The 144,179-nt window shown below is 43.6% G+C and overlaps 1 protein-coding gene and 2 long non-coding RNA genes across 5 annotated transcripts; 2 read left to right on the top strand and 1 right to left on the bottom strand.

Annotated features, from left to right (window-relative positions):
* Nucleotides 1-62,538: 62,538 nt before the first annotated feature.
* NDFIP1 (Nedd4 family interacting protein 1) lies at nucleotides 62,539-119,977 on the bottom strand. Of its 3 annotated transcripts, none has more exons than XM_053289970.1 (8): nucleotides 119,679-119,977; nucleotides 93,952-94,033; nucleotides 88,890-89,020; nucleotides 86,493-86,580; nucleotides 85,416-85,540; nucleotides 81,574-81,640; nucleotides 76,860-76,965; nucleotides 62,539-63,460 (listed from the first exon to the last, which is right to left on the bottom strand). In XM_053289970.1, the coding sequence occupies exons 1-7, from the start codon at nucleotides 119,727-119,729 to the stop codon at nucleotides 76,862-76,864; spliced, it is 648 nt and encodes a 215-aa protein (XP_053145945.1). In that variant the 5' UTR covers nucleotides 119,730-119,977; the 3' UTR covers nucleotides 62,539-63,460; nucleotides 76,860-76,861. The 3 variants fall into 3 exon arrangements, with proteins under 3 accessions (XP_053145945.1, XP_053145944.1, XP_053145946.1); XM_053289969.1 differs by having other exon boundaries at nucleotides 93,952-94,039; nucleotides 119,679-119,976; XM_053289971.1 differs by lacking the exons at nucleotides 93,952-94,033; nucleotides 119,679-119,977 and adding an exon at nucleotides 90,174-90,294.
* LOC128342562 (uncharacterized) lies at nucleotides 107,323-108,554 on the top strand. The gene is made up of 4 exons (XR_008315080.1): nucleotides 107,323-107,577; nucleotides 107,673-107,736; nucleotides 107,831-107,944; nucleotides 108,443-108,554. It is a non-coding gene; the product is annotated as an uncharacterized LOC128342562 (long non-coding RNA).
* Nucleotides 119,978-132,131: 12,154 nt separating the features above from the next.
* Nucleotides 132,132-142,239, top strand: LOC128342563 (uncharacterized). The gene is made up of 3 exons (XR_008315081.1): nucleotides 132,132-132,256; nucleotides 140,246-140,415; nucleotides 141,987-142,239. It is a non-coding gene; the product is annotated as an uncharacterized LOC128342563 (long non-coding RNA).
* The last annotated feature ends 1,940 nt before the right edge of the window (nucleotides 142,240-144,179 follow it).

Here is a 144,179-nt window from a genome sequence, read left to right as displayed (position 1 = left end):
TCAATGATAAAGTTTGAAAAAAAACAGCTATGAATGACTGCTTAAGTGGATGTTTCAATCTCTAAGTATTTCCCCTCCCTCAAGTTCTTGGTTTGCAAACTTCACAGTGATGTTTTCTGACTCTCCAACTTTCAGTAGATCAAACAAAAAACAGCTGGCAGATCATTCTAGATATGCCAGAGTCAAGTCCAACAGGGCACGTTGACCAGATGCAACTCACCAAAGAAGCAAAGAGTAATCCATATCAAAAGTTAGGCAAATAATAAGGAACAGCCAAAGATAGCAAAGTAGGATTTGAGGAATAGGTAACATTAGAGTGGCCAGAGTCAAACGGATACAGATATAATGGATCAATTTTGGCAAGGGCATCTTCTATGCAAGTTTGAGAAAGGTGTCCCAGCCAACATTCCCTCTTCTGTACAACTATTAAATGAACAGGCGCCTGGTATCCTCCACTGCAACCAAAGAAAACCTGAAAGCCTTTGATAGCTAAATGCCCAGGTCTTGATTCTCCTCAGATGATTGGCAGGCTGTTGGAAGGAAGTAATTCCTGCTCTGCGCCACCAGACAGGTAGCTAAATTTTGTAGTGCAGCCCTCCGTTTGTGTAAGAGCTTAATAATGGGAAAACAGGTGATGGATTTAAGGCCAGAGCAACTTTTGTAGCTATAATGTGGTTAATTGCAGGTGGGCACGCAGGTATTGTTATCACTTGTATATCATCAGTAAATCTAACAACAAAATTTCCCCAAGCTCTTGAATTGTTTAACCCCTCTCAGATTTAGGAGCCGAGAAGGCAACTGTTTGTGATGTAAAACTGATTTGTGTGTAATAGTCTCATAAGTATGAAATACTGCTGCTTCCTTTTATTTTTAATTATGTATTTTTAGTAGTATTTTCAGTACCTTGGTGTATGCTGAGGAGGATTTTTTAAAATTTATTTGGTTTTATTGTTTGTAGTAGAGGTTTGATTGTCTTCTCTTCTACATTTGTTTTAATCTCATGCTGGTCACTGACCGAAATAAAGAGATTTACTTTACTTACCAAAGAAAACCTGAAAGAACTGGTAGCTAGAGAGGGAGCAATTCAAACACACACGGATAGGAAGGAAAAGGAAGTGATTCATCTCCTCTTACAGCATTGTCACCTTAACTGGTTTAATAAAGAAGTAAACATTGTTCTGCAATCTGTTGGAGCTAGGACTCTGGCAGCATCAGCTCTCAGCTGCAATGTCTCATAGTGACCACTTCAGCCATTAACTACAGCTGAAATTAAGCTGCAGGCTCTTTCACATTTGTTTCTAACCTTTTCTTTAAATAAATCCTTGTAGTTTTTCAATACTAAAGAACTGTCTCAAGACCTCTTGCTTTGCTGCTTTCTCACCAAACTGGTTTTGATTTGCTATTTGGGGACTGAACTGCCATTCTTCCTCCTACACATTCTCCCTAGGTTAAGTTCACAGATACAGATTTATCATTTGATAACTGTGATATCAGTGCTTTGCATGTATGAAGGAGGCCTCACAAATCAAACATCGTACACAGCCCTTTCATATCGCCTAAAAACACAGTGGCTGACGTTCTGCACAAGAGTACATCAGAACTTATTGGAAATTACAGGCTTACTCTTATATAATGCAATTGCATTTGTGCAACTTACACAAACACATTTACACAAACATTACTTGGTTCATGTACATTTGCATAGTATGTCAGCACTCTTTTCATTAATATTAGTTCACATATTCAGCTATGTATCATCAAGGGTCAAGTGATACATATATATGTACAAAGTATCTTATGCACAGCATAACTGTAGAATGCTACCAAATACTTCGTCTTGTGATCTTGATATCAAAGATTCCATATTTCTCTGTAGCTACCCTTCTGCTTTGTAATGCACTACCTGCCAGGATATGAGGGGATACGAGGACTGACTTCTTTTATGACTTTGTTGAAGGCCTTGTTGAAGGACTCACTTTTTTAACCAGGCATTTGGTGGCTATATTTAAATGCTTTGTTTTTAATTGTTTTGATTTTGACTGTTTTGATTGTTGATTGTTTTAATGGTTTTGAAGGTTGTAAACCACCTAGAGACTCGTGACTGGACCCGTGACTCCAGTATATAAATGGAAGGAATGAATGAATATTTACATTTTTCTGGAGAAATGTCAACACTCAGTGATCAGCAGGCCACCTATAAGAAAAATATTTCTTTTTGTTTCAAAACCACAAGGCATGCTGCTTAGCTCTCTCAGTTGCAAAGGAGATGGCATGAATTGGTATAGAGAAACACAATGCTCCTCAGTCTAAATTCCCTGTTTACACAGCACTACTCCTATCTGTCCTTTTAGAAAGTAGTTTGCCCACTGTTAAGTTCTGAAAACTAAAATCATGTAATTGCAGCAATGCCACAAAAAGCTATTAAAATATTACATATCTTAAAAGAAACAAAGGAGTTGGAACCCCTGAAATGTCAACCGTAAGTGATATAATTCCATGTTTTCACTAACTCAAAGGCATGCTTGAGCAGCTCCTTTCAACACCAATAGCACCTCACTTGTTCTTTAGGCCCGAAATAGCTAGAATGCCAAGAGGCAATGCCTGGCACTTTCTTAAGCGTAGAGCTAAATGAGCGGTGACAGGTTGTAATAATGGCAGAGACCTTGTTAGTGACAGATTCCACAGCAGTTCAAAACTCTAGGAAGCTTTGGTTTAATGCTGGTATTTGTTCTTCCTTCTGCCCCTGCCCCCAACCATCATCCTGTAATGTTGGCTCCTTAGAAAGATTTGGGGTTCTGTGTATATGAAGCAGCCCTGGTATTAGGAGAGAATGAAGAGTTTATTTTGCTGTTTTCCTACCATGTTGCAATTACATCAGCAGAGATTGAACCACAAGGTAAGATTGGGTGCAGCTGGCATCACTTGTTCAGACACATCAGAAAAGTGACATAAACTGCATTTTTAGAAAAACAAAGCATGGAGGTTCTTCTGTAAGGTGAACAAGAGTACTTAAAGTAGCTCCACAGATGTGCCAATTTAAGCAAAAGATGTTATTTTTCATAAATAAGTGTGGGCACACCCATGTCTTAAGTCTTGTGAAAGTGTAATGTTGGAATTAAGTAGCACAACTTTAAGATCTGCTTACAGAGGTTTTTCCTCCACAAGTCTTCTTCAGACCAATGCAATATGGTCTTTTCTAGGGGGGAAAAATATTTATTCTCTAAGTGCTTATGGCTTACAATAAATAAACTACTGATTGATGAACAGAACAAAGTTTAGTAGTCATTGCCTAAACATCCAGACTAAATTAATCATGAGTAGCTCCACTGAAATAATGGGACAGGTTAGTCAATTTCAATGGGAATACTCATGCGTAAATAGAGTTGCTATCAGCAACTCTACCTGTCTGGCCTGGGAGTCCTAGTTCTGTAAAGAAGTCAATAGATCTCTAACAGAATTCTCACTAAAGAAAAGTTTCAAGGACTCTTTGGAAGAAGGAATGGCAATTAAACGGGTATGAAATAGGGATGTTCAGCACCACGGGGAGGGGAGCGGTGAGTGGGGTCTTTAAAAGAGAAGAGAGTCTCCACTGCCACGTGAAGCTTCCTGCTCTGACAGCTCTGCCCCCAAGAACCCTTATGCAGTTCTGGCACACACATGCACAGGTGCCAGCACGACATGTGGGTTCTTGGGGGCAGCACCATCACAGCAGGAAGGGCAGGGGTTTAAGGGCAGGGGTTCCTAGGCGAGCTAGCTGAACCCGGTGGTTCCAACGATCATTGGAAAGCGGGCTAAGCTCCCTTTGCCTGCTTTCCAGTGATCGTGGGAATAGCCTCACTAAATGCAAGAAGACAATACAGGATACAAAAAGAGAGTTTCAGCAGCATATAGCTAGGAGTGTCAAAGGGAAGGGCAAAAACGTATTTAAATATATCAGGAGTAGAAAACCTGCCAGGGAGGCAGTTGGCCCCTTTGAGGATGTGAAAGGGATTATTATGGAGGATAAGGAGATTGCAGAGAAGCTGAATGATTTCTTTGCATCTGTTTTCATGGTGGAGGAAACTGACCATATTGTGCTGAGTCAGTGTCAACTCTTAGCGAGCATATTCCATCTGATTTTCTTGGTAGAATATAGGAGTGGTTTACCAGTGCCTCCTCCTGCGCAGTATAAGACTATGCCTTTCTATATCGCTGCTGTCCAATATAAGTGACTACAAATGTATTCACTAGGCACAGTCTGGGAAGCACACTGGCAGGAATTTGAACTAACAGCCCCTTGCACTCTAGGTAAGCTGCTTCCCCGCTGCACCACTGCGGCTGATACTGACCATGTACCCTCTCCAGAATTGAGCTTTTCAGGTTTAGTGGCTGAAGAACTGGGCCAGTTTGAAGTGACAAGGGGAGATGTTCTAAACTGTCTTGAAAAACTAAAAGTTAACAAATCGCCAGGGCCAGATGGCATCCACCCAAGAGTTCTGAAGGAACTCAAATGTGAAATTTCCAATCTCCTAGCAAAAATATATAACTTGTCCCTCAAATCAGGCTTCGTACCAGAGGACTGGAAGTAGCCAATGTGACTCAGATTTTCAAAAAGGGATCTGAGGGAAGTGGAAAATTACAGGCCAGTCAGCTTAACTTCAGTGCCTGGTAGATTGATGGAAAGCATATTAAGGACAAAATTGTTAAACATATAGAAGAAAAGGCCTTGCTGAAGGAGAACCAGCATGGCTTCTGCAATGGAAAGTCTTGCCTCACTAACCTTCTGGAGTTCTTTGAGAGTGTTAACAGGCATGTGGATAAAGGTGCATGCACGTGCACCAGGCACTTCCAGTCTGATGCACACCAGGGCAGCAAGGAGGTATGATGCTGCCCCACAGGACTGTGGACTGTTTTTAAACACTGAGTCGGTGGGGGAAATGTGGTGGGGGCAGGGGGGGCTTAAGAGCACCCTCAAAGGTAAACAGACACACACACCGTCGAACTGGACACTGTCAGTTCCATGCACATCCCTTACCTGGGTGTGAGGATTGTTCCTACACAAAATGTGTGGTTAGTCCTCATGGTATTTTCTTCCACCATGCTGCTATAGCAAGTCCTAGAATAGTGTGTTTCTCACACCGATTCAGGTTTGTGTTAGCATACTATCTTGCATCACTCTGTTCAACTCTATGCAATCAAAAAGGTGTGAGTTACTGTATTTGCTACAGGGCTGTACAGTATATAGTGTTATACATCCACACATAGGAGCTAGGGTAGACCGGCTCCAAGAGAGAGAGCCTTCCTGCTCCTTTTTTCTTTAAAAGATGGAATAGTTTCTAAAGTGATTCAGCCACTCTTGGAGGGCAGGGGATAGTTTGCTGGTGACTGGAATTTTTTTTTTTTTTAAGTTTAAAACTTTTTTAAACTTTTAAATTAGGGTTACATTAGTATTCCTGCTTTTGATTTATGAAATGGTGGAGCACTAAAGAAAGTTGTAATAAGTAAAACAAAGCTGTGAGATGGGAGAGGTTTGTTGTCCATCATGAGTGCAATAAGCACATAACAGTTATAAAACCTTATTCATTCATTTAACATATTTATATACTGCCCAAAACTTGCATCTCTGGGTGGTATACAATTAACATTATTTAAACATTAAAATCATTTAAAACCCAACATTAAAATATTAAAACTATAAATCTAATTAAAGGTTTGGGTGAATAAATGTGTCTTCAGTGCCTTTTAAAAAGTTACCAGAGATGGGGAGGTTCTTATTTCAACAGAGAGCGTATTCCAAAATCCAGGAGCAGCAACAGAGAAGGCCTGTTCCTGAGTATCCGCGAGACGAGTCGGCAGCAACTGCACACAAACCTCTCCAGATGATCTTAACAGGTGGTGGGGCTCATGGTGAAGAAGACATTTTCTTAAATACCCAGGACGTAAGCTGTTTAGGGCTTTATAGGTAATCGGCACCTTGTATTTTGCCTGGAAATATATCGAGAGGCAGTGTAGTTCTTTCAACACAGGAGTTATATGGTCTCTCCTAGATGACCCAGAGACCAACCTGGCCACCACACTGGACCAACTGCAGTTTCCGGACTATGTACAAAGGCAGCCCCACATAGAGCGCATTGCAGTAATCCAGCCTAGAGGTTACCAGCAGATGTAACACTGTTTTGAGGTCATTCATCTCAAGAAACGGACACAGCCAGCATATCAGCCGAAGCTGATAAAAAACACTTCTGGCCACCGTCTCAACCTAGGACACCAGGGAGAGGTTTTTTAAATCCAGAAGCACCCCCAGACTGCATACCTGTTCCTTCTGGGGAGTGTGACCCCATCCGGAACTGGCAGATCAAAATTGTCTCCCGAGTTCCAAACCCGCACAATAAGTACCTCCATCTTATCTGGATTCAGCCTCAGTTTGTTATCCCTCATCCAGCCCATTACTGCCTCCAGGCAGGCATTTAGGGAGCTTTTGCCATCTCCTGATTATGTTGACATGGAGAAATAGATGTGGGTGTCATCAGCATATTGATAACACCCTGCACCACATCTCTTGATGATCTCTCCCAGCAGTTTCATGTAGACCTTAAACAACATCGGAGATAATATGGAGCCCTGAGGGACACCATACGAAAGTTCAGATTTTGAAGAACAGTCTGCAAGGGACACCATCTGGAATCTGCCTATGATGCAGGAGCGGAACCACTGCAAAGCAATGCCTCCCACTCCTAATCCCCTCAGAAGTTCCAGAAGGATACTATGGTCAATAGTATCAAAAGCCACCAAGAGATCCAAAAGGACCAACAGAGACACACTCCCTCCATCAATTTCCAATTGGAGATCATCCATCAGGCCGGCCAAGGCAGTCTCCACCCCACAGCCCACCCGAAAACCAGTTTGAAATGTGTCTAGATAATCAGTTTCCTCCAAGACCACCTGGAGCTGGGAGGCCACCACCTTCTCACTCACCTTGCCCATCCATGGAAGGTTGGAGACAGGCCTGTAGTTGCTTAACTCTGAGGGATCCAAGGCAGACTTCTTCAGAAGCAGTCTAATGATTGCCTCCTTAAGACAAAGAGGCATCCTGCCCTCCCCCAGAGAAGCACTGATAATCTCTACCATGCCCTCTACAACAGTCTCCCTGCCAGACAGTATAAACCATATTGGGCAAGGATCAAGAGGACAGGTGGTAGGCTGCACCATTCCAGATATTTTGCCCACAAAAAAAACCTCATTAAAAACATCACAGCGAGTAATTGTTGGTTCCAAGTACTGATTAAAGGGGGAAGGGGCGTACACGAGCCCCTTCACAACCCTGAAAAACTCCTCTGCACATGAACTTGTGGACGCGATACAGGAGGGAAAGAATTGCTTCTTTTCAGCACGTATTGCCTGAGCATAGATCTTCAAATGTGCTCCATGTAATAATCTGTCGGATTCGAGTTGAGTCTTTCTCCACTTGCATTCGAGTCATCTACCTCACCGCTTCAGCCCCCATAGTTCTTCCGTATACTAAGGGGCCAGTTTTGAAGCAGGTCAGAGAGGACGCTTAGGAGCAATTGTGTCCACTGCCCTAGTGAGTAGATTATTCCAGTTCTTCACCAGAGTATTGTCAGGGTCACCAGCAGAGCCAACACTAAATCACTCCAATGCTTCTTGGAATCCTATTGGATCCAATCACCTTCTCAGGTGGACCATCCTAATGGGACCGTTCCTGTGGAGGTGGGATGTGGTCATCAGTCCAACCTTAATCAGATGGTGGTCCATCCATGACAATGGGGAAATCACAGGAGTCCCCACCCATGGGACACCACCCTTTTCAGAGTGAAAGACCAGATCAAGCATGTATCCAGCAATATGTGTCAGTCCCAAGACCACTTGGGATAGGCTTGTAGTAGTCATGGCCACTATGAACTCCTGAGCCGCCCTGGACAAATTGGTCCCAAAGTGAACAGTGAAGTCGTCCAGCATCACAAGCCTGGAAGACTCCAACGCCAAACCTGAGACCAAGTCTGTCAGCTCAGTTAGGTACTCCACTGGACAGCGGAGTGATCAGTACACCAACAAAAGTCACAGTCTATCCCTGGCCCCCAGACTTAAGTATACACATTCAGTATGGTCAGACATTTCGACAGGGATGCTGGCAAGGGAGATATTGTTCTTATAGACCACAGCCACTCCACCTCCTCACCCACATCCCCTCCCCTGCTCCTCAACAGAGTACCCTGGAGGGAGAAGCCGGAACCAGACTAGGCCACCAGCCTCCCCCAGCAAGTCTCTGTAATACATACCAGATTGGCCCCTTCATCTAGAATCAGATCATGGATGATTTCAGGTTTATTCTGGACTGACTTGGCATTACAAAGGAGCAAGACGAGGCTCTGTTGGTGGTTGACATTGCTTCCCAAAGAGCTGGCAGGACAGCCAGAAGGGAAAACAGCAATTAGGTTTCTGATTTCCTTTCCCTTGCAATGGCCTGCTGACCTGTCAATGTCACTTCCTGTATTCTCCACCACCACTGGAATAGCTGCCCCATAATCAGTGGATATATCCCCTGTATCTCTATCTCCAGACAGAACCAGGCACATTAAAACTCAACTTACCCAGGATTTCAAACAGAAGCCGAATTAAAATACCCACCCATCTTTACACACCCAAGAGGGATCCAGAACCAAACAGCCTGGCCCTCACCCTCATTATACCCGAAAGGAGTGTTGCCGCTTCGGTGGTCACCACAGGCAGTGTTCCTATAAAAAGCCCAGAGCTGGGCAAGTGGTACCAGGAACTGCTGAGTCACTCACCCCTGGCCCCAGTCCTGTACACACTCCCCACAGATGTTAAACAGAGGCAGCAGGCTACAGTCTCACAGGGGAAGCTGGAGCAGGCAGGCATCAGTAGAAGGATCAGCCACTCAGTATCATAAAATAAATGTAGCAGGGATTGTGAGGAAGGGATTGGAAATGGAATTTTTTGCATGATAAAATTATAATCTTGAAGGGCCCTAAGACTAGACACTAAGATCTATACAAAATTAAAACAAAATTCTAACTATGGGAACACTTAATATATAGAGATCTCCCCCCCACCTTTCATATTGGAAAAAAAGTGCTTTGGGGTGCATCAGGAGTGTTTTCCAAATGTCTGCCAGGTTAATTTATTACTAAACAGAAGGCTAGCTGGAATGTGTAGGACAGACAGACCCAGAAGGGGTGTTGGTGGTTGACTAACACAAAAAAGAATGTCTAAGCCCAGCATGACCACTGAGAATGCAGACAGTCCTGCCTGAGGCAGGAAACTATCCTCAGTCAGTGAAGACACCCACCCAAGTTAACATGGATAGACTGTGTCTGAACACAGGAGTCTCTCCTTCAGTTGTAAGATAAAGAGGGTGTCATTATCTCACGAGGAATGTCTGCTGCATTCTTCAGTGGCTAGTACATGAGCTTAAAGCCAATGTGTGTGTGTGTAAAGCTTATTGTTACTTTTTCCCCAGTGCTGTTGGTCTTCAGGTATTTTGGTTTTGCTCAGTGTCACTGGCTTCTGGCTTCCCTTAGCTGTTCTATGATTATGTCCTATGCTTCACCTTTGACTATCTGGACCAGGGATAAACATCTATAAACATCTGTTTATATCTGTTGTTGAACAACAACTTCCATCACCCCCAGTAGGGGTGTAGCAAGTTTGGAGTGGGCCCAGAGACAAGATTTTAAAATGCCCCCCCCCTCACTGAAGCTCAGCTCAGCTCATGAAGAAAAGAAATCTTAAATGAGGCTGAATAGTGGTAACAAAAAGCATGAAAATTTTATATATACTTATGTGCCACAATAGAACATCATCCTAAATTATTTTTTTTAAGGTTTTGTAAATTGTGGACGATGCAAGTCATTTAATGGCACTAGAGAAAGACATGCTGTTCTGGTAGCTCCAGGTCTTAACACATCAATTTCAGAGGATGAATACAACTGAAGGAAGCCTGGGTGGGTGTGCGGCTGGGGGAGTTAGTCATGTGACTTGCCTCGGGGGGGGGGCCAAGGCAGTGGGTCGCCAGACAACTGTCTCCCCTTGCCATATTATAGTTACGCCCCTGACCCCCAGCCATAATTCACTGCTGCTGCAGATGTTGGGAGTTGTTGTCTCCAACTACAGTTGGAGAGCCAAGGTTGCCTATCCCTGATCTAGACAGACAATTGTTTTATTGTTACTTGAACGGACTCAAGAGAAGCGAACGTTGTGCTATTAGATGCTGGGGCTGCATGCCACAACAACACAGAAAACAGAAGAATCCGGACACAAAAAGTCAACACATTAATTAATCTTGTCATGCAGAGGCAAATTAATCAGTGGCTCTGAGAGAAGACCTAGATTCTTGCCATGCATCCTGAGTGGCTGCTTGCCAATATAAAGTGTATGTAAAAAAAGGCCCTGTTCAAAATTGGCTGAGTTTTAGGGTGGGGGTTGCTCTAACATCACTGTCTGAACAAGGTGGAGTACAGTGAGTCACAGGAAGCCACACCATTTAAATAGCTCATCTAACCAACATAATTGTCAAGTGACATGCCTACCACATCTCATTTTATATACATTATCTGAGAGCAGCTCTGTCCCAATTTAGGAGAGCTGTTGAACACAAACACAGTTTCACTGAATGGTTAAACTAGTTCATCCACTTAAAAAACACAGCCATCTGAATCACATTTAATCTTGCCAAATAGCAGACTTCCAAAAAAAAAAAAAAAAAAATCAAGCTTCTCATGAAGTTAAAATTACCTAGCAACCTCAGCATTCCAGATTGTTGATCAGTTGTTTTTTTTAAAATTACACTATATTTTCAAACCATTCACCTGATTGCTATTGCTGCTGCTACTACTACTACTATATACTGGGTGCTGAGAAACAGCAAGATTAGTAGTTAGCTAGCTGGATGCAATGTTTTAAAGCTTTCCTGAGTATTCATGTTGCCCAGAAGGCAAATGCATGGTACCATCACATTCAGCCTCTGCTTACTGAGTCAGACCGCAACTTTCTTAGCATAGGAGATTTAACTTGAAAGCCTTTCATCTTGGTATGTACTGACAAGTGCAATCCCACTTAAATCTGTGAAATGGGATGAGATTTCAGCCTCAGGTGAAACAACCTTGACCACATTCAGGGCTATGTGTTGCAAGTGCGATGAGCTCCAATCCCCTGTATTTGAAGATTGGGAAGGAAAATCACAGCCAATACATCCAGTCACTCAAGCATGCTTGCAGCTTCAGTCCTAAATAATCATTTTTTAATCAGCCCCAGCAGTAATTTATTTTTCACAGAGAAATATTTTTTGTGACTATCTTCTGCAGGTACCATTTTAAGTTCTATAGTGCTAATTTCACTTAACCGTCTGTTCTCTGTGTTAGCTTTCTGGGACTGAGCAAAGACCAAGCGAGGAGAACATCAGAGACAAGGGAGAGAGTAGCAACAGATATGAGAACCGACTTACTCCTCCTGTCACCAGCGCTGAAAACAATAAACCACTTTACACACTTGATCAGAATATATCAATTAGTTTTACCAACATTATCATATCTGAACTTGCAAACCTCTTGTATATTGTAATTTTAATATAGGTGGTCGCTGTGAAAACTTGTTTGAAGTGCCCCCAGGGGCGTAGCTAGGAAAGAAGGAGCCTATGTTCACCCCTCTCCCCAGCGGCTCCTCCGAGTGAGAGAGATAATGAAGAAAATAAGGAGAGGTGGAGCTGGGGGCCCTCAGGAGAAGGGGGGCCTGGGTTCTTTGATCCCATCCACTCAATTATAGCCACGCTCCTACCCAGGCCAGCAGGGACTAAGTCCAGAGCAGCCTTTCTTAAACTCCTCTTTATATCGGGCTATCCAGCAGACCCCCAAGTTCCAAAGGGTGAGATTGCTCCTCACCGATCTGCCAGTATTGACCTTCTCTTAAGCCCTATTCACAAGTTATGTTCAGCATATGTACAATCTGTGCACAGTGAATGCTCATACAGATCTGTACACACATATAGTTATTCAGACATTATGTTCAGTGCATGTACATTCGTACATCTCCTGTCTGTACCCTGCATTTGAGGGGGGCTGTAGCCAGGTTCACTTTTAAAATGAATGCAGGTACAGTCATGCACACAACAAGATGTACATGTATAACATACACGTGTATGCACACAATGTAATGTCTGAATAAGGCTTTGCTTGTGGTGCAATCAAGGTACGTCCAGACTAGCTTTAAGACCAAGCAATAGAAGATAATGTGCAGTAGACAAAGCATATTCTAGAATTACTCAGAGCAAAACTTGTGCTGACTTAAACAAAAACATTATTTATTATAAAAATACAAAAATGCATTCAGTGTTAAGTGTTCTGGCATTGGAATTGCTGGAACACATCAACTAGGGTTCTTTTATAGAACCCTAGGAACCTATAGGGACAGGCAGGGTATTCTTTTAAAAATAAATAAATAAATAAATAACTAGTCACTGCCCAATGGTTTTAAGCTAGGTACAGAGTGAAAACTCTCTAAGCTAGTTTCTAAAAGTAAAACAGGACTTTTAAATTCTTAACTCAGAATGAAGCTATCCTCTGATCTCACTATTTAGATCCAATGCATGGCTGTTGCATGAACAACCTCCCACCTACCACACTCTATTGGTGTAGCAATGTAACAGCAAGCATGTCCAATGGAATCCTAAACAAGTTTACTGAGAAGCAAGTCCCACTTAATTCGGCCTATGTACCCCTTAACAAGTGTGCTTAGCCAGCTAGGCTCTATGCAGAGATATGAAGGACGGAAGGAAGGAAGGAAGGAAGGTTCTCTCCCTGCCTCTGTCTAGGGTTGCCACCAATTTTCCAGCCTGCTTCTGCATTGCCAACAGCAAACACTGAAATCAAGCAAGTTGCCCCATGCCAGGAAAAGCGTCACCTGCTTGTTAAAAGCACAGAAGATGGGCCAGAAAACAAATGGCCGTTCTACCTGTGACACACATCTTGTCACTTTGATTTTCAACACTCTCTTTTCAGTGACATTTCCTGCCTGCATCTTACAAACCATTTTCCGACCAACTTGCTCAGTTGTTGTTTCATTTCTTACATATTTGGAATAAGGACTCCTTAAAACAAAAACAAAACAAAACAAAAAACAAATTGACAGTACAATCCTGTGCATGCTTCCTTGGAAGTAAGTCCCACTAGGTTCCTTACGGCTTACTCCCAAATAACTGTGCATAGGATTACAGCTTCAAAGAATAATGTGTAGGTCTTCGGGAACCTTGGGAGAGGGAGTGGATTTTCTGAACAGAAAAGCTCAATAGTCTCCTTCCTGGCCACATGGAGGAATCATTCTGTGCAGGACCACTTAAAGCTTCAACACTGTGCATCCTATTTTCATTTTGTGCCTCAAATACACGAAGGATCCGAGAATGAATGAATGAATGAATGAATGAATGAATACACACACACACACTTGACACACAACTGAAAGAAACGGCAAGAGATGGGGGGAAGCAATCACAATTGATCTCTACTCTCCTTGTTTATTACAGTCATGTGAGGTGCTGTGAGGTGCAAGATTCCAATGACATTTTAAAACAAGTATCTGAAAAACTCAGCAGTAGTATCCATTTTGCACCTCTACCTACACAAATCCTTATGTAAGGAGGTGAAGGCTGATATCAGACTAACAGGGGTTGCTTTTGAAATTTCCAAGTGTGCCCAGCAGCAGCCCAAAACAATTGCTATTAGGAATGATAAAAATGCTTGCCTTATTTTACTAGGATTCATGCCACCATCTCCAGACCCGGAACTGGGGGAGCAGAGGGAGAGGGGACTGTTTTTCATGAAAACAGTCATAGGTATTTTGACAATTTGTTTTATTGTATTTATTATTATTTCTTATAAACATACCTGCAGAGCAATTTGCATCCTGACCAAAATAGCTCAAGGCAAGCAAAAGCAGTGAGCGTAAAAGCAGTTAAATAAATGGAAATTGCGGGGCCCCCACTGCAATGCAGAAAGCAATAGCTCAGCATTAAACCACTTCCTCTACCTAGTAACAATGCACAGAGGAATTTTCCACACATCCCAAGTCTGACAGGACTTCCATTTCTAAACTGGGGCTGGGTGGGGTGTGTGTGTGTCTTGCGAATTCCTTTGTTGTTTCCGTTGTTTGATCTGGCTTTCTTCAACTTGAGCAAAAGCATTCTGATTTCCCCAGGAAAAAATTGTAGAAGAAAAATAAAAGAAACAATAGCCAGGTTCACTGTATATTGCAAATTGCTTTGAGCGGCAATCATGAATTGGTGGGTTGGGCGTATTTGAGCATTTATTTTTCACAACTCATTGGGAAAGTCCAGAGTATAAACATAGATTATGGGGGGCAGTGGGAACAAGTCTAACTTATCTAAGGATTGTCTCTTGTTTCTAGCCTATCTGTGTCTAGGACTGTTCCATTAGGCCCTGGCCTTTCAGACAAGCACCTACTGCAAAATTGTGTCCTCAGTTCTCTCACATGGCCTGTCTCATCCTTAGGTTTTCTGTGCCAGACTCTTAAAGAGACAGGACACAACAGGATGTACCAAAAATATTAGCCAGACAAGGAGCATTTTTTAATGCTCCTATGCCATTAACAGCATCTTGACACATAGAAATTCAACAGTAAAGCTTGTCCATTAGTTATCTTCCTGCCAGAAAAAGCTTCACTTGTTAATTTCTGTGCCAGTTTGTTATAGGCACAAGAGGTGGAACCTATCAAACAGGGGCGTAACTATAATAGGGCAAGGGGAGACAGTTGTCTGGGGGCCCCCCAGAGGCAAGTCACATGACTGACTCCCCCAGCCACGCACCTGCCCACGCTTCCTTCAGTTGTATTCATCCTTCGAAACTGATGTGAGTGTTAAGACCTGGAGCTACTAGAACAGCATGTCTTTGTTTAGTACCATTAAATGACTTGCATCGTCCACAATTTACAAAATCTATCTATCTATCATTTTTAATATGCTTTTTGTTACCACTATTCAGCCTTTGCTTCATGAGCTGAGCTTCAGTGAGGGGGGGCATTTTAAAATCTTGTCTCTGGGCCCACGCCAACCTTGCTATGCCCCTGCTATCAAATGTGGAACTATGTTCAAGATAGTGGCCATGATTGTTTCCACTTATGGTTCCAGACAGACATGTGCTGGCCCTGAACATTGGCCACAAGTATAAATCTTTCATCATGGTACCAATCCTTGCTTGCCTACTACTACTGCCACACCTCTGTCAACACCTTGTCTTAAAGGGTTCTTCCTGTACCTTGAAATGGCTCACATAAAGGGGAAAAAATGCCAGGTGTGACTTCACTTCTCCCAGCACTGATGGGCTCATTGGGATGAGAGAAATCACAGCTGCCAACACTTCCTTTGGTAAGGCGTTGGCAACCACAACCAAACGCCCCTGCTTTCCAGGTGTGTAGACCAACAAGACTGTTGGAAAAATCTGGGAATGTGAATTCAAACAATGAACTTCACATGGAAGAGAAGAGAGGGATTAACAAAGTGACCAAGTTTAAACAACATTAATATATTAGTGAGAACATAAATTTAACATTCCTGAATAACAAAAAATACACAGTACATGGCAAACTACCTCAATATGACTGTGTGTGAAATCTGAGGACACCTCTTTCCAAGGACATGATTGATATGTAAATGGAAAAGAGGCAAAGAGGATGAAATCTAATCCAAATATTTACACCCTTTTGTATTAATAATTAGCCAAATGGATCAAACTGCACACAATTTGACCACCCTATGTGGTTGCTTAAACATTTTGCCTTTACAATCCCATTTTATTTCTGATTTCAATCCAGAATTATGTCTCTATAGTGATGAACATACTTATTGAGGGGAACATATTTATGCTTATTTAAATGTGTGTCTTGTAGTAGGCAAAATTCCATAACATTCCCTGCTCTGTTGCCTAGGATCTTTATTACTTAGTTCCCCTCTTCTCATCATGACATATATTCTGGAATCTTGGGCTTACTATCCAGCATTGTCTCTTGCGTAGGGCAATCGAGGCATCTGGCCTGGGCACATCATTGTCATCAAGAGTCATTAGCAGAGATTAGAATAGGATGAAACCATGTACTGTTTTATTTTTCCCAGCTTGATATAATCAAGACAGCAAGTGAAAAACCAGGTATCAACTTTCTCATAAGCTATAAGGGCCAAACTAGATTCAGGCCAACCATGAGTTTGTTAAACACGTGTTTGACTTGTCCACCTGTAAAGTGGGGGTGGGGTCTAGTTTTTATACCAAATGGAATGCACAAGGGAGGGAATTCTGCCCCTTCCCATATAATCTTACAACTAGGGTTGCCATATTCAAGCTTCCCAAATCTGGGTGGCTTAATTTGCATATTATGCCGCAAGTAATTGGCTTATTTATTTATTTATTTATTTACTTGAAAGATTTGTATGCTTTCCCCTCCTTCTCTGCCCTCCCATGTAACCGGATCCAGAGTAAAATCCGGGCAATCTGGGCAGCACATTTGAAACCCATGTAAATCTGGGTGGAATTTAGCAGCTGGGTGGAGGAGCCAAAATCCGGGGGCTACCCTAAATGCTGGGGGGCATGGCAACCCTGCTCACAACACTGCTTGGCTTTCATGTCGTTTCCCCCAGCCTAACTATGATACTGGAAGTCTCATATCCAGGCAGGGAGGAAGCTTCTTAAAATCAAAAGAGCTCACGGAGGCGAGGCAGGGAAGGGAAGGGAGACAGGTTGTGCCTCCCTCCCCTCTTTTATATAAAGAATAGACCCTACCCCACTTTATAGGCAAATGAGGTAAGCATGTACTTAACTAAGACATGGTTTCTCTGAGGGTGGGTTTTGTTGTTGTTTGTTTGTTGCCTTCTTCGTGAAGGCAGCAGGCTGCAGAGAGTGGCCTAATTGGTGTTTTTCACTGGCTTTGTGCCTGAAACCTAGCACAGAAAAGCACACTCAGTCAACACTGAATACTGCTAGCAAGAGAGGAGAAAACCACAGACACATGACTTGGTCTAACTGCTGACTGGATATGCACATGAATGAATCAGAGATTATTCTGCTTATATGAATAGAGATTATTGACTGAACCAATCAAATGTTCTTCGTCAACAGAGTGCAACAATAGTGAGCTGTTCCCCATGTCTGCATTTAATAATTCTTTCGACCTGAACAGATACTGATAATTATACTGTGATAACAATAAGTCCTACTCAGGTTGACCCACTCATGCAGGGAATGATTTAACTGTTCATAACTTTACATGTTAAAAAAATAGCTTGACAGCTGAGAATCAAACCATTATAAATTTGCGTTCAGCTCCTGCCCCAGTTCATTATGAGCTTTTAACTCTCCAGTTCAGCTCCTCTCCAGATGCTATCTTTAAAAGGTAGCTCATTGTTCAGACAGTTGGAATGAGTTTAGATACATTTCACGCAGAATAATACAGATCTCTTCGGTTTGCAGTGCAGCTCTGTAAAATGAATAGAATGGCTGACATCCAGACTAATCCTGCACCCCAACCCTCAGGGACATAGTTTTTCAGGAGGCATGGGTACCTACACAAGGAAGGAGAGATCATCAAAAATTGCCCCTCCCCTCTTGTGCAAAATAGACCCTAGGAGTGTCAGTGTATGGTTAGTCTGTATGACAAATGATAAATATTTAACTTGAAGGGGGAAAATTTTAAGAACAGACTTTTTAAAAAGTTTTTACAAATGGAAGACACATGACAGGATTAAAAACAGGAAAACATGTTTGTTTGTTTACGTTTATATTTGTATACCGCCCAAAATGCAAGTCTCTAGGAGGATGAATGGGAGAACAGAAGCAAGGAGGAGCGGCAGTGCCAAGGATGGGCAAGCCTCTACTTGAGCACCAGGAGGACCACCATATCAGTCCTAGGCTAGGCCCCACCTACCAGTTTCTTCCGCTCCTTGTTTTTAGATGGCTCACTTGGAAAATATAGTTTCTCCAAACACAGCTGGCGCCCCTAGCAACCCTCAGAAGAGTTTCCAGAGGACCTGATAATTGGACATTTTTCACACAGCAGGCTTTACCATGAGTTTACTGCAAGTTCAAAGTTGCCCAAAGAAACCAACGCAAAAAGTGGATTTTTTTACCCTGGATATAAATTGGGCTACACTCTAATGCGCAATGAAAACTTGAATTGTGTGTGACGTGCTCCCTGATCGCTTGCAGGGACTTAGGGGTAAATCTGGCCGATATGTGAATGCTCCATTCCGGAGGAGATGCAAGCTAAAAGCCCTGTGTGAAAAACGCCCAGTTGCCACTTTTTCTGTTTAGGCGGTTTGTTCCAGTCCAGGTTAAAGATAACAAAGAGATATTGATGTTCATTTTTAGGTCTGATTCAATGAGAAATCTTTCTAAGCCCATTTTTGGAGTCAAAAACTGTTTGACTCTTTTGACAATAAAGACTCTGTACTGTCTCTTTGACTCTTTGCTTGACAGTAGCCTGTTTGTTTGTTTGTTTGTTTGTCTGCTTGCTTGAGATTCTGGATGCATTTGCACCAAAACTTCCCATCCTTCCAGGAGAAAAGGTAGAAAAATGTGTATAGATCTTGCCATATGGACATCAAACCTTCCTCCATGGATTATACTGCCCATGATCCCCATCCTGTACTATGAGCAAATGAAATATAAGCTCAAGCTGAAGTCAATTCCAAGGAGGATAAACAAAAACAACAGACACAAGACTCCCACTTCCTGTCATCAGATTGCTACTTTGGTTTTTCTTCCCCCTTCCTCTGCTTTCTTCTTTCGTTCTTTCTTTTCTGGTGTGCGTGTGTTTTTAACTGTGTTACAAGTCATAACATGCACTCCAAAAGCTTGCATATGATGGGCCACTTCCATGAAAATACTCTTGTTTTTGACCATTTCTTTTGAGATTGGGGGGGGGGGTTAGAATCAAGAAACACAGCTCTGCTGAAACTTTTCCAAGTCTCTCTGATGGCTCCCTGATGTATTGGACCTCCTGGTTTTTTGGTAACATCGTATCATACACAACTCTATTAGCCAGGGATTCTTTGGGCTGTTTATTTTCCATCTGCCCATATGTTCCCCACAAAATCCAGCCTAGCCTCTGTTTTAAGTTTAGACTTCGAAGCTGTAAATGCAGCTGATGAGCAAGTGTAAGAAGCCAAGCGGAAACAACACAAGTGAAAACAAACACCATATGTTTCAGGAGTGCTCTTTTCCCCTAGGAATGGGAGACCAAGGACTGGCTTGCATATGCCAAGAGTTACTCGATTTATCGACATTTGATTGCTGAACACTTGGTGACTGGCAGCTGAACGTGTGAACCCAATTCCCACATCATGGGCAACACATCTAGTTTTGCCCTCCGTTCACAAAGGACAACCGCAAATTCCAGTGGGCATGGCTAGTAACCCACATGTATTTACTTAATTAAACATTTTTATACCACCTTTCAGCAATAGTTTCCAAGCTGTTACAAAGCAAATAATAAAAATGGTTTTAAACCATCCAATAAAATAATACAAAGCCACCAGCAAAACAGCAGAACACAATATAACTAACAATTGAAAGCACATTGAAACAGGAGTGTCTTAACCTATTTGCAGAAGTACTGTATTTAAAATGTTCCATCCATGGAAGGCACTCACAGCTTCAGGGCAACCATCAAGAACACCCTGCTTCTAACGGAGACCAATCTGGCCTCCGAGTATGTTGGAATTCATATATGGCCTCTTCTTCTGATCTCAGTTTGCTAGGAGATACATATGGGAGCAGATGGTCTGTCAGATACTTAGGACCTCCTAGACAAGGCTAAAGTAAAGGACAAAGCCAGCACCTTGAACTGAGCACAGAAATACACTGAAAGCCAACATAAATGTTTCAGCACTGGTGTCATGTAATTATCCTGACTCAAGCCAAAATCAATCAGATATCATTCTGAACTAATTTCAAGTTCGAAACTATATGGCTGGATGGCTCCATGCAGAGCACAATTAAAAAAGCATCTAAATCTAGAGCATAAACTGAGATTCACTTTTCAGCATTTTCTGGAACCCTGTGCAATGTGCAGTGCAACCCTGTCCAATGGAAAGTGTTCACGGGGGGTCAGAAGTTTGAAAAACACTGTGGCCGGTGATGGTTATACCCATTTTACAGATTTTTTAAAAACAGCAACTGAAAAAGAATATCTTGCAGACAGTCATTAGAAAGGTTGTGTCTAATGTTAGGTTTCAGATTCAGGCCTCTGAGTTCCACAGTGCAACATTCTATTCAGTAGAAACCACCTCCCCCCCACCCCACCACGGGCACTTATGCACAGAAACTAAGATAATATCTTTCTTCTGGCTGGCTTGCACTACACAGGAAACACAAAACTGCCCTGAAGTTGAGTATGTCTGTGTCAAACTAGTGTAGGAAAAATATTGCTGTAAAACGAGTGAACCCTTCTGTACACATGTTGTCTTCCCATCTGGTGGTTATTCACGCCAAAATGGAAAGAAAGGCGGAAATAACCGTTTTCTCCATTTAAAAAAATCTTAATTTAATTCCACCACCAGCTTTATAAATGCACTAGAACAGCTGCATGTGGTCTATGTTGCTACATAATGCTTAATGGCTTCCATATTTGCTTACATGCTGACATGTTCTTTATGGTCAGCAGTTTATATCCACGATGTGCATTCAGAGACAAGGGAAAGAGAATTCTAATGCTTTGCAAACACTCTTTCTCATAGAGTAATTACAATATACATCATTATGTTCATAGCCAAGTGCTGTTCTGGACAACAGCTCTAGGCAAGAGTTGATAGGTAAGAAAGATTTCTCTTTTGCATGGAACTGTACCATATCTTGGAAATGCAGACCATCTTCAGCAAGTGCCACAAAGCCAATACAATTCTGGACTACCCACTTGGAATACAAAATGTACAGCTGATCATGGTAGGTGAGATCATCTGGAGATGCTCTACTTATGATTTCAGTATCAAGGAAGTTTGGCTGATGGAGGCTTGGAGAACTTTCTTGGAAGTGGCACTGAAGATTTGCAAGGCCCGCTCAGAGAAGCCCACTACATGACATCATTATTGCCCAAAGCTGTGCTTATAGCAAGGAGCTGACTTTGATCTAGCACTGTAGATGAAGAGCAAATGATACATAATTTATAGCTTTGGGTCTTGTGGCAGGTGACAATCCAAATATCAGTCTTCATACAACTAGATTAAAATGTTTCCTACAATTCCAAACCCTTAGAAGCATATCCTTAGTTGGGAAATCCCAGCTCAGTTTAAGAATTCAGACTAGCATTTCCTAAAAGTGCTAGGTTTTGCGGCTTAGGTTTTGCAATGCCTCCAGTAAGGAAGGAATCCCACACTGCTGGCAACCTTCAAGAATGCTCCCTTGGTGTTTGTGCTCTCTGAACTTGATGCAGTACCCAGGAAGACCAGTCTGAGAGATTGCTAAGGGACACAAAAGAGAAACCTAGAGTCTGTGATCTGTATATGCCTAATCCCAATCCTTCCTTCTAAAAAAGTGAGGATGGAAGGCTCATGGAAACAGGGCATACACTTCACACTACATATGCCTGATGCCCCACCTCATGAATGGGATTATCTGACAGTACAGTATGTGAACTGACCGATTGTACATAAATATGTGAATCACATCCACTGAAAAGTACACTACATGAAACCTCTTTCTCTAGTATTTGAGATAGGATATTTCTTTTCAACATACAAAATCACTTGATGTTACCATCCCTATTTATTTATTTATTTATTTATTTGGAACATTTAATATACCGCCCACTCCTAAGTTTCTGAGCGGTGTACAAAAACATGAAAAGCAAGACAACATTAAAATTATATTCTAAATTAAAAACTAAAGTAACCAACAAAAAAGAAGAAAACAAATAGGTAAACTACAGGGCAAAAGCCTGGTAAAAAAGAAAAGTCTTCAATAGAGATTTAAAAATCAGTAAGGAAGGAAGTTATGAAGAAATCTATGGACAGACAGACATAATGTAAACAAATGCTTTTTTTTGGTCCACTGTCAGTATATAGTAAAAGAGTTGTGCAACCAATGCCCTTATTCTCTTGTACTGGTTGTTCTTTTGGCATACAGATGCCATATTCCTCTAGTTTCCAACATAACATGTAGCAAGAAGCAAATGAAGAATTTTCTGGTGGTCTGGAGGAGACGCTATATGCATTGTACTTTCCGCTTCTGTTCATTTTATTAAGATGGAGATAGAGCGTAGATTAATGAGAGGAAAAACTGTGGCCACAATAAGAGTGATTCATGCTGTACTGTTTTGAAATTCTAATCTGGAATAGTAATTTTCTGCCGGGACAGATTTCAACATTTTGTCAGATTGCTGAAGTTCTTCCTAGATTTATATTTACCACATTGTTATTTTGGAACATGATTATTGGCATTTGGCCATCTGTGTAGTCAGCTGCATAGGATATGATGTGTTACGTGGTAACTATTTAAAAAAGAAGAACCAAAACATTCTATGGTGATGCTGCAGGCGTCTTACTTGTAGCTTCTTTAAAGTACTTCCCCATGAGTTACTGATAAAATGCCAAAGAAAAGTATTGAAGCTGTTTCCATAGTTTTTGCCCTTACCCAATATGGCATTTTTATAATTAAATGTAAAGATTTAAAATTTAAAACACCTTCCACCAGGAGTTTATTCACTTTTCCCATGGTTTTAATGGCCTTTGACACCTAGTATTCTATGCTTTTTTAAAAAAGCATTAACATTATTAGTTTATGGTCACATATATTATATATCCAATGTACTGAATATATCCTCACATTATTCCATTTTAAAGAAATGTTTTAAGATAAAGAATTAGCCATAGACAAACAATTCAAAGCCCCAATTCAGGGAAGGAGATCTGCTGGTGGAAGCAGTTTTCCATGCATGTATTACGTGCTGGACCAGGAACCAAAAACATAAACTAGATGCCCATTTTGTATTGTGTGTTTACATGCAGATAAGATGCTGTCTATCCACACTGCATTGTTTTCAGTGGATAAGTACCTGAATGCACATTTGAACACATATTCTGTTCATTCCATTCTGTTCATTCCATTCATATTCTGCTGCAACTAGTCGTGTCCAATTTTGCTAGATGAGAGCATAAGTGACTATTAAATGTTTTAAAGAATCTGCCTTGCATAAAATATGGCCACTCCTACAACCCACATCAGGCAGAACACACACTGTTGCCAGATTCAGACATAGCAGGAAACCGGAGGTCCCTTCACCTCCAGTTTCCTAACCCGCACATCCAAATTCAAGGAAATGGAGTTTGCAGGGGGAAGCAACCCGCAGTTTCCCTCCCTGAACACTCATCTGAACTTTTGGTTCAGAGTGGAATTTGGGCGCCACAAACTCCATTTCTGTGGCGCCAGCATTACATCTGAATGCTGGCACTGCAGTTTTGGCCCCATGGAGCTGGAGTTCAGGGAGGAAGCTTAAGAAGCCCTTCCTGTCGAGAAGGAAGGCCACACAGCCAGCTCCACCCTCTCCTCACTGACTGCAGAGAGGTAGCTCTCCCCAACATCAAAATGCCAATGGGAAAGCAGGGGCGGGGGGGCAGTTCCGCATTACATCTGAATGGGGCCTATCAGTGCAATCAAGCTCAAAGAAAGTTTCTTTATTGCAGGACTGTGAATTATATCCACTGAAAGCTGAACACCAAACAGTGTGCAGTCATCCAGATTCTCTGACACCCACACCAACCATTTGGGCAAATACATGATGTCTTTTGAAGCTGGCTCCTATGCAAGCACAATACAAGTATTCCATCCTGACACCACAGGGGAAACTTATCACAGAATTCCTGAGGTAGAAAGCAGAAAAGCCAACATGCTAGCAGACCATCTAGGCATTATAAATTAACATAAACATTATGTGTAAACAGACTTACACATGAAGTAAGTGTAACATCCAGATCGAACTTCAGTTGTGTTTTCAACAACCCACAGTATTCCTCTCAAAAAAACTATGATGCAAAACCAGCCCATATTTAAGAACAATTATAACAATTTACCCCTTGCCCAGTTCATACACATTCTGCCTTAACTATACCTCAGAAAATACAGCATGTAAGAGAAAATGCTGAGGTATATTCCAAAGAGGACAGCCAGAATTCAGTGGTAGAGCATATGTCTTACATGAATAGGCCCAACTTCACTCCCCCTATCTCCACTAAAATAATCCTCATCTTCATCTTCATCCTCATCCTCATCTCAGGTAGCAGACAGGAAAGACTCCTGACTAAGTCCCTGCAGAGCTGTTGCCAGAGTACTGGCCTAGCTGGACCAATGGTCTGACTTGGTACAAGGCAATTTCGTATATTCAAAAAAACCAACTGCCATTACAGGGGAGAAGGTAACTATAGACTAGAAGTTGCAGGTGGAAGGCCCACATATTATACTTTGAAACAAAAATTCCCAATTTGATCACAGGAAATTTAGTGCAGATTGATTGATTGGTTGGTTTGTTGGTTGGTTTGTTTGTTTAAGCAAGCAAGCAAGCAAGCAATCAAATATATTTCCACTGGTCAATCTAGACCACAACTCTTCCTTTGAGAGACACAAACTGCTTCAAAGAGAAAGAAGCAGAAATCTTAGAGAGGAGGGGAGGAGTCAATGAGGTTTCTTGCAGGAAGTTCATTTTCCTCTGCTAGAACAGCCTAATGCGTCCAGCCAAATATTCTTGGCTGTACGTGCTTATTGTTTCAAAAATGCATTAGGTAATTCACAGTACATTCAGGAAGTTTGCGGCTATAAAACACTCCTTCCTCTAGATCTCCAGCTGGATTGGGATTGGGAATGAATTGTTCTTGTCTGATAAATATCCCCATTAGTCCACAGGCAAGGACGTAGATGCCAAAAAAAGAGCGAAAGCCTATTGTGAATGACACGTCCTTGTGCTCATCACATCACCTTTCTTTGCCAAAATACCAACTATGAGTCAATAGACTTTTTTTATCCAAGGTGGGCCCTACATGCTCATTCTCAGCTCTATGGGAGTAATTATGTAGACATTTCTTCCTCAGCAAACTGTACTCAGGAAGAAAAAGGAACATGGAAATGAGCACAGATGGATTGAAGCATGTGTGCAATGGAGGAAAATAACAACAAAAAGCAAGTACAAAAAACAATACATGGTGGAAACATCCATCACTTGAAGAGGTTTTATTAGTCCTGATCCAAAAAGAGAGTCTTGGTCATGATGTCACTTCCACATCAATGGTTCCTATTTACCAAGAAGTGTCCTTGTTTTTCCTTTGGGCAAGGTCGGGGATGGGGTGGGGATGCATTTCAATATTTAAAAAATATTGTTAGTGTCGGTGGCTGAAGTTGTCTTTCTTCAGATATTGGCTCTGTAAAAGTTAAATCTCTGAGTGGAGGATGGACACCCCTAGAACGCATGCATGGAAGTGCACATGGGCACGCACATATGTTCAGGTGGCAGTCCTGCACACCCAACTGGCCTGGCCTGCTTAAAACTCACTGGACACAACCAGGGTTTAAGGAAAGGTGGAGGATTGTAGCCATTAGATGGAGAACTGCAGTCATTTCACATACTTGGACTCATTTTGAACTGCTGATAACATTTTATTTGTTTGTTTGTTTGTTTATACATTTCTATCCCGCTAATCCTGTGAAGTAGGTTAGGCTGCGAGAGAAGTGACTGGCCCAGAGTCACCCAGCTAGGTTCATAGCTGAGTGGGGATTTGAACTCGGGTCTCCCCGGTCCTAGTCCAGCACTCTAACCACTACACCACACTGGCCCTCATCATCATAAGGAAATTACAGTGTTCTTCCAGTTTAACTATCTTTAACAGAAAAAAAATCCTCTAAAGTGAAGAACAAACTATAGCATATAAATAAATACTGCATACAGCAGAAATGCCATGAAGAGTTGCCATGTAGCTGGGGAACTCCAGACAGCAGTCCTTGGTGTTGGAATAGGGCTGGGATGTTACCAATCTATAAGAGAGTATTTTTCTTTTCAACTCAGAAAGGTATAACCTTATGGTATTGCATGTATTATAGTTCTAGGATTGCAGTTCTAGAGTATTTTATTCCGGCCTACAGTCGGTCCTTTCCATTAAATGGAAAGCAGAAGACAGGACTGGGACATGCATGGGGCCAATGCGAATGTAGCTGTCACATCTGCCTAAGGCCATCTTTGGTATGAAAGTCCTCTTTGAAATTTGCTGTGGGAGGTAATTTTAGTTCACAGATATTTGCACAACATTGCACAATCATTTCTTATTAAAGCTGTCACGAGTCCAACCTCCTACTGAAAGCGGAACTATTAAGCAACTCTATGAGAAAAGAATGTTCTATGGGTCCCATTCACAAATTTGTTTCTTGTGTTCTTCAGTATCACTGCCAGTTCAGATGGCCAGAAACTAAGCAATGGTTTGCGTGCTATGGCAGGGATATGTAAAGGCACGGTACCACTGAGATGATAAAAGATTACAGAACAAAGGAAATGGGAGCATGAGATCAGTATTCTCATTTTTAGTTCCCAGCTCAACATATCATTTGCCAAACCACAAAACAACAGCAAGTTTTAAAAACCACAATATTAATATTTCAGAGAGGGTAAATACATCCTCGCAAAATGTAACTCAAAAAAGACGAGTGAGTTTTGTTTGGTTTTAACAGGATTGTAATAATGCAAGCCCTTACTTTTAATTATTATATTCTCAGCAAAATTATGTTGCTCTGTATGGGAAGACATTTAAGCTTCTCTATAGAGAAGTATTAAGAAAACAACTAACAAAGCAATCCTATCCCCAACTTACAGCCACTGCCAGGGACAGGACTGCCCCTAAGGCTTCTGGTGCTGGTGGAACACAAAGGTGTGAAGTAATCAAGGCCAGGGAACACACACCAGCATAGTGCCACTTTTGTGCTCCGAGTAGCTATGCTGCTGGTAGAACCCTACCCTAGTGCAGTGGCTCCCAACCAGGTTTCCTACAGATTTTGCTGAACTACAACTGCCAGCACCCCCAGCCACAATAAGTTGGAACCCTGGTTGGGAACCACTGCTCTCGTGGATCACCACTAACCCAAGGGTCAAATGATTGCAGAGCAATAGCATGGCAAGAGAGGAGTGGAATCCTATGTTCTGCTCACTCAGAATGGGTGCAAGGCTAGTAAGTAGGAGCATGACCAAAGGAAGTGTTGGGAGGAGGAGTTGGAATCTTAGGCTCCCTCGGAGCTTATTCCCACCCTCTGTAATGGCATAGAGGTGGTATAAATGAAAACATTCCTATTAAAGTCAATAAACAATCCAAAATGACTTATCCCCACCCATACAACCACAATGGAAAATAGAAGTTGACTGCTCTGCAGCTAATCACATCACTACAGGTATACAGAACCCAGCTAGGGGATTGTGTGATCTCATGTATTGGAGCATTGGGCTGTGTGAGCTTGGTGATAGTGTAAGTTGGTGAAAGGGTATTTTTGTATAACCAAGAAACAGCCAAAGCTCATAACAAACTGGGCAGGGCATGTTGCTAATACTAGGACCTTTCACATGACTATCTGCAGGTGGGCTGAAGGGTTAAAGTGCTCCTATCCCCATAGCAATACATGAGGAGAACTTCTGTTTGAGTGAGCAAACTGAGGAAACACAGGTTTAAGCCAGGCATTGTTCAAACTGGGAGCTGCAAACATAAAGTTTCCTCCAAGACCTCCATGCCGGCCCAGCATGCTTTGCCTACCAGTAGACTGGTAAGCCTCATTACATCAGCAGCTGCCCTCTGATTGGCCATGAAGAAGCAGGAGGTGGATCCAGCCCTACTGAAGCAGCTGCATAGACTGGACCATAGGGTGTGCTTTGCCGAGTGGCACATCCATGATTGGTAGCCACTGTAACCACAGTTCTCTGTTGTTTCCATGGCTGCTGTGTCTCGATGGCCTAATTAAAAGGGGTAAGTGGATTCACACAACCAGAAAAGCAAGGTCCTCTCTTTTCCTGCTTCGGTTGAGAGCAGTGTACAAAAGCTGGGTTACCCTGCTTTAAGCAACATGAGTTGAAGGGAGTTCACACAATCATGCAAGAGGATAACCCAGCTTCTATCCTGATTTTTATTATTGTCCCTCTTGTCTTCTTAGAACCATTACAGGCCCCCTGCCTCGGGACTTCAGGCACAAACATCCACTAGGAATCCACTGCTGCAATTACAAGATACACCACATAGGTAGGTAGGAGAGCCCTTATTCAAAGTGGAGCTTCCAAACATCCTCCACCCTTCACCCTCAGGGATGAGCAGAATACTCAAACCCATGGCCAAATCCCTCTCACTGTGCAACATGGGTATAGGCAAAACTAGGGTGGACAGCCAGGGCGTGTGCCCTAGGCGCTACTGGGGGTGGGGGCGGGTGCCAGTGCTATGCTGCCCCCCACCACCTCCCAAATTCGTGGATTTTTAAAAAATATATATTTAAAATTTTCCTGTAGCCCCTTTGGGGGGCTTCCAAAGGCTGAAGGGGCAGGGTCTGCAAAGGTTCCCCCTCCCCCCTGCCCTCCTCTTAGATCACCGCCACAGCCCATCCCAGACTGATTTTTTCCCCTAGCTTTTAAAGTTTTTATTGGTTTTTATAACATAACAATCTCATTACATCCAATTAAACAAATGTTGACTTCCAGCTCGCCAATCTGTGTGAATCACTAATTATACAATTCAACCATTGCTATAGTAATTCAAAACATATATCCTATACCTTACAAACTCGATTTTACTCTACTCAACCTGCTATTATTACTAAATTTCAAACCCTGCTGAAAAATCAATATTAGGAAAATAGTTCTTTAAGTATGGTAAGAATGGTTTCCAATCTTCTTTAAAACATTCCAGGTTTTCATCCCTTATCAGTACTGTAAGTTTTGCCATCTCAGCATATTCCAAAGTTTTTATCAGCCAATCTTCTTTTGAGGGCATTTCATTGTTCTTTCATTTCTGCGCATATACTATTCTAGCCTCCGTGGCTGCATACATAAAGATTGTTAAATTCCTTCTGGAAAACTCTCCTTGCGTTATTCCCAGCAGGAAGGATTCTGGTTTCTTAGGAAATGTCATTTAAAAAATTTTCTTCAACTAATTATATATCATATCCCAGAAAGCCTTTGCCTTCCCGCAAAACCACCACATATGAAAAAAAGTTCCTTCACATTGTCCACATTTCCAGCATTTGTTTGGAACATTTTTATATATTAATGCTAATTTTTTGGGTGTCAAATACCACCTGTACATCATCTTATAATAATTTTGTTTTAAGGTATAACATGCGGTAAACTTTAAATCCATTTTCCATAATTTTTCCCAAGCTGCCATATCTATATTGTGACCCAGATCTTGAGCCCATTTTATCATAGTCGTTTTAACCACTTCATCTCTTGTCTCCTCCAAAAGCAACAACTTATACATCTTAGAAACTAATTTTTATCATTTTCACACAGCTCCTTCTCAAATCGCGACATTTGATCCTCAAATCCAGCTTTAAGATCCTTCTTATAAATTTCATTTAACTGATGGTAGTGAAACCAGTTACTAACCAGATTTTGTACTTCAGTTAGGTTTTTTAACTTACAGCCCTTTTCTTGGAAACATAACAAATCCCTATAGGTACCCCAATGAGGTTGCATATTTATCTCTTTGCGTGCTAAAGCTTCAATTGGAGATAGCCATAATGGAGTTTTAAATTCCAACCATTTTTTATATTTTACCCACACTCTCATTAGACTCCTTCTCACATAGTGATTAAGAAAATATTTATGCACTTTAGTTTTATCATACCACAGATATGAATGCCATCCAAACCTTCTATCACATCCCAGACTGATTTTCAGGCCAGTTTGGGCCTACAAAGATCAGAGCGGTGGCCATTTTGGAGATTACCGCACATGCTCAAAAGGCCTCTGCGAGGCCTGGCAAGGCATAGGATCTCACAGGGACCATTTGAGCATGTGTGGCAGCCATTTTTAACATTAAAAAAAGGCTGCTGAAAACAAAAATGGCCTCTGATAGACCCAAGTCTAGATTTTTCCCTGATCTAGGGAGTCAGAAGAATGCAAAGTTGGCAAGGGACCCAAGCATTTAAAAAACAGATATAAATGGCACAAAAGTAAGTGGACAAAACATCCCTTTAAAATACAATGTTGGTTTAATACCTTGTAAGTTGGCAAAACTGAAGGGTGGGGGGAGAGGCAAGGAATAAAATGGAAATATTCACTTGCATGCTGTTTAATTCTCTATACAGAGCTCTATCTTTATCTGCCTATTTGTCAAGCGATCTGATTATAAGGTTTGTGGGATTTCAAACTTGGAAAGTGCCTGCCTTTAACTTGTGTGGGGCTTTAAAAAAACAAAACCTGTTGTAAGAATTCACACCCAGAAACGTTGCATTTGCAATGTATTGCCATCCCTGTGTTGTGCAGTCTTACCATACTGAAAAATGGCTTGTCTTTTGAAATAAGTGGTTAACGTGCTGCAAATTATTTCCTTCAATTTAGCTGAGTTGTACATGGGTTTCTATTGCCTGTGCTCATCCCAAGTAGATTTGCTTAAGTTTCCTTGCCTTCTAAAAAAAAGTTTTATCTTAGAATGTCTCTCCCTTTTTACTTTGAACACAATTGTCTTTAAAAGACAAACTGAATAGTCATGCTGTGATTCTGATTGACTAGTGTATTTGATAAACTAGACATAAAGTTCACTGTCCAGTCTGCCTGTTGCCTGCCTCCGTATTGAACAAGGGAGGTGTAACTTATCCAAGGTGCCATATTTATGTGCCTACTTGGTTCATTTATGGCAGAGCTCACTTTTGAAAGGGTTGTAATGCTATGAAGGTGGCTGGTGTCCTCCATGCAATACACACTATCACAGGCCATATGCTCTTACTACCTTAGTATCTGTCACAGCAACAGATAGGAAATCGAATATGTGTGCAATAGAATTGGGTTTTTTGGTTTGTTTTTACCTTTAGACCCAGCAACTTGAGGGGATGGGGCAGGAGCAACCTTTTACCAAACCTTTGCAGTGTGGCAGAGACAGAAAATTGGTAGATTATTGTTATAAATTCTCTCTCTCTCTCTTTCTCTCTCTCTCTCTCTCACACACACTCACACACACACACACACCATTTTTCTGATTCAAATATCACACTGTTTTGCTGGTCTGTGGCTAGTTGCAACTTCCACTTTCTTCCTGATCAGGCTGCTGGATCCAAGCCTATTGTAAGCTGCTGGATAATTTCAGATTGTTTGGGGCCCCTAGGATTTCCCATTGCAACCATCTCCCTTTAAGGCAAAGGCTGTTTGGACAGAAAAAAATTCTGAATTTCTTGGAGGCAGCAACCTGTAGTGAGGTGTGCTGAGGGGGCAGAGCATTTGCTAAAGAGAGCTTTCACTGCTTAGCTCTATGGAGGCATGCCCAGCACATGGATGTGCTGAGTTTCCTTGAGAAGGCAACTGGCACATATGTGCCACATGTGTGGTTGTATGTGTGTATGCATGCATTTGTGTGTTGCTTACAACCGGTTTCTCCTGAAAGTGTCTGAACTTGTATTTTTGAGCTGATATTATGGTAAGGTTATCTGAAAGATCGGTGTCAGATGTTTGGACAGGGGCGCAAATTCAGTTCTTGCCCTAGGCGCTATTTTCCCTAGATACACCCCTGAACATGGAGAATCCAAGTATTGGATGAACAAACCTCCTTTACTCTACAGGTCATAGCAGGGTCTCCCAGGCAGGATAAGTATACCGGTTACAGAAGGGTGGGGCTGCTATCTCCACATGCAGCTACGCTCCTGCCAATGCATCAGTTAAAACAAAGGGGAGCATGGTCACCTTTGCAGGAGCACACCGTACATTCCACTACACTTATGAGTACCGCTAATCCAACACTTCCTTCTTGTGGGATATACGGCAAGGCATATGGAGCAGAATTGTCCCTGAAGGCAGAGTTCCAGTGCAGATCCCTGCTAGGGCTGAGTGGATATTGTCTGAACCACCCCATTCTCTCCCCTAACAGACCCTGTGGGAACCATCAGTGAGAGAGGGGTATGCAGAATGGTAAAGTGGCGACACCTGTTCTTAGTCAATGAGCACCCAGTCACACAACAACATCTGCTCCACATTACTTATTCTACTTGTTTGCCTTTCTTCAGGCAACCCTCCAGGACCCACCAAAGCACAGATCTTTCCCACCCCCATACCATAAGCTAGACCTATAGTGGCCATGACAGTGGGAAGTCAGCTGTTTCTCTGTGGGGTGTCTGCCTTTAGCCTCCCAGGGCTTTTGTGTCTTTTCAGAGGGCATGAGAGACAACAGCACCCAGCAACAGCACCCAGCAAGGAGAGAGACACTGGTAGAGAAAGCTGTACCCATTACATGGTTTGCTCTAGAGAGGCCTGTGTCATCAGGCTCCTACAAGAACAGACGGGTTAGAAACCCCATTTGTACGTGCTGCTTGCAGAATTCACTTCATGACTGGTCTTGTTAAATAATCATGACAATGGCATCTGCTCTGTTTCTGTTGTTGCAGACAGGGAACCCCTGTCTTGTTACCTCGGTTGCCTTCCTGACGGGTCACAAACAGTGATGGAGGTTGGACTATAAAACCCATGTTCCCCAGGCAAAGGAGTTGCAGCCCAACATCTGGGGACCCAGAACTGGGAACCCCTGATTGAGATCATGAGTGGGGGAAGGGAGGAGGTCCCAACAGCAGAATGACCCCTGACTCAATGACCCCGGGTGAACTAAGCCAAGCAGAGCTGCGTGAAGTAGAGGTGATAACAAGGTCTCTGCTGGGTGAATAACCCAACAGACACTGGCAATCAACCAAATGGACAGGGAGGGCTGAAAAGATAGGATTAGGAATATTGGGTCAGTCAATTGCAAAGGAGGCCATTGTTCCATTTATTAATGCACTGCCTCAGTGCTGTGTGTACATAGCGGCACTTCTGTGTAGCAGGCAGCAGTACTGAACTCTGGAACTAGGTGGCCAGAATTGGCTTATGGCCCATTTGACTCACGAGTATACCCTTTAGGTTCTGGCAACCCTGCTCTGGAAGTCTTGTATACTGAGCCTGTGCCATTCAGTTAAACTACAGTTCCACGAAGAACCATTTTAGTCCTGGCCTAAAAGGCTGGGTCCCTGGGTACCAAGCACTGGGCAGAGGAGGAGAAGTGTTATGGTCTGGGCCCTTGGGAGACTAGAAAGGTCTGTGAGGAGTCTGTCACTGGTCTGTTCATGTGGCTGCATAGTCAGAGAATTGCACTGTAGTGTGCAAGAACTGGGTCCTTGCACTGCAGCTCCAAGGACCTATTTCTTAAAACGTGGTTGCTGGCAGAACAAAGTTTTGCTTTGCCTTATGGAACTAACTTCAGTGCCCATGTAGTATTTTCCACTGAGGTTCTAGACAGCTCCTCATGCTGGCCCCCTATTAACTTCCTTTTATGGATGGCAATTCCAGGGGTGCTGAGGGTGTAACACCTGAAAACTTGGGTTTGATTCCAGATATCATTGTGCATGTGACTCTGCAGCTGATTGACCACTGTGTTATGTTATAAGAACATAAGAACAGCCCTGCAGGATCAGGCCCAAGGACCATCTAGTCCAGCATCCTGTTTCACACAGTGGCCCACCAGAGAGGAGAGCTGGTCTTGTGGTAGCAAGCATGACGCGTCTCCTTAGCTAAGCAGGGTCTGCCCTGGTAGCATATGAATGGGAGACTTGATGTGTGAAAACTGTAAGATATTCCCCTTAGGGGATGGAGCCACTCTGGGAAGAGCATCTAGGTTCCAAGTTCCCTCCTTGGCAGCATCAAGATAGGGCTGAGAGAGACTCCTGCCTGCAACCTTAGAGTCTGTGAAGACAATACTTAGTTAGATAGATCACTGGTCCGACTCGGTATATGCCACTGGGAGCCTACAGGCAGGAGTTGAGGGCATGCCCTCTCTCCTGCTGTTACTCCCCTGCAACTGGAGGCTGGAGGTGGCCTATAGCCCTCCAACTAGTAGCTGTTGATAGACCTCTCCTCCATGAAGTTATCCAAACCTCTCTTAAAACCATCCAGGTTGTTGGCTGTCACCACATCTTGTGGCAGAGAATTCCACAAGTTGATTATGTGTTGTGTGAAAAAGTACTTCTGTTTGCTGGTCTTAAATTTCCTGGCAATCAATTTCATGGGATGGCCCCTGGTTCTAGTGTTATGTGAAATGAAGAAATATTTCTCTCTATCCACTTTCTCCACACCATGCATGATTTTATAGACCTCTATCATGTCTCCCTACAGTCTTTTTTCTAAACTAAAACGACCCAGGTATTGTAGCCTTGCCTCATAAGGAAGGTGCTCTATGCCCCTGGTCATCTTGGTTGCCCTCTTCTGCACCTTTTTCTTCTTTAGATGTGGTGACCAGAATTGTATGCAGTACTCCAAGTGTGGCCACACCATCATTTTGTATAAGGGCATTATAATATTAGCAGTTTTATTTTCAATCCCCTTCCTAATGATCCCTAGCATAGAATTGGCCTTTTTCAAAGCTGCCGCATATTGAGTTGACACTTTCAACAAGCTGTCCGCCATGACCCCAAGATCCCTCTCCTGGTCAGTCACTGATAGCTCAGATCCCATCAGCTTATATATGAAGCTGGGGTTTTTCATCCCAATGTGCATCACTTTACACTTGCCAACATTGAACTGCATTTCCCATTTTGTTGCCCTCTCCCCCAGTTTGGAGAGATCCTTTTGGAGCTCCTCACAATCTGTTTTGGATTTCACTACCCTAAATAGTTTGGTGTCATCTGCAAATTTGGCCACCTCACTGCTTACCCCAACTTCTAGATCATTATGGCAATGTTATTCTTAGTCTCTGTAGCTGGACCCGTGTTGTAGAAATTAGAATGTCAGATCAGGACTTGGGGAGGCCCAAGTTCAAATCTCCATACAGCACTGAAACTTAATGGGTGATCTTGGACCTCTCTCAGCCTAACCTATCTTATTGTGAGGATAATATGGGGGTGCGTGACACATATGCCGCACTGGATATATAGAACAGTGGGCTAAAACTGAAACAAAAATAGTGTCCTATTCATCCACTGTAAACAATATGGGATTTGAATTGATTGATTGATTGATTGCTTAAGTGCTGTCAAGTCAGTGTTGACTCTTAGCGACCACTTAGATAGATTATCTCCAGGATGATCTGTCTTCAACTTGGCCTTTAAGGTCCCTCAGTGGTGCATTCATTGCTGTCGTAATCAAGTCCGTCCACCTTGCAGCTGGTCATCCTCTTTCTCTCTCTCTTTCAACTTTTCCCAGCTTTATGGACTTCTCAAGGGAGCTGGGTTTTCACATAATGTGTCTGAAGTATGATAGTTTGAGCTTGGTCATTTGTGCCTCAAGTGAAAATTCTGGGTTGATTTGTTTTATGATTCATTTGTTTGTTTTCCTGGCTGCCCATGGTATCCTCAAAAGTCTTCTCCAGCACCAAAGTTCAAAAGCGTCAATACTTTTTCTATCTTGTTTCTTCAAAGTCCAGCTTTTGCATCCATAGAGTGTCACGGGACTTGAATTACTCTCATATAGGAACACAGGAAGCTGCCATATACTGAGTCAGACCATAGGTCCATCTAGCTCAGTATTTTCTAAACACACTGGCAGCGGCTTCTCCAAGGTTGCAGGCAAGAATCTCTCTCAGCCCTATCTTGGAGATGCCAGGGAGGGAACTTGGAACCTAGATGCTCTTTCCAGAGTGGCTCCATCCCCTGAGGGGAATATCTTAGTTTTCATACATCAAGTATCCCATTCATATGCAACCAGGGCAGACCCTGCTTAGCTAAGGGGACAAGTCATGCTTGCTACCACAACACCAGCTCTCCTCTCCTGAAGTTAACAATATAAATTGTTAAATTGAGAGATATAAATTGTTAACTTCAGTGGGATTAACTTTAGCACAACTGGCACAAATGCTTTTGTAGTTTCATTTCTTTTAGAGGTGCTACAAGACTGTAAGACGTACATTCACCTACTGTGATGAAAAATTATGATGCAATTTTAACTTTGTTGTTAGGGAATACAGATATTTTCACTCAATGCTGTATGGCTGTTGTGGGAATCCTTTGCTATACTTGACTCTGTTCCATGCAGATAAACAAGAATAAATAATTCTTATGTAAGAGGAACTCCTAACTGTCCCTCAGTACTTAGCAGAATATCCCAACACTGCTTTCAGGTGCAGGCCCTTGCTTTATCAGTGCTTGCCATTAAACCTTCTGCTAACCTGCCCATGAGAAGCTATAGAAATGTCTGGAACACATTAATGATAACAACTGAGTTGGCAAATGCACTCAGTCACTTTGTTAAAGTACATAATTCCCCTTCTGAGCTCTTCTGAGGGGTCCATGTGATGTGGTTACTGCCTCCATGCCGTGTCCAAGCAACCGCAGAACGCCTGCTTCAGTTACTGCCACAAAATGGACTTTGTAGACAAATGGATAACAGGCAAATGTTCCCTTTGGTTTTAAAGTTGATAACCTATCTAGAACTATTAATTTTACTTGCCGTAAGAAAGCAGAGGCCCTCAGCAAAACTCTGAAAGGATTTTGAAAGGATTTCCATATGGAAGTTTGAGAACTTTTTACATATTATTCTGGAAGTGCATAGCTGTAATTTCTTTCCTGTGGCATTGTCATCATAATGAAGCGACATGCAACTATGTACATTGCTCTGACACGCATAGCACACAGAGAGGCGAGTCTCATGATCAGTGAATCTCTCCTTTAGGGGGTTTGCGGGGAGAGCGGGCTTAGTCAGCTCTCCCAGCAAATGATCGGAAGGGAAGCCCTGGGAGGCTGGATCGGCCGCCCACACGACTGCTGGCTCTGTCACGGAGCTGGCAGGGGCTGTGGGGATTGGGGGCCGTGCAGCCCCCGGAAGTTCCAGGATGCCCCTAGGGATGTGCATGGTCCTGAGCAGTCCAGACCAGCACCGAAGGGGGGCCTGCATTTTAGGGCGGGGAGGGCTTGTTTACCCCTCCCGCCTCTTTGCCCCCGCCAGTGGCCGTAATCTATGGTAAAATTGGGGCGCTGGAAACCAGCTGCCCCAGCCGCCGCCGCTTCCACCGCCCCCCCCCCCCCGTGAGCAGATTAGAGAAGGAAAGGCTACTGCCGCCCTGCCGCCCTGTCGCCCCGCCACCCGCCACCCCCCCACGAGTGCTCACCAAGTTTAAAGAAATTAGAGAGGAGCTCGCGAACAGAGCTCCTCTCTTATCGAAGCCTCCGGCCCAACTGGGGCTTTGGGCGCGCGCGCACGCGCGCTAGAGCTCTTTATTCGCTAGAGCTTTTGCCGGAGGCCCGGTCTACCTGCCGGGAAGAAGCCGGGTAGACCGGGCCTCCGGCGATCGGAGGCCCGGCGGGTAGACTGGGCCTCCGATCGCCGGAGGCCCGGTCTACCCGGCTTCTTCCCGGCGGGTAGACCGGGCCTCCGGCAAAAGCTCTAGCGGATAAAGAGCTCTAGCGCGCGTGCGCGCGCGCCCAAAGCCCCAGTTGGGCCGGAGGCTTCGATAAGAGAGGAGCTCTGTTCGCGAGCTCCTCTCTAATTTCTTTAAACTTGGTGAGCACTCGTGGGGGGGGTGGCGGGTGGCGGGGCGGCGGGGCGGCAGTAGCCTTTCCTTCTCTAATCTGCTCACGGGGGGGGCGGTGGAAGCGGCGGCGGCTGGGGCAGCTGGTTTCCAGCGCCCCAATTTTACCATAGATTACGGCCTCTGACGGGGGCAAAGAGGCGGGAGGGGTAAGCAAGCCCTCCCGCCCTTAAAGTGAGACCCCCCCCACCCGGACCCGGACCGGCCCAGTCCAAACCGGTCCGGCAGTTCGGAGGCCATTAGAATGGCCTCCAGACCGGTTCGGACACACCCCTAGATGCCCCACACAAGCGCACGGGGCATCCTGGTTTCAGCCTCCTGGCTGGGATCTCCTCATGAGCCGCGCCACAGCAATACACGATCAAAAAGATGGGGTTAGCAGAGCACTCGCTCCACTAACCTCGGCTAAGGGGAAGGGGGAATTAGGAGGGTTTGCTGCCGGGAGCCGCGTGGCTCCCGTGGCAGCAGACAACCCACCAAAAGCAGGCTAGGCTCCCTTAGCCCGCTTTTTGCTGGTCGTGAGCATCTCCTCAGAGTGTTTCTCAAGATGGGCTGGGAGAAGTGCACTACTGTGTTTGAATGTCTTATAAATGGCCAAGGCTCAGGTTTTTCCCTAAAACGTCTTTGGAGGAGGCAGTATATAAGAAAATTTTAATAAGTAAATAAAAATAAAATAAATGTTGGTCATGAACCACTAGGTTTCTTGAAAGGGAAGTGTGGAGTTGTAAGTACAAATCCAGGTGTAGTTACTTCAGCCTGAAGCTGAAGATTCCTGTGGAGCAGGTTGGAGTATCTTGGTAAGGTTGTTTAGAGTTTCATTCATTCATTTATGTGGAGCTGAAAGGATCTTTTCTTACCAACAGTGGTTGACAGGATGATAAAAAATGCTCAAAGTAGTCCCATTGAAATTAAAAGGAAAAAAGTTAGGCATTGCTTAACTTGTCCTTTTAAATTCAATGGGATTACTTTGAGCAATTTTCCTCATGCCAGTAAGTTTAATGGGACTACTAATCACTTCAGTAATTTTCCTCCTTAGGACAGCCAAATACTGTAGGTGTAGATTGTCACTGTGCTTATCTTATTTACATAGGATTGTCATATCTTGAGGGACAACTGTACATCTTCTATTTCGCAGCCAGGTGGCCTGTTTACATATTTCTAACTTGTTTCTCCTGTACCCTTGTCTATCTATTGAGGCTCTCTCCTGAGGATTACACTTCATGCAACTGATGAAGTAGACTGCAGTCCACAAAAGCTTATCTTACGATAAATGTGTTAGGCATTGCGCCAGATGCCTCTTTATTGTTGCTGCTGTTACAGACTAACATGGCCAGCCCTCTGGAAGTGGTGGTGTAGGTGTGCACATATTTGCATGTGTGGCATCCAATGGGTAATTACCAGGCAGGCAGGCAAGTACGTGTGTGTCTGTGTGTGTGTGTGTGTGTGTGTGTGTGTGTGCACGCACATGCACAGATACTCACATACACTCCTTGAGATAGCAGTTGCTCTTGGGATGAATGATGAATGGAAGAGAGGTAATTTCTACATACAAAGCGGAGCAAATCACCTTTGTGATCACAGACCTACTACTGGCAAAATAGTTCAACAGAGACAAGCTGGCTGGGCAGTTTTGACAACATGGAATCATTGTGCCAGAGAATAATGCCACTGAAGTTTTTGTCAAGTTTTGCTAACATAAAGTGGCACAGAAAATGCCATCATGAGTGAAGATATGGTGGGACTTCACTCCTTGCTTTTTTTTAGTGGCCAAGGACTGCTGTGGCTGCTAGAGAAGATATGCAGACTTGGTATTTTGCAACAAAAGGCTTCATCATGGTCTCTGTTGTGTGGAACCCAGGAAGCTTAGGAACATAGGAAGTTGCCATATACTGGGTCAGACCAGTGGTCTATCTAGCTCAGTATTGTCTTCACAGCCTGGCAGTGGCTTCTCAACGGTTGCAGGCAGGAATCTCCCTCAGCCCTATCTTGGAGAAGCCAGGGAAGGAACTTGGAATCTAGATGCTTTTCCCAGAGCGGCTCCATCCCCTGAGGGGAATATCTTACAATGCTCACACATCAAGTCTCCCATTCATATGCAACCAGGGCAGACCCTGCTTAGCTAAGGGGGCAAGTCATGCTTGTTACCACAAGACCAAATCTCCTTGAGGCAAGAAAGCTGTGTGTTAATCATTGTGAGGTAGAAAGGAAACTCTATGGAAGTCTTCTATTAACAGCAGGATGGAATTGGCCAGCTGCAGAGAGCCTTGTTTTCTTTAAATGCACGAGGCTGGGCCAAACCTTTTAACCTCCCAGCACCCCATGGTTCCTGGAAAAAGACATTTGGTCTAGAAGCTAAATTGCTGGGTGTAGCCTAAAGCAGCTCTCAGATCGCGCTGAAACAAACAGAATATAAGATAACATTTTTATTCTGCAGCGCACTGCCCTTTCATAGTGGTTTATGAGAGTAAATCTCGGCTACATGTTATTCCTCTATATACTCTGTTTTCGATGTATACGTGGCTAACACAGAGTACTCCAAAAGGCAGTAATCAAAATAATGGTTTCTCTATCTTTGGTAGCTTAGCTATCCTCCTTATCAATGCCTTTCAATAATACGGTGGCATCTTTTGTCCATATGATATTTGATGGCTAAGCTGTTAGAGACCTGGTGTATATTTCTGTGTCTGACAGTGCTGTGAAGGCACACAATTCAACAGCTGGCACAGAAGTTGACATTCTGAGACTTTGGGTGTTTTGAATTGTTTTTTTTTTTTTTTTAATGACTAAGTTTCTAGCCAGCATGGACACAGTGAATGCTTGAAAATGTCTAATGAAATCTTTGAACCAGAGGGCAGATGACCAGGAATTTCAGTGGAGGGGGGACACTTCAGCACCATGCACAGCTCCCTGCCCCTCCCCATGGCGAGCAGGAGCAAAATGAAAAAGTGAGAAATAATAATGAAGAAGAAAATATATGCACATGTGCTTAGTGTATGAGAGTTATTCGTGGCCCAGAATCCTGTTCATCTTGGTGTACAGTTCTCTTTTTTTTTTAGCACAGAGCTCAGTGGCAGAGCTAAGGCCTCTCCTCCACTGCTCAATCTCTCCTGGGATTGTAACAGAATTCAAAGGAGAGTTCAGATGCCACTCTAATGTTCCCTGAGTAGGAATCTAAGAGTTGATTCCAACAGGATATAAGAGAGTGACTTGTACAAAAACACTGCTCATGTACAAAGTCTGTGAGCTGTAACATGTGAATATCTAACCATGTGACGGCGTTTTTGCTCCATGGATAATTGCAGCATGCCATTTTTTGGAATGCAACTTAACGGCCAGAAGAAGTAGCCCTTAGCAAGGTTTACTTCAAGCCTTGAAGGTACTTTACAGCAATACAACATTGCACTATTGTACAAGAAGTCATGCTTTACCATTTCAAGTCGAACCTTTTGGGACTGAAGTCCAGACAACCCCATACCAAACAGGTGGACCAGGAAATAGAACACTGCACATCCCTATTTTGAATTTATTTATTTTACATTTTATATCCCTCTCTTCCTCCAAGGAGCCCAGAGCGGTGTACTACATACTTAGGTTTCTCCTCACAACAACCCTGTGAAGTAGGTTAGGCTGAGAGAGAAGTGACTGGCCCAGAGTCACCCAGCTAGCATCATGGCTGAATGGGGATTTGAACTCGGGTCTCCCCAGTCCTAGTCCAGCACTCTAACCACTATACCACGCTGGTTCCATGAATGACACACATGACTAAACCACAGTGGTAAGAGCAGCAGTCCAAAATATTTTACTGCTTGAGGTGAAGGACAATATGACACACACACACACACACACACACACACACACACACACACACTCCACCTGCAGTCAGGTGCTCAGCATTCTCAGGCCATGGTGACACATGAGTCTTAGACTAGGCCACCAAGCCAGGCAATGGCAATGGCAGCAGCGGCATTTCTAGCTCTTTATTTATTTTGTATATTTCTATACTGCTCCAAACTCATCTCTCTGGATGGTTTACAACAAACATAAGACAAATTAAAACAGAAATTAAAACAATTTAAAACCACAAGTTTAAAAGCTTGGGTGAATAAATGTGTCTTGAGACTCTTTAAAAACTGTCAGAGATGGGGAGGCTCTTATTTCAGCAGGGAGCACATTCCAAAGTGCCAGGGCAGCCACAGGGAAGGCCTGTCCCTGAGGGCCATCTACAGTTGCCACCCAAACAAGCCAGTGGCAACTGTAGATGGCCCTCTCCAAATTATTTCGATAGGTGGCGAGGCTCATAGCAAAGAAGACATTCTCTTACCCTTGATCTAAGCTGTTTAGAACTTTATAGGTCATGACTAGGGATGTGCACGAACCGGTGGTTTGGCGAGTTTGAAGGGAGGGTATCTTTAAGGGTGGGGGTGGGGGCTCTTACCCCTCCTGCCGCATTTCCCCTGCCAGCATTGCCTTTTAAAACATTCCAGCGGGGTGGCAGTGTACCTCCTTGCGACCCTGGTGCCTCCTCGGACTGGAAGTGGCCGGAAGTGCCCTGTGCGACGTGCATGCACGCACACCAGGCACTTCCGGTCCAAGGGGGCACCAGGACAGCAAGGAGGTACACTGCCACCTGCCAGACCATCTTAAAAGGCAGAGTATAGAGTGCATTGCAGTAGTCAAGGCTGGGGCTTACCAGCATATGCACTACTGTTCTGAAGTCATTTATCTCAAGAAGTGGATGCAGCTGGTATGTGATGGAATGGGCCTGAACCTCCTATTTTTGTATATAGGTTTTCTGTATTGCTCTTGCTTTGCTTACCCCCTATGTTAAAAAGATGTGCAGGGGTCAAAAGTTCACAGCTCCTGTTCTGCAGTTTGGTTACAGAGGGAGAGGAATTGTACTTGTTTAATTTTGGAGGGAAGAGAAGATTTGATTTGATATGTTTTAAAATAATGGAGGGAACCTGAGTTGTTTTGATTGACTTGTCTGAAAAAAATTGGAGGGAAAAGGAGAATATAAGGAGGCTGCCTTCCCCAGAGTTTTAGTGTGTGCAAGTTGGAGGGCTGAAGAGTTCAGGTGAAAGAGTTCAATGAATTCAAGTTGCTGTCAGAATCAGAGAGAATCAGAGCTGGAGCTTGAAAGAAGAACTGAGAAGAACTTCTGGAAAGAGAGCAGAGGAAATCACTGGGAGAGTTGTGACTCAGTCTGGAGGACCAAATCACTCCTAAAGCAGCTGAATGAACAGTCTGGGCAGGGGCATAGCAAGGTTGTAGTGGGCCCAGAGACAAGATTTTAAAATTGGCCCCCCACCCTCACTGAAGCTCAGCTCATGAAGTAAAGAAATCTTACATGAGGCTGAATAGTGGTAACAAAAAGCATAGTAAAAACCTATGTGCCACAATAGAACATCATCCTAAATTATTTTTTTAAAGGTTTTGTAAATTGTGGGCGATGCAAGTCATTTAATGGTACTAGAGAAAGACATGCTGTTCTGGTAGCTACAGGTCTTAACACTCGCATCAATTTCAGAGGATGAATACCATTGAAGGAAGCCTGGGCGGGTGCGCGGCTGGGGGAGTCAGTCATGTGACTTGCCTCTGGGGGGCCCCCCAAGGCAGTGGGCCCCCAGACAACTGTCTCCCCTTGCCCTGTTATAATTACACCCCTGAGTCTGGGATTGAACCCCCAGAACTAGGAAGGCAGCGCAGGACCTGAGGCTGAGCAAGAGACAAGCCAGGCTTGCTGCAGAAGCTGACTAGGGGTGACTGCAAGAGAACTCTTGGTAAGGACTCTTGAGTTAAGGCCCAGTATTAGCACAGGATAGATTGGATGCATTTTCCTCATATTTTATTTATTCCTTGTGCTCATATGGTTGCTGTTTTGTACTAAATTTTCCAAAATAATTATTGTTTTGAATTGAACTATTTTCAAGTAAAGTTTTCTTGTTTGGAAGTTAAAAATTTGTAGTTTCTGTCTGTTTCCCCACCGCATGCTTAGAAGCCTTTCCACCCTACCTAACTCTAAATGAGACAGAGGTTTGGAAGGCTGTTTTAGTAGACACAGCCAGAAAAAACACAAAAGTCTACTTGGTGGCAGCGGTGAAGCTTAAGATCATGAGTGATGAGTCTAGTTGGGACTGGGCTCCAAGACAGGATATTTGCTAAGGCCAAAAGAGAGATGTCCTGTGGTCACTGGATGGTACATCTTGTGCTAATTGTGTGGGTCCATCTACACTACAAGTTCACATGGGTCTTATACCAGTTTGTCATGGCTTTCCCCAAAGAATCCCACGAGTCATAGTTTGGTGAGGGTGCTCAAAGAAGTGCTGCCATAGATTATGAACTTCCTTCCCTCACAGAACTGCAGTTTGGCAGAATTCTGTGTGTAGATAGAATGCTGTTAAGCCATTTTAAATCTGTACCGTAGACACCTTCTGTGGGTCTTCAACCACTTGTATCTTGTATGAAATCAGAAGAGGTCTTTATTGCTACCAACCCCATCTCTTGTTCTCTAAAACTAACCCATTAAAAAGAAGAATTTGGTTTCATCCTGGGACAACCTGAGGAAACCATGATCAGGCAACTCTTCTTGCAGATTGAATACTCCTATCCACTTTTTAAAAAGTGACTGCTGTATGATAAAAACAACAAGAACGACCTTTTTTTTAAAAAAAGGCAGCTTGTCTGATCCATTTCCATGCAAACGGTACCTACATGTGAAGTCCTGAAATATTTGGTAACCCCAGGCAGCACATCTGAGCAAAGCACAGGCTGTTTTGTAGCACAGGCCTGTACAACACAAAGATGTGTTTTACCACTCCATACAATGCTAACATCAGGAAATCATTAACTTTATCACAGTCAGTCTCTCTTCTGGCCTTTTAATAGACACAACAAGTGCTGACTGCCAGGAGAATATACAGTACCTGTCAATATCTCTATTTCTTTAGTTCTATTACTGCACTTTATTGCAGAATGCATAGGACAACACAATATGGATCATGCATGATTTGGGTAGAATGTTTTAAGTATGGAGATCTGGCCTCAGTGTGTGGAGGTTTAGAAAGAATAGATGACTTTCATGTCCCAGACCTATCGTTCCAAATGCAATACTGGAAGGTCAGAAGACAACACAACTATATATTGCTTTTCTATGCCAGCTTAATTATCAAGAGCCTAGTATGTAAACAGTAGCCCTCAGGACTATTGTTTCAAAGCTTTGTTCATTTGGCTTTAGCTTGACAAGATCTTTTCAATGAAAAAGTTATCAATGTGTTTTATAGAAAAAGAATATGAAGAAGATGGTTCCCTGTCCCCAAAGGGCTCACAATCTAAAAAGAAATACAAACACAAGGTAAACATCAGCAACAGCCATTGGAGGGATGCTGTTATTGTATTGACAACAACAGTATTGGCAGACCAAAGAATACTTACATAACATAGTAGAACTGTGACACTAACTCCTATGGCACTCAACACAAGTGTGTGCCATATCCTCATATTGACAAACATCATCCATAGCCACAACAAGGCAGAAAGCACCAATCACCATTGTTCTCCCTACTATGAGAAAGAGGGAGGCTGGAATTTCAGGTACATTACTCTGGGTATCATTAAAGGGTAGCAAGTGGCGAGTTCTCATTTATTAACCATCCTCATTTGGATGTTCCTCTGAATATCAGATGCTGGGATCAAACAGCAAGATGATGAAGGCATCAACTTTGTGCCCTGCTTGTAAACTTCCCAGAGACATCTGACTGTCCACTTCTGGAAACAGTATGCTGGGCTAACATAAGAACAGCCCTGCTGGATCAGGCCCAAGGCCCATCTAGTCCAGCATCCTGTTTCGCACAGTGGCCCACCAGATGCCGCAGGAAGCCTACAGGCAGGCGTTGAGGGCGTGCCCTCCCTTCTGCTGTTACTCCCCTGCAACTGGTACTCAGAGGCATCCTGCCTTTGAGGCTGGAGGTGGCCTATAGCCCTCCGATTAGTAGCCAATGATAGACCTCTCCTCCATAACCTTTGCTCTGATGCAGTAGGGCTGTTCTTAGTCCCACTTCAGGTGACCTCCTGAAGTCACAAGACTGGAGCAGCCCCCTCTGTCAATGGCAACTGTTTCCTCCCATCTTGCCTTGTGGCACAGGAAAGCAATACCAATATCCTGGAAACATGGATCCTCTGATGGCATCATGAAGTATAAGCAGCTGAAAGTACAACCAAAGGTAAGCCCCGCACACCACAACTAGCAGTTGAAAGGTAAGTCCCCAGGAACTCACACCCTTAGAGAGGCACCCTCAGACCCATGGACACAGCCATCACACACTGACCCACCACCCATACAGAGCAAAGTGAGTACAGAAGCCCCAGTCACCAAAGCCTGAAAAGGAAGCAGTGGTGGCGGATCAGGTCCACACAATGCTAGAAGCTGTACTATTGTCACCAACATTATGAAAGCTGCTTTCTGAGACTTGCCAGCTGAAGCATGGGGTAAGAATACATAAATATAGACAGACAGACACACACCTACCAAGGTCACTCTATAAAGGGAGAATCCAGCTGTGACAGCAGCAGCATTTGTTGCTATCTTCGGACCACGGTAAGACTGCATGTGGGAGTCACGAGATTAGGGAAAGGAGAAATTTGTTGGCCGGCGGGGGGTGGGGCAGGGGGATCGACACTGTACAGGCTTGAGGGCAACAAAAACATCTATACATTCCAGACTGGCCAGTGAGGTCCTCCAGGGATATTGTCTGGCCAGGTCCCATGCACCCCCATGGGTCCCTCACACCATCCTCATGGTGGTCATATTGCCTCCCCACCTGTCAGGCCACCAGTTACCCTCCAAGGCTGTGTGCTGCATGACACAGAATGCTGCCTCTCCAGGCCACCCATCCATTCTCAAGTTGCATGGCTTTTGTGGCCTACGTTAAAGTTCAACCCCAGCACAGACACTGGGAACAGCAGTAGTACAAATCCAGCTCCTCACCTTCTGCTCATTACAGTGGTCCTTCTGCTCTGCAGCAGCAACAGCACACCCCTGTTGCCAAAAGGACAGCTGGCAAGACAAACCCAGAAGATGAGCCTTTTTTGGCCACCCATCCTTTTGGTCTCATTTTAATGGTTTTTGAGAATACTTAATTTCATCTTAGATGAGAAGTGCCAGGAGCCCAGGACTCAAGCCAGAGAAGCATTTCCTCCCAACTGAAAATTCTGCCTCCAAATGCCCCATATATCCAGATGAGCTGTGGTTACTTGAGGGTGGAAAGCAGGCTGCACATGCCCAGAGGCATTTCCTTTCTCCTTATGACATGTACCATGGCTGAACTCTTGCCTTCACAATGTGTTCCATATCCTTGCCGAGCTGTGGCTCAGATTAAGCTCTCATTATAGCTCCAAGCTCCATGGTGCTAGGCTACCCATAGGAGTACAGGGATTGGTTTTTATAACAGATCCAGTGCTCTGCCCATTGCTAACTTTCTGTCCCAGAACAGAGCTTACAAAGAGCCCCCTTAGGAAGCATCCTATGAGTCTTTCTGCATTGAGGGCTTTCAGCTTTTTAACACATTCCTCCTTTTTAGAAATATGACTTTGGTTCACTTTCCTTCCTTGCCTCCTGCAACATTCTGCTTGTTATAGATTTAGCAGCTGGAGCCAATTGGATTTGTTTGATTTTTCTGTTGACGGTTATTAGGTACAGGAAGTGCCAGAAGGGATTTGCCTTGAGTTCAAAAATCCATTCCCATTACAGCCACTGGGTCTTTAATTATAGATTGTGTGCTGCTTCTGGTTTGCTGTGCTGTTTTGTCTTTTCAAAAAACAAGAAGGTCAGAGAGATGTACTTTGTTCCTTTCAGACAGTTTGCAAACCTTCAGCAAGCACCGGGTTGCTCTGTTTGCACCCCATTTTACTGTGGGGATTGAACAGCTTGCTAAAATAGTTCATATCCTTGGATAGGTGTTGCAAGGCTCAAAGTATATGCATACTAAAAGCCAATATACATCAAAGGCAGCTGATGACAGAGACAGTTTCCAGTCACGTTAAACAATCTGATTTCTAAGGGGCACTTAACTGTAGGCAAGGCACAGTAGCCATCCTAGGGCTGTCCTTTGCCGGCAGTTTTCCCAACCTGAATATCCATGATAGTTTCCATGCCTCTTCACATCTGTACTGTACTGTACTGTACTGGGAAAGACTCCAGCTACTAGGGCAGCTGCAATGCACTGGATATGCAGCCCATTCATTTGAAGAGGGCTCGAGTAACCCAGGCGCCTGATGCACTGCTCGGCATTTGGGGCAGAATCAGGACAGTCAAGGCCATTTGGTCCTGGCAGGAAATCAGCCATGCAAGACAAGGCCATGCAGTCCGTGCAGAAAATCACCCATGCAAACTGTATGGCCTTGAAGCTCCTTTTTCTTTTCTTTTTTTACACACAGGAGCCCACCATAGCAATAGCGGAGCAAGAATTCATCTCAGAGCAGCAGCACTGCTCCCTTGTTTTCCCACCCCCTCCTCCTAATGCTATCCCCTTCCAGTTTTCCCTTTTATCTGGCCTCATGTTCACTCCGTTTCCATCCCTTTCCCTTCCTTCCTGATTCCATCACTCAGCCACCATTCAAAACTTCTTAATTCTCATCACTCTCTCCCTCCCCCCTCCTGCTTCCATTTCTGCAAGTTGTTTTAGTAAGAACTAATCTGCCTACTTTCCTTTCACTACCCCTACAACTGGACTAAATTTGGTTCAAATCAAGGTCCACAAGTTAGACCACTTGTGCCTCAAATGTTTACATGTCCACCATCTTGGACTAGAGAGGATGACATCATTACAAACTACACCAATGAGGTGTCCCTGTGTGTCACTCACTACAACTGTACCAAATTTGGTTCAAATTGGTTAGACAGTCCACAAGTTAGTGCACTTGCACCTCAAGTGTTCAGGTGTTTGTCATTTTGGATCAAAGTGGATGACATCACCACAAACTTCACCATTGGGGCATCCCTATGTGTCCCTGTAGCTTTAGCAAATTTGGTTCAAATAGGTTAGACAGTTCACAAGGTAGCCTACTTGCACCTCAAAAGTGTACACATCCGCCATCTTGAATCGGGAGGATGACATCATCACAAACTATGCCATTGGGGCATCCCTATGTGTCCCTACAGTGGTAGCAAATTTAGTTCAAATCAGTTAGGCGATTCACAGGTTAGCCCACTTGCGCCTCAAATGTGCGTGTGTCCGCCATCTTGAATTGGGATGGGTAACATCATCACAAACTGTGCCATTGGGGCATCCCTATGTGTCCCTACAGCTGTACCCAATTTAGTTCATATTGGTCCAGGCATTGTGACAATGATGGGATGGACGCACACACACACACACACAATGCCAGGTGATCTCATAAGCCTACTGGAAAGTAGGTTTAAAAAAGAGACTCTTTTCCAGCACTGAACTGGTTCTCCTTTTCACTGTCCATTCCCTTGCACCTCTTTAGCAAAGCCCACCTCATGCTTTGGGAAGCACAGGACTGGATTCACGCTAGCACTCCAGTCACAGAGATTATACAAGGAGCACCATTCCGTTTCTGAGCGGAACAGCCATTTCAAAAACACATCCTCATTAGTTCCTTTCCAAACCAAGGGGAAACATGCAGTCTGAGGGCACACACACATCTGGAGAGCAGAGGTTCTTTCCCTCTTCTCAGACCCTCTTTCCTGACTTCAGTACAGAAACCAGAAGTGCTTCAGCCTCAGCTTGAGCAATATCCACACACAAGCATAGAAAACAGGAGACTGAGACATCCAGCTGTCATTTATATCAGAGATGTCTTTCTGCATATTCTCACAGCGAAATAAAGGTCAGTGTATAGAAAGCTTGTGTGCTGAGGCCCTGACCCACCTCTAAACATGGGCAATTAGTTATTATTCCATAGCAACAGAGCCTCCCCCACCGCCTGCAAGAAATGCATTTACATCAAAGGAGACATCCACTCACCTGCCACAGGGCTTGGGTGAACATCACAAGAATTGGGCCCATTAGGAGACTTGGATCACCAATGAAAAGTGTCACTTTCACTGAAGAAAATGATTTAAAAATATTTGCGTAGTCAAAAGATAAGCAAATAATTGCTTGCAAAAGTTTGTAAGACCGGGGGTGTGGGGAAGAGACCAGCAACAATAAAACCCAAGCTGCTCTCGGGTGCTGGGGAAAGTATCAGTGCCAGAGATCCCAAGGTTATCAAAGAGAAGTAGAGGCACCATTAAAAGGCACGTTGACAGCTCAGCAGTGTCCGAGCAGGAAGCCATGTGCACACAACCAGAGTTCATCTAGATTCAATCGAAAGCTCTGTGCTGGGTCAAAGTCACTGTGTCAAGCCAAGGTGAGTGGCAGGGAAGAAAGATAAGATCAGAGGTAGGAAGGAAGGTTGGATCAGGGCAACAGTTAAACTAGGATTCCAGAGCACTGGGGACAATCCCAGTAGGCAGGATGGCTCCTAGTAGCTCAAACACAATGGCAAGGAACATGAAGTTTTAATTAAGCTTCTGATAACTGATCAGATGAAAGCAACAACAGGCTACCAGGGGGTGGGAGCAAAATCCATAGTGCAGATTTCAGCTTCTAAAGTACTGGTGGCAGACCTAGGACTCCCAAGTGGGGAGTGAGGCTTATAGCACCACAGCCTCATCCTGAAATGATTGGTAGGAAAAAACTATGTGGGTGATTCATAACAAGACTTTCCATCTTAAAAGGTCTTACCATCCTCTATACAGGGATGGTGGTTGCAGTCCCCAACTCCCTTAAATGTCACTGAGTTAGGCATTTTGGGACAGATAACAGCTTTGTTTCTTCCCAGCTGAGTGCTGTAATGCTCAGCCAAGAGCACAAGAAGCTATTCAGTTTACATATCTTTTTCCCTTAGGTCACACCACTCCACTCCATCAGCCATGCAAGCGATATGGCCTTGACAGTGCATGGATTAATGCTGCAGCCCGCACTGGCTAAAGCAGCCAAGCCTTCTTGAGAAAGCCACACCTGTTTAGATTTTAATCCCTGTCTGCAGGGATTTTCAAAAGTAGTGTCTGTCTTAGATTGCTGGGGGCAGGAAGGGTGAGTGGGAATCACATCCCACTGAGCATGCCCAGACTCTTTGGTGCACTCTAAAGTAGTCCTTTGGATCCCATTCACAATCTGTATGTATTCCACTCTTCTTATCCTATAGCACAGGGACTCCTAATGATGGACTATAGATGTTGGACTACAATTCCCATCATCACCACCCACAATGGCGAAGGCTCCAGGGCGCTAGTGAGTCACACAGATGCTAACATGGCAAAGAAGCCCAGAGGACCTTGCCAAACAAAAGTAGATCATTAGCATTTGTTACATGTGCCATGTACAGAAAAGTCAATGTAGGTGTCTGTTTGTCCTTTCCTAAATAAACCATTGGAGTCAATCAGTTCCAGGAAAATGTAAATAGACCTTCTTGAGAAAGCCACACCAGTCTAATCATTATACGAAATATCCCTTCCCCCACCCCACCCTGTTCGTTACAAGAGGACAACCCAAGTCATACCAGTATGATCCATGTGAAGTTCTAAACTTTGCACCATCAATGCAAGATAAACATGTGGCCAACTGGGAGGTGCAAATAAACACAGCCCAAGATAAGGTGCCAATACTGTGTTCTTGGTGCTTCCGGAAGGTCTATTGGAATACACCAAGACTTGCACACAAACATTCCTTTTTGTACTGTGTCTCTCTCACCACTAGGCCCACTTTTCTTTTAATTTTGGGTAAATATTACACAAGCACGGGTAATTATGACCAGTGAAGGCTCAAGGCCCCTGTGCACTTGAGGCAGGGCACCAAAAGCTGCCACCTGACACAAACCCTCCCACCCCACCTCTCTCTTTTAAAGCAGGGGGCAAGAGGAGGGCATCTCACTGCCTCACTGGTGCCCCAGTGATCTGCTGCCTGAGGCAACCTCCCCTTGCCTCATGGAAAGGTCGCCTCCAATTACAACAACATGTCCTTGCACAAGTGTGGCTCAGCTTGTTGCTAGGACCTGGAGCTTCTTTACATTTTGTGTAGCAACCTGGCTCCTCCAGCATTCATTACTGTAAACTCTTCAAGTGAGACAGTTTTTTTCATTGGATCATTTGCAGTGAAAAATTGTCCAATAAGGGTAGCATAACATTGGTTCCCATTATTGTCCTGATATAATGTACAGTACTGAATAATAATAATAATAATAATAATTATTATTATTATTATTATTATTAGTGCCCCCAGTGAGGCACTACCTTGGCGTGGTTGTGGGGCTTGCGTGCTCTGAGGAAGGTGAGAGCTATGCCAGAGGTCCAACCATACTGGACAGGTCTCACCAGAGGAGCCAGACAAAGAGTGCCTATCCCATCAACAATATGGTGAGACGTAACTTTAATAAATCTATACCGGATTGGTCATTGCCCGGGTCAACAAGGACCACGCCAGGTGCTATAGTTCCTGGACATCTGGTGGCAAGTGGGCAACAGGACTCAGGATCTTCCGTTGAGCAACCAGGGCTGAAGACAGCAAAGTTACTGGAAGAAACGTCGCTTAACCAAAAAAAATATACGAAAAATGCCAACAAGGAAATAATGATCTGCTATTACAAGTCTAGCCCAACTAGAAGAGGTTATTTTAAAAGAATGTACCAAGTTTGGAAAGAGAAGCATCCAGATACAGAAATAACAGAACAAAGGCTAGCAGACCAGAGAAGATTCATAATAAGAAATAAAGTATTCACAGGAGTTGACCTGGAAGAACTGCAAAGAGCAACACAGGCTCAAGATATGGAAGAAGAATTACCACCAACTGAAGCAGTTGCTCAGGCGCAGGTGGAGGAGGTGTTGGAAATCGAGGATGCCACTGTTGCTGAACTGTTTCAAAATCAAAACCAGGCAACCTCCCCTTTGCCTTGACCTCAAAAACCCAAATGCCGTTTAACAGAAAAGCAACAAGAATTAAAGCAAAAAATAACTGAGCACATGAACCAAACAACCACCAGGGTTCGACTTCCAGCTCTAAAAACAGTTGCCAAAAAACAACTTGCTCAGGTATTAAAAGATGTCAATGCTGCACTTGCAGAAATAACAACCAAGAATTTGCAAGAAACAAGCCAACTAATGTACGGTGCAGCAACAATAACAACACAAGAGCTCGGATATAAGATCAATGAACCTGTAAAAAAAGAAAGTAGTACATCGCCTAAATGGAAGATTAGATTAGAAAATAAAATCTCCAGGCTTAGATCAGATGCGAGTAAATTGAAAGATATGAAAGACAAGAAGCTGAAGAATGAAAACACCAAACAGTATCTGATCCAAAAATACCACCTAGATTCAAGGAAAATTAGAGAAGTCCTGGAAATAATAAAGCAGCAAATAACAGCAGTGTCAAAGAAGATTAGCAGATATGAAGCCAGAACTACACAACACAGGCAGAATCTCCAATTCCAGTCGAATCAGAGACGTTTCTACCAAAGCATAGAAGGAGAAACTGCAAGAAACATAGAAACACCAAATAAAGAAGAAACAGTGCAATTCTGGGGGAAATTATGGGACAATCCAATAGATTATAATAAAAAAGCAGGCTGGATGAAAGAGGTCAAAAAATGTAACCAACAAATGCAAGATCTAATAATAACACCAGAATTAATAAGTGAAAGAGCAAAGAAAATTAAAAATTGGACTGCTCCAGGCGACGATGAACTGCATGGCTTTTGGCTTAAACACCTAACAAGCCTTCATAAACAACTATCAAAACAGTTCAATCACATTTTGCAAGGAGGTGATGTTGAACAATGGCTAACAACTGGGAAAACTCATCTCATCATGAAAGACCCAGCAAAAGGTGCAGTTCCAAGTAATTATAGACCGATAACCTGTCTGCCAACCATGTTCAAATTATTAACTGGAATAATAGCAGATGAAGTGATGCAACACTTATTAACTAACAAACAGCTTCCAGTTGAACAGAAAGGAAATTGCCCGAACACCAGAGGAACAAAAGACCAGCTACTGATTGACAAAATGATTTTAGAAAATTGCAAGAGAAGAAAAACCAATCTAAGTGTTGCATGGATTGACTACAAGAAAACCTTCGATTCATTGCCTCACACATGGATACTAAAATGTGTCAGCAAAAACATTCAGATATTTATTTAAAAAGCAATGAACATGTGGAGTACACAGTTAACAATCAATGGCAAGACACTTGGACAGGTTAGCATTAGAAGAGGCATTTTCCAAGGGGACTCACTATCCCCTCTGTTGTTTGTAATCGCCATGACCTCACTTTCACAAATACTAAACAAAACAGGCCTCGGATACCAAACATCTAAAACATCAAGTAAAATCAACCATCTGCTGTACATGGACAATCTGAAGTTGTATGGAAAGTCCCAGTCAGAAATCGAATCACTGCTAAACACTGTCCGTATATTCAGTAGCGATATAGCAATGGAGTTTGGACTAGACAAGTGTACTGCATTAATAATGAACAGAGGGAAAATAAGAAAAACAGAAGGAATAGAACTGCCCAATGGAAGCAAGATCAAGAACCTGGAAGAGAAAGAACCTTACAAATACTTGGGCATTCTCCAGGCTGATAACATCGCACACACTGAAGTGAAAAGAAAAATTGGAAGTGAATACATCAGGAGAGTTAGAAAAATCCTCAAGTCCAAACTCAATGGCGGGAACACCATACAAGCCATAAACACCTGGGCTATACCTGTTATGAGATACACTGCAGGAATAATAGACTGGACCCAGGCAGAGCTAGAGACGCTAGATCGTAAGACCAGGAAAATCATGACCATCAATCATGCTCTGCACCCCCGCAGTGATGTCGATAGGCTATACCTCCCTCGCAGCTCAGGTGGAAGAGGAATGCTGCAAGTCCATCAAACAGTAGAGGAGGAGAAAAGAGGCCTTGAAGAATATATCAAGGACAGTGAAGAAGATGCACTTTAAATGGTCAAAAACGCGAAACTATTCAACACCAATGAAAGAAAGCAGGCCTACAAGAAAGAACAAGTCAAGAACCGAGCAGAAAAATGGAAAAATAAGCCCCTGCATGGTCAATATTTGCACAATATAAGTGGAAAATCAGACATCACAAAGAGCTGGCAATGGCTTAAGAATGGCAACTTGAAGAAAGAAACAGAGGGTTTAATACTGGCTGCGCAAGAACAGGCACTAAGAACAAATGCAATAAGAGCAAAAGTTGAAAAATCCACCACAAACAGCAAGTGCCGCCTTTGTAAAGAAGCAGATGGAACAGTGGACCACCTAATCAGCTGTTGTAAAAAGATCGCACACACTGACTACAAACAAAGGCATGACAAGGTAGCAGGGATGATACACTGGAACATCTGCAAAAAATACAAGCTACCTGTAGCCAAAAATTGGTGGGACCATAAAATTGAAAAAATTGAAGAAAATGAAGATGTAAAAATATTATGGGACTTCCGACTACAAACAGACAAACATCTGCCATACAATACACCTGATAAAACTGTAGTCGAGAAGAAGAAAAAACAAGTCAAAATAATCGACATAGCAATACCAGGGGATAGCAAAATAGAAGAAAAAGAAATAGAAAAAATCACCAAATACAAAGATCTACAAATTGAAATTGAAAGGCTGTGGCAGAAAAAGACCAAAATAATCCCAGTGGTAATTGGCGCCCTGGGTGCAGTTCCAAAAGACCTTGAAGAGCACCTCAACACCATAGGGGCCACAGAAATCACCATCAGCCAATTACAAAAAGCAGCTTTACTGGGAACAGCCTATATTCTGCGACAATATCTATAACAACTGACAATAAAATTCAGCCAGTTGGGAAGGACTCGATGTCTGGATAAAACAAACCAGTCAATAACACCTGTCTGACTGTGTAAACAAGAAATAATAATAATAATAATGTGCATTAGTTGCACCCATCTGGATGTTTTGGACAAAGATTTTACTGGAATTTGCTTAATATGCCTTCTAGCCTGGAAACCAGTCACTAATGTCCCCTGTTAACTGGGCAAAGAGGCACCTTTTTAAAGTGGTGATTCCTTTTTTTAGCAGGAAGAGAGCAACTGGCCCTATCCACCCCTAGCACCGTATCCCTCCAGTGAGTGTTGCTGGTGTCTACTTTATGTTTCTGTTTAGATTGTGAGCCCTTTGGGGACAGGGAGCCATCTTATTTATTTATTTTTTATTTATCTATGGAAACTGCTTTGGAAGCTTTTGTTGAAAAGCCACATATAAATATTTGTAGTAGTAGTTATGACAGCTCATATTCGGGGCCAAAAACAGAGCCCTGTTTCCTGCCTGAAATAGTTTACACAATATTTCTCAGATTATAGAGATAGTTTACACAATATTTCATTCAACCATGTGCATCTTCCAGGTTTAACTGCAAGTATAGGCTGGCATACAATGTAAGCAATCATATGGCCTTTAAAATGGGCTCCTAGATGTCAGACATGACAACCTCTGCAACCTCAGTGTGTGGGAAATGTGCCTTAAATTGTGAGTTACCAGAGCCAAATCTGTAAGCATCTGGCTCACACTACATACTTGTTTGTGAGCCTAAACTTGGGAACAGCCCAGTGAGCTACTGTGTTTCAAAATAATGTGAACCTCTCCACAAGATTATGATATCTTGAAAGATACTTACCTTGATCACACTAGGCACTGTGATCAACCTTCTTTATAAGTTATATCTATACTAGCTGACCGGGCGCATAGTGTCTGCGCCCCTAGTTCGACTCTTCCCCCCACTTCAGCCCCTTCTCCCTGACTCTGTCTTCAGGCGGATGTCAGAGCCCGGCCCACTCCCCCCCCCCCGCCCGCGGTTTCTCTGGCCACTCATTCCCCTCAGGCTGCTGACAGGCTCAGCCCCGTCCCTTGCCCTTCCTTCTGTCTCTCTCCCCCCACCTTCTTTTTCTCTTTCTCTCTCCTCCACTTGCTCTTCCCCACTCTTTCTTCCTCCTCCCTTCATGTTTTTTCTCTCTCTCCCTCTCTTCCTGAGTTAACGGATCTTGTTCATCTTGTTTCCTCATCTAATTCACACAACGGCCGCCTCCTTCTCCTGAAGGGGCTCTTTCCTCCCTCATGAATCACAACCCGTCTTTTTGCAGACCCCTGCCTGCTATCCTTTTATATACATACTAGTGCCTGTTAAGCCCGTTACATGAACGGGCGCTAGAGTTGCCCGCGGCTCCGGCCGGGCCCACCACCCACCACGGCTCCAGCCGGGCCCACCACCCACCACCGCCCATGGCTCCGGCCAGGCCCACTGGCACCGCCCGCGGCTCCGGCCGGACCCACCGCTGCCTCGCCTTGCCCGGCCAGGGCCGCCACCTCGGCTCCGTGGCCACCATGGCCGCCCACAGCCTGGCCCGCTGGTTCTCCTCATGGACGCCTTTACGCGTGCACCACGCATGCGCAGAACACCTTCAAGAGACATGGACGCAGGTACCTTAGGGTTTTATTATATAGGATATTCCTCACCTCTACAATCAAGAACATCTTCTGACCAGTAACAGTTGCATTCCAACTGACCTTAACCATCACAGGCTCCTCCTCTTCATCTGCATATGGAATCCCCACTGCCCAATCACCATAATCTGCATATGGAATCCCCACTGCCCAATCAGGTGCTTCTGCTCGCAAACTCTGTCAGCCAATCGCCTTTCTGCCACGTCCCCACACATGGCCCGTCTTGGAGAATGAATAATATAGAATATAGGCTAGGTTCAGACATGCAGTAACACCGGAGGTTGGTGTAAGCTCCCACACCCCCACAAGCCTCTACTTCCATTCCAGCTTCCGATATGCTGAGACTGGTTGTGACGTCTGAACCCAGCAACCTCAGCATGTCCTGCCCTACTTGTCAAGAAACCCATTTGTAATTTACTTCAGATCTCAGTTGCAGACATCAGGTTTCTGATAGAAGCAGACAGGATATGCCAAGATTGATGGGTTTGGACCCCACAACCAGCCAATGTGGTGTAATGGTTAGAATGCTGGACTAGGACCAGGGAGGCCCGTGTTCAACACCCCATTCAGCCATGATATTTGCTGGGTGACTCTGGGCCAGTCACTTCTCTCTCAGCCTAACCTACTTCACAGGGTTGTTGTGAGGAGAAACCTAAGTATGTAGTACACCGTTCTGGGCTCCTTGGAGAAAGAGCAGGATGTAGAATGTAAAATAAATAAAAATAAACTTTGGCATATCAGAAACAGAGACTCACATGGGGATGGTGGGGTGTACACCATGGGCACATGCAGGACGTTTTCCAGGTGGAGGAAGGCTGCACTCCTATACCCCCACTGAATGCAACAGACTGGCTGAGTCCAGGAGCAGGGCAGGGGATTGCCTCCTTTTGGACACCCCTGGAGCACATACTGCCTGGAGTGACAGAAGTTTATGTCAATCTCAAGTGCTGCTATATGTCCAAACCCGGCCTAGAGAAGTGCTTGTTTGCTAACCTGAAGCCTATGGCTCATTGAAAGATAAGCCTTTTATATTACTCAGACCCTTGGACCATCCAATCCAAGAGTATTTCAGATCAAGCTACGTTGTGCTGGAACATTTGCCCATTAAATAAAACAGGCGTTATTAAGGAAGACACAACATACAAGCCCCACTTAAGTTAGCGGCACCTTGAAGGCTAAACAATAGTACAATACATTTAAATTAAGTTTATCTTCTAATAGAAGCCTTTTCAGTGAAGAGGAAATGTCAAGTAGTTACCCAAGAAAGTTCTATAAGTTGGGCGGGGGGAGGGAGAGAGAGAACAAGAGAATGGGAAAATTAAACAAATTGGAAAATGTCCTACTGTTTACATTCCTCAGTACTCAGTTAGCCTCTTTCAATGGGCTTAGGTATGCCTCACTTTGCATATAACCAGGCTGCTTAGTGCACTCAATATTAACTGAATTCTCAACTTTATCTTTAGTTCTCCTTTGAAAGAAACTAGGTAGTTCACCTAGAAAAAACTTTAAAATGAATAGTACAAAATAATCTAAACAAACCCAATTTCAGAGCAGCTTCTGTTTAAAACATTCCAACATATGATTTATTTGGTGTATTAAAGACTGGAAGCAAAATAATCCTTTTATGACAGCAAGGAAGTGGAAACCAGGAATTGCTAACTTACAAGTCTGTTAAAAACTGTAGAGATTGTTAAACACTTCCCAAGTCTTTTGCTTCCCAGTCTATAAAATAGCATGCAAGTCTTTGCTTCACTCTTTGCAAAGAATCTGGAAAGAAGGAATCTTTCCTTCTTTCGGAGAATCTGGAAAGAAGGGCATTCAGGGGAAATGCAAAGTAACGCGAGTAGCATTAGAAAATGGCATGATTGTCCTTTCTTCTTCTGCTCCTCTCCCAAAAGTGTCAATGCCAATTTGTTCTTGGGCCCTGAAGGGTATGACAGAACTTTCCACTAAGCAGCCAGCCACTCCTGTGAATGGCGAACAGCAACAGGTGACTCACCCAATACCCAGAAGCCCCCCAAAAGCCCAGACCAGGGCTAGTGGCTCAAACCCATCTCTACCCAATTGCATAAACTGGGTCACATTATGTGCATTAGCAGGGCATTAGAGAGCAGCATGACTGCAAAAACGCTGTCTTGGAGCTCAGCCAAGCAAGCAAAAGCACATGGAGTGGGGCGGGGGGACATTTTGGCTGCTCTCTCCTTCCTCCAAAAGGAGGGTTGTGCAGCCCTTAGGGACACATTTCTGAAGCCAAGAAGTCCTTTTGGATGGAGGCGAGAGCAACAAAAAATGCTCTGCAACTGCCTTCATGCATGTTTGCCCGACTTCCAAGACAGTGTTTTTGCAGCCATACTGCTCTCTGCCACCCTACTAATGCTACACAGAATGTGAGCCACTGAGTTTTATTTTGCTAATATAAAGTTACCAGTTACAGTTTCATGAACAAATCTTTATAATGCAGGTATTTTAGATACCAGTTACTAAGCTACAGTAGTTCTTGACCAGGTATCTTTCTTTCCTTATGAGCAGCTTCCAGCTCATGGGGTTGTGGTAGAGGAAGAATGAAATGTAATATTTTTGACATGGTATAAAAATGGATAAGGTTATAGCTCCCCTGCTATATATCCACATGTGATATGGTGGGGGCCATGAAAGTTTTCAGATAAACCTTGTGTCATTTGTCAGGGGTTATATTGGCAAAGATGGAATGCTGTACTATGTGCTGTAATGTGTGCTGGTAGGAAAGGACCAAAGAAAGAAGTCCTTTCTCCAGAGGAAGGAAAGCTTTGAATACAACCAGTGAATTTGGATCAGCTGGAGTTTCACACACATGAAACTTGCTTTCACACATGAAACTTGCTTCAGAGTATATGTTTAGGATTACCTAAACATATACTCTGAAGCAATTTTCATTTGTTTCAATTGTATTTATGCGCCCAGATAACCAACTGCCATTTCGAAAGCCTTTTAACATTTAAGTACTCTAGTTATTCTCAAGCATTTTTTTTCAAAAGGTGATCAGTGACTAAATATAATTCATCAGTCTTCTCGAGAACAGGAGAGTAAATGAATCTTAATAATACAAACTATGTGATAGTTCAGTTGAGCTGGGCTGTACCAAAAATATCAAGGACATCCAGCATCACTGCCAGGAAAACATGGTAGCATTCTGAAGGCATGTCATTTCAGAGCTAGAATTGTAAGCCATCAGCATCACTTTGCAAATGAAAAGACCACCTTCCCCCAAGTTCTGCAACAAGACAGTCAAATAGCACCATTATCAGGTTTGTTTCTTTTAAACATCTCAGGAAATGACAAGAGGAAGATGGGATCTGACACCTCTTTGGAAAAACTGCAGCTCTGTATAGGGTGATAACTGTTAATCTTTAACAGCATCTCTTTCTAAGAAAGAGGTTATCTGGGGAGTTATTTCTGTCTGTAATTATAAATAGTTACATATTGATGATCGGATAAACAGAAAGTTCTTTTAAGGAAATTGAGAAGATTTTAAGCACAACATTATTTCAGGATTCAACACTATGTTATGGTGTACTGGCAAGAGGAAAGTCATCCTGATAGAAAGAAGTGGTTGTGAGATACCAACTTAAAATTACTCATACAATTAAAACCAGTCAAGTTCTTCCTCCAGTAACTGATTCAGCAAGTGAAAGATTTAAAGGACTGCAAGGAAACAGTAGTATCACTAAATGAGCAATGAAATCATGCCACACTAGTTAACAGTAAAACTTTAATCAACAAGCCTCCACTTAGATGTTTAAGCAAACCTATCGCTGTACTATCAATTTAATAAATCATCTTTATTATTATTTATTATTACTATTTATTATTATTTTTACATTTATATCCTGCTCTTCCTCCAAGGAGCCCAGAGCGGTGTACTACATACTTGAGTTTCTCTTTCACAACCCTGTGAAGTAGGTTAGGCTGAGAGAGAAGTGACTGGCCCAGAGTCACCCAGCTAGTTTCATGGCTGAATGGGGATTTGAACTTGGGTCTCCCCAGTCCTGGTCCAGCACTCTAACCACTACACCATGCTGGCTCTCTTTAGAGAACAGTGAGGGGGTATTGCTGTAAGAGCAGATATTATGAGGCAGTGTGTGCCATAATGGCACAATTGAGGAAAGACACACTAAATTATGGAAAAAATGCAGACAGAATTCTAGAAGTTTCTCTTTCAAGACTCCTTAGGTCAATAAAATAATGGGTTTGATCCAGTCCACTGCAGGCATAGCACTCATGCATGGAGAGCCTAACAGAGCCTTGTTTCACCTCTCTCTTCCTCTGTGGCATGTGTGTACAAGGCACTTAGTGCCAGCTTGGAATTCACATTTTCTGAGTAGTAAGAAGGAGGGCTGGGCACAGACAGGTAACATAGGCAGGCCTCCCATAATGGTTGATATAGTGCCTGAACTCACACACCATTAGGGCAGAGGGAGAAGATCCTGTTAAGTTCTATGGAGATTCCTTTTATATAAAGGGTGGATTAGATTAAGCCAATCTGTTTAAGCCTTTGTAACTTGTAAGGATAACTAAGGTTCTCCTCCTAAGAACATGTTCATCAACAGGTCTTGCTTCCAAACAGATGTGTTTTACATCTGGACATAAGCCAAAACAGAGAGAGGGATGAGCATCAAGCGGAGCTTTGAAAATCTTACCAGAAGGCTACTGAGCAGGCACGTAACCTCATTTGGTATGAATACACACTGGATCACGACAAGGAGAGAAGACTCTCAAATCCAGAACTAAGTCAACCAGAGGGAAGGTATTAAGGTAATACAGAGTATGTAATATGTTTTAACACACACACCCCCGAGGCAACTGAAACAGGTTGCTCCACGGTCTCCTCTCAAGGAGGGTAGCAATAGCATACAGACACTAACATTGCCTGGGGCCGGCATTTAATTGTGCTTCCAGTTTTGATTTCTTGCCTGGGATGGGTCAGGAAGGAAGAAACTTCTGTGGCACAATCTCTTCAGGAAGGACAAATTTTGCCAAATGGCAGGAGTCACGAATGAGCTAGTCCCCTAGGTGGGCCACCAAGCTATGTGGTTTATGAGTTTAGAAGAATGCAGCACAAATGGCTCAAGTAGGGTGACTTCTGAGACAGGATAAAATGGGGAGCAGGGCAGGTGGGGGAGTAAGATCCACTGTAAAAAATCATAGTGGTCATGTAAAAAACCACTAGGACAGAATTGTCTTCCTCCTTGCGTATTACATTTTTTTAAAAACACACATAAAATAAAATACTTCTCTTTGGAAACATTAATGTACAGCAAAAAGAAAACCCTACTAATATAAGTGACATTTATTAACATTCTGCTATATTTACAGTTTTAACATCATAAACTCTGAATTACTGCATTGCAAAAATCACAAAAGTGCACAATAATCTATATTTAAATGCACCAGAAACTAGAAAAGCAAGAAGTACAGCTATGTCAGGGACCATCTCAAAAGAGTTCTACGTGGCCTGCTTTCTGATTTTAAACGTCTTTGAATCTGACATCACCAACATATACTGTGAAAGCCCCTACTCAAAAGGTTTGCAGTACAAAAGTAATCTATACTGCTAGATTAAGAATACATACTACCAAAAGTTAATACTTGTTCCACTTTCTTAGTAATATTCTTTCACTACTATACCTTAAAAACAATTCACATTGTGCATGTAGGTTTTACTTCCAGGTTGTTTTCAATTTATTTTAAAACAACAGATATACACGATGTGCAGAAAAACAGTCAAAAGAGTTTTCTAAAGTTCAGAGAATATCCCTTCACAATGGCCAGCATTATTACTTATCTTACACTAATAGAACATATTCCAAGTTCATTTTAAAGGAGAAGAACAAAAAGCAAGACTGACCCCTTCTGGCTAAAGGGCAATAGCTCATGCTTTTTAAAGGACTACAAATACTATATAAGGCATTATTAGTAACATCACAGACTTGATTGCAAGAGCCATTTCAAACATTAGCCACGAATGATTCAATGATTACAGGAGTTCTGCATTAAGCTATTAAAATTGTACATCTAGGAACAAATAGAAATAAATGCTTCTTTTTTCCCCCAACAGTACTTTTATTTATTTTAAAGCAGGTGATTATTTTCTTCTTCTTCCGTGTTCAGCGTCTTGATGCACTTCCTGCAGGTGTCCACTTACTACTTGAGGGAAAATTCATTAATGCAGGAAAATGTTGCCAGAAAACATCTGTCTGAGAAGGACATGGAAAGAGCAAAAGTATAGTGATTAACTAAGAGAAGAATGACATTCACATATAGTTTAAAATATCTGAAAGCATTTTGGCAAATGCAAATCATCAGAGATGAGATCATTAATCAGTAATTAAGTATCCCTTATATTTATGTCCCTGCACACCAAACCCCCATCTCTCCTGTTACCACTTTTTATAATGGCCTTCCCCCTGCGCCTTCTATATGTGACATGCAGAAATTTATTAAAGGTAAAGTGTGCCGTTGAGTCCTGGCGACCACAGAGCCCTGTGGTTGTCTTTTGTAGAATACAGGAGTGGTTTACCATTGCCATCTCCTGTGCAGTATGAAATAATGCCTTTCAGCAACTTCCTATATTGCTGCTGCCCGATATAGGTACCAGCGGGGATTTAAACCGATATATTAGGGGAAGCTTTTCTGCTATGATACAGGTGAAGCGGGGCGGGCGGGGGGGAATAAATGGCAATCCTATTTCCCTCTCCTTGCCAACACTACCAATATTAAACTGAAAACACTGAGAGAGATCATCTTCTTGATTATACTAGTGTAAATTTAGACTAACTACATCTGAAACTAGCAGGATCACCCAGCATCTGGGCCACACTAAAATGAAAAATGGATACAATATTTTTGATATCCTCAGTCAGGCAACATACATAAGCAGAACTGCCACTTGTTTTTCCTGACAGCAGCTCAGCTCTGTTTAGATCTTTAATAGGTGTGTGAAGGGAAAACCTATACCTTTTGAATTGTTGCTATTTTGCAGCTTTTATGTAATTACTTGAATCCTTCAAACCCTATTTCAGCATTAAAAAAAGTGACAGACCCATGTGTAATCTATGTACATAATCACTCTGTACTTCTACCAGGCAAAGGGAAAGCACAGTCTACAGAGCTATCTCAAAGGCCTACTGAAAGCTTGAGAATTCCAGTTTTATTTTATATATTTTAAGGGGAGGGGGTTCTGGCCCTAATGGTTATACAAACAGTTTTGAAAACATGAAAAGTGTATGAAATACTTAAATCTAAATACAAGGGGGGGGGGGAACCCCAAACATCTTAGTTTTCAAATATTACCATTTCTAAGCTCATTTTAGATCTTACTCAAAACCTCTCACATCTGGGATTATTAACCCTTCTAGAATAAGGCTGTTATGGACTAGATGTAATAAATTTACAAATTGTGGTTTGGATATCCACGGAAATGTTGTATTATCTTCAAATTGGTTGCAGAACACCAGCTTACATTAATATTTCCAATGGAGCCTGCAATGACCAAACTGTGCACACTTCTCTTGGAGGACATTCTTTGAAATGCTTTGCCACCCAAGCACAATACAGTTGTGGAGTTTGCTATGCTACTAATTTCTAGCTTTACAAAGATATAGCACTGGAAAATTCCTAATTCTGACACCATCAACTATTGGTGTGGCACTAACAAAGCTTAATGCCAAGTCTAGTTTTACTGTTGACTACCTCATTGGTATAAAGCACCCCCACGCCCACCCCCGTCAATTCCTGGCAGTTTGGTTCTAGCAAGGTTTGGAACACATTGATTAATGCTTCAAATCAAAGTGTTTTAATCTGCAAGCAAGCCTTTCTTTATTCTTAAAAAAAGGCAAAATGTTGGAGTGTAAGGTGTGGGAATGGTCCTAACCAAGTCCCCAGGCCAAATTGATGAAGAGATCTTCGGTATAGGTGAGTTCACACTATAGCGACCAAGTCCGTAAGCCAGGAATGCGAGCATGTGCTCCCAACAGGCATGATATGTGAAACCGTCAACTGGTAATTCCCAAACTGTCTGCCTGAGATTCTACCAACTTTCTCAATCCAGCTTCAAATCTTGGTTTCAAGTAGACAGAGAAAGTTGGCAGAGTTTGGGGCAGGAACAGTCAACTGGCAGGTTTGCTGTACATGCCCGCTGGGAGGGCACACTCAGCAGGAACCCCAGCTCTTGGCTTACTGACCCTCACCCTGTAACACTTTGAACTGTGCTGGAAGTCAGAGTTACTTTAAAGAAATGGTAAGAATTTCATCCTCCAAAATGTGGAAAAGTTATAACATTTAGCATCTGTACAGAGCTTTTGAGAGTTCACGGTACATCACATGTATTAACACAGGCTTTTCAACAGCCTTGGAAGTTCTTATTCCCAATGCAGCTGGAGAGCTGAGGGAGCAGCTTCACTAGTATTCCAAGTTGTAGCAGGTTCATTTCCCAATTAATTCAATATTTAATTAGTGTTATGACAACAGTGAACATTTGTGTGCAAATGTATCCAATAAATGTGGACAATGTCCACATTCTTTCATCTGAAAATGAAAGAAAAAGCTGTTGTCTGTATATCAGCTCGCAATGCAAGTTGGAAGGGTAGTGGACATTGCTGTTGTGTAAGGTGGCCTGTTCTGCTGCAAGTTGAACTTTCCTGTTGTGGTCCTCTGGCTGTTGCAATTTATCTCACATAGGTGCCAAAATCTTTATCCTCTTATCCATCAGTCCCTGTGTCGGACTCCCATTGAAACCTTTTGAAGAGCGTGTTCTGGTGGTCCAAAAGACAGTGTCGACTCGCATAGTGGAACCTGAGCAAGGACCGACTGTGATTGTGGATAGGAACGTGCAGATAAGCCTCCTTCAAATCTATGCATGTCATGATGACTTGATGATGAAGGGCCTCTGCAACCAATCTTAAGGTTTCCATTCTGAACCGTTCCCTTTTCACCCACCTGTTTAGGAATTTTAAATCCAAAACAGCTCTTTTTGGTCCGTCCTTTTTGGGGATGCTGAACAAAATAGAATAGATGCCCTCCCCCCATTGCAGGGGTGGAACAGGTTCCACTGCGCCGATTTCCTGTAGATGATGAATCACTCAAAGAAGCTTAGAGTGCCTGATAATAGAGCACAGACGTGGGATAGTGAGGAACCTGTGAGGAGGGGGAGCTACTTAATCTATTTTGTACCTGTCCCATATAATCTTTTAAGTCCAATTGTCTGAAACGGATGCTTCCCAGGCGTGCAGGTGCTCCGTCAGACGACCGCCCAATTTTTGGAGCGGCAAATCATCGTTGGCCTTTGGCCTGCTTATTATGCTGGAAGAAGGGCTGCTTATTGGAACCAGTGTTCATATAGGAACCGCCCTGTCTGTTCCAGTTGAACCTCTGGGTTCTAAAGTCTTGATCCCGGCCCCTAAAGAACCGGAATCCACGAACGGGCTGAAAGGAGGACTGAGTTTGTCGATAAGAGTCTTTTAAAAAATGGCTTATCAGATTATCTTGGGGCTGTTGGCATGGCCCCTGTGTGTGTGTGTGTACGCGTCTTTGGGTTCTACACTGAGGGAAATAAGTATTTGATCCCCTGCTGATTTTGTCCGTTTGCCCTCTGACACAGAAATGACCAGGCTATAATTGGAATGGTAGGTTTATTGTAGCTGTGAGAGACAGAATAATAACAAACAAACCCTCAAAAGCCCAGTGCCCAAAAGTCAGTGATGGATTTGCATTGTAGTGAGGGAAATAAGTATTCGATCCCCTATCAACCAGCAAGATTTCAGGCTCCCAGGTGTCTTTTCACTATATGCAGGTAACGAGCTGAGATGAGGAACACCCTCTGTAAGGGAGTGCTCCTAATCCCAGCTTGTTACAGTACCTGTAGAAAAGACACCTGTCCATAGAAGCAAGCAATCACTCAGCTTCCAAACTCACCACCATGCCCAAGACCAAAGAGCTGTCGAAGGATGTCAGGGACAAGGTTGTAGACCTGCACAAGGCTGGACTGGGCTACAAGACTATCGCCAAGCAGCTTGGTGAGAAGGTGACTACAGTTGGCACGATAACTCGCAAATGGAAGAAACACAAAATAACTGTCAATCTCCCTCGGTCTTGGGCTCCATGCAAGATCTCACCTCGTGGAGTTGCAATGATCATGAGAACGGTGACAAAGCAGCCCAGAACTACACGGGGGGAACTTGTCAATGATCTCAGGGCAGCTGGAACCACAGTCACCAAGAAAACAATTGGTAACACACTACGCCGCGAAGGACTGAAATCTTGCAGTGCCCGCAAGGTCCCCCTGCTCAAGGCAGCACATGTACAGGCCCGTCTGCAGTTTGCCAATGCACATCTGAATGATCCAGAGGAGAACTGGGCGAAAGTGTTGTGGTCAGATGAGACCGAAATCGAGCTCTTTGGCATCAACTCAACTCGCCGTGTGTGGAGGAGGAGGAATGCTGCCTATGAGCCCAAGAACACCATCCCCACCATCAAACATGGAGGTGGGCACATTATGCTTTGGGGGTGTTTTTCTGCTAAGGGGACAGGACACCTTCACCACATCGAAGGGACGATGGACGGGACCATGTACCGTCAGATCTTGGGTGAGCACCTCCTTCCCTCAGCCAGGGCATTGAGAATGGGTCGTGGATGGGTATTCCAGCATGACAATGACCCAAAACACACATCCAAGGCAACAAAGGAGTGGCTCAAGAAGAAGCACATGAAGGTCCTGGAGTGGCCCAGCCAGTCTCCAGACCTTAATCCCATAGAAAATCTGTGGAGGGAGTTGAAGGTTCGGGTTGCCAAACATCAGCCTCGAAACCTTTCTGACTTGGAGAGGATCTGCAAAGAGGAGTGGGATAACATCCCTCCTGGGTTGTGTGCAAACCTGGTGGCCAACTACAAGAAACGTCTGACCTCTGTGATTGCCAACAAGGGTTTTGCCACCAAGTACTAAGACATCTTTTGTGAAGGGATCGAATACTTATTTCCCTCACTACAATGCAAATCCATCGCTGACTTTTGGGCACTGGGCTTTTGAGGGTTTGTTTGTTATTATTCTGTCTCTCACAGCTACAATAAACCTACCATTCCAATTATAGCCTGGTCATTTCTGTGTCAGAGGACAAACGGACAAAAATCAGCAGGGGATCAAATACTTATTTCCCTCACTGTACTAGCACATCCTTAAGTGCATTCTCTCCAAATAACTGCTTTGTACTCTGTCATATGCCACAGTAGTCAGATTATTTTTAGAAGTGGCATTGACCTGCCAATGTTTAAGCCAGAAGTGGCGGCGCCCTACAACCGCAGCAGCAGATGCCCGTGAGACAAACCTAATTGAATCTAAAGTGTCATCGGCCATAAAGGCCTGAGCCTTTTGGATTTTAAGCAGTTGCTGCCCCAGCTTTGTTGGATCCGTGGGTGTGTCATTCAAAAGGTCATCCACCCACAGCAGAGAAGCCCTGGCCACCATTGACGCTGCAGCCCGCAAGTTCAGATATGTATTATCATGGACCTTGCAAAATGATAGGTCCGCCTTTTTGTCAGCAGGATATTTGAGTGTGACCTTGCATCCTTTGGCACTAAGGAGCCACTGACCAACTGGGCTATCGGAGCATCGGTATTGGGGGTCTTTAAGAGATCCACATGTTCCTTTTTTGGTAAGAATAGAATATAGTGGCAGCCAAAAGGATTTTTCTACTAGCTGCCGGTGATGCCCACTCCTGCTTTATAACTTCAGAAAACAAATCAGGTAAAGGTAAAAGCATTTCTCTTGGCACCGCTCTAGGAAATACTAAATCTCCCTTTCCAGACTGAATAAGGTCAGGTCCTGAATTAGCTTGCAGACCAATAGCCTTGAAGACCCTTGACACCAGGGGAGAAAAATAATCTGCAAAAAGAGGCATTGGGAAATATTACAAGGTTCCACACCCTCACCCCCAGAACACTCACCCTCCTCCTTAGGTAGGGAGTCTGGATCTTGAATGTCTCCCTCCAAATTGCCTACATCACCCCCGAGGCCAGTGTCACCAATACCAATGGGCACTGTCCCTGAGGTTAGCTTGTTTTGAACCAAGGGCCTCAGGTGAAGGGGGTCTGGATCCCCAGAGTCTTGGCTGGAATTTTCAGAAGAATGGTAGTCCTTGGTGGCAGAAGCCTTATCCTTGGACTTTCTATGTTTTTTAAGATGTTTGGTTTTGGCCTTCGACTTGCGGGGAGAGGGACATGGAGAGCTAGATGGAGCCAAACTTTCTGAAGAAGTTGCCCACATCTTGCGCTTTCTGGACCCCCTTTGTTTCTTAGCAGGTCTTATCTGGTAAATAGTGTCAATTATGGCATTTTAAAAGCATGCCTGCCACTCAGGGGGAACAGACCTGGTCAAATTAGATTGTGGGACAGAAGGAGATGGTTGATTCTCATCCCTTCAGCGCCCCCTGCTGCTTGTAAATTAGAACTGGTAGATTGGGAGGATACTGGCCTGTTCTCTCAATTTCCCGCCAAATTCGCTGAGGTACCCTGAGCCATTTTATAAGGGCCCCCTGCCACCATCTTAGGTGTAGCTGCTCCTTTAAAAACACGCAGCACCCTGATCTCAGCCGAGGAGGGCGGTGGATTAGCTACTGGGCGCCTTTTACCTAGGAAAAGCCACTGCCCAGGGGACTCATAGTTTTGCACAGTTTGTTCGTAAAGTTGGTGCTGGCCCCACGAGGAGCGAGTGAGGCACGGTCTCAGTGGGCAGCCTGATTCACGGACCTCCTGAATTGCCGGTGCTTGCGAAGGGGGCCGAGATGCAGCCAGTACGACCGGCCTGCAGACGGCCGTATCTGGTGCTGAGGAACTCTCCACATCCAGGGTCAGGCACACGAACAGCCCGGAGGCGGCCGTGGGCAACTGGGAAAACGCAGTGACGTCAGGCGCATGAACGGCCCACAGGCAGCCGTAGCCGATGACTGTGCTTTCACTGAACGCAGCCCTCCTGGGAAGTCAGCGTGGGGGCCTCTCCCCTTCGGAAGGCGAACACTGTAGTGTGTTAATCGCCCCAATCACCACATGCAGCAAGGGAGGTGAGTAAGGGAAACAGAGGGACCAGCAGAAGAAAGACGAAAGTAGGTTTTTGTTTTTTAAAGTTATAACATATTCAAGGTAAGAAGACAAGGGAATCAGAAAGGAGCAATCAGTAAGGAAACTATCAGAATTAGCAAAGATATGAGAGAAGGAAAAAATCGCTGCCTGGAGCTTTCGAGGACAGAAAAGAACTGGGCAGAGTTATCCCCCTCAGCTTCAAGTAGGCGTAGCTTTCTATTTCTATCCAATCAACTGTCCTGCCTTGGAGCTTATGGAAGGATAACCCAGAGGTGTCCCAACAACAGAGAACTCCTCAGATATTCAATTAAGCTTCAGTTTTGAGAATGATCTCTCAGAAGATGCCACTGTTACAGGTAGGGTCAGAAAAAGCATATATGCAGTGGTCCTGAGGATTTCAGTCTAATATTTCCAAATAAGTATGCTTTCAGCCATGCAGTGTGAGTCTATGTATGTTTTCTCAGAAATTCAGTAAAGTTTGCTTCCAGGTAAGTGTGTGGAGAATTACCACATTTAGCTGGAAGTACATTTCACTAAAACCTAAAGGACTTACTAGCAAGGTAAGTCACAATCTTAAGTATATTTACATAGAAGTAAAAAGCTATTCACACATGATGTTCAAGCACAAACCCTAATCCTAACCCAGCATGGTGTAATGGTCAGCATGTTGGACTAGGATTGGAAGACCAAAGTTCAAACCCCTGTTCAGCCCTGCCTCTGAAGTTCACTTGGGCCAATCACACTCTCAGCCTAATCTGCCTCACAGGGTTGATGTGAGGATAAAATGATATCTGAGAAGAAACATGGATGCTTCCCTGCACTCACTGGAGAGAAGCTAGGATATCAATGTAATAAATAAATCTCTATCCATGAAATAATGAAGGCATACTTGCTGCTGTACCCTGCTGGGAGGAGATGCATTCTGCAGCTTCACACCACCCCATATTCTTCCCAAACTGCATCAAGAAATGTTGTTAGGTGAATAGGAGAAGTGATCAATTTCAATTATGTACTTGGTTGTGTGTTTTTTTAAAAAATGCTGCTTTCATTTAATAGGCTGATTTGGGCCAGTTACACTACATCAATAAGAATGTAGACATTGGGGACTTAGAGGCAGCAGTCCCACCAAGACATCCGCTAAAAATAGAATGGAATTATTGCTATTTGCTTCCAAAATCCAACAATATAAATTTGATTCTTCCAAGGGAAACGGGGACTGTTTTCTCTGATCTCTTCCCTTGCAGGGTTTTTAAAGAGTGCATTTCATATGCTCTACCCCCATATGTCCATGCCCTCTTTCCTTCCCTCTTCCAAAATTGCAAACAAAGCCCCATTGCTAGCCTACTTAAAGAGTGTACAGAGAGTCAAAAAAGAAAAACTATGTAGGATATTCTTGATTGCTTGAATGAAAAAGTTGTTTTCTACAGTAGAAGAAAGCAAAGCAAAATAAAACAAATGGGTCTAAGGAGAGAAAGGTGGGGGTGGGTGGGAGAAGGATAGGGCAGCCTCTAAGCAGATGGCAGATCTCTCATGTTTCGTCTGGGTGGAAACCTCCTCAACTGCTGCTTGGGACGGAAGGATAATCAGGCTCAGTTTTGGGCTGCTGCCGCCCTGAGATCTATCTTGGGGAGGAGGAGAGGGCTGATCCAATGCCCACAATTCAGTATATATTTCTTTTTTCATGCTAACTCTCACCCCAATTACCCAGCCACCAGCTGCTGTGGAACTTTGATCAGTCAGCTCCCAGGAAGACCACAGGCGGCTAGGAGGAGGAAGGAAGCCTTCTGCTTGTGATAGGCTGGGACGGGCTACCTGAGCACAAGCAATAAGGAGCCTGTTGATCTGATTTTGAGAAATTTCAGCCCCCTTGCTTTATGTGCTTCGAGGGAAAGATCTGAAGAGGTACCGTCATCTACACTTTGCTTGCACTGAACAAGGTAGTGTTGAGAGGCTGAGTTCTCTCTATCTCTTAGGTGTTCTCTCTATTGCTCAGCAACCCCCCAGCCACCACCACCCCCCGAGTCCAAAGCAGCTGATTGGCAGCGGAAGCAGCTGATTGGTGGGGGCAGAAGGAACACAGTAGGTCGCTTAGCTCACGGCTTGAGCTAAGCAGGGAAAGAGGCAGGCAAGGCAACTCATAGGCAAGGGGGGATGGCCTTTAGAGCCCTTGGGGGGGGGCTCTCTGACCCTGTGGGCCCAAGTGCAATTTCTCCCCCTTGTCCAATGGACCCCATGCCCCTGCCCCCCACCCATGTTTAGAAAAAGTACTCCAGAAAGAACAATCATCATGTAATTTAGCACATTTGCTGGAAAATTTTATGAATATAGAGAAAGAAGAAAGATGGGTTATTTTATCATAAGGATTTATATCCCACCTTTTCAGCAAATGAAAGCCAAAAGGCAGCTACATTTACCACATCCATGTTACTATATAACATGCGTATGTTACTAAATCAATGTTAAATATTCAAACGGACACTGACTGACATGCTGCGCAATCCCACACTGCTCCGAGTGTCTAAACCAGCATCCATGATGCTGTGGAATAGGGCCTGTCTGCTACAACTCAAAATTGTGCAATTGCATTCCCATGGCATTATAACCTCTGGAAATAATGGCAATAGCACCACAGAAGTGAGACTGCACAATTTTAAGTAACAGTGGATGAGCCCTGTTCCACTACACTGTGGACATTGCTTTAGCCCTGTTCCACTACACTGCAGGACATTGCCTGCAGTGGAATGCGTGGTTAAGAATTGAATTACTAATCGTGTGTAGAGCCTCAGTATGTCAGCTCTTATCATCTCAACACCTTATCAGTTTGCATCACTTCTTTTCTGTGGAAAAAGATAGGCTCTTTCAAGGGGCTGATTCATACAACCATTAACCATGGTCATGAAACTTACACACCACCCCCTGCCAGCTACTCTGCTCCCACACACAAATGCTCTGCTAGTCTTAACTACTCTTAATGACAAAAAGTAGGATTTGTCATTATTTCTGCAATGATATTAACCATCATTAATGCTGATCAATATGAGCTCATAACCTAGGATTTAAAGTCAAGGTTATGAAACCACTTTGGTTAATGTCAACAAAACATGCTTAAGAGACCCAGGGTTAATTTGTGTATAACACAGGATGAATTGTGTGAAATCCAACAGCTGGCTCCCACTCTACTAACCAGAATTAAGAGTTATTTCTGCACAGGTTCAAGGTCTCTCGCATGGAAACAGTATCAAGGCTACAATCCTATGCCTACTTCCATGAAAGTAAACGCCACTGAATTCAGCGAGGCTTACTTATGCCTGGTAAACATGCCTGGGATGCTGAACCACAAACAGGTTGTGATCATGAGCTCTGTAACCTTTGTTACAAAGAACCAAGCAGCTCCTTATTTGGAAAAGGCTAAATTCAGGGAAAGAATATATAATTACTTGTCCCGACAAAAGCAAAAGAGCAGAAATGTCTATACATATGGCCTGTTTTTCAACTGTAATTTTAGCACTACCATTGAAAACAACCTAATAGCAGGGAAGTTTGTAATTCAGTGTGAATTTGAGATCCAGAAGGACTACAGAGGACACCGCAAACCCTGCTAAGGAAGTAAAGAACCCCTAACCACAGAGCATTTCTTTTTTTATAGCTTTTCCAGTTCAAGTATTCTAATGGGGGGGGTGCCAACTGCATTTCTTACATGGCCCATGTCATGATGGTTTTCTAAAGAAGTGTTCCACCATTGCTAAGGAAATCTTCATTCTGTGTGTGGTCTAGATATGTATCTCATTAACTACTGGAAGGAGAGGCAAACCTTTTACAGCTTGTGTGGTTTCTGGCCTGCTAAAACAAAAGTGGAAAAGGAAAACTAAGGCTCAGTTTTAAAGGATGCATGTTTAATAACATCCAATTTAAAGTTTCATTTTTCCACTACTGTCCTGGACATAATCTCTCTAGGCTTTTTCTTGAACAACAGCTCCTATGGAATGCTTCTAAGGCTGTGTTTCTCAGATATTTTGAACTAGGGACTGCCTTCTCAACTACTTTGTGATCCTTCTGACCATCATCAACCATCTGCTTTGCAGGTAAGCACACACAACATTGGGTGGATGAAGCCTTTTGCTACCCACAAGATATAAAGAAAGAATATTAAAGACTGCTTACACACTGCCATGCCCTCTCTCTTGAGCTGGCTCCAGTCCCACTCATCCACTGAGCCTAGTACTGGATTGCACTAGTATTGGATTGCATAAGAGTCCAATATCACACAGACTGGTCATTGGAACCAGCCTTAAAATAAGGTGGTGATATGTCAAAGGTTGCTTCTTACTCCTTATGAAGGAGGAAAGTTTGAATATACCAACATGCTTCTGTTGCATCACATATGGAGAGACTCTCTTCCTTTGTAGCAATGAATTCCAGAATGGTAGCTAGCTACACCAGTCTGTTGTAGCAAAACCAACTGAATTCCTATGGCACCTTAAGACATTCATTGTTGTATAAGCTGAGTGCGTCCCATACCTCCCTTCTCATTTGAGAACCTAGGTTCTAAGCAGACTACTTCTAATAACTGCTGCTTTTTCAACCAATGAGATGGGAAGATTATTGCAGATTACATAAGCAATACATTAGAAATTTTTCTGGAGCCTCTCTCTCCTTTCCCCAGTCCCCAGGCATTATCCATATACCAGTGAAAGGAAATACAAAGCAATATTCACATATCTGTCCATTTATATTGGTAAAACTAAGGCATAAATAAATTGTTTATATATCAATATACATTAGAAGATACTGAGGATTCTTTTCAGGAGAAATACAGGTCAGGAGCTACTCAAATGAAGAAAAAAAAAGACACAGCAGAAAATCTGCATAGAGTTACTGGTATAGGTCAATAATTGTACATGAGCACATTTAACCTTTGGCTCCACACCCTTACATATGTCCTTAAGATGACACTCCTGTTGAGCCATAATTATTCAGAAAATCTGTCAAAATGCTTTGCAGAGTTATTTTCAAATATTAAGCCACGACACCCTCTGGGAGAGATGCTGCTCATTTTTCTCCAGTACTGTACTCATTGTGTTTACTATGATGGATAGCTGCCCTCAAGTTGGTATGCCTTCTAACATTCTAAGTATACAAGTATGAACCCACAAGAAAATGATGCACTATATCCCTGGTGTGTATGCATGGTTACCTGAGTCTGTGGCTTACCATGGTAACAGAACAAAATTCCTGACATTCTTGCTAATTTGTGTCTTACTTCACATGCAAATTTTATTTTTTCTGTTTTCTGGGTGTATGTGGGGGGGATGGGGTGGGATGTTTGGGGGGCAGCACTGGTGTTCGGTTCCACCTCCTTTTTATCTTGCCCTAAAGTTTCAACTGTTCATGTTAAGAAGAAGGGCTCTTCAGTTTTGTGTAAATGCTGTAGAATAAGCTAAGGCACATTTTTTCCTATTAGGTCTTGCTATCTAAACCTCCAGTGTTCCCACAAAGCTGGGGAATTGTGAAGAAATTCCCACAGAACTTGCCCAAAAGCACCTGGGAGGGCAATACTTCATAACACCAAGAAATTAATTGTGTCAATTCCTTTTCTTTCAGAAACAGAACAGGGTTCCCTGACTGGTGAGGGAAGCACAGAGTTTCAGCATATTCTTCTGTAGAAGTGATTATATAGCTTTCCCCCTCAGAAGTGGTAGTTCAAGCAAAGAAATTTCTGTTCTTTTTGCTGAAGCCCTCTCCCGCAACTCCTCGCCAAGTTCTATTAGCTCTTTCCCTTTGTTAGCCATCTGAACTCATGAAAATTATGCTTCAGATTTTTGTGAAACCGATATATCTGTGGGTCAACCTGCATGCCGGTAACACCCACTTGCCCACAAGCTCTCTGGTTCTCCATTCATTAGAATGATGGCATTTCCAGCTCTTTCAGAAATAGATAACATAGCAATAGCAATAGCACTTACATTTATATACCGCTCTATAGCTGGAAGCTCTCTAAGCGGTTTACAATGATTTAGCATATTGCCCCCCAACATTCTGGGTACTCATTTTACCGACCTCGGAAGGATGGAAGGCTGAGTCAACCTTGAGCCCCTAGTCAGGATCAAACTTGTAACCTTCTGGTTACAGGGCAGCAGTTTTACCACTGTGCCACCAGGGGCTCTTAAAGTGTTTAACAAAGAAATAGTACCCGAAACACACTTGCAGGGAAGAAACTTCTACTTTTCAAGAAAGTACTTTTTTAGAAAAGCAGAGACTGATTAATGGGACTTAATTTCATGGAAATGTGGCTAGTCTGAGGGCAATGAAACACTTCAGCCCCACACATAAATCAAATATGCTACTGACTTAACTCTGTGAAACAACACTGATGAAGGCATAGAATGCAATCGTAAATTTTGTTTGACCACAAGACACTACAAAAAAGCGAAAGTATCAATACCAAATAAAATCCAGGAATGTTTAGAACGTGTAATTCCTAGTTTTTGTAAAACACCCATACAAATACGCAGTTCATTAAAATATTACCTTTAGTAAATAAAGAGAACTCTAGTCCTGGGAAGAGTGGAAAATGAATCTGGCATCTTCCGAACCTTTGCATAATTGATAAATCCTCTGAGAAACAGGAGGAAGCCTAAAGAAAAAAAAATTACAAACATTTTACATATATAGTCCTTTCTTGGGAAATACAAAGCCCATCTCAAAAGGTTTAATGAAGAAACAAATACCTTACAGGCCTTTTCCAAATTTGTTATAGTTTCATTTAAATCTTTTCTGGGCTTCAAAGTTGTCTTTACAAAGATCTGTTCATCTCTCTTACTGTCTCTGTATTTGAGGAGGCCAAATATAAAATGTTCCTTACGATTCAAAGAGATATATAGGGGTGCCTGATACTACTGAACCCAAACTTGCTATAATCAGTCCTAGAGTCCTTAATCGTGCATTAAAAGTTCATAATTCAGATTCAAAATCTTTCCGATTTGTTGGTAAGAATATACATTGGTGAGTAGTCTTACAAACTAGGAGGTAGTTTTTCAATAACCATGTGTACTGGCTACTTCACTTTGAAATACAGTTTAAGAATTACAGAACTAAGCGTAATACACAACTTGCACATTAAAGACATCAGCTTGGAGCAAGATAAATCTTTCAGCTCTTACAAGGGGCGTATACCTCTGATTTCTGTCAACACTGTTACAGTCCCCAGCTCTGCACTGCATGATGTTTGAGGTTCCCTTACCCTAAAGAATGAGAGACTTCAGACAAAGTTTTTTGGGAAATCCAAGAATATATCTATTGGATCACTCCTATCTACATGCTTACTGACACTCTTGAAGAATTCTAAAAGTGGTGTGGCAGGAGTTCCTTTTAACAGAAGCCGTGATTATTTGTTCTCAATGAAGCTTGTTCTTCTATATGCTTAAAAATTCTAGGTGCAATGTTTGCTACCAATTTATTCCTGAAGGTCAGGTCCATTACATCTAGCACATTACAGCTCCTATGAAGTCCAGTGCTGGCCTAAGGGGACCATTGAGGCAGCCCCTCCACCACTTTCCCAGGGGCTACTGAAAGATCTGCAGGCTGCAGTGAAGCCAAGAAAAAAGGAGCCTAGGCCAGGCAGCTGTGACCAATACTCATGAAAAGAATGTCAATGCCCAAAACAACAGTGCTGTTTAAGTTTTCTGTAATATCTTTGTTCAGTGTTGTAAACCACCTCAGGTGCATTGGTCATGGCAGAAAGGCAATGTGTTTATTGCATGCATATATTATATATAATAAATAGCTCAAGTGAACACTATTACGATAAAGACATTTCTTCAGGTGTAATTTATCAGGTAGCTCTACAACGTCATCCTTTGTCACCTCTGTTTGTTATAACTTCTTATATGACCTCCCTGAAAACAATGGTTCGGACACAGGTTTCTTTCCAACATATTTTGATTGATACAATATTTGATTTTTGATTAATATAAAGAATTAATTTAGGTTATCTGACACTTTTAAAACCCTACTTCAGTTCTCTTTTCACACCTTTGTCATCTAAAGGTACTACCACCTCCCAGGCTGGCATCCTGCTCCTAATGTATGTGTCTGAACCTTTAACAATCTTCTCCTCAATTTCTTACTTTGCTTATCTTATCAAATTATATTTGCTTTCTCAGAATTTGCGGCCCTTTTGCATTTAAACATTTCTTTAAATATATCAGGAGCAGAACACTAGCTAGGAAGGTGGTAGAACCTTCAATTGGCAAAGGTGTGAAAGGAGAACTAAAGTAGGAATGAAAAATTATAGAGAAGCTAAAATAACTGATCTTCTAATGAAGTCATCTTGTCTTTTATTGAATTCTTGGTACTGTTATTTAACCATATATTCCTTCTTTGTACCCATTCTAATCTGTGGAATATATTTTATATGAACCTCATATTATAGTATAGTAGTTTCAAGTAACTTTTAAAGGGAAGGGATTTGATCCTTCCATTTCTTCCCTCCAGTGACCTTTTAAACCATTCATCTCATTAGTGAGGTCAATTGTTTCTGAAATTTCTCAAGGTCATCTAGGGCCAAGCTAGATGTGATCAGATAGATCTGTGATAAGGATTTCCCATGGCTGCTTTGACGTAAAAGAAAACCCATGGAGACACCCCCCACCATACACACACCCCATAAAAACAGACAAAAACACAGATCATGGGCATCTTAAATCATGTCTACTTGAGCCCTGAGACTGGCAGTTGGGCAAATATTATGACTAAGATTGCCTGTCCTTTTAATTTTAATGGAAGTTCCTCAAGTAAATTCAGTCAGGATGTCAGCTGTTATGCTCTTTAACATCTACATGAAACCGCTAGGAGAGATCATCAGGAGGTTTGGTGTAGGGTGTTATCAATATCCTGATGACACCCAGATCTATTTCTCCATATCAACCTCATCAGGAAATGGTATAACCTACCTAAATGCCTGCCTGGAGACTGTAATGGGCTAGATGAGGGATAACAAACTGAAGTTGAATCCAATTAATTCAAGAAGCCTGCCTTGGATCCCTCAGAGTTAAGCAACTACAGGCCTGTCTCCAACCTTCCATGGATGGGCAAGGTGATTGAGAAGGTGGTGGCCTCCCAGCTCCAGGCAGTCTTGGAGGAAACTGATTATCTAGACCCATTTCAAACTGGCTTTCAGGCAGGCTATGGGGTGGAGACTGCCTTGGTCGGCCTGATGGACGATCTACAATTGGGAATTGACAGAGGAGGTGTGACTCTGTTGGTCCTTTTGGATCTCTTGGTGGCTTTCAATACTATTGACCATAGTATCCTTCTGGACCATCTGAAGAGATTGTGGGGTGGGAGGCAATGCTTTGCAGGGGTTCCACTCATACCTGACGGGCAGATTCCAGATGGTGTCCCTTGGAGACTGCTGTTCTTCCAAATCTGAACTTCCCTATGGTGTCCCTCAGGGCTCCATATTGTCTCCGATGTTGTTTAACATCTACATGAAACCACTGGGAGAGATCACCAAGAGATTTGGTGCAGGGTGCTATCAATATGCTGATGACACCCAAATCTATTTCTCCATGTCAACATAATCAGGAGATGGCATAATCTCCCTAAATGCCTGCCTGGAGGCAGTAATTGGCTGGATGAGGAATAACAAAATGAGGCTGAATCCAGATAAGATGGAGGTACTTATTGTGCGGGGTCAGAACTCGGGAGACAATTTTGATCTGCCGGTTCTGGATGGCTTTACATTCCCCCGGAAGGAACAGGTACGCAGTCTGGGGGTGCTTCTGGATCCGAACCTTTTCCTGGTGTCCCAGGTTGAGGTGGTGGCCAGAGGTGCTTTTTATCAGCTTCGGCTGATATGTCAGCTGTGTCCATTTCTTGAGATGAATGACCTCAAAACAGTGGTACATGTGATGGTAACTTCTAGGCTGGATTACTGCAATGCGCTCTATGTGGAGCTGTGTTTGTACATAGTCTGGAAACTACAGTTGGTCCGGAATAAGGCAGCCAAGTTGGTCTCTGGGACAGACATCTAAGAGAGACCATATAACTCCTGTGCTGAAAGAACTACACTGGCTGTCGATTTCTGGGCAAAAATACAAGGTGCTGGTTATATATTTAATTCTCCTGGGCCCATGTGTGCCCAGGATTTGGCGGTGGAACTCTCGCGATATGCTGCGAGAGTTCGGGACTGAGGGAAACGTCATTTGAGGGTTGGAGAAGCCCAGAGGAGGAGGCCTAGGGGTTGCCGCTCTAGCGGCTGGGGGTGGCTAGCAAGGGGCGGTGGGCAGCTGAGCCACGCCACCGAGAGGAGCCCGGCTGGGCGGGCAGCGGCGCGCTCCTGAAAATGGCCGGGCAGAGGCTGGCGCAGCAACTGGGGCTGTTGAGGTGGGCATGGGGGCTCGGAGTGGGGAGAGCGGTGGAGGAGGTGGCGGGCCCTGGCAAAGGAGGCGGCCAGCGGGCGAAAACGACGGGGAATAGATTAGGCCGGAAGGGGGAGGCAGCAGCAAGGAGAGACTAGCAGCGCAGATGCTGTGCACCAGTTCAACTAATTACCTATAAAGCCCTAAACAGCTTAGGCCCTGGGTATTTAAGAGAACACCTTCGTCACCATGAGCTCCACCACCTGTTAAGATCATCTGGAGAGGTTCTTCTGCAGTTGCCACCAACTTGTTTGGCAGCTACTCAGGGACAGGCCTTCTCCGTTGCTGCCCCTGGACTTTGGAATGCGCTCCCTGTTGAAATAAGAGCCTCTCCATCTCTGTTTGTTTTTAGGAAGACCCTCAAGATACACCTGTTTTCTCAGGCTTTTAAACTAATCTTAAACTATTTAATTTGTTTTTATCTTGTATTTATTTATCTTGTGAAATGTTCATTGTTTTTACTCTGTTTTACATTTGTTGCATTTTAACTCTATACACCGCCTAGAGATGCACATATCAGACATAAAACATAATAAATAAATAATAAATAAATCTTTTTCACATGCAATCAATGAAGCGGCCACTAGATGGCAGGATTCCTTTGCACAGCACAGAAATGTCTCAAAAACAGCCAGAGATGTTAAGTACCATTCATAGGTGACCAGCCTAAGAACTAACCTAGCAGACTAGACTAGCAGAAATGTCTGTTTCTGAAACATTAAATACACCCATCATATATTAAAGACAAAATACTGTTTCCTCACAGGAAGATTAACTAATTATGATTCTAAGGTAAGAATCTGAAATTCACTTAAACTTACCTAATACAAGGAAGACCCACCACAACCAGTACTGACCATCAAAGTAACCAGGGAAATAAGTAGAGAACTAAAAAAAAAAAGGTAAAATAGAATTTAAAATACTGAATCAGTTCTAGGCCCCATCCTGCTTCTCCTAGCCCCAATGAATAAGGTCAATCAGTACAGAGCTGTGGGAATTTCTTCACTAGCATTTTGTCACTGGCTTACTGCCGGTATGATTTCATATACCAATGATAGTAAACTGCCAGCAGTAAGTGGAACTATTTCCTCCAAGTAGGTGCAGTGAGAATGCACAAAGGGTTCAGGAGTTAACTACTTCCATCCTCCTGGGGCAGACATAGCCAGGCAATGTGCCATTTTTAGAAGCAGATTTATCTCTAACTGTTATTGTACTACAATACCATCATCCTCAGCCACAGTGGCCAATAGTCAGGAATGATGGGAGTTGTAGTCCAACAACAGCAGGAGGGCCAAAGTTGTGCAGCCCTGACCTACAGCAGAGATAGTTAACCTTGGCTCTCTAGCTCTTGTTGAATTACCACTTCCATCATAACCCAGCCAAATAAATTGTGGTTTGAGGACCCGCAGGGGCACATTTTAGGGGTGTAGGTGCAGAGGAAAAGGGGAGGGAAATTGAGAAAAATTACCCCACCCCTCTTGTGTGAGTGGAATATCTTACATTTATAAAAGTCTTAGTCAGGATGTTGCTGAGTTATTTTAGTATACAGGACCAGTTGCAACTCTGAATTCTTGGATGTCTACTGCTTTAGAATCAATTCAGTCATTTAATTTTTTCTCCTTGCACTTCACTATGAGATTGTCACCCTCACAGCAACCAACCTATCACCCCCACTCCAAATGTGTAGATTTCATTTAAGCTGCAATAACTTTTTCATAGAAATATTAGAATAATCCTTTCAGACAATCAAATCATTCCTTCCTAAATATATTTTTGTTTTCAGTTTTACAAATTTATTATCTATGTATATCTTCTGCAATATTCATATATTGTTCATTGTTATTTGGCAATGGTTTATTTTTCATCGCCATAAAAAGAAATCCCCCAAATATATCTCTGTGCCCCAGAAACAGTTTTATCTCCCCTCCATTTCACAGACACTCCATTTTCAGTGCATGTAGAGAAACTCTGAATAATATCACTAAACAGTAGCTAAACAGGTAAAAACCCTGTATTTTACTTATACAACGTGGCCCTTGTTATTCACAGCCCTAGCACTGGTGGTTTCATGTATTTGCACCTGGGCTATATAGACCCAACCTCATTATACACAATTTTAAAAATACGAAAAATTCACCTATCTGCAGTTCCTGGGCGGCCAGAAATGACTTCCAATGTCATTTCTGGCCACCATTTTGTACCATGGAGCCATTTTGTGGATCGTTCAAAAAAATAATAATAATTTCCCCCAATTTTTTTGTGGGAAATCGTAGGATTTGGGAGTTTTGGGGAGCACTGCCTTACAGCTGGAGAGCATACTTCTCTTATTTCTGCCTCTTCCCTGCTTTTAGCCCTTTTTAAAGCTCTAGGAACCTAATCCCTCCCCGCCATTGACGAGCTTGTGGTCCATAGTTGTAGGACAGAACAGAACCCCCACAGATAACAAGGGCCAGCTGTACAACTTTATCTAACAAATTCCAAGTACAGGCTGTTATGCTTCAAGCAGACGAGCAAGGTTTTCTTCCTCAAACGCTCAAAGCAGCTACAGATGGAGATCTTCCATAAAAATCTAATTAAATGTATTATTTATTTATTTTATTTGACATATTTTTATACTGCCCAAAACTTGCATCTCTTAGAAAATCTCTCATTATTTCCAAAAACATGGCTAGCTACATAGCTAGCTAGGAATGAGGAATACCCTTCTCTGAAGGTCAGGTCCATTACATTTAGCATCCCTTACAGCTTCACATATGCCACAAGCAAAACATTTCCATCACAGCATTTGTTCATTTACCTCTATCAGTGATCTTCACTATTCTTCAAGCCACTCAGGCTCTCACACTGAAGGCAAAAAGCCTTCAATTTCAGAGCCCTTTCCCACTATGCTGACCTGCATGCACGGTTGCACTTTTCCCAGTGCCAGGGGGCAGCCTTTAAAAGAAATAGAGCCCTTTCAAGTCCCAGCGCCATCGTGGAACTTGCACACAGAGTGCCCAAGTATGGTATTTCCCAGTACTTTCCCGATGGAGCTCTATGGGGAAAGCACTGGAAATTACTGTACTTACTAGCACTTCATGCATGCTTTCCAAGATGGCAATGGGGTTTAAGAGGGCTCCATTTCCCTTTAAGGAGGCCCACCAGTGTTCGGCAAAGCACAACACTTCACAGTGAGAGTGTTTGCCTCCACATGGTGCCAGGGAGCTGTGTATTTGGCTTTGGCAAAAACTTTGCACAGGTTTAACAAACAAACAGAGAGCCACACTTAGGATCAATGGCTGCTAGCTGTAAGACTTTCAATAAAAACACTGGCCTATATCAACATATCCAAGCAGCCTGGCTCCAGACAAGAATACTTTTGGTCTCTCAGTCACCTTCTTCTAGACACCTTGATCCACATAATCAAATAGCAGAGTCTCCAAAGATCTGCTCCCATTACACTTTCTCACAAGAGCTGCCTTACAGTGGTCCTCCCTTGGAGGGCTATTTCACAGTAATTCAAATTGTCTTTCTGCAGTGGCTTTCCCTAAAGGTCAACAAAACCAACTCTAGTTCTGCAATAACTTTTTATTAGCCATTTGCATGCTGATGCCACGCGAGGGGTGCTGGGGGAAGCATCCCATCGCCATGGCGAGGTGGTTTAAAGGAGACAGTGGCACGGGCTGTCGCTTTCAAGGGGATGCTTTTCTGAGAACAGCGGTGCAATGGGGTGGTGGAGGCTTCCAGGAGGGGCAGGTAGGACCTGCCCGCCTCCTTTTAAAGGAACCACTCACCCTGCGCTGAAACATTTCGGCTACAGGGAGCCGAATCATTTCGGTGCCTCCTCAAAGAGGCACCAAAATGATACAGGCACATGCCTAATCATGACAGCATCAATTTTCATTCTCTCTTTCTCAGGTACCTGCAGAAAACTCAAACATGCTGGCTTTTGCAAACTCACGCAAAACATATGAGGTCCAAATGGATATTTTACAGGTTAGATTGCATTTGATACATCTGACAACCACATTTCATAGCCTCCAGACTTTGCCTCCTAATTAACTGGCCTTTCCTCCTCTCCATTTTTGAGATTCCCAAAATACTGTGTACCCCCAACTAGTGTTTCCTGTAGCAGGGTTTCCCAGATGTTGTTGACTACAACTTCCATAATATCCAGCCACAGGCCCTTGCAGGTAGGGATGCTGGGAGTTGTAGACAACAATATCTTAGAATCCTTGTTACAGGAAACACTGCCCCCAATATAATTTCTACAAATACGCAAAATGGCTGCAAGTGATGGCTATTTTACCCTAGTTGCCGTATTATCTGCTGCTGTCTCATTGTAGTTTACTTTACTGTAAGCTGTCCTGAGCAGCACAGTGCTGGAGGGGCAGGATAGAAATATTTTTAAATAAATTAATATCTAAATCTGCACAATTACAATTTCAGAAATCAGGTTTGGTAGTTGCAGAATTATCAGTGTTCAGCCTAGGGTCTATGGATTAATCAAGTCTCATTCCCTGACTAGCTTGATACAATACATAAATACAATTACTGTGCTTTACCCAACCTTTACCTTTTGGAATTCCAGAAAGAGATAAGTCACTAGCGAGTTATTTTTTCAACTATGTATCGAACAACACCCTACCCTACTTATGCAGTCTTTTCCCACGCTGCAACTTACCCTGACTATCAGGATCCACTTAATGAGAGAGAGACCAAATCCAGAAATGGCTCCATATCTTCCTGCAGCTGAGGTGGTCAGGCAGAAAGAGAGGAAGAATCCAATCCAGTTGAAAAGGAATGCCACTAAGAAACAAACAAAACAAAAAACAGAAGTTGTCCAGGAGTTTGTAGTGTGCTTTGTAAACCTGAAAATCACAGCAATCAAATAACTGATTCTCACTTGTGCCAACTATTACACTACACTTTGAAATGTTAACTTTAAAAGTACAATTAACATGGAACACAAATACCCTGCTCACTGCTAAACGACACTGCTGAAGCCAGTCAGGTTAGATACAGAAACATGTAGTAACACTTCTGTGGAAAATGACTGAAAGGATGTCTCTTTTGGAAATGAAACCATGGACAAACCTTAGGGCATCAGCTACACAGCAACATAAATAGGCCATTTCTCGCACATGAAAATGTTCCCTCTACTCTTCTAGTTCAGCCTTCCTATGCAACGTGCAACCTTAGCATGAACGAGAAAAGACAGCATCTCCATCTGGTGGCTAAATCTCATCTGCCACTCTTTATCCACCACACCCACCTGTCTATTAAATATGTGATTGGGGGGCTGCTATGATGCATCCCAAGTAATTATAAGAGCCTTCTTTGCTCAAAAATGACAGGTTCAGAGTGGTTGCACTCTTGCTGCTGTGTACCAACACCAACAGCAAGAGCACATCCACACTCCAGGTTGGCAAGCAGACATATGCCTGCACAATTAATCAATAATAAATATTCAGATGAGGCATCTACTGCATTATTATTACTTGTATATCTTGCCTTTCTTCCATCATGGAACTCAAAGTGGCATGCATGCAGTTCCTAGGTAGTCACCTGTTCAAGCACTGACTGGGCCTAGACATGTTTGGTTCCAGCAAGGTGGTGGCTGTACCGTGTGTGTGTACATCTTATGGATGGACTCTCTTAAAATATGAAAGTAAAACTGTAACTCAATCTTGCTAACAGCTCCGATATCTAAAGTTGTTGTTCTTCCTTAAAAACAAACACAAAAACAACCAGTACTTACTGAAGAAAGTCAGCATGAAAATGCCATCATTTCCTATCCTCAGCTGGTCAGTATCATCAAACTCATCCCGTGCCACAAAGTCCTCCTCCTAAGACAGAAATGGGTCAAGATGGCTAGTAAATGTCTGACTGAATCCAATCTGGACTATATTACCAGCATGGAAATACAGCTATACATGATTTTTTCCTAAAAACTGCATAACAATTATCATTAATAGAAAACACCCCTGTTTCTTTTCAGTGCAATTCATGGAGGAATAAGAAAAGTGTTGTATCTGAATTCCTCATAAATATGAGGAGGAAAAATATTTTCTACTTTAGATAGTGGACAAAGTAAAAGATCACTAAAACCTAGCATAATAAAATGTGTGTGTCCATATATATGGGGAGGGGGAAAGGATCTGATAGCACTTAAAAGCACTACTTTTGCAAAATGCTATAAGCTGAATTGATTAATTTCTTACCATTATTTATGGTAAGCATTATTATGCAGCACCAGGTTACATGATGCCTTACAGTTACTTTGTATATATGCATACACACACACACACACACTCATACTCACACATGAGACTCCTCAGTGCATTTCAGTGATTTATTGATGCCTTTTATTTTTAAATAAGTAAGATTGTATAACTCCACGAGCTTTCCCAAAGACCTCTTTAATGTGTAAGTAAAAACATAACACAGATGTTCAAAGTTAGCAAACGTTTTGATGTGACACATCAGCTTTGGTGCTATATCAGTGGTGTCCTACTATAAATATAAAAGAAGAAATGAGGGAAGTGACTCCTATACTCTCTTGAAACCAACTAAAAAGAAAATAATAATTAACAGTAGGTCAGCACACCCACAGGGGATAAAAGTAGACATGGAAAGTATCGGAGAACCTCGATATACACGGGGTTTCTGTTCTGGGCTGCAGCTGTGGATATGGAAACAGTGAGTATCGAGTCATTGGGCCTATGGGATTATGGGAGATTCGGCCCGGTTGGCCAACTGGCAGAATTTTGCGGGGGGGGGGGGGCTTCTTAGCATGCTCTGCAGCTCCCTCTGTGTCATGCTATGCCCCCAAATTGGCCAAAAATCACCCCCCCACACACACTATTTTTAAAAATAATAATAATAACAAGGGAGCCATTTTGTGGCTCCATTGAAGATAATGGTGGCCAGAAATGACCTCCAAAGTCATTTCCGGCCATCTGCAACCCACAAATATGTGAGGTCGGCATGGTTTTCTTTCTTTCTTTTTTTCACGTATGCCGAGGTTCGGTATCTTTTCCCCCTAACACAGAAACATAAATCTACGGATAACGAGGTCCACCTGTATGATACAGAAAGCTACGGGAGTATCATCGAGAGAACATAGAATTATTCAGGAATAAAGCAGAGGAAATAGTGAAAAGTAATGGTCATGAATTACCAATAAAAGAGTAGAAGAATAATAAATTTAGAACACGATACCCAGTACTCAAAATTCCATATGTGATTGAGAAGTTTAATTGGGAGGCACAGTGGATTATAAAGAAATCAGGCCTGGAAGTTAATGTCGTTTGTACAGCCCCAATGACCTTGAGACAGCATTTAGTGAAGTCAAGTCTGTATGACAACAAGTGTGAAATGGAGGCATGTCAGATTTATGAGAACAATGAAGGACAGTGTCAGACAAAAGTGGGGGTATATACAATGGTTTGCATGGAATGTATGCAGTTTTATATTGGGGAGTCAGGCAGACCCTTGATAAAAAGATACAAGGAGGAACATTTGGCAGATATACAGCATAAAGATAGAACAAAACCATGGGCAGTGCATGTTAAAGAAAAACATCAAGGTAGAGCAGTGAATACAAAGATATCCATTTTGGCTGTGGAGGCAGATGTGAGAAAAGTGAAAGATTAGGGAAGCCATGTACACAGAACAGCTGTGTCCTACTTTAAACGTAAAAGAATAAATGAGGGAAGTGATGAAATTCATTGGCTATTGAGAGAGGATATGTATTTCCACTCTCTCCCTCCTTTTTATGAGACACTGGGGGTTTTGTAACAGGATTGGTTTACATTGGTACTGTCACAGGATTGGCTAATTGCTGTCAGTTTTGCTGAGTCATGATGCTGGGTTATTGTATTTAGGAGCATTGTTTCAGCTACTAACGTATAGCACCAAAGCTGATGGGTCACATCAAAACACCTGCTAACATTGAACATCTGTTTTATGTTTTTACTTACAAATTAAATAAGTCTTTGAGAAAGTTTTTTTAAAAGTTAGTGCATTTTCATACACCCATTAGGACTTGGGGGCAGGGGGTGGGATGCATTTCTGTAGATCCACAGCAGATGGATCTACAGAATTCTGTAGATTCTGCATTTCTGTAAGATCCACAGCATCAAAACACACTTACCCTTCCAGGAACTAAGGGAATGGTAGCTTCAGCCTTAGTTCGCTCTGCTTCGTCATACGTAGGCAGTGTTGTGGCTACATTATAAGAAGGGGGCTTGGGAAACCCAGCCTCATCTTTGTAGTCAAAATACACTGGAGGAGAAAAAGAAAATGAGCAATTAGCAAAGCTATGTATGAATAACTAAATACCTGTTACGGCCTATTATATGGGCAAAGATCACTATGTTTATGAACTGAGTTAAACAATCTAAAAGGTTGCATTTAAAAAATCCAAATTCTGAAACCATAAAAGAAGTGAAGATGGCAGAAAACAATATAAATAAATGTTTGGTGCAATCACATCAGAATGCTGTTGGACAGTCAGACAATTACATAGCAGTGCAAATTAAATAGATTATTAGCAGCATCCAGTCAAGAGTGACAACAGCATTTGGAATATGGTCATTCTACCATAGGTACAAATTGAACAATGACACTGAAGTTTTGGGAAATCAAAAATGCAACATAGATCACAGATACTGAGAATCTTCACAGATTCTGAGAATCTTCTATGTGTATGAATGGAAACATGAAAAACATTTTGTGTATTCAACATTGTTCTCCTCACTGTTCTATCTCAAAAAAGTGTAAAGATTTTCATTTTTCAAATTGACAGTTTTTGATGTCACAGAATGGTCCAGACATCAAGTTAAGAGACTTTTTTAAAAAAAACCAGCCAAAAACCTATTTTATGGGTTCAGGATGTCAAATGGCACCTAGCTTTGAAAACAATGCACAGACACTGACACCCACCCACACCCACCCCAAGATGAACATTTTAAAAAGATATGGTAATATACATTCAGGTGTTTTTGTAAATTATGTATTTCCCACTGAAAATTCTACATGGAAATTGCTTTGTGTACATGATAACTCTTGAGTTACTATTTCAGTTTTGCTTCTTAGACTACAATTTATGTCAGAATGGTCCCTCTTGGTCCTAATACAGGACAACAGGAGTTATCCAACTTTATTATTTTTATATATAGATAATTAAGAATAGTTCAAATGGAAGTCTAAGACATGCCTACAAATTAAAGAGTAGAATATGTGCACTGTGAAAAGAAGTTATTGTTAAGAAAGATTTTCAAGAATGCTTAAGGGTATGGGATAATTTCCTGAAGATATCCAACTGATTCCCTTAATATGCATCTCCTTCCAACTAGGAAGATTCCAAGTTTAATAAACTAAACAATATTTAATCTGTAGAAATCTTAAAATGTATTTAATTGTTAAAAATACCCACAATCCCTCAGATGGGGAGGAAAAATGCCTGCAGCCTCCAATTGAAAAAAAAGAGAGAGACAAAAAGGTTTTAGTTCATATTCATGTATTACACCTAATATCCACATTAAAAGCAACTCCTCTATGCACGTTAAAAATGAAGCACGAACTTCCGACTGTCCTGCTGCTGTTGCTATGGAAATTACATAAAAGTTTTGGTAGTGTTAACACCATGTAGGTTATCATAATTTTTGTAAACTAATTCTGGGAATAAGCAGGCAGTAAGCAGAAAGAGAGAGAGATCAAACTAGGTCATTAAAACATTTACTAAAATTGCTAACTGGATCACGTGTAACAGTTTAGTGTTCAACATTTCAATGCTAACTGACCAGTCTTTCCATCTCTCCTCTAAATCTCCCTTTCCTTTCTTCTCCCTCTCTCTTATACCTTCTTCTTTCCACAAGTATATTGCACTAACATTTTAATATGGAACATGAAGAAATGCAACATTCACTAATTTGATTGGGATGTGTTCTGTGAGCAATGTATTATAAACATGATCCAGCCAAATGCAAGCACTTTTTGAGTCCAGTTTTTTCAGCAAAGAAATTTAGCTTAGACTTAAACTTGAATATGTACTGTATTCCAGTCTTTTCCCCCCTTTTAGCTCCCCACCCCACCCGCCACACACAGGCCCCCTTCAGACGTAGTGACAAAGCTCAGTTAAACAAACCTGTGGTTAATTTCTGAACCCAAGAATCATGCTGCAGATGATCTACCAACTCCAGTTTCGTTACCTCCAACTGCTGGCCAGAATAACCCCTCCCTCTTCCTAGTCCGCCAAGGCTCAGCCCAGCAATCTCCATTCCACTCGTGTTGCCAGACTGTGGGCATTGCGTCAGCACATCAGTCACCCAGCAACTATTGGCTACAATGTGAGAGGAGGCGTGCTCTGTGCGATCGTGTCTTCTCAGCATCGATAGCCCACCCTTGGCAGGGAAAAGATAAATTAACTTTTTCCTGCCACTGCTTATAACAGTGACTTTCCCGGAATTCCTAAGCTACAAAGCCTTGCATATAAACAACCAGCGATATCCCAGGTTGGCAAGAGGCTCTTACAGATGGGGGAGAAACAAAGATGAATCACTGAGAAATGGGAAGGAGGGAGTGGTGGGTGGGTTGGTGGGTGAGAGAAGGGACAGTTCAGTAGAGTTTATGCCACAACATAGCTGCACAGCTACCACCACCATCTAGGGTGGATTTCATGCACAGTAATTGTAGTGGTTGGTTCTAGGACCTCTTACCTGCCTGAATGTGCCCCCCGCCCCACTGCCCCATCACCCACCTGGACACCCTCCTGGTCACAATAGGTGGCGGCAGGAGGGTGGGTGCCAGGCAGGCGATGGTGAACGGGCACCTGTCCTACACACCACCTCTACCCGGTGCTTTGGGGTGAAGGTGGCAGCAAGGAGGATAGTTGGGCAATGGTAAACACTTACCCACTCACCTGTCCTCGCTGCTGCTGACTCTACTTGCTGCAAAAGCGGCAGGTGGAGGTTATGAGGAGAGTGGCTGGGTGAGCAAGCAGATGCTCCCCATCACCCACCCACCCTCACTGCTGCTGAAAAGCGGTGGGTAGAGGTGGCAGTGAGGAGGGCAGGTGCGCACTCCCCAGCACCTGCCCAGCGCCCACCATCCTGCATGCCACTCAGGCAGGCTGGGGCTGGGAGGAGGGGCAGAGGGCGGCAACCCTGGTTCCAATGTGACCCAGGCTGTCACCATCCCAAGCAGCTGCTGAGCTCACTTTAATGGGTGGGCCAGCCCTGGAGATACTGGAAATGTCTTTGGAATACAGCAACTGGATACAATCTGCAGGGCTGTCCCTAGGGTGGTGTGGGGCTGGGGAAAAATTAACATGTGGAGGTGGTTGTGGTGAAGAGTGCACATGCAACCCATGTGGGGCCTGCCTCATCTCCTCCCAGCTGCAGGGAGGAAGCACGCAGCTGTAGTGGTGGTGGGGCAGCTGCCTGGAGGACAGGGAGCAAGCCTGTGCAGGGCCTGCCAGCCAACCACCTCTTCCAAGCAGTAGTGATCAGCATGCTGACCACACAAATGGCCGTGGCGCATGCACAGAGGGCAGGCGAGTGTCACAGGTAGGGCAGCCACCACTTGGGATGCCAGGTGGCATGCCGCTGCTCCCCACAGCTTGCAGGGGCCAGCAGTATGGCCAGTAAGTAGTTTTAAAAGGTACCTCTTGCCACCCTCACTGGCCAATTAAAATCTTATTCACAGACCCTTCTTCAGGATCTGCCTGATGAGATTAAGTAGGTGACTAACTTGGAAGGGGGAATCTTTTCAGTGGTAGCCCCCAATTATGGAGTTTGAGATGTTTGCCTGGTGCTATCATTGTCATTTAGGTGCCAGGCAAAATCCATCCTTTATTCCCATGCTTTCAATGGTCTTCAAGGCCCTTGTAATAACTTTCAGCTGCCATTTTGTCCGCTGGCTTTACTGTTTTTATTTTGTGGTTTTACTGCTTTATATATTATATTGTTTTATGGTATTTTATCATTTTACTAATGCTGCAAATTGTCTTGAAGCTGCTTGAAACAAAATGATCATGCAAGAGGCAGCCACGCAACACGGCTTTATTTATTTATAGGTAACAGCAAGGCATTATGAACTCTTATTCAGGTGTGATTATGTCTAAGAAGGGATCCCTTGTGCACAACCTCTTCAGACAATCAGTGTTAATTCCCTTTGCAAAATGCAAAATTGTCAGAGCTATGCTTATATCAATTATGAACATAATCATATAATGAATGTCACTTAGAAACAGATTATGGTGCTTTGACTCATCCTATTAATCCTGCACTTCATGCAAATATATTCCCAGGTGCCAGTTTGAAACCCAGATGGTTTGCGACTTCACAGGATGATCATAGCCTGTCAGGACCGCTGAGATCAATTGAGACATTTCTGCAGAATCCTTGGAGATACAATGAAAGCTTGGAGAAAGATATACTCTGCAAGCAGCAAGCAATAATTAGCCAGTATTTTCAAATACACTGCACAAGCAACAGCTCAGCTGCAATATATTGGGCTAGAAACACTGGCCTGAACAATGTGATTAAGCAGCTGAGCTTTAGGCCTGACATACAAGAAAGTCAAGTTCTAGTGTTCACAGTGTTATTGTGTAACCTCCAAGTTAGCTCACTTGTATCAGGAAGCAGCAGCAGGAGAAAGCAAGCTCAAGTGTCTTGCTGTCTCTCACACACTCCTTGATACATGCACTGCTGGTGGCAAGGCTTCACAGCCACAAGCGTGATACATTATAAAATTAGCTCAGATTGCAGAACTTCACCGCTCAGAGTTGGCCTTCCTTCCTGTATATGACAAGAGCCATGTGCAATGCAAGATTAGCACTGCCTGACAGGAAAGGTTTTACACATTCACATGTCTTAGGCTGTGTATATACAATCTATCTTCTATCTATATATTCCTCTTAAATGTACCCATCACTATTCCCATCTGTGGCAGCTCTCGCAAGAGTTCGCAAGCAGCTGCCGGATAGTGATGGGGACGGGCGAGTGGAAGTAAAGAAACTGCTGGCCAGGAGAACAGCTGAGCAACAGCCATCGGGCAGGGAGGGCAAGAGAAAAGCGGTGGCCGGGGGAGGGCAAGAGGAAAGCCGAGAAGAGAACTAGAGGCGCAGATGCTCTGTGCCCAGTTCAGCTAGTTCCAATTATTAGCAAAGATATTCTAATATAAGCTACCAGTGAGCAAGTTAATTTTTCTACCTGAATTCTCCCCGGAGATGCTGCTGTAAGGTGGTGGGAAGTCATTTACAACCTGTAGATTCTCACCAGGCTCTTCCTCATTCTGCAACTGAACAGAAACATTTTTAGTTTAATGCAGCAAGAACAAAATGAAATAAGTTTCATTATAATGCATAGTCAAAAACTTTAACACATTTTAAAACTGTTTTGTTTTTATGTTGTCCTTTTTGCTGTATGAACACCACCTAGAGATCTATATATCAGGAGGCTTACAAATATGATAAATAAAAATAAATCAGCTTAATTTCCACTGTGACTGCATAAACTAGAAATAGTTTATGTACAAGTCAAAAAGTAATTTTGAATTGTGACTGATTTAACTCATCAAGGGGGAAAAGAGAGATTTAAATTGTTTTCCATTTTGAAATTCATATTTTTCCTAAACAAGCATACACATTAACTACTTGCAATAACCATTAAAATGTATTCATTTCCAACAATGTAGTGCCTTAACAAAAGTGGGAAGCATAATCCTGTTTTTATTTGCAGAACACAATCTGCTTTGAGACATGAGACAGAATTTGGTTTAGCACCCTGTGTGCACACACAAGGATGTTTAGCAAGATCACTTCTTTATACACTATGCACATTTATTTGGAAGGAAGCCCTTGGACTAAGTGTAAACATGCTCAGGATTGGGCTAGAAATATCCAGAACATTTGAAAAGCCAGGGATGGTTGAGCAAACTGGGCAAAAAAGAGTGGCTGACATCCTGACTAATGAAGCACTTGTGGAAAGCTGTTGTGTTAGCTACTTGTGCCAAGTCAGGAGCTTGCATACCCAGCTAGTGTGACACAACTGCAAGCATGCTTGCTCAACAGTTGCAAGATCTGCAGCATACCTCATTGGTTTTAAAGGGAACTTTTGCACAAGAGCACTATTGCTCAGTTTTGAAAATCCCCATTTTAAAGCTGAACTGTGTGACTTTTTTGTGTTGGCATAACTTTATTTATTTATGTATTGTTCAATTTCTATATTGCTTTTCAAAGCGGTTTACAATATAATTAATGCACAATTAGAATACAAAAGTATAGATATTAAATATAAATATAAATATAATCTTTATTTAAAAGTTTAAAATCTTATATAAAACAGTAATACACAAAACACAGAGCAGCAGCAGTAAAAACTATTTATTGATTGATTAAGTGCCATCAAATCGGTGTTGACTCTTAGAGACCATATAGATAGATTCTCTCCGGGATGATCTATCTTCAACTTGGCCTTTAAGGTCTCTCAGTGGTGCATTCATTGCTGTCGTAATCGAGTCCATCCACTTTGCTGCTGGTCGTCCTCTTCTTTTCTTTCCTTCAACTTTTCCCAGCATTATGGACTTCTCAAGGGAGCTGAGTTTTCACATAATGTATCTGATACTCTCGTGTAAAAGCCTAGGTGAAGAGCCACATCTTTACCTCTACTAAAAATGGTGATAGAGGCTGAGGAGTGGATGCCAGCTGGGAGAGCATTCCAAAGCCTGGCGGGAATGACTGAGAAAACCCTGTCCTGCTTGCTTGACAGCCGAGCCTCCCTCACCATCGGCACATGGAGCAGAGTCTCCACCTATGATCTTGTCAAGCAGGCAGAAACCCTTGGGAGCAGGTAGTCCTTCAGATATCCAGGGCCCAAACCATTAAGGGCTTTAAAGGTCAAAACTAGCACCTTGAATTAGACATGGAAACAAACTGGTAGGCAGTGCTGCTCTTTCCGAATGGGTGTAATATGATCCCAACAGGCAGCTCCAGATAAAATCCTAGCTGCTGCATTTCGCACTACCTGCAGTTTCCAATTATTATTCAGGGGCAGCCCCATACAGAGTGCATTACAGTAATCCAGCCATGTTATGACTAGGGCATGAGTAACTGTGGCCAGATCTGCCTTCTCAAGAAAGGAACGCAGATGTTGCACTAGCCGAAGCTGTGCAAAAGCAACTCTGGTCACCGCCTCCACTTGAGCATGCCAAAGTAGAGCTGGGTCCAGCAGTACTCACAAGCTGTGCACTTGCTCTTACAAGAGGAATGCAACCTCATCCAGAACTGGTCGAATCCCTTCATACCAATTGGCTCTCCTACTGACCAACAGCACCTCCGTCTTGTCTGGATTTAATCTCAGTTTATTAGTCCACATCCAGCCTATCACAGCCTCCAGCTCCTGATTCAGGTCATCCACTGCCTCCCTAGGATCAGGTGAAAAGGAGGGATAGAGCTGAGTGTCATCTGCATACTGCTGACAACTCAGTCCAAGTCCCCAGATGACATCTCCCAGCAGTTTCATGTAGATGTTGAACAGCATGGGAGACAAGACTGAACCCTGCGGGACCCCACAAGCCAATGGTCAAGGAGCCGAGCAGTAGTTCCCCAACTTCACCTTCTGGACTGTCCCAATGAGAAAGGACCAAAACTACTCAAAAGCAATGCCTCCAATCTCCATACTCAAGAAGCAGTCCAGTAGGATACCATGGTTGATAGTATCCAACACCACTGAGAAGTCCAGCAGAACCAGCAGGGATGCATTCCCCGTCAAGCTTCTGGCATACATCATCCACTAGGGTAACCATGGCAGTTTCAGTCCCTTATCCAAGACGGAAGCCAGATTGAAAGGGATCTAGATAACCCATATCCCTGCTGAGGAAAGAGATAGGGACGTGCATGGTCCAGAGCAGTCCGGACCAGCACCGAAGGGGGGCCTGCATTTTAGGGCGGGGAGGGCTTGTTTACCCCTCCCGCCTCTTTGCCCCCGCCAGTGGCCGTAATCTATGGTAAAATTGGGGCGCTGGAAACCAGCCGCCCCAGCCACCGCCGCTTCCGCCGCCCCCCCCCCCCGTGAGCAGATTAGAGAAGGAAAGGCTCCTGCCGCCCCGCCACCCCCCCACGAGTGCTCACCAAGTTTAAAGAAATTAGAGAGGAGCTCGCGAACAGAGCTTATCGATCTTATCTCCTCTCATTCCGCACAGAGATGAAAAAAAATTGAGGGACCACTGCAGGGGGCCGTCTTATTTATGTATTATTTATTTTCCTATGCAAACTGCTTTGAGAACTTTGGTTAAAGAGCGGTATATAAATATTTATAATAGTAGTATCATCCAAGACCCTCTGCAGCTGAGACACCATCACATGCTCTATCACCTTGCCCAAATAGGGGAGTTAGAAACAGGTCTGTAATTGTTACAGACAAAGTTTGATTTGTTACACAAGCACTTCATTAGTCAGGATGACAGTCAGTGTTTCTACATGAAGCCAGCCCCTCACAGAACATCAGGTCTAGTCATCATTTGGAATGACTAAATCATTTCAAAGCATCTGATCAGAAGCAGGGATTTTAGTCACCAGAACAGGCAGCATCTGCAACATCTCATCTTCATTGAGTGGATCAACTATCAAAGGTACTATCTGTTCCTTCTAGTGGGATACAGCCCAACAAAAGAGGTGGGGTAGAGCAGGAAGATGTAGAGATGGGATGATGAACCCCACTCACATGCCAGTGCAGATACTGAGGTCATGCATTACATGACAGGCAGGAATGGCAGAGATGGTCTACACCACGACCAGTTCATCAATGGTCCAATGCAGACATCATACATGAATATGCAAGGGCAGCATGTGAAACATTCAGACACACAATAGAGGAAACTATCATGCTTGAGGTAACAGAAGATATTTTATGCATTATCCTCAAGCACACCAATCAGGAGAGTGAGCATGCATGCATGCAATGGAAAAAGAGCAAACACACAAATGTGGAAGCCCTTTGACTTAAAAGAACTGAAAGCACATCTTGGTTTGCTAATTGTGGCTGACGTGGTTCATGCCAATTGTGAAGTGCTGCAGAGACTGTAGGCAACATGTGTGGGGCATCCCTACTTCCATGGAACAAGACAAGTGTGCAGCACTTGTGCAGCCATGGAACAACGCATGGATGAATGTGGTGGGCATAACCTTTATACTAGACTAGAGCTGGCAAAGGCTGAGCAAGGTGTTGATCTATGTAGTCACTATGAAACACAAGCCAGATATACCTCCAGAGCTGTAACTTGATGTGTGAGCACTACAAGATATTCCCCTCAGGGGATGAAGCCGCTCTGGGAAGAGCAGAAGGTTTCAAGTTCCCTCCCTGGCTTCTCCAAGATAGGGCTGAGAGAGATTCCTGCCTGCAACCTTGGAAAAGCCACTTCCAGTCTGTGAAGACAATACTGAGCTAGATAGACCAAGGGTCTGACTCAGTATATAGCAGTTTCCTATGTTCCTATGTACATTCACAATGCAAACTGCTGTCTTGTATTTGGCTTTGATGCATAGGCGATGTTGGTGTCATATGTTCCCAAGAAGGGCAAGGCGGTTCTTTTGTTAGCAACCATGCACCACGATATAGTTTTGGAAGAGTGCAAAGCAAGCCACACATATTTTGCATTCTAAAGTGATGGAGAATATGGTTGACAATCTAGACCACCTCGTGAGAATGCACAGCTGTCAACGAGACCACAGATGTCCACTGCCATTTTTTAAAAGTGATGAATGTTACTGCCATTGCCAGCTTCACTGTGATTGTCCAACCATTCATACTAGGAACAACAGTCTGATGGTGTTTGTTTTTCTTAGCTACCAACTCACATTCTCAGTGAGTTGTACGGTCAATACAGGGCATCATGCTTGGGGTAGGAGTAACTGTTGCACTCCCCTAAAGCAAAATATAAACTTACTAGTAATTTTAAGCCCGTTAGATTAACGGGCGCTAGTAGACCGCCCCCGCCCCCCACCACCGCCAGCGGGCCCAGTCCTTCCGCCGCGGCCCCCGCCGCCAGTGGGCCCAGTCTCCCTGGCGTGGCGGCTGCCGCCATCGGGCCCAGTCTCCTTGCAGTGGCGTCCGCCGCTATCGGGGCCAGTCGCCCCGCCGCGGCCACCGCCACCTCGCCCGCACTCCCACCGCGGCATCCGCCGCCATCAGGGCCAGTCGCCCCGCCGCGGCCACCGCCGCCTCGCCTGCACTCCCGCCGCAGCATCCGCTGCCATCGGGGCCCAGTCGCCCCGCCGCGGCCACCGCCACCTCTTGCCGAGGCCGCGGCTCCGCCACCGCCTTGCCTGCACTCCCGTTGCGGCGGCCGCCGCCATCGGGGCCAGTCGCCCCGCCGCGGCCACCGCCGCCTTGCCTGCACTCTCCTCCCTGCATTGGTGGCGGCCGCTTCTCCTCCGCCCGCCGCTTCTCCTCCTCCTGGCCCCAACATGGCTGCCGTGTCTCTGCGGCCGTATCTTTCTCGGACGTTCTGGGCATGCACTCTGCGCATGCCCAGAATGGCCGAGAAAGACACGGGCAGGGAGACACAGGATTACACCGTGGCTCTTTATTATAGAGCATTGAGGTTCTGTGATCTGGAAAAGTTGGGGTGCACCTACCAGTGGGACTACTCTGGAGTAAGGAGTCCTACATGGGAGTAGGATTAAAATGAGAAATTTCTTAAAACAATAAAATCAACTAAAATGGATTTTAAATCGTCAGTTTGTATGCCACCTGTTAGCTTAGGATACAAAGAGCTATTTGAAGTGCATAGCTGGTATGCCTAGTGAGATTTCGTATGCCGTCCCCTTCTCCACACCAGAGCAAAAACTGCTTTTAGATTTTAATTTTCTCAAGCAACATAGGAGGGGCTACTGCAACAGGGTATGCAGACCAAGTAAACTCTGCATTGAAGTCCACACTTGTGCTTATGTTCATGGACAATGTATGTAATCCATGTGGCCATTAAATGGTTCTCAAAGTGGTTTCAGTTTGAGTACTCCTGCTTGAAAACAGCTATTTGCAATAAGATATGCTTAGTGGCTACACTGAAGTGGAGGAGTATTTTAATAAAGGCAAGCATTTGCTACTTTTGCATACTTGATACAAGGAAGAGAGAAAGGGCAAAAGAAGTTGAGACTTTAATGATGAGACCCACTGGGGAATTTTTTTAAAAAAAATGTGGACATATACTTTAACTGACATATAAAATATACTTAAATATGTGTTTAAGTAGAAAATAAGCAGCTCTCTCCTAAAGCAAGTTCCAATTATGTCAATTAACATAACATGTGGGCGGGAGTGGGGGTAGGATTGAAACTATAGAAGATCATAGTGGCATGCTATCATCTACTTTTGCTTATGTGTTGGCAACTTCCTGTCCTGTTGCTGCTGGGTGGAGCCCTCTCCTGATTGTTGAGTGTTTCCATCTGCTCCACCCCCTACGCAGGTACCTCCAGGCCTCCATAAAAGAGCAAGAGAGAGAAACTGATGGGAGCACCACTCCGCATACTGCTTGGGGTTTTAACAGCCGCACAGAGCCTACCAGATTAGCTGATCAGCAATGCCCCTGCAATAAAATCCCTGGTAGTGTTTGTGACCATGGGAAAAAGTACTAAGGGGTGTGGGGTTTATCTAGAATATTGCTTCTGTTTTAATAGAAAGGAGTGTTTAAGGTGTTGTTCTTTGCGACATATGTCTGGGGTGTGTGTGTTATTTTGGAGGAGGTCCTTCCAACTGAGGTGGTCCTTGGCAGAGGGTGATATGGTGGTGGGAGCAAGACATGGCAGGTGAGGGGAAAGTGTGCTGGCTATATCAAAGCTATCCTCCAGCCCTTCACCTATCCAAGGAGACCCCAGTAACTCTCCCAGCAGCCCACCTTGCCTGAAGCTGGTGCTATTAAATGCCAGGGTCATAAATGCAAAGACCACAGCCACCCAGGAGGTTATCCTGGATGAGCAGACCTGGCATGCATCACAACCACATCATAAAGATCTGGTTGGAAGGGGGTGGGGGAGATCAACCTCTCCCAGCCATGTCCTCCAGGTTTCTGGGTGCAGCATCAGCTAAGGCAGGGTGGGTGGGGAGATTGGGTTGCCCTGGTTCATCAGGAGACCATCCGCCTCACCTGATGCGTTGTCTGCAATTCTGATCAGTTCAAGTGCCTGCATGCAGTGATGGGATCACGAGACAAAGTTGGGATTCTGTTAGTACCCACCCCACTAACAGTCTCCCTGCCTGAGGTGGTCTTGGATGTGGCGTTGAGGACCCTGAGGGTGTTAGTTTTGGCAGACTTTCATGTCCATGCTGAGGCTGCCTTGTTTGGTACAGCTCGGAGCTTCATGTTCTCCATGATGACCATGGGTTTGACTCAACTGATTTCTGGTCCCATGCATGTGGCAGGCCATACACTTGACTTGGTCTTTGGCTCAGTGGTGGACAGTGCTACCATGTGGATAGTCCAGGAGGCCTTAATACCATTGTCATGGATGGATGACTGTCTGGTGAAGACTGGACTGAAGGGGTGGAGGACCAGCAAAAGCTGCCCTCAGAAGCTTTTGGGTTGCTGATGGTTCTGGGGGTTTTTCCTGCTGAGAGAGTGGGCAATTGATGCCCTGGTCTCCATCTGGTATGAGGAGATGAGTTGGGTGATTGACATGGTCGCACCTAGGCATCCTCTCCCAATCTGCCGAGTCCAAGAGACTCCCTGGTATACATGTGAGTTGCAGACTATAAAGCAGACTGGTAGACAGCTTGAGCATCATTGGTGGAAAACTGAGAATAAATGTGACTGAGCACAAGCTAGAGCCCATGTTAGGGCCTATTCTATGGCAGTGAAGAAATCCTACTTATCTGCCACCATCGCATCTATTTAATATCGTCCAACAGAGCTTCTTCAAGTGGTTTGGGGCCTCTATGTGAGAGCCCCAAAGGCCATCAAACAGAACCCACGACAGCCTGCTGTGATCAATTTGCATTACATTTTGTGGATAAAACCACTCATATCTGTTCTGACTTGGATGCTAAGGTTTTAGCAGCACCAGGACTGGATGTTGCCAATGCACCATCTGGTCTTGGAAGGTTTTCAGACTACGTTGCCTGAGGAGGCGGACAGGCTGCTTGGAAGTCTAAGGCCTACCACATGCGTGCTTGACCCTTGCCCTTCATGGTTTGTAAAGGCTGCTAGGGAGGGTCCATGCGTAGCGGGGGTGGCGAATGCCTCTCTGAAGCAGAGAATGGTGCCTCCTCAGCTGAAAGAGGCAGTCATTAGGCCCCTCCTTAAAAAGCCCTCATTGGACCCAGATGATTTAAATAACTTTCGACCAGTTTCTAACCTCCGCTTCTCAGGCAAGTTGTTGAAGAACATGGTGGAGTCCCAGCACCAGGCAGCCCTGGATGAATCTGATATTTAGATCCTTTCCAGTCTGGCTTCTGCCTTGGATACAGGACAAAAACTGCCTTGGTTGCCCTGGTTGATGACCTATGCCAGGAAACAGACTGAGGGAGTGCAAATCTGTTGATTCTCCTGGACCTCTCAGTGCCTTTTGATATCATCGACCTTGGTATCCTTCTGGGTCATCTCTCAGAGTTGAGACTTGGGGGCATGGTTATACGGTGGCTTTGGTCAGGATCATACTCAGAAGGTGGTTATGGGGGGTACCTGCTCAACCCCTTGGCTTATGGGGTGCCACAGGGAATTATTCTGTCCCCCATGCTGTTTAACATCTACATGAAACTTCTGGGAGAGGTAATCTGTGGGTGTGGGCGACAGTGCCATCAATATGCTGATGACACCCAGCTCTACTTATCTTTTAGGTCAGCAGAACCAGGGAGGCAGTGGATGCTCTGAACCAGAGCTTGGAAGCTGTTCTGGACTGGATGGGGGCAAACAAGCTGAAACTTTGTCCAAATAAGATGGAAGTGCTCTGGATTGGTAAAACTGAGTAGTGAGGTAAATCTGGTCTTGGATGGGGTCATGCTCCCTCCGAAAGACAAAGTCTGCAGCTTGGGGGTGGTTCTGGACCAGACACTGTCCTTGGAGGTACGGGTGGTGGCAGTGTCCATCGGTGCCTTTTATCAGCTACATCTGGTACTCCAGCTGTGATCCTACTTGGAGAAGTCAGACCTGACCTGAGTCACTCATGCTTTGGTAACATCCAAATTGGATTACTGCAGTGCACTCTACATGGGCCTACCTCTGAAGATGGCTTGGAAGCTTCAGGTGGTCCAGAATGCTGCTGCAAAGATGCTCGTGGGCACAAGTCGCGTTTATTGTCACACCCATCTTGCGGCAGCATCACTGGTTACCAGTCCGCTTCCAGGCTAGATTCAAGGTGCTGGCCTTGACCTTTAAAGCTCTACATGGCTTGGGACCGGGGTGCCTGTTGGACTGCATTCGCCCATATGAACCTGCCAGGGCCCTCCATTCATTATCTCAAGCCCTGCTCATGGCACCACCACTAACAGAGATACAGTGGGCAGGGACTAGGGACAAGGCCTTTTCGGTTGTGGCCCCCCAGTTCTGGAATGCAGTGCCCTAACAGCTTCACCATGCTCCCTCCCTCAGTGTTTTTAAGGAACTAAAAACACATCTTTTTAAAGAGGCTTTTTAATATTTTATCTCCTACTTATATCTGATAGGTTCTTTAGTTTTTATAGTTCTCAATTTTTAGCTTTTAAAATAACCTAATTTGAAACTTCTTTAAAAATTGTAATGTTAATTGTCATTTTAACTTGGGCTTTTAAGTTGTTTAACTTGTTTGATTTTATTAGTCTCATCTTTTACATTGTATCTGTTATATTAATGTTGTAAGCCAACCTGAGCAGTAGTGTACTGGAGGGGTGGGGTATAAAAATTTTTTTTTAAGTGTTAACATGTCATGACATTTGTTGTAACTAATCACAATATGGATTATTTTGATGTAGTGAAGCTTGACATGGTCCAGAAAACTGCATGGGAGGTCTGAGGCGATGGGCAGTCCTTCCCATTTTATTTTATTGTTCTATTAGGGACAAGCTACAAAGATTCAGCATTATGCCTTACCAGAAAACATTAAAGTGATTATCCATCCTCTTAATGGACAAGGTACACAGCACACTTTTCAATAATTCCAGCTATCTAAAATTCTACTAAGTGCTTATTAGCACAACAAAGGTTCATGCAGGAGGAGGAACATACATTTTTACATGGATAATAGTGCCCTGACAGCACAAATCTGGGCAACTTTCAATTACAGCTTCATGAAGAGAGTTTCAGTTTTTTGAGGGTAGGCTAGAGTGCTGTGAAACACAAACAAATACAAACCAAAGGCCTACCAAAGTCTGGAGAGTGGGGCAGAGAATCTGGGTGATTATTTTTTAAGTTTATTTCTGGATAAAAGGTTTACTATTGAAACACTCAATTCTAGCACTTTTTATTTATGACAGTTCAAGTTGCTACCTGGCCTTTTCATTATTTTATACATATATATCTAATTTTTTCCCAGCTTTTCTTAGATTATGTCTAGTTTTGTTTTATTTTGTTTAAGTCTTGAGATCATTATGTACTATTTTAACCATCTACTTTTTTTCAAATTCATATTCAGAAAAGTATATAAAGGAAAACGCAAAGCACCAAGGACTGACATTTAAAGCCCAAAGAAATCAGGAGACCAGAAAAACTCCAAGAGAAAACCTATCTTCCTCCACACATTCTCCAAAATCTTAATGCTACAAGTAAAATGCTTGCATAAAATAGCTTTAGGAAATGCTTTTTCATATTTGGTCTATCTAGTCCCTCCCATTGTTTCCACTAAAAACATCTCCATTCTGAAAGATAGTTCTTAAGGATTTAACACCATACACCTTTCACTCACAAACATTCAGTTAATAGGAAAATCACACACACTGATTTGCAACTACATATGTTAGCCTTCTTTCCAAGACAACAGAGAAGGCTCAAAAAGTAAACATGCATTTCTAGTACTGAATCCTGTAACTTAACTTGTGTGCAAAAATTGCTGAACAGTCCCAAAACAACAATGCATAAAAGCCTGGAGACTGCAGATACCACTCCTCAAATCTCATCCTGTTGTTATGGCAACAGAGGATGTTCTCCAAGATCCCTAGCAAGCAAATGAAAAGATACTGAGGATGATTGCACTAGCATTTCACAATGAAAGTAAATTAACACTAATTACTATAGTTTCAGCCACCTCTTTATTGGCTCTGGCTTACACTACCATATGTCGTAATCAAAAACGGTTTTCACACAAAGCATTTTCCTTCTCATGGCATAGTTGTACATACTAGAGGCATACATCTACTGAAGAGCAAAATAGTTCACTCTGGTTGGAAGTCACCTCATGTCATGCTGGTAGCTGGCATGATATGAGAGATGGTGTCAAAGAATTATGAATTAACATAGAGAGATTTAACATCAGGCAGAAGCATGAGCCACCTAGACCTGCATTCTGTTTAATACTGAAAGAACTAAGAAAAGCAGTCCCCATTGTGTTACTTCATAAACCTCATCTGATCAGCCCTACCTGTATCTTCGCAACTATTATGTTTTCCAGCCAATTTATCTTGTTTTTAAATATACGTTTCTTTATTGTCAGAGAGAATCTACGTGACTCACCAGTACTTTAAAACATTACTGTCTTTAGTTTTTCAAAAATTATTTTCATATGTACTAAAAACTATCTATTGGTTAGCTTAAATGTGTGCTTATAGGTAGCTGACTCCACCTTCAGACTATGTGAAATCCAGTGCTTCTGTAGTCATCTGTGGAAATCAGGATCAATGATTTTATATTCCCCTTCAGGGAAGAATTAAAGATGGATTAGTTCAGTGACAAAGTGTTATAATCTCAGGGATGCAAATGAACACTCGTCACATCTCTCTCTTTCTTAGGTCCAACTGAATCTTGTTTCCAAGCTCCAGACAGCTGTCATCATGTATTTAAATAAAAAGCCACATATGCAATGCTACTGCATGAAACATCTCTCAATCAGTGTAGCATACTTTTAGGGGCCTGTGGCCCTAAATGATATTTTAGGGCCTTTGAGTAATTCTATTCATTAGCACTGAACCACACGGTCTACGTTTTACAAATGTGAAGGCATCCTGCCCCTGTGGGGTGCCCCCTAAACTATCACATTTCAGCTGGGTCTTTATCTATAGTCAATCCAGGCCCCTTTGGTCCTACTTGGTTTGCCAATGCCATTTTATTGGGGTTTTTTCATAGAATCAGGGACCTGGGAAGGACCCAAAGGGCATGGTCCAAATGCCGCCTTATGGAAGAATCCTCTGCACATTAATCTCCAACCATTTACATCACATAACCCAGATTACAACAAAACACAACATTTAAGCAGAAGCAAACTAACAGGGTTGACTTGATTTAATCCTCCAAAACGAAAAACAGTAAAGTACACAGCACACAATCTGCACATAGAGATTATCCCACGAAAACTGCCAATGCAGCGGCTATTAAAGCCTCTCAGAAATCCAGGAGAGAAATACAGAAAAACCTCAGTATTCACGGGGGTTCCGTTCTCAGCTACTGCTGTGGACACCAAAACCACAAATACCAAGGCAATGGGGCAATGGAAAACCAGGGCTTAGGTTCCAAAGGAGCCAAAAAATGGGCAAAATAACCTAAAAACACAAAATAAAGCCAGGGAAAGCCAGGGACCCTACCATGTTCTACAGGTCCAGCAAAAAACCCCAAGAGACTCAATTCTGCCTTTCTTCTTCTTCGTCTTCCTTAAAATTACTTCCCTCCCCCCCCCTTTTTTTCCCTTGGGAAAGAAGCCACAAAATGGCTTCCAAGCAAAAAATAGTGGCCGGATATGATCTCAGAGGTCATTTCCAGCCACTCCCAATCTGCGGATACACATTAACCCTTTATACTGGTTAACCCTTTAACCAGTTTTATCCACACGTATAGCGAGGTTGGGTGCCATTCACCCAACTGCGGATACACAAAACCGCAGGTGCCAGAATGAGGTCCTCCTGTACTGGCTTATAAACATGTGAACACCTCCAGAGACAATAGAATAAAATACTTTGGTGCATGAAATTTATCCATCTGTCTTATATTTAAAATATCATTTTGAAACACTGGCATCTTATTGAGCATCTACCAGGATGTGCTCAGTGCCCTAACACTGGTTTTAGGATGGGGCCATCTCTCAAAAACCTACTGGTTAGAGCAGATATAGAACATATTTTAGGTGGGTACACATGCTCCACATACTATTGGTACTTCTAAATGTGGTGCATGTTCATCATGCAGACATATACAAGAAGGTTTGCAATTTGTTCATTCAGGTATAGACAGAACTTTAATTTTTCATACATTCGGGACCTGCAATACAAAAAATGTAATTTATATGGTTATATGTCCACGTGGCCAAACAACTCAACCTTTGAAAATTAGGATTCAAGAACATAGAAGTACATTCAAAAGCACCACAGGGTTCTTATAAAGCATTTTCATAAATATCATCATTACAGGGATTTTAAAGTAATGATTGTCGATCAAATTCAATCTTATAAATTTCATAGAACACACAAAGAATATTGTCTAAGAAGGAAATGAAATGGATGTTTCTTTCAAAGTGTGTTCCTTTCAGATAGATTAGATTTCTCTGTATTTCTTTGACTTTCCTTATACAACTGTGATGTTTCTTTAAGAAGCAGAGTCTTTAGAAGTATTTAAAAGCAGTAGATACAGGGGTTTGCTCACCACATTCTTTCTGTAGACTGATAGGGAGCAGCACTGCTTATAAGAATAGTAAGAAGTTTGGAGACCAACTCTGTTTTTGTGGCAATATAGTAAGTTTGTTTCCTGAACGAACTGGCTACTAACTAACTATTGTTTAAGGATAATATAACAGCTGGTTTTTGAGAAAGTGCATTTTGTTTTTTAGTATATGGTAACCAAGAACAACTGAAGGTGAAAGATACTATCAAGATCTGCTTTTTGAAAAAACAGTAAGTGTTGGCAAAAAAATTTGATCACTATTTATGCTTGTACTTTTGGATTTAAAATTATTACATTGGTATTTTGTATCTTTTTATTTTCAAGAGTCCATTTGAAAGTATGACTAACCACCTCGACTGAAGATTGAGAGACACACTTAATATATTGAGTGGACTTCAAGATCACTAGATCCCTTTGGGGTTTGAGAAGGACTTTAAGGTATGGTTACAATTATAACTAATATAGTGACTGGAATACGGGATATTTCATTTGACTAAAGAAGTTTTCAAAACTTTTGTTTGAATGCTACAAGTCTCAGTCTTGTGTCAATTGTATCATTACCCATAGGGTCACTTGTACTGCATTTCTATCTTTTACTATTGTATATACAAGAGAGCCTCAGTACTACCACAGATATGGAAACTGTGAACACTGAATAACTGGGGCAATGGAAATGTGGGGGTTAGGTTCCTGGCGGTCAGGAAAAAGTCACAAGGGGTAAAATGGCCCTCGAAATGCAGGGGTAAGTGGTCCATCGTGCTCCACGGATCCCCAGTAGTGCAGCAATGCCCCCCATAGTGAAAAAATGACCAGAAATTGCAGTTTGGGGGGCAGTTTTGTTATAAAATGGCTCCTAATCTCTGCAAAGTCAAAAAGGTGGCCAAAAAACCCCTGAGGATTCATGGATTTAACCATTTTTTTTTTCACCACAATCAGGTGTTCACCCTACTGCGGATACGCGAAACCACGAGTGCTGGACCCAAGATTAACACAGTCCTCCTGTATTCTCATTCTACTGATATTACAATATATATTATCAGCTAGGTACTTTATCTTTTGAGACTGCTTTTTGATACCTACCCTTCCTATACTTATTTTGATCTAAATCTAATCTTTTTAATTCACTTCACAGAAGAACTTGATTTTAATGACTTAAATAACTAGTTAGGAAGATTCTATCCATTTTTAGTAGAAGTATATTCTTGTTTAATACAGGTGGCCCTCATTATTCATGGGGGTTCTGTTCCCACCAATTTCCATGAATAATGAAACCACAGAAAGATGCCCTAACCCTATGGAGATTTGGGGGGGGGTAGGTTACTTGAGCTTAAAAAGCAGGGAGGCCACAGAAATAAGGGTAGAAAAGCCTAGTACCTTGTTCTCCAGAAATGCCCCCCTCTAAAAAAAAATCCTTATTTTGATTGATCAAGTCTGTTATCTCAATTCCCCATATACTGCTCTTAACATGTTTATAGAGCATTAGAAGTTATGATTAACATTCATGATGATGATATTGACCTAGATTTTTTAAAATGAATTGTTAACTAAAATCCAATCTGAATTTTAAAAAATTACTAACGGAATTTTTAAAAATCTATTTTTGTCAACACTGCTAAGCTACACCAACGGTGACTGCAGAGAATTCTAGATGCCTCAAACAAATTATCCCTAGCCATCCTGATATGCAAGTGGATAATTCCTTACAAATTTCATAAGATCATCAGCTGATTACAAAGTGTACTAGGGAACAAGACTACCCTCCTCAATATCTTGTTCCTGGCTCTGGTCTTCACTGTTATTCCAAAGAAGGTAATTAGAAATCTAAGATCTTAGATCTTTCAATAAAATGGTTTTTTTAAATCCTATACTTCTTGGAAACTCCAATACAGTATTGTTTTTAGTCACCATGGAACTTGATGCTATATAATATTAGAAGGTTAAAATGGAAATGTTACAACCTTGTGAAGAGTTTTATTGCCAACTTTTATAAATCACATATTCAAGGTTTTCATACACCAGTTTAAAGTCATCATTACACCCACATTAATATTTCCAGCAATTATATTAGCTTGCATTCTGCAGATCTTTTCAAAAGTATAAATGCAGCAGGTAACCATAGTGAAAACAAAGTATACACATTACATTACTGTATCAATCGGAGGGTGCCCAGTTTTTACTGTGTGCAGATTCTTTTCTAACTCGACAATGGTGCCCCCTTCCCCACCCCCACCCCCACACACAGAGGAATAGATTTAAGAAATAAACAAAGTTAATATGTAGAGCATAATATAATATAAAGCATCCTGATTTTAAAAATATTGCAAGGAAGCAGGTATGGTAAACTTGTAATAATTTCTAATCTCTGGCACAGCCCTGGATATATCATGTAAGAAATGTTATTCCTCTCTGCAGCTCATTTGCAATTAAAACTAAAAACACCATTGGGTTTGCAAGCTTTCCTATGGCTAGACAAATCAGTTGAAAAATCTTGCCCTCTAAAACTCTCCCTGGTTCTCTGCAAAGCAACTGGACACAAGGGTACTGCATTCATGGTGAGATTACCATATACATCTCAACCTTTATTTCCCAGATGTTGGACTATGTCAACCATAATCCCCTGCCTTTGGCCATTCTGGCTGGGGATTATGGGAGTTGTAGTCCAGCAACATCTGGGGACCAAAGGTTGAGAACGCCTACTACAAATGATGTTAAGTAGATGTTTCACACAACAGTTGCATATATGGAAATCACTCCCAATACCATACTGAAACATGATCACATACTGTCTACATTGCAACAGGATAGGGATTCACATACCCCATCCCACTCTTCACACTATATACAATTGTCCATCACCTGAAACTACAATGCTGAGTTCTTGGAAGCCCAAGGTATTCTGTTTTTTGTTCAGACTTATGCACACAAGTAAACATAATGTTTACATAACCAGGACTTAACTCACTATAATGTAGATGAGCTATGAAAAGGAACATTGGGTCTGACCTTGTGAAGGGTCCTTTTCCCCTGATCTGGAGATCATCATTAAGGGGATCAAGCACTGAGCATGCTCAAGACAAGACCAGATATTCCAAATTCTAGATCCTCCCACCGTCTGGTGCCGTCCCCAATTCCGCGACTGATGTGAAAGGTGCCGAGGATCTGATGTGCTCTGCCAAAAAACCAACTAGAAACATTTAAGAGAACAGGAAGAATACGGACTCCATAAATGGAAACCCAAAGAACCAGGAGAGAAGACAGGACAGGGAGCGACGACAGCTAGAACCCTGGAGACCTGCCGCCACCCAAAAGCGAACTAACCCATCGAACTGAAACAGGAGGGAACATCCAGGTGGGCCTGATGATCTCCAGATCAGGGAAAAAGGACCCTTCACAAAGTAAGACCCAATGTTCCTTTTCCCCCTGTCTGGAGATCATCATTAAGGGACATACCCAAGCCGAATCCAGATCTGAGCACAGAAGGGAGGGAGGATGTTCATACCACCTGTTGCAGAACCCGGAGACCAAACGCCGCTTGGGACTCCAAAAACGATGGGATCTTATAATGGCGAATAAATGGGGAAACGTAGCTCCATGTCGCAGCCCTACAGATGTCCGCCAAGGGAGCCTGAGACGAAAAAGCCGCGGACACTGCTGCGCTGCGGGTAGAGTGAGCCATAATACCTTGTGGCGGGGGGTTAGACCTATACTTTCATAAGCCATCTTGATACAAGCCCGGATCCACGCAGCCAAAGAGGACTTGGAAGGTCGATGGCCTAGGTTATGGGAAGAGAAGGACACGAAAAGCACATCAGACTTCCTGATATCCTTGGTTCGCCTCACATAGAAGCGTAAGGCCCGCCGAACGTCGAGTTTGTGCCAATGCCGTTCAGTGGGGTGGGAGGGGTTCGGACAGAAAGATGGGAGGATGACCTCCTGGGCTCGATGAAAGACGGAGTTGACTTTGGGCAGGAACGTCGGGTCCAGAGTCAGCCGCACTTCATCCGGAAGAAAAACGCAAAGCTCCTTGCGTGCAGACAGAGCCCCTAATGCAGACATGAGCCCCTGGTGGCGCAGTGGTAAAACTGCTGCCCTGTAACCAGAAGGTTACAAGTTCGATCCTGAACAGGGGCTCAAGGTTGACTCAGCCTTCCATCCTTCCGAGGTCGGTAAAATGAGTACCCAGAATGTTGGGGGCAATATGCTAAAATCATTGTAAACCGCTTAGAGAGCTCCGGCTATAGAGCGGTATATAAATGTAAGTGCTATTGCTATTGCTAATTGGGAGATTCTGCGGGCTGACGTGATAGCTACCAGGAAAAGAGTCTTGTAGGACAATAGTTTCAGTGATATAGATCCCAGAGGCTCAAATGGTTGAGCAGTCAGCGCATTCAGTACCTTATTAAGATTCCAAGATGGGAAACGGGGAATGGGTGGGGGGGCTAGGTTGGACGCTCCTTTGAGGAAACGCGAGATGTGAGGATGCAGAGATTGGGTGCTGGGGTCTGAAAATTTTAAAACTGATGCCAAAGCGGATACCTGTCTCTGTAAGGTGGAAGGTTTGAGATGGAGCGCCAGCCCCGCTTGCAAGAAGTCCAAAACTTCTGGAACCCCTGCCGAAAGAGGGTTGAGGTGTCTATTGCGAGCCCATCTGGAGAAGGCTGCCCACGAAGCCTGGTAGATGGGCTGGGTAGACGGGCGACGGGAAGCCAGGATGGTACCCATGACCTGCGAAGTGTAACCCTCGGATTTCAGATTGTTGCGCTCAATCTCCACGCGCAGAGTTGTAGCCAACTGGGGTCCGGATGATGAAGGGGTCCTTGAAGCAGTAGATCTTGTTGAAGTGGTAGTTGCCATGGAGGAGCCGTGCTTAGGCTGACTAGATCCGCGAACCACGCCCTCTGAGGCCAGTGGGGGGCGATCAAGATTACTTCCGCCCGTTCCATACAAATTTTCCTGACTACCTGGCCTAGTATCAGTGTGGGAGGAAAGGCGTAGAGGAGAGCCTTCGGCCAGTGAATTGCGAGGGCATCCGTGCCTAGGGCGGACGGAACGAGGAACCTCGTGAAGAACTTGGGAAGTTGAGCATTGAGGGGAGATGCGAATAGGTCGATCAGGGGAACACTGAAATATTGTGTGATCTGGGCGAACACCCGAGGGTAGAGGCTCCATTCTGACGGATCGACCGACTGGAAATGGTGGTCGTTGTAGAAGAAGCGAAGATACTGCCTGTGTGTCGGATGGATAGGGACATGCAGGTAAGCCTCGGAGAGGTCGATGGAGGCTAGGAACTCGTTGGGAGGATGGACTGTTTGATGGATCGAAGGGACTCCATCCAAAACTTCTGCTTCTTTACGTAATGGTTGAGGCGTCTGAGATTCAAGACCGCCCTTTGGGACCCATCCTTTTGGGGGACCAAGAAGAGAAGCGAGTAGACACCGGAACATTCTTCTGTGCAAGGAACCGGCTCGATCACCTTTATCCTGAGAAGATGTTGAATTGCTTCGAGCATCAGATGATGTTTCTCGGGCCGCCAGGAGCATGGGGTGGCAAAGAAGGAATCTGGAGGAAGGGACGAGAATTTTATGGTGTAGCCTTTGGTCACAGTGTCTAGGACCCATTGGTCCTGCATTGTGGGCTGCCAAGTGAGGGCAAATAGCTGCAGTCTGCCCCCAATGGCCATGTAGTCATTGTCTTTTGCCAAACTGGGCCAGAGGGTTGGAGGCCCTGCTGCCTTGTTGTCTGAAGGAGCCCCTGCCCCTGGATCTCCACTGGGGCCTGTTATAACTCCTAAATGGGGTTTGTCTATTGTCTCCTGAACGAAAGGAAGACTGGAATTGGGGCTGTCTGAAGCTGTGAAAGGAGTAGTTTTGCCCTCGCGGATACCTCCGAAAATCTCGCCTGTTGGAAGGCATGATCTTTTTCTTGTCTTTGGAATCCACCAGAACCGAATCGAGGGATGGACCAAAGAGGCTAGAACCCAAGTAGGGCGAGGCCTGAAGCGCCATCTTAGACTTTGAGTCCACCTGCCACCCTTTAAGCCAAAGGGACCTGCGTAAGGCAATCCCCGAGGCAAGGGAGCGAGAGGCATATTGCACACAATCAAGGCTAGAATCTGCCATAAAGGCGGAGGCCTTTGCTAGCTTGTTAAGGCCTTGACGTAACTGTGTATTACCCGGAGGGACCAGAGCTGCGAGCTGTTTAGTCCAGAGGATAGAAGCCCAGGCAAAAATAGAATTTGCTGTAGCCACCTTAATAACCGTGGCTGCCGCCTCATGAGCTTTCTTTAAAAGGGAGTCATTCTTTTTGTCTTCTGTAGACTTGAGTTGCTCCTGACCCTCCATATTCAGAAGGGAGCCAGAAACCATATGAACGACGGGGGGGATCCACCTTAGGGGTGGCCAGGGGGGCAGAGACCTCTGAAGACAGATTATAGTGCTTTTTGGGAAGAGTCCCTATGGGCCTACAGGAGGCAGGATTTTGCCATTTGGCCAGCATAACCTGTTTAAATAGGGTCGGGAAGGGAACAGAGGCGGGAGCTCCCGAGGAGGATGGAAAAACCTCCTGGTCAAATTCAAAGGGGGGAACCACATCAGCAGAAGAGAATCCTTAATAGCCCGCTTAGCCTTAGATAGAATAACCTCAAAGTCTTGTGATGAAAAAAGACGGGGAGAGATGGAGGGAGCAGGGGTGGATTCCTTCTCCGATAATTCACCCTCCTCTTTGTCTGGAGCCCCATCGGGGTTAGTAGGCAACTCATCCTCCGAGTTAGGTTGCAGTGGGGGTATAGGAAGGGAAGGGAGGATTGGATTAGGTACTAAGGGGTGGGTAGGAACACCACTGGGACCCGGGAGAGGTCCGGGAACTACTGGGGGGGTCTTTCCCCCTCCTTCCTTATTATTTTTGGGAGAGGTGGAGGCAAATCCGAAACAGAGGAGGAAGAAGAGCATCTGCGCCTTTTGCACCTGTTGAGTGGGTTAGGCGCGAAACGGCCCCGTTCAAAAGGTGGAATGGCATCTCTGCGTGGGCCAGACGCTGGAGACGAAGAGGAGAGGCGGCCGCGGGTTCTGTGAACCGGGCCGACCGGGGCCGATAGCTGAGGGGCAGTTGCGGCGGGCGCTGGAAGCACCCCGCCCTGGGGCAGGAGAGACTGGCCAGGAAGTAAAGGAAGGCACTCGGAAAGGAAAAAAGCCTTCAACTATCCCACCACATCCGAGGGGAGCTGTGGAGCAGGGGCCCCTGGAACAGTACCTGCAGATCCCATAGCTGAAATCGGGAGGCAGAGATTAGGCGCGGTGTCCCCTTGTTCCTCTGCAGTAGGGCGGTTTGCCGCTGCTGTATCTGGCTCAGCGGGCGGGAGAGGCGGAACGGTCAAACCGCCGCCTATCGGGAACACGGGAGAGGTGCTGGGGGAAACAGATTCACCCGAGAGCAGGGTGTCGCCTTTGCCCCGTCTGTTTTTGTGCTCCTTGATGCGGCGTGAGCGTTTGCAAACCGCCTGGAGGAGCAGCCGCTCGCTCAACCGCACAGACTCTGAAAGCTTCTTTGTTTTCTTCGGCTTATGGCCATTGTCTTTGCTTTCTTTGCTTGCTTGCTTTTTTGTGGCTTTGCGAGGAGAAAGCAGCTGGGGCAGGGGAGGGGCCGCCGCCAAAGTGGGATAGGCCGTCCCCGAGGTAGCGGGGGTGCCCGAAGTGGGCAGAGGGGGTTCTGCTGGCTTTTCCGAAGCCATGGTGCCCTCAGACAAGGAGCCCTGGAGTAGCTCCTCCGCATGTGCTACCTCCATAGTGCCCAACAAGCGGATCCGCACAAAGGAAAAAACGGTAAAAACGAAAGTAAAAGCCAATGTTACCGAATAATGTAAATAAAAAAGGTAATTTAAGTAGTTTTAGACAAATAAATGAAAGCTAAAGCAGTCTCCTTCCCACCTTGCACACAAGAGCAGGTAGAAATGGAGAAATAGAAAGGTTTAGAGCAGAGCAGTTTCCTAAACGACCAAGCCTTGAGCAGACAAGACCAGAACTGGGGACGGCACCAGACAGTGGGAGGATCTAGAATTTGGAATATCCGGTCTTGTCTTGAGCATGCTCAGTGCTTGATCCCCTTAATGATGATCTCCAGACAGGGGGAAATGGGAACTGCTGAAGAGAAATTAAAAACATTAAAAGCAGATCTACAGGAACATTCAGAAGTACCCTACTGCTGACTCTCACCATAAATCATTTATATTTAATTCTCATTCTTCCATCAGTGAAAGCCTAGAGCAGACAGAGCCATCCTACTAATGGAACAAAGTCAGGCAGGAACAAGACCTCGGAAACACACCATCCCCTACAACTCCCACATGCCAAGTCCTTGTTCAGTTTTTAAAAAAAACATTTGGCTAGCAGGACAACACAAAGACAACAGCAAACTGACAAATTTTAATATTACTAAAATGGGGTGGGGGGAGAGTGCTAAACAGCCACAGTATTAAATCTATAATGTGTAGGTAAGCTAGCTAGTGACAAATTCTGTTGTTGTTTTTTAAATCGGGAAGCCGAAATCAGGGATGAAACAGTGAGATTGAAGACATCTGAAATATACACTAAGATGCCACATGGTTTGGTGAAGCAACAATGGAATGTAGTGGGTAGAGTGCTGGACTTGTACCAGGGCGTTCTAGGCTCAACTTCCCACTCAGTCACGAGGTTCACTGAGCAACCGCAGGCCAGTCAGCCTGACCAACCCAGAGAGCTGGTATGAGGATACAACAGGGAAAACCTCACATACACAGCGCAGGACACTTCGGCAAGATCTACATTTAACAAAAGGTTAACTAGAATATTCATTTTATGTGCTATTGCTGATAACCTATATTCAGTCATGAAGATTATAATTCACCCACTTGCACAGCTTGGGGCTATGCTCTATGCTGGCAGTGGGCAATATGCAGCTTGGAGGCTGTTCTCAGAATTCTACAAAAGTATTATTTGAAAGACCAAAACTTCAACCAGTCAGTCTGGTGCTGGTGGTGGGAGTATGTCTACAATGCTCAGGGCAGAAAAGAAAAAACACCACTATATATTGTTCAGACATAAATATGCATCATTTGGAATACATGGAGTTAAAACAACCAAAACTTGAGCTGAACAATGCCAGACATGAGGGGCCTTATCACCCTTCCCAAACAATGTTACCCAGTGCCAACGATCATGTGTTCTAACAAAATAACACACCACTAACAGTTAAATGGCCAAGTAATATCACAGAAGTCAACTGGCAACAATCAATCATCACATACACCCAAAACTGATGTCATTGTGAGCAAGATACAGTATAAATCCAAGTCAGCAATGGCCTGTAAGGCTTCCCAAATGCAGATTCTAAACAACATTAATCCCTTATCATTTCCAGCAGAGTAATTAACTTTGTTTGTAAAGCTCAGTGGAATAAGGGTTTGAAACCGCTGAGTAAGCAAACTGGGTTATTAATTATGTGCTCGACAAAACAGTGTACTCAAAAGGCACCAATTTGCTGCCTCCAAATGTTCAGTCTGGGAAGGAAATGGGGAAGTTGAACTAAAACATAACTGATACATTAAACAACAAAGCCATATCCCAAAAAGCAACACTGATATCTTTATATGTGAATATTAGTGGGGGAAACACTTCTGAAATCTCTGTACTTGCATATGAAGTGTTACTTGATATTCCTGGTTTGCAGCCTAAAGTAATCGAATATAGGGCAGCATAGAAAAGACTACTAAAAATGATGACATCACTCAAGGAGAGCTTCCTAGAGTTTTATTGAAGATTGCACCCAACAATCAACTGAGACATTCAAATGATAATGTTCCACCTTCAGTGCCTGCCTGGTTCACACCCATTGCTTCCAACACAACAGGCCTCAAAGTGATAGGTTTGGCCCTCATTAGGGCCCTGCTGTTTACCAAAGCCCAGAGAAAGATCCATGCAAATGTATAATTATCCATAAATATTCCAAATGAGCCTCCACAATCATTACGGCCTAGATACAATGGAACATGTGCAATATACTTCAGTTCAGCCTTACAGTCTTGCTCCTCACTACCTGCCTTAAGGTATTCTTATAGGCAGGAAGTCCGATGCTCAGAATGGAAGTTTCAGTCCCCTGCTCCTAGGTATTGGTGTCCCAAAAGTTCCTAGTATGAAATATTCTCCTTTGCAAAACTTCACTGAGGCCCATTTAGTTAATTAGTTAGTTAGTTAGTTATTCGATTTCTATACCGCCCTTCCAAAAATGGCTCAGGGCGGTTTACACAGAGAAATAATAAATAAAAATAAGATAGAACCCTGTCCCCAAAGGGCTCACAATCTAATTTAGACAAAACATAAACATCTATCTTAAAAGTATAAGATAATTCCATAACAGAATCAAATGGGGCTCCAAAATGATAGGGGCTTCAGTGAATGCATTTCTGGCTTTTTATATATTTTATTAAATCCTGATAGCAAAGAACTTTTTAAAAACAAAAACATTCCAAGCTTCTGAAATGGATAGATCCCTATATTGCTTTGTGTACATAAACACCTTTTCCCCCTTATGTTTGCAAATGACATTTTCAAAACTTGATGGAAGTTTCCCTAAGCACTACACACACATGCCCTCCTCCCATTTCAATATTGGTCACAGTCAAAGAAGGAACTTTATGGGCCATTCAATCATATATTATTATTATTACATTTATATCCCGCTCTTCCTCCAAGGAGCCCAAAGCGGTGTACTACATACTTGAGTTTCTCTTTTCACAACAACCCTGTGAAGTAGGTTAGGCTGAGAGAGAAGTGACTGGCCCAGAGTCACCCAGCTAGTTTTATGGCTGAATGGGGATTTGAACTCGGGTCTCCCCGGTCCTAGTCCAGGACTCTAACCACTACACCACGCTGGCTCCATATACAATACCAGTCAATATTTCTAGATCACTTTTAAAGCATCCCTGCTTTAATTATATTAATATTATAAAACCTGAAGGCTAACTTTTAAAAAAACAACCCAAAAAACCCCTTGGTGTTTGAAACTGCTGCATTTTGTTGTCCATTTTAAGATTTGGCTTCAAATTCTCCAGGGGATATTTCAAATACACTTTCACATTATAGTCTAATCTCATTTATCATAGTTGGATATGATTTTCTCTTCAAACTACTTACTTCAAATTTAAATCACTAAAGTCAAACTGAATGAGGATCTAGATTAAAGAAATTATTCTCTGGCAAACTGGGTATTTTAGGGGTAGGCAGGAAGACTGTATATATATCTTAACACTGTCAGGATTAAGTATAAAGAGTTGTATAGGGTTTCTTGGCTTTAAAGAATATGGTGCTGCTAGATTTCTACTGTTTACCTGGACATGGGAGAACCCTGGCAATCAGAAGAATGTGAAAAGCCTTCGGACTGAATTGTTTCCTATATCACATTCCTGGACTTGGTGATGTTAACTAACCCAGGATAACTACCCCACAGTTCCACACTCACCCTCAAGGCAGTCTGCAGATTAGAATTCCCATCTATAAAAAAGTGCTGAGAGGTGGAGGTGGAAAAATTACTTTTCTACCTCTCTGTCTAATCACCAGGATTTCACGCATGAGAAGGTACAGTAATTAAAGTGGGTCACTCATTAAATATGCCCCTTTAAAATGCAGAAGAAGCTCGACAACCAAAAGAATGGTCAAGGTAACTGAATCCTTTCATATTATAAAATCAAGTCGCACACTGAAGAGCGGGGAGCAGAATTATTTCCCAATCCCATTCTTGTTACAGGGAGACAGATAAAGGGCCGGGCGGGGCGGGGGGGCAGTATAAGGCTGTCTTGACAGAATCTCCTTTTGCTTTAATCCCTACTTTTAAAGGGGGAGGGCGACCAGAACCAGACGACGAGCAAACACCTGAAATTGTCCCGTAAAATGGGAGACTGAAAAAGGATCTCCGTCCTAGAGTGACTCAGGGGTTAAATAGCAGAAAAGACGGGATGGAGGCGGGTTAAAACAAGGCCAAGGCTCCCTCACTCCTTCCCAGGCTGAGCCGAGTCCGCGTCCTGGATGTGGGTCAGTCACAGACGCCTCCTCCCCAGCACCGTTGCTCGCCTCTCCCGCCCCACCCCCGACCGAGGCCTAAAAAGCCGCGGCGCTCGCGTGATCCATCCAGCCGATCCGCTCCTCACCTGCTGGTAGCTGCCGCTACTACTGGGTTCAGCCGCCGCCGCCGCCGCCATGGCGCTAGGCAGGAACCGAAGGAGAAGAGTTCCTTAGTGTCGGGCGTAGAGAAACCGGGCGGGGGCCCCGCTGGGGACGGCTGCCAGGGACTTCCGTCCCCCAATGGGCGCTGCCGGTGCTAGGCTGCGGCGGGGGCAGAGGAGGAGACGACAACGGCAGCCAGGCGGGTCACTCACCGCCGCCACTGCTGCTGCTGCTGGCTCAGGTTCCAGCCCTCCCTCCTCCCTCCTCTCTCCTCCTCCCGGCTTCGCTTCTTACTCCTCCTCCTGGCAGCCTCTGCTGCTGCTCACAGCACCGCCTCTGAGAGCGAGCGAGACTCGCTCACTTTCCAGGCGAGGGCGCGATAACATTCGGGCGGGGGGCAAAGACCAAACCGACCCTCCGCCGACTTATTTACCGTGTAATTTCTTATCTGTGGTGAATTCCCGAATGACACTTCTAACCGTCACATTTTTGTCTCTTGACTCTTGCGCCAAAGAACGCACACCACCAGCCATGTGTGTCCATTTTAGCTTCACAATAACTCTGTGAGGAGGCCTGTCACAACTCCTGAAAAACTCTCTCGTCCATGGGCAGGGTGTACGATGAGGCCCATGTGTGCCCAGGATGAAGCCCACAGAAAAAATGTTGTTCCCTACAGAGCTATCTCACACGCGTTTACACCACCAGCTAATCCCATCCGTTTATTAGGATCCCACTATAATCATCACAATGCAATACAATTCAGACTACAGCTGTGCTTCAGTTACAAAGGTTGTTATTTGCAAAGTAAATCAAGCAACAGATTAGGTCACACATCTATACGGCCAATGGATGAAACATCTAGAAAATGAATCAGTTTTACAGAATGAGAACACTGTGACATACCCACAAAATCTATAAACCTATTACATTCAAAATGTCAAAAACTCAAAGTGAGCCAAGTCATAAATTACAGTTACATCACCCATATGCATTATATGGACAAGGAATTAAACAGGTAGGAAGCAAAAATACAAACTCACTCCTTCTTAAGTTTATTTGTTTGATTAACAGGTAGGAAGCAAAAATACAAACTCACTCCTTCTTAAGTTTGTTTTATTAACAGGTAGGAAGCAAAAATACAAACTCGCTCCTTCTTAAGTTTATTTGTTTCATTAAAACAATCCCAAGGTGGTTTACAGCAGAATTTAAAAACAAGATTGTAAAAATGACAATTAAAATATTAAGCTAAAAATATAAAAAACAAATCTGATTTAAAAAATTAAAACACAAGCATAAAAACAATACAAAAATACACAGTTAAGCATAGAACATATACTCAAGGGATAAAGTTAAGAAACATTTTGTCCATCTCACAAGCCTGATGGCCGGCAGACTCCCCTCTAGTAAACTTGGTTGTTGGTTGTGGCAAGCAGACCAAAGCTGCAGCTTTATTTCTTTGTGCACACTTTTCCCCTCCATTTTAAGCTGAAGTTACTTACTTGGGAGTAAGTCCATTGAACTTAATGTGCTTTATTTCTGCATAAACATGTAGAAGATCAGACTGCACAGAAACTCAGGAAATATTTGGAGGACTTTGGTTCAGGAGGAAATTATGGGTTAAGCCTCACAGAAAAGGTAGATTTTTGAGGAAAGATTTGAAGGGAGAGAAAGTACAGGCATCCCATCGCTGTTCTGGAAAGGAATTCCAGGAATAATGAGTAGCAAGGATGTAGTTGTTTATGGGAGCAAGAGACCTTTGGTCAACTGAGAGTGGAGCTAGAGGAGTAAAGGTCACAGGCAGGGATATATCAGGATGGAGAAAGGCCTTAGAAGCCATGGTCAAGGAGTTTTGAAAGAAATGGGAGTGGTCAGAAAATGGGTGTGTAGAGATTTAAGGTGGGATGTCACAAGGTCTGAACTATTAATTAGGTTACAGATAGTGGAAATCTGGGAAGAGATGAGAGGGCTAGGATGTGACAACAGAAGTCCAGAGAAGAGAATGTTGCAGTAGTTGAGATGGGAGATTATCAGAGTGTCAACCAGAGTCAAGAAGGCCAAAAGGAATATATTTTTGCCTCACAGGGGAGAAGCAACATGACTTAGTGACTGAATTAGGTAACCAAGTCGGGTGAGGAGTAGAAGTGAATTGGCAGCAGCACTCCAAGGTTTCAGGCAGGAGTCTCTCCCAACCTTACCTGGAAATACTAGGGATTGAACTTGGGACCTTCTGCATGCAAAGCAGATGCTCTAGCACCGAGCGACAGCCCCATCCTCAAGTAGGAATATTCAATATAAATACTTCATCTGACTAGACATACTAGATAGGCAGTTAGAGACAGAGGGGGGACATTCTGGGATAGTGATACTGAAAGCCAAGAGATTTGATGAGGTCAGTGACCCAGTGGCAGTGTGTAATGAGCAAACAGCAGAGGCCTGAGAACAGTACTGAAGGACTGCCCCCCCCCCAAGGCCCGGGAGAGAAGAAGGACATTCTCTGTGGGAAAGCTGAATGAGCAGTTTAGAAGAGAACCATCTGATAGCACATAGCAGTCATGGAGCCCTAGAGCATTAAGGGAGTCAAGCAGAAGAGGGTGATGAACTATCCAAATTTGCAGGGAGGTCAAGGAGGATGAGGATAGAATAGAGATGTTAGGATTTGGCAATGAGGAGGTCACCAATGATTAAAAGTTGCCTGACATGCAGAAGTTAAGTAGTGAAGCTGTTCCTGGCATAAAGATAAAGTGATTGAGGGAAAAGTTCACTGGCTAAATTCCCACATCAGGCTGAGGTAAAAGGCACCGGAGCAGTGCCAGGAAAAGAAAGGGGTGTGTAGTGTCATTTTAATCATGCTTTAAAAGGAAATTAAATTATTAAATATAATCACCATAATTACATATATTATGTAGTGTCGCTTGGAGATCACTGCTCTGCAAAGCGAGAACTTCATACTGTCTCCACAAGGCTTCATACTGTCTCCACAGTTCTTTAACATCTACATGAAACTGCTGGGAGAGATCATCAGGAGATTTGGTGCAGGGTGTTATCAATATGCTGATGACACCCAGATCTATTTCTCCATATCAGCCTCATCAGAAAATGACATCACTTCCCTAAATACCTGCCTGGAGGCAGTAATGGGCTGGATGAGAGATAACAAACTAAAGTGGAATCTGAATAAGATGGAGGTACTGACCTTCTTTACAAAAAGACAGCCCACACAGCCAATCGGGCCAGAGTGAGGGAAGAGTTTTTCTCCTCAACTCCAGCTCTGTGGGGCCCAAACTGCAGAGCCTGTGTTCAGATGTAATGCTGGTGCTGCAGAACCAGTGTTAGAAGTGCTTTGGTTCAGAGTGGAGTTTGGGGAGGGAAACAGCGGGTCCCTTCACATCTTCAACTCCAGTTTCCCAAATTCGGACATGCGTCCAAGGAAACTGGAGGTGAAGAGACCTCCAGTTTCCTGTTACATCTGAATTCGGAGGTGGGGGGGGAGAGAGTGAGAGTGAGTGTGTGTCAAAGTAGAGGCCTGTAGCTGTAAGGAACCTCCCAAAATAAATGCAGGCTCAAGGTTGTGTGGCAGCAAAGAGACACATGCAGGTGATAGCTCTTGGTTGGCCAGGCTGGGAGTGTGGATGGCTGAAGGGAAGTATGCTTCCCTTGAGCCCAGCACTTGCTCCTATGATGGCTTTGAGACTGAAGCAGGAGAAGAGGATGACATTACCCTTCCCGATCTCATTGTCATTGTGGGGCTGGAGCAAAAACACATCACTGTTGTGCTTTGGTCCAAAGAAGCTCTGAGCAGAGTCAGCTGCAGCTGCAGAGGCCTGATTGCCTTGGGTTCAAGGGCACTCTTCGCATTGACCCCCAAGATAAACCCCACCTCAGAGTATATTTTTGTATGAATGTGGTGGTGGGGGCAGTGTCATTCCAGCTTTCTTCATCCACTTTAATATCTTCCCACAGAGGATTATACAAGTGGGAACCTGTGAAGAAATTACAAGGTGAGGCAGAGAGTAAAATTAGAAGTGGGAGAATCTTGTTGTGCTGTCCTCCTTCCTCCACAGGTCCACACATGTACTAATTACATTCAGTCTGAAGATTTGGTTGCATCCACTTTGTATAACTGAATGTACATCTTTTAAATATGTAGACCACAGACACAGCTCTTGCCTGATTGTGATGCAGTGGAAAGAGAATGCCAAAAATTATCAATATGTACTAGCTTGTCTGGGTCCTTATCGTGTAGTACTTGTGAAATAACTTGCCTTATAAATAAGAATTGAGAAAATTTAAGAGTGTATTCTAAAAGCTAGTCTTCACATATCTGTATCCCTTTCTAAATTTTTGAATACAGAAGTGTTATATAAAGAACAAAACAAGCAAAATTACAAGTGTGATTAAAATCTTTTGATTTTTAAGCCAACTTCAGATATTTTAATTTAACATCAGTTGTTAATTGCTGATTTCACCTTGCCAATTGATCAACCAGCTGATCAACAAGGCTTCAGGAGTTACAGCTCTGCCATGTCACTTGACAAAACCGAGAACATTGAGAGAGGTTCAAAAGATATGAAATAAAAAGAAAACCTGAAGACCTTGGCTTCTGCTCTTGACCATATTAATGCCCTGTCTGATAAGCTAGTAACACTGATGCATAGCATGTAACAACCTCAGGATTATTTTAGGCCTACCATTTTTAAACCGAGTTCCAGGGATTCTCAGAGGTTTCTTTGCAACTTATCACAGATTCCCCAATGAGAAGATGACAAAAACTCTCGGAAATCAGGTTACCCACCAATTCTCATAATGTAGAATCATGTAAAAATCACAAATAAAAACCTATGAATCAATAAAATCAAAAACATTGACAATCACGTATCTTGCCTACCACTCCTGATCTTCTGCAGTGAGGAGCTGCAGGGCAACTTGGGATTCTAGAAGGGACTCTTGGATAATGTTGGGTGAGGCCCAGGCGGCCTTCCTTGTGCCTTAGAACATTTTCTCTTCTCCAGAATTCTCTGTAATGGAGGAATTCTGTGTGATACTTGCAGGGGCTACTCAGCAGATAAGTCGATGTGGAAAATCTTCCCTAAAAGGAAAATGTATGGAGACTCTAGTCAGAAGCTGTGCATCTCAGTAGGCACAAAGAAGTTTAATGGAAGGGAGAACAGCTAGCATACATGCAGAAAGTGCTGTTGAGAAATACATGGGGAAAGGGCCAAATCCACATGGATTTTGCTGGAAAGATCCACCAGCCAGGATATTAAGGCGGGCACTCCTAGATGGTCTCCTTGTAGTGCCAGCCTGGTGTTGCTTTTCTAGTTGCAGTCATATGTAGAACTGTAAACATTCCTTCCATACCACAGTAGATATAGCGTGCTTTTAGGATACACAAGACTGGCCCTTCCTTTTTAAAATCCTTCCTGTGTCTTCTGTGGTCTATCGTAACTGAGCATGCACTTCTCAAAAAAGACGAGATAGCAGTATGTATTAACAGCAGCCCACATATGTGCTCCTTGTGCTGCTTTACCACTTTTCTGAATAAGGTCAGATTTCATCTGGTAATAAATGTGACAATTTTAGCATGGGGAAATACAGGTAGAAATGGAGGGATGGTGACATTGTGTGAAACCCCCTTGTTTAAGAGTGAGTGAACAAAACATGTCAACCCCAGACTAAACTTAAAGTGGCCTTAGATACTTTTGGCTTCTCCTTGTATTGCCTAACTTATCCTTTTAATTTTCATGGGGCTACACTGAGTAATTTTCCTCATCATGTTAGCTGATATTAGTTATTCGTGGGCTGAGTGCAATGCATACCCATTCCTGAAGATGAAGACAGATCTGTAATGTACTGTAAACCTATGACAATAACTTTGTGCCTGCTCATTTGGAACCATTAGTTACAAATTAGTTTTTGACTCAATACTTTGATTGAAGAAGCAAAATGCTTGGGTGTTGCCTTTTGAAACTGTGGTACACTAAAGTATTAGACCAATGTTATGCTATAATTTTCTTACAGTTATGCACCTCGGGAATAAAGCAGCTTCCAGAGAATCATTAGTCTCCTCCGTTTTATTTCTGTGTTCCACTGAACCAAATTTATATTTATAGTTTGCTCAGCAAATACCTGATAGCTTGCAAAGCTAAGGAATGCTGAAGTTTTCAAGTTTTTTCTCTGCATATCTCTTTTTATTTATTTATTTCATTTCATTTCATTTCATATCCCGCTCTTCCTCCAAGCAGCCCAGAGCGGTGTACTACATACTTGAGTTTCTCCTCACAACAACTCTGTGAAGTAGGTTAGGCTGAGAGAGAAGTGACTGGCCCAGAGTCACCCAGCTAGTCTCATGGCTGAATGGGGATTTGAACTTGGGTCTCCCTGGTCAGGGCACATATCCAACCCCTCCCCCCAAAAGGTTGCTAGATCTCCCTTACTGTAAATACAAAGGGCAGCTCTCACAAATGTGTCTTAGGTTCTTCAGGCCTATTTACAATGACTGAAACTAGCTCAGTGACAGTCGTTCCGTCACCCTAGGGAAGCCTGGGAACGGTAGTTCCATGAAGGAGTCCAGGGAGTGTTGACATAGCATTCTCAACACCCTCACCAAACTATGATTCCCAGGATTCTTTGGGGGAAGTAATGACAGTTAAACCAGTATAAAAATCATACAAATTGCAGTTTGGGCATGCCCATTCATTCTTGTGTATCTGTAAATTTCATTAATAAAGGCTAAAAAGTAGGAGATTTTATTTGCCTGTAGTTTGGCATTTCTGGAAATGCAAAACCATTTTAAACACCACATGTGAAAGCGGTCTAAGAGTGCTATGGAAACTTGGAGACCACAGAGGACTGCTTCACATGTTACCATAGAACATTAAAAATGTCCCGCTTCTATGTGTGAGGCAGCTAAGTCTATTTTATAATCTTGTCTGCTCTGTAAAACTTGCTGCAGACAGACATGACTGAGCAAGCTGGAGTTAAGGAATATATATCACATTGCTAGTGATATATATTCTTATATAGAGACATACTTCCCCTCACTGCAAGTTCTTCCCCTCAAGGATGCAATGGTAGGTTCTGGTAATTATAATTATATCTTAGCTGAAGAGCTGTGTTGGGGGAGTGGGGTGGCGTCTACTTACATATACATAACTTTCAAGCAACCAGTTTTTAAGAGTCCAGGGGATTCCTCATCCTTATCAGTCATTCGAATGCTAGACTTAGGGATGGCAGCATACATGCTTATTTCTGCCAAACCACATTTATGACTTGTCACCGAAGTGACATTTGCTTTAATGAAAGTTTGTATCACCACTTGAGAAATAAATACCTCTGTCTGCATCCTGATGCCACGTTGATGGCTGCCAAACTAAATGTGTCTGCCCCATTTAAATGTTATGGGAGTTTCTGACAATGTACTGAATGGGATTTCCAGTATAGTGTCCCATTGGAAAAGCTGTCATTTTAACTCAAAACTGAGAAGTACTGATCTGTGAAGGATTAGTATTTCCAGATGGAAGAGAGTGCTGGACTAGGACCGGGGAGACCTGAGTTCAAATCCCCATTCAGCCATGATACTTGCTGGGTGACTCTGGGCCAGTCACTTCTCTCTCAGCCTAGCCTACTTCACAGGGTTGTTGTGAGGAGAAACCTAAGTATGTAGTACACCACTCTGGGCTCCTTGGAGGAAGAGTGGGATATAAAATGTTTTTAAAAGTAAAAAATACAGAGTCAGTCCTTGATTGCGTAGGAATTCTCCAAACTGTGAGAGGGTCTGATGCACGCCTAAAGAAATTAAGTGAGCATGAATCTACCCCCTAGGCCCATTGGAGTGGTGATGCCCAGGCAGCACTGATCCCCAGTCTCTCTGGCAATATATGGACAGTGACGTCCTGAAGGAGGGATTAAGAACGCACTGGATTTCCCAGATGTAGGCCAAGTTACACATAGTACATGCTACACTTCCCTCTAAGCACTTAGTGATCAAGGGGAACCCTATTCAAGTGCTAATTCATAAAGGCCATCTCAGTGCTGATGCTCTGCTGTGCAGTAGTTGCAAAGATAAGTTCTTTCAAAGCATAGGACTGGTGCCAGCCTGCCATCAACCTTGACCTGTCCTTGAAGGTTTGTCTCTCCCAGTCATCTTCCTCATAATATTAATTCATCCCTTCCACTAACACCTTAATTCCTTATTCGCTTTATAGAACTTTCTTTCAGGGAGCTTCATTAATCCAAAACCATCTGAGCTGAATATGTGGCTCCTTATAAAACATACAAGATAGGTGATTCCTTGCATATTTATTTATTCTAAAATGTATATTAAATTTTATTTTAAAATAAATCCATGCTTCTTTTCATAATGAAGCTGGTGATAGTAGCGTCCTACTGTCTTCTTCTCATGCAACAAATTAGAATTCAATTAGTAGCATGAGGAAGAGCCAGGAGGAAGAGCTGGGGCAGGTGGGAATCTGAGTAGAGAAGTACCTTTGAAATTAGTGCAGACCTGTCACTTACTTTTTGCATAGATGATGACAGAGCAACATTCAATGCATGTTGTTGCTGGAAGAGGCCAGTATGCTGTTATCTGTCTTGGGACAGTGCCTATGGAGCTGTGGCTCAGGCTGTCTTATTGCTTTCCCCATGTTGACATAGCAACCTACATACAAAGCCAAAGCCAAAGCCAAAGGGCTGGCTTGGAGGATGCTTCAAAGTAGCTGAGGCAAATGAATGCCTGGTGGAGAAGCATTCTGCAGAGGTGCATGTGTCCTCCCCACCAGCCAGTGCACCATTGCCTCATTGGGAGGCCTTTCATCCAAACCATGTGCATCCCATTCCTCCCCCATATGTTTTCCTGGGCTGATCCGGAGTATTGTCCAAACCAGCTGAAAGTCCAGATTAGTTATGAACAGTCTAGAGGCTTGTAAATATGAGTGTCATGAGACTATTGGCTGCATTATCTTGCCTGAGAAACTGCACTTATGGACTTCAGTAAGTGGAATGTTTATTTAATATTGATTTTGCCCAGTGATGATGACAATGAGTGAACAGACTCACCAAGTTTGCAGCAAGCCATATAGGCGTACAAAATGGTTTAATCCATTTTAAAAGTGACAATGACTAAATCTTTTGAGTTGGTATCAAATACCCTAAATATTGCAATTCTCAGAAACAAAAACAAATTCCTGTCATCTCCTTAACTTCACTCAGAATATTCTAGAATAAAGGCAAAGCTATACGATCAGCAGTCCCAAGTGATGTATCTGCAGATGTAGGATTGAATGTATGGAATACTCCTGAGTGTTGCCATTCTGTTACTAGCTCTGCTTCTGTGGCTTTAAGAATAGCTTGACATGCACATATGCAGCAGGAGATGAAAACGCCCTGTGCACTCTAGTTCAAGACCTCTAGCAGTGTGCATCATAGCACCAATGATCTTCATGCTGTTTTGTATCTTTGGCACATAAGAAATGCCTCTGTTACAACACCCCTGGAATAAATAAAACAGATCTGGTCGGTGCTTCATTCCCTGGGGATTAATGTATACTTTAACAGTTTTGCCTAAAGTTATAGTCAATGACTATTCTGAATTATTTAGCTTCTGGTAAGGCTCACAAGGGCAAAAGCCAAACACCCACATTAACCAGAAAACTTCTCTATTTCCATCTTATTAGATGGAGCATGGGGAAGTGTGATACAGTTTGCTCCAGTGTGGAATGACTTATGCTAAACTTTCAGGCTTTGCATACAAAAAGACCCAGTCACTTCATTGCCTGCTTCCTGAATTAAGTTTAGAATGCTGAGGATCTCCATATTCACTTTTTATAAAGGACATTTCCAGTGTTAGTGGCTATAGAGTAGTTCTTAAACATGAATGATTGTATTATGTGCCTTTTGACGGTTGTGCAGGGCAGGGAACAGAGATGGATTTACCCTTCAGGAACTCCTAGGCCCAGCATTTCCATTGTCTCCCTCCCTGACTTGCTGAATCCACCTGTACTAATTAGGTTTTTTCAAAGTCCCAACAGAAACAAATGTGTCCTCTCTAGAGCTGGAGGCTTTACACACAGGGCTTCTACCCCAAATCTACTCCAGAAGAGAGTGTGTGTGTTCAAACACCAGCCAAACTTACCCCGAAGTCCCTTCAAGATTCTTGGACCCACTCCACATACAAATTGGGCTCTGTGATGCGAATTCTAGCTTATTTCAATGTATTTCCGGATTTTTAAAATCCTGGTTATAAGCTACTTTTTCTGAAAATGCGGGAGCAAATAGGGAGAGGCCCTGACATAGAATCATTAGCGTGATAGGAGGGATGTTCTCTTTAGAAATGCAGATATTGCTCTTTAGGAAGCTCTCTCTTTCTCCCCCACCCCCCATTGGCTAGAAGAAAAACATAGAACATGCCATGTGAACTTGTTTCAAAACAAAAATCTGAGAGCAGAGGGGAGGGGATGCTTCCCTGCTAACTGGGCAAAGACGCACCTTTTTAACGTGGTGATTCTCTTTATTGAGCAACTGGCCCTACTCAGCCCCAGCACAGTACCTCCAGTGACTGGTGCTGGTGTCTATCTTATGTTTCTTTTTAGATTGTGAGCCCTTTTGGGGGGACAGGGAGCCAGCAGCTTGCTTATCTATCTATCTATCTATCTATCTATCTATCTATCTATCTCTGTAAACCACTTTGGAAACATCTGTTGAAAAGTGGTATATAAATATTTGTTATTGTTGTTGTTCCCTCAATGCCACGACTGTAGTTCAAAGTGGCTTTGCTCAACATTTACCCCAAAGCATGAAGCCATGTCCGAATAAGGGTGCCCTGTTATGGTCAAATCCAAATGGAACAGAAGGGAACCAAAGAGTACTGGGCTAAGGGCTCCAACTGAAGGGAGGAGGTTTTAGGGAGGAGAAAGGTTTTAGGAAGAGGAAGGCTCAAGGGATATGAGACCCATAGAGGCTATTCCGACGATCACCGGAAAGTGGGCTAAGGGAGCTTAGCTGGCTTCCCAGAGCTCTTGGGAACCAGCGGGCTTGCAGCCAAGCCCGGTGCTCCCCAGGCAGGTAGCCCACCTAAAACACCCTCCCCTTAAATAAGGTTAATGGGGCGAGAGCTCTGTTAACCTCATTTCTTTGCTCGTGTGTTGCCGCAGCATGTGGCAAGACACAAATAGACCCACAGCCAGGAGGCTGCAGCCAGTCTCCTGGGCTCGGGGGTTTCTCCAGGATGCCCCGTGTGCTGGGACTTCTGGGGACCGCATGGCCCTTGATCCCCGCAGCCCCCACCAGCTCCATGACGGAGCCGGTAGTCGTGGTGGTGGTGGTGAGGTGATCTGGCTGCCCAGGGCTGCACTTTGATTGTCTGCAGGGAGAGCAGCATAAGCCCGCTTTCCCCGCAGACCCGACAGAAGCTCTTCTCACAGATCATGAGAAGAGCTTCATAGATTCCTAGATGTGAGACTTTCCAAGGGAATTCTGATCATAACTGTGGTGTATGTGGTTTTAAGATTTGTACTGTGCCTTTAAGTGGATTGGAAGTGTAAACCAGCTGAAGGGTGTCAGTAGATAAAAAGGACAGGAAGCAGCAGAAGGAGCAGTTGTTCAGCTCTGACTGTGTTGTGTTTTGTGGGAACTGCTCTTAATAAAAGTATCTGTTGTGGACCTTTCTGCTATCTTGTCTTAGATACAACAATAATCGAGATCTTTCATCTGAGATGGAGAATTAAAACCACAATCAGTGTGCTGAATAAGGCACTGTTTATTTGTTCACAATAGCCCAAACATAAGTCTGATTGGTACAAGGCTTTTCCTTTACCCACAAACATAAATAAATCAGCACAATGTGATAGAAGCAGCACAATGTTATACAGCCTAATCCCTTATCAAGTTCTTACACACAAGCCTTGTATACCTTAAATTGCCAACAAGCCTATCTAATTAACTCTGTTATGAAGCTAATCTTACCAACAATGTCTTACTGCTGGCCAGGTACCAAGTGGAGTCAGGGTCTTTGCTTGTTGGAGAGTTGGGTGTTCTTCACTTGAGCACCACATGCATCTTGCAGGTGGGAGGTTCTTTCTTGGGCTTTCATGAGTCCATTTTATATATTTCAGACTGGTCAGATAACAGGTGGGGTGACCTTCCTAACTGGCTCAAAATTACATTATCTATCTTCTTCTTCTTCTTCTTCTTCTGCCCCGCTCCCACACCCCCAAGGGTTCAGGGCATGCCAAGAAATATCTAAAAACACAGTCATGCCTGTTGCATGTTCTTCTGATAACTGGCCCACTTAAGCTCTCTTGTTCCTTATCTCCCTTTAATATATATAGCTAGCCTCACAGAACAACTTAGATAATGACTTCACTTCAGCTGTGTCACTAGCTCGTGCCAGCGTACAATATGCTACAATGTATTTCAAAGCAACACACACACACACACACAATTTGCTATGATGTACCCATGGCTAATCCCATGTGTGGCAGCTGTTGCGAGAGTTCTTGAGCAAGCTGCTGGGAGGGGGAGAGGAAAGTGGCTGCAGTGAAGATAAGGCCAACGGGCAGACCAACAGGTAGGTGGGTGGGTGGGTGGGTGGGGAGAGAAAGCGGCTGGGGGGGAGAGAAAGCAGCAGCTGGAGGGGGGAAGAAAGTGGCAGGCAGCCACAAAAATGGTGAACAGGTGAGTAGGCAGTGGGCGGGGGGGGGAGAGTGGCAGCGGCTGGCCAGATGGCTGGCTCGAGAAAGAAAATGGTGGGCAGGTGGGTAGGCAGGGGGGAGAGTAAGCGGCAACTGGGGGGTGGTTGCTGTGTGCCCAGACAGCCCAGCTGCTGCTCCTATGAGACCAGCCAAGCAGATGGCGGAGAGGGAGGCACAGCCACCCTCTCTAGGCCCACCTGCCAGCCAAATGATAGGTCAGGTCACACTGGGGCCACCTGCACAGAGAGGTGAGGAGACGGCATGGCCTCCTTCTCCAGGGTGAGTGGATGGAGGGACAAACGGGCGACCGGTGAGTGGGTGGGTGGGCAGAACAGGTTGTGGGGGAGGGACAAAAGGGCATCCAGCGAATGGGGGGAAGGAATCGGTGGCCAGGGGAAGGGAAGAATGAGTGACGGGGGGGTGGGGCAACGGGCAAGTGTGTGTGGGGGGAGCCAAAGGCTGAGTGCACTAGTGCACAGATGCTCTGTCCGGGTTCAGCTAGTAATATTTAAAGCATTAGCTTCATTAGGTTTCATTCTCAATAGAAATTTCCTCTTTATATTAGTATTTCATTCTTCTATTCTTCAGTTTAGCACCTGTGATGGCATTTCCACAGGGCTTTCCAATCCTTTTGCTCAGTGTGTGGAGCCAGCCTAGCTACAGAGGACTATTTGAGGACTCGCGATAGGGTAACAACCCCCAAGAACATGGTTTCCCTATGAGTGCGCCTATGAAGCCTATTGGGAAATTCGTCCCTGGCAGGGAAGCATCCTGAAGTGCTCTATAAAGGACTTTGTGCTTATGCTGCAGAGATAAAATGGTTATTCACAAGGAGTAAACCGCTGGCAAAGGTTAAAGACAGAGAGTAGCATAGCTACAAAACAGCAAGATTCCTGAGAGCAGTTGTGTGTGGGAGGTGGACTATTTGTGAACATGTGTGACTGTTAATGCAGAATAGAAAGCAGAAATCATTCTGTTTTCAATCAAATGTACATTCTAGACATAGGAACATAGGAAGCTGCCTTATACCAAGTCAGACCATCTAGCTCAGTATTGTCTACCCAGATTGGCAGTGGCTTCTCTAAGGTTGCAGGCTGGAGTCACTCTCAGCCTTATCTTGGAGATGCCAGGGAGAGAACTTGGAACTTTCTGCAAGCAACCTGCAGGTGCTCTTCCCAGGACGACCCCATTCCCCCAGGGGAATATCTTACAGTGCTCACACAGTCCCCCATTCAAATACAACCAGGGTGGACCCTGCTAAGCAAAGGGAACAATTAATGCTTGCTACCCCAAGACCAGCTCTCCTGGCACAAGTGCAACAAATCCCCTGATTGACTCCCCACCTTTTAGGGTCATCTTCTTCATATATTATTATTGATATTATTGATTGTATCTTGCCCAGCCATCCTCATAAAAATGAGCCTGCGGTGGCAAGCAATAAATCAATTGAATAAAAAACAATAGCAATAGCAATAGCACTCACATTTATATACCGCTCTATAGCCGAAGCTCTCTAAGCGGTTTACAATGATTCTAGCATATTGCCCCCAACATTCTGGGTACTCATTTTACCGACCTCGGAAGGATGGAAGGCTGAGTCAACCTTGAGCCCCTGGTCAGGATCGAACTTGTAACCTTCTGTTACAGGACAGCAGTTTTACCACTGCGCCACCAGGGGTATAACAATATAATACAAATGGAACAATATAAAATAGCAGTGATAAAAATGTTATTGGGGCAGCTATTTCACTAGTTTTGGGGGTATAGAGGATTGGGTGTTGGCAGACCATTACAGGGGAAGGGAGTCCAGTAATTTGATTACTGATTTGGTCTTTTGCTCAGATAAGGGGGATGTTCCATGGGTGGGGTCTCCTGTAGTTTCCCCATAGTCATGGATGGACTACTTTCTGTTTGAGGTTGGTCTCCCAGTCACTGACCAGCTCCAAGCAGTTTTGGAGGAAACTGATTAAATAGATTCATTTCATACTGGCTTTCAGGCGGGCTATGGGGTTGAGATGGCCTTGGCTGGCCTGATAGATGCCTGTCGCCAGTGAATTGACAGAGGGTGTGTGATTCTGCTGGTTCTTTTGGATCTCTCAGCGGCTTTTGATACCATCTTCCATGGTATCCTTCTGGACCAGTTGAAGGAGTTGGGGATAGGAGGCACTGTTTTACAGTGGTTTCACTCCTATGTCTTGGATAGATTTCAGATGATGGCGCTTGGTGACAGTTGCTCTTCAAAATGGGAGCTGCTGTATGGAGTCCTTCAGGGCTCCATTCTGTCAGCAATGCTTTGGTCACATGAATTTGCCAGGTGAGAACATCAGGGGATTTGGTGCTGGGTGTTATCAATATGCTGTTATTGTCATCAATATCAGGAAATGGCATTAGCCACTTAAATGCCTGTCTACAGGCAGTAATGAGCTAGATGAGGGATAATAAACTGAAGCTGAATCCAAGCAAGACAGAGGTGTTCATTGTTGGGGGTCAAAATCTGCAAGATGAGATAGAACGTCCAGTTCTGAAAGAGGTTCCATTCACCCAGAAAGAGTAGGTTTGTAGTTGGGAGTGCTCTTTGACCAAGGTCTCACCCTGGTACCTCGGGTTGAGGCTGCATCCAGGAGCACGTTTTACTAGCTGTGATTGATTTGACAACTCTGCCGTTCCTTGAGGAGAATGACCTGAAAACCAGCTGGTAACCTGGGAGAAGTTGGACTACTGCAATGCACTCTCTGTAGGGCTGCCTTTGCATCTTGTTCAGAAACTTCAATTAATTCAAAATGAGGCAGCCACATTAGTTTCTGGGGTATCCTGGAGAGACCACATTATGCCTGTTCTTAAACAGTTGCACTGGCTGCTGTTCTGTTTCCAAAGTACAAAATGCTGGTTATTGCCTTTAAAAGCCCTGAATGGCTTAGGTCCGGCTTACCTGAAAGGTGCTCTCTTACCTGAAAGGTGCTCTCTTACCTGAAAGGTGCTCATTAAACCATCAGGAGGGGTCTATCTTTGGGTGCCACTGGTTCATCAGGTGGCGACCTGGGATCAGGCCTTCTCAATTGCCACCCCTGGGTTGTGGAACGTGCTCCTAGTGGATATAAGATTATTATCTTCCTTGGAGGCCTTCAGGAGAGCCTTAAAGACCCATCTTTAATTTTTTTTAATTAAAGGTTTTAATTTTAATTTTCATCAGGTTTAAATATTTTATGATTTTAATGGTTTTAACAACAATATCAACAATAACAAATATTTATATACGGTTTTTCAACCAACATTTCCAAAGCATAGTTATTTACGTAGAGAAATAACAAACAAATATAGACAAATCCCTGTCCCCAGAGGGCTCACAATCTAAAAAGAAACATAAGATAGAAGCCAGCAACAGTCACTGGAGGTATTGTGCTGGGGTGGATAGGGCCAGTTACTCTCCCCTTGCACAGTAAAGAGAATCACCAAGTTAAAAAGGTGCTTCTTTGCCCAGGTAACTATTTTATTATGTATTTAACATTTTAATGCAAATCACCCTGAGCCACTTTAGGAAGGTAAAGTAAAGTTGTGCTGTTGAGTTGTTGTCAAGTCCTGGACACCACAGAGTCATGTGGTTTTCTTTGGTAGAATACAGGAGGGGTTTACTATTTCTGTCTCCCATGCAGTATGAGATGATGCCTTTCAGCACCATCCTATATCGCTGCTGCCCGATATAGGTGTTTCCCATAACCTGGGAAACATACCAGCAGGGATTTGAACCAGCAATCTCTTGCTCTCTAGGCAAGTTACTTCCCTGCTGCGCCATTAGGTGGCTCACTTTAGGAAGGATGGTATATAAATGAAATAAATAAATACAATAAAACACCTCAAGATTTAAAACATCAGAAGGTTTTATGAAACAAATAGGTCTTTAAAAGATATTCCTACCCCATAGAGGAATTAACATCACATCAAAGGCAGCATTTAAGATGACCTATTTTAATCAGATATTCCTTTTTAAATTTGATTTATAGTCTGAACAGGTAGCAATGGGCCATTGAAATATCACATGGGGCATATTTGTTTTCCATTCCCCCTATCTTTGGTCCTTACTAGTTCAGATAAGTTCTTACTTTGTCAACATATTTAATCATACATGCAGCTCAAATACTTGCATCCACTACTTTCCTTCAAATACTGCAAAATTCCTACATGGAAAGAATTTCTGTGTAAGAATTAGAATGCAGTTTATTTATTCAAAATATTTATACCTGCCCCTCTAGTACAAAACTGCTTGGGGCAGCTCACAAAATTAAAAATATATATAAATAATATTGCTCACAAAATATAAAACAAAACAAAAAAACCCACCAGATAAATGGCAGATAAATGTAAAATGTCTCTAATAAGATGGGTCTTCAGCTGTTTTTTAAAGATCATAAGGGAGGGAGCAAGTTAAAGTTCTTACAGGAGGGTGTTCTAGAGTTGAGGGGCCACAACCGAGAAGGTCCTTTCTCTAGTCAGCTGGATTCTGTTAGTGGTGGGGACATGAGCTCTTCTGTCCATGTGAATGACTGAGCTCTTCCTCTGGGCATCACACGGTGGTGAGGATTGGATCCCATCTCCCCTGTTTTGCCCCTTAGAGAGAGAAGCTGAATAAGCGGACAGAGGTGGTGGCTGCACTCCCTCTTTCTTTCTTGGCATGCAATGAGGCCCAGTCCTTCTCTCTGCCCTGCCCAGAGAGAGAGAGAGAGAGAGAGAGAGAGAGAGAGAGAGAGAGAGCTCCTCTGCTTTGCAAGTTTTCTTTGAGCAGCGCCCCTGGCCTCAGTCTCCTTGCCTTGCTGCTGAAAAAGAGCAGGTGAGCAGGCAGAGGCAGGAGCAGCCATAATCTCTTGCTCGCTCACTCACCTGTGCTCTATCTATCTCTGGCTGAGTCCACTCTACTCTGGCAGGCAAGAGACTAAAGACAATGTCAGCCACCCCTCACTTGTCCACATCTGTAGAATAAGCGGCCGCACTTGCTCCTGGTGGAGAGCAGAGGAAGTGCTGCTGCTGACTGCTCTGCACAACTCAGAAGAACAGGGACGGAGGCCACTCAGCCAACAGGCCCCAAACCTCCCTGAGGTTGCTGCACCACCTTATCAGCACCTGATGATACTGGTGGGCCCTCCTGACCCGTTGGCAACAGTCCAAGACACTTACCCTGATGCCAGTCCTGACCTCTTCCTTCTGTGGAGCTAGAAACGAAGCTCTTCTTGTTGCCTTATTTTCTCTTGGGGAAACCCCGGGAGACTTGATTATTCCTTGACCCAATGAGGGCTGTTAACCATGATTAAGAACTAGAACTCTCCCTGTGTTCAGCAACACTTGCCTCTGCGGACAGGCGCTGCATGCGTGGCCAGGGAGTGCATCAGTGCAAGGGCCATGGCTAGCTAGCCCACTTCCTTTGCTCTCCTCACATTCAATGAACGTGTGTGTGTGTGTGTGTGTGTGTATTAGACAATCAAAAAGAATGTCTAAAGAGGGCTATGGCCTGTGACAATTTTACGTAAAGCCTAAATACATGGAAAATAAGCAAGATGACAGTTCACAAGCACAGTAGCTTGCGATGATAATATAATCTTCCTAGCCTTGCTGAGTTAACACCGGAGGTAGGAATGGAAACCATTATCTGAGCAGACAAAACCAAACTTCCTGACACATTCTATTTCAGCAGTTTCAGGCTGGAGTTTCCCTTTGAAGTTCCTTTGTTGAAGAGTTGTGGCTTTCACGTCAGTATTAAAGTGTCCTGGGAGATGAAATCCCTCCTGCCCCCAGGTCTCTGAATGTTGCCATTTTGTTATGTCAGATTTGGATCAATTTATTCTATTGCAATCTACACAAGACAAATGACGGGTTTGTCTTGTGTAGATGGTAGTAGAGGGACATGGTTGGCAGGGTTTGTTGCATGATCTGGTCCCATGTTGTCTGTTGTTGATTAGTAGCTGTTCCAGAACAAGGCTACAACATCTGAGGCATTATAGCTCGGAAAAAAGGTGACTAAGTGGAGACATGATAGATGTTTATAACATTATTCATGATGTGGACAGAGAGACATTTTTCTCCCTCTTGCACAACACTAGAACCAGGGGGCATCCCATGAAACGGATATCCTGGAAATTTAGAACTGACAAAAGTTCAGTTCTAAGCATTTTTCACACAGTACACAATTAATCTATGGAACTCTCTGCCACAGGATATGGTGATGGCCACCAGCTTGAATGGCTTTAAAAGGGGCTTAGACAAATTCATTGAGAACAGGTATATCAATGATCACAGGTGAAACCACAGTGGGGCAGGCAGGGCATGTGCCCTGGGTGCCACTTGAGGGGGGCGCAAAATGCCACTGATTGCCCCGCCCCTGGCACCCCCAATTTTAGCTTATTTGGTGCCCCTGGGCTCTGCGGCGGCACTGCATCTCAGCTCCGGGCACCGCGCTGCTGCCTGCTGCTCATCATGGCCACATTGGCTGGACCTCTCCTGGCACTCCCCACCCCACCCCCTCGTGCTTGTGCAGCACGAGATCCCGCCGACACGTCGTCTGACGTGCACTGCACACTGCTGGCGAGAGCATCTGGTTGGTCTTCATTCTGCTCAGGCTGCATGCGTGCCTGCTGGGAAGATCATTCCTCGCTGCCTGCCAAACTTCGTTAGTGGCACCACTCAAAATAAAGCCCCCTGCTGCCAGCATCCAGGTGTGAGTGCGCGCGCCAGCTGGTGGTAGCTGCCCCCACCATCCGCTGTCCGTGAGGGAGCTTCCCAGCCCACCCAGCAGGCAGGCAAGCATTGTGCGCCCTGCCGCCCCCTTGAGCAGGCCCTGGCGGTGTGGCCACCATTTCAATCCCAGTCCGCCCAGGGCACCTCCGGGCTCTTCCACCCCATTAGCATTGTTTGCACTCTCCCACTGAATTAGCATTAGCATTGTTTGCTAATGTATTGTTTGTATTTTTGAGCTAATATTATGGTAAAAGACAAGTTTTCTGAAAGATGCGTGTCAGATGTTTGGATGGGCAGGGGCATAGGGGGCTCAATTTCAGTGCTTCCCCTAGGTGCCATTTTCCCTCATTACACCCCTGAATGGCTACTAGTCTTGATGGCTACAGGCTACCTCCAGGCTTAGGCAGGATGCCTCTGAATACCAGTTGCAGGAGAGTAACAGCAGGAGAGAGGGCATGCCCTCAGCTCTTGCCTGTTGGCTTCTCAGTGGCATCTGGCGTGGAACAGGATTCTGGACTAGACAAGCCTTGGGCCTAATCCAGTGGGGCTGTTCTTATGTTCTAGATTATGGTGGGAGGGACAGACCTACCACCCAGTGCTTGCAAGGGGAAGATGTCACAATTGAGGATGGGCAGTGGGTTATTGATGATGACACACTGGAGTGGGTTGTGGTTTTTTTGGAAGCTGTAGGTGACAAGTGATGCTCTGTTACTTTTGAACCTCTCTTGTAATAAGTTATTCCTGGGTACCAGTCTGGGCTTCTCAATCCATTTTCCACTCACTGAGGGTATTGTAGTTTCAGGAATGTTTAATGCAAATCCTTGAGGTACAAGTTCTTGCCCAATGAGCTGGAACAAATGCTTCCCAGCATGTGTACAATGTGTAAAATGCAGTGAAACAATGCATTTTGTTTTTAACAACCATTTGTATTGTTGACATACATGAAGAGTTTCCTGTGTTATCCTCAAAAGAAGCCTATAAAAGCGACTAGGCTGAGAGATGGTGACTAGTCCAAGATCACCCAGTGAACTTCATGGCGGAGCAGGAATTTTAACTCAGATCTGAGCAGTCCAAGTTCAGTATTGTCAGCTATACCACACTGTGCAATACCTGCGATAACCTACACAGGAATTGTGTTTTACCAGCTATGGCTGGTACGCCAGCTGCAACGGAAAAGTCAGACCTGACCTTAGTCACTCATGCTTTGGTGACATCCAGATTGGACTACTGCAATGCACGCTACGTGGGGCTACCCTTGAAGACAGTTCAGAAGCTTCAGCAGGTCCAGAATGCTGCTGCAAGGATGCTGGTGGGGGTGAGTCACTTCACAAGTATTATTCTCATTCTGTGGCAGCTTAGTTGGTTATCAGATTGATTCTGGGCTAGATTCAAAGTGCTGGTCTTAACCTTTAAAGCCCCACACATTTTGAGGCAGGATATCTGTCAGACAGAGGCGCACTAACCCCCAGACCTTGGGGACCGTCTCTAAGTGTCTTTTAATTTAAAAAAAAATTAATCCAAACACAAACAACAAAATATAATATGACAAACCCCGATTCATCAATCCATCCAAACCCTAATATTGTCTGGTAATATTAACTACCATAATTTTCCTGATTAGTATAAATAATAAAATCTGACTAAATTACATAAAAAGCATTATTTGTAGTCTGGCTTGAACTGCAGATAATACAGGTTAGCTTTTCTGAGATATAGCTAACCTGGCAGCAGTTACCATATACACAATTAATGTTTTTGATGTCACATCTGTATTGACCCCAGAATTTACTAATGCTAGCTGGGGGCATAATCCTATTTTCTGATTTGTAATCATGCTCATCTCCATGAATACCTCTGTCCCAAAGGATGAGACCCTAGGACAGGTCCACCAAAGATGAAAATAGGTTCCCTTCATCCCACAACCACTCCAGCAAAAAGGAGAGCAGCCTTTTTGAATGTATGTTATTTTTACTGGGGTCAGGTACCATCTATGGAAAACTCTGAGAAATTTCTTCTTAATTTGGGTCAAAGAGGAAGTAACTGGCTTCCATTTCCATATGTTCATCCACTCCTGATCTTTGATTTCCTATTGGAAGTCATTTTCCCCAAGACACTTTAAGGCTAGGCAGTGGGTTGAATCTCTAAATGCCAAATTATTTAGAAAGAAAGGAAGCTAAATAAAATGTCAAATTATTTATCTTCCTTCCTTCGGCTCTGTAAATAACCTTCACCAAGGATTAATTCTAGAGTCAGTAGAAGAAAAGATAGATACTACATTGCCTGGAAAATAATCTTCTTCATGGAAATAGTGCAACTTGAACAGGAATCTACAGACAAATGGATAACAATAAGAAAAACTTGGTTTGGGGAATCATCTTAAAAAGCTAAATATAATAACAGATTCTTACTAAGTTTAAGAAAATAAACTCATAACAAAAATCATGATGCATGGTAAGGAATGCTGCAAGGTAAGGAATATAACTTGTTGCACTGTTTCAGAAGAAGGGAAGTGAAAAACTTCAGATATTAACATCATCAACACAGAGGTAAGCGCTTTATTGCTAAAGAAAGCAGCCATTTGGTTTCTCTCCTAGAGAACAAGAGTCAATACCATCATAACATGCTTTATTAGCAGGATATTGCTTGATTTGAAATTCATGGTTTTCAGTCAGTTTAAGAAAGCAACAAACTCATAACAAAAAGTCAAAAGGTTTCACAGATGGTCACCACCAACATGGAAGTAAGTCCTTAAGTGGTAAGTTCTTTCTTGCCAAAACAAATGACTATTTTGTTTCTTTTCTGGCCAACTGGCCTTTTCAAATCAATCACAGAAGACATCTATCATGGTTAGACATTGACCTGAACATTTTGATTACTGTTTTGCAGACTGAAAGGTAATTTTCCAGTTTACAAGGAACTGCGATCTATCTGTTCTGTCAAGAGAAAAAGTGATAGTTCTCCCAGGTAAATAAAAATACACATTTGCCTTGCATGGAAGCCTGTTCAGAGAACTGGATAGAGGGGCAATCTTTATTCAAAGGAAATGGCTTGGCTTGTAAAGCATCAAGCAATTCATGGTTTTGTACAACTTAAGAAAGTGACAAATTCATAACAAACAATCTGGTGGGAGGTAAGGAACATCAAAACTATTGTTTTGCTTCAGGAATGTTCACCAAACATCACCTTAAGAAGCAAGTCATTTATTGATAATGGAAGTGGTTGCTTGGCCACTGGACTTTTCAGACCACTCACTGAAGACTAAGTGTGCAGACTTTAAAGGATATTGGCTTATTCATTGATTTTTAATGATTTTTTAATTATTATTTTAGAAAAACGTTTATACAACTGTTTTAAAATAACTGCTTTGTTTCATAGCAGATAGCTACAAAATGTTCTGGAATTTCATCCCCCACTCTGACAATAATTCAAGCCTCATTTGCAGGAAACTGTGCCTTGCCTTAATATAAAAAGAGTAGTATCCCAATTTTTTGTACTCCATAGTATAACCCCAGAATGGCAGGGCAGAAAGTTTTAAAAATCCATATGGAAGTAGCACATGATGGTAGCATTAAATGTGTCAGTGCTCAAGGAGATCAGTCCATCTGTTGATTTTTAATGGAATGTATAAAAACTTTTTATTTTTATAAAAATTCATTAAAAACCAACAGGTAGCCTGCTCTCCTTGAATGTCCACACATTTAATCCTACAATTGCATAGGAACACCATGTGAAATCTCAGAGCTTTCTGCCTAGCAGGTAACAGGTAATGCTTTGAGAGGAAAAGGGCAAGTAAGTTATCAAGGGGAAGCAACAGTTACTGCTCCTCACAACCATCACTTGCTTAATCCTCCCTGCCATGCTGTTGATCTGGCAGAATCCCACTGCCACGCCATGCATGGAGAACACATGCACGCATGAGGAGAGGGCTGTTGCTGTGCAACCTCCAGGTCCCCATGCAGCAGTTTCTGGTGGGCCCGCAGTCTCTGTGTGCCTGCCATCACCACCCAACTGCCCGGTGCCTGCATTCTGAATTTAAAAAAAAATTGCTGCTGCAGGGTGGCAGCACAGAGACGATGGTGGCAAGAGCTCCGCCCGCCTCCCAAACCATGACAGGAGGTGAGGTTGGGCGTTGGAGCCAGAGACAACGAAAGACCTCTTTCCTCGGGCCCACCTTCCTCCCAAATGATACAGATCGGGCCAATTTCAGGCTGTTTGGGGCCTCTGCACACATGCGTATGCATACAAGGACCTGAAATCGGCCTGATCTGTATCATTTGGGAGGAAGGTTAGCACAAGTGAGGAAGTCTTTCGCTGTCTCTGCCACTTGCCTCCAGCTCGGGACCTCACCTCCTGTCATGGTTTAGGAGGTGGGTGGAGCTCTCACTGCTGTTCCCTCTGCACCACTGGTGCAGCAGCAGCCGCCGCCACCACCACCACTGCAACCTTGCCAGATAAGCACACCCAGCAGCTGTGCCCTTGCCACATGGGGTTAAGTCCCACCTTCAAGTTGCCCCCCCTGACTCCCCCCCACTTGTGTCCCAAATTTGGCGGGGGTAAACAACTTTTGAGGCATTAATTATGTGTGTGTGTGTGTGTGAGTGAGAGAGAGAGAGAGAGAATTTTATGTGTGCACACTGCCTCGATACTGCCAACCAGAACAAAACTCTTTCCACTCAATTAGAGGGAACACTGGCAGTGGGGATCTTGTAGAGAAAAGTGCTCTCATTGGTAACCCAGACCTAAGCCATTCAGGGCTTTAAAGGTATCTAGCTGAACCCACACAGAGCATCTGTGCGGCAGTACACTCCCCCCCACCTCCTGCCCACCTCCCTCGCCCCTTCTGCCCCAGTCTCCCCCCCCCTGCCGCCGCCTTCTGCCCCAGTCTCCTCTCCCCTCCACCCCCTTCTGCCAGGCACCCCATTTCCCACCGCTGCAAAGCAGGCAAACTTCATGGCGGAGCCGCTTGCCTTTTTGCGGTCCCTCAGTCTTTATTTTGTGGTCCCTCATGTCATCGCTACCAGCCTGACAGACATGCTCTCAGTGTATCATTTGAATCAGCCCAGCATCTGTGCAAATGGC

Source organism: Hemicordylus capensis, chromosome 2 (genome assembly GCF_027244095.1).
Source record: "Hemicordylus capensis ecotype Gifberg chromosome 2, rHemCap1.1.pri, whole genome shotgun sequence".
Classification (NCBI taxonomy): Eukaryota; Metazoa; Chordata; class Lepidosauria; order Squamata; family Cordylidae; genus Hemicordylus; species Hemicordylus capensis.
The sequence above is the reverse complement of the archived record's forward strand: the minus strand, read 5'-3'. Positions and strand labels throughout refer to the sequence as shown.

Bases quoted from the DNA above. Each gene is read 5' to 3' on its own strand.
- NDFIP1 (XM_053289969.1), bottom strand. From the start codon at position 119,729: ATGGCGGCGGCGGCGGCGGCTGAACCCAGTAGTAGCGGCAGCTACCAG. The intron at 94,040-119,678 runs GTGAGGAGCGGA...GTTTCTGTTCAG, and splicing joins GTAGCGGCAGCTACCAGCAG to TTGCAGAATGAGGAAGAGCC. The intron at 81,641-85,415 runs GTAAGTTGCAGC...TTTTTTTTTTAG, and splicing joins AGTGGATCCTGATAGTCAGG to TTCTCTACTTATTTCCCTGG.